This window comes from Hemiscyllium ocellatum, chromosome 21 (genome assembly GCF_020745735.1).
Source record: "Hemiscyllium ocellatum isolate sHemOce1 chromosome 21, sHemOce1.pat.X.cur, whole genome shotgun sequence".
Taxonomy (NCBI): Eukaryota; Metazoa; Chordata; class Chondrichthyes; order Orectolobiformes; family Hemiscylliidae; genus Hemiscyllium; species Hemiscyllium ocellatum.
The window spans coordinates 37,251,228-37,395,406 of NC_083421.1; the positions used below are offsets into that span (position 1 = coordinate 37,251,228).

A 144,179-nucleotide genomic window follows, 5' to 3' on the forward strand; every position below is an offset into this window, starting at 1 on the left:
CGACAGAGTCAACTGACTAAACTGAAATTATGGAAATCACTATGGTTGACAAGAAATTAAATGAACTTGAAATTGAATGAACTGTTGATATTTAGCGTGGCCATTCAATTTAAGCATGTTTATGTCGAGGCAAATAAATTGAAAAAATATAATGATTGGACAAAATAACGGTAGAGTTCAACGCATTTGAGATATATAATTATGCCGATTTATTGACAGCACCAGTTAAAACAAAGTTTGCTGTCAAAGTACAACTGAATCCTGAGCTTGTGTTACGGGACTGTTTAGTTTCATTATTCTGCAAAGCCAGCAATTATTCTATTTGGATTTGAATATTAGTGTTGATTTTTGCCTGGTAATAGTTTGCCATCAACAAATTAAAAGTTTGAGCGAACAGAACCAAATGAAACTTTTGACAAGTAATTGTTCAGTTTTGCTTCTCGTGTTAAATTTAGTTAGTTAAACTTCAAGGAAGAGATTCTAGAACAAGTTTCTACAAGATTATCATTCTTTAGAATACCAAAATACATACCATCTTTCGGTATGATCAAAGGGAAATAAACCAGAGGCTGGCATGATGAATCAAAATGTTAGTTTTGACTTCTGAACATTTCCGTGCTTTTATCTAAGTGTTAACACTACATTCTCTATGCAAAATTTCACAAAAACAGCAACATTTCTTTCAAAGAAAGTTTTATTAATATGTTGCTTGACTACTTGATTTACATTTTCAAATAATTACATTAAAATGTGAAACAATAAGGTGCAACAATAAATCAAAAAGTTTATTACAAAAATATTTGGGAAATTAACTTCAATGTATTCTATGAAATATTCAGAATAAAGAGTAATTTCTATATGAAAAATGTGAAAGTAGTCATAAAGCTACAAACCAATAGTCTGCATCTGTTTAAAACAATTTTCTGTCTAAATACAGCATAACTGTTATACATGTTTAGTACAACTGAACTATTAAAATCCACAGTTGAAAAGATTAATTTTCAATATTTGTTTTCAGAACAAATAGTACTAAGCACTTAAGAGTACTGAGGGATTTATCACATTTTCCAAACAACTTAAGCCTTGCCAGCTGCTGCCCTACCTCTTAATACAGTGATTCATGAATTGTGAAAAATGAAATGCCTGGTTATCGTAGGATAGAAAGGAAGTGGAGAAAAATTCAATAAAAATTTATTGGATAACTAATGGAAAAATACAATGCTTTGGCAGCAAGCTGAAAAAGAGATGCAAATAACAATTCAATTCAGGTTTCAATACCTATGCTTAAGCAAAGTGTGGAAGGACAGTATTTTTACATTAAAATGACAGGCAATGAAAAGGTTCTTATATACCAAGATTAGTGAAGTAATCAAGATGCTTTTTGATATGAAATTTGGTACTAAAATCCAAAATCCTCAACACAGGATACTCTTAAGGACCTTAAAGAGCACCAAATCACAAAGCACAGAAAAACATAGGAAATGCAATTCCATACAAACCATAGCATGTTAAACAGTTTTAAAAATATAATTTTTGGTAATTTGATTCACACCAATACTTAGAAGCAATTTTCTGTCTCAAATGACTATCAGGATAATCACCAATCAAAATACTGGTGCTGTTAATGGAGGCACAAACATTTTTGGCATAATATTTTGTTTCTTCTATTTCCAAGGAAACGCACTTTTCCAAGCAAGTGTCTATTTCAAAACCTAAATTCAGTACTAACTAACTTCGGAAAAGGCAAATGCTTGTTTATTTCAGTTAGATATATATCATAGGGTTGGTTCGTAACTATGTGCTTTAAATGGAGTAGGGAAATAAAACAATTGCATGATTTAAGAAATGTGGAAGTAGAATCAGACTATATTATATTGGTAAGGCAAGAAAACTTCCTCCAGTGCATAAGACAACAAGTAATAAGACTTAATTAAGTAAGTTTAAAATTCATGATTGAGGGTCCTCAAAGTTAATATTGCAATAAGAGTGAAGATACTGGACAAAACAGAATTCTCTCTAGCTCTAACAATGTCAAAAACGCAGAATTAGATGAGGATATTTTTACAAGTTGTACATTAGAATTCTTACTGATTTGTAGTTGTTAATCAAGCAGCATGAGCACGAGGAGAATGCTCCTGTTAAATTGTAATATTAACTTTTAATGTCCCAAGTCCTACAAAAAGGCACAACATCAGTAATAAGTTACAACTTTAAACAATATTCTCAGATACTGGAGTGCAGTAAAACATTGGAGTTACAGAATTCAACTTTCTCCCTTTTAAATGGCTAGGGCAAATTTCAACAATCTTTTAGAACGACAAAGTGTCTTAGTCTTTCTAGCTGTGAAATTCATCATCCTCAGTTACTTCATTCCCATCCTTCATGTAGGATATTATTTTCAATTTGAAATATTGAGGGAGCTGGCAAGCTGAAGGCAATGGAATGAATGCACACACCATTCTCTCGCTGAAGATCATGCCAAAAGAGGAAAACAGCATTTATACAGTTAAGGACTATCTTCCACTTCAGTATGAGAGCACAATAGCTTTCCAGGACAGAACACCAAATTGCAAAACAGGCACACAGAATTACTTTTCAATGGATGAAAGAGAATGATTAGCCATTCTCCAATTGAGAAAATGCCCCAACCTTGCTAAGATCTTATTCGGAAAAGAATCTATTCTTTCACGCTGCAGAATCATCTCAACTTCTCTCACTCTTTGCTGCAATATATAATACTCAAATGTATTCTGGACAATTATTTTAAATCCAATTGAGCGTACTTCAATACTTTGAAGATATTTTAGAAAACATGGTACTGCAGATTAGTTCACATTTTGTCTCCATGTTCAATAATGACTAGATTGACGAGAAAAAGTCTAAGCACTAACATTTGAATAACTTTGGTCTTCAAAGATAAATGCATTAATATTTCATTTTAAAATGACAAAGCTTTCAAAGTTAGCTTTATTTAGTAATATTACATTTATTTTTCCTCGAGCCTTCAAACCACGTACTCAAACATATGTCTAGAATAGTTTAGTCATAGAAAGCATTTAGTTCCTTCAGCTAGATAAGAGCAGGGCAAGTGGAATTCTGCATATTTCATTTGCTATAGTTTACACTTAGATATTCAAGCCCTGAGATTTTCTAATAAAATATGCATTAAAAAAACTAAACCTACTGTTTTGCAATTCTATTAGATCAGCAGAGCAGAAAGTTACCAGAGAACTATTGCTCCATCACAAAAATAAAACACACAACTGCATCCGTTAAATGGCCAACATTAGTTCATTAGATTCATACCTATACAGAGGAGAAAAATCCCTCCCTTTATTTCCTCATAGATCTCTCACTGTGTGCACTATCCCTAATCAGATTCAGCCAAGTTGATGTTCATTCAAGCATCAGCCACTGTTGCTTGATATCGCGATAACAGAAACTACATTAAACTTTGCTGCATAATTCACAGACAATACGTATCCCTTTCTTATGGAACATATGCTAGTGAGCTATTGCTCTAAATCATTTGAGAGCTCAAATGCAGAATTTATATCCAGGTACTCCATGACATGGTGCACTGGAACACCAATATATTCATTTGGATAATGCCCAAAAGAATGCTTGTTGTTTTAAATCAAGCTGTGATGCCCTTATTAGTGCAATATACAAGATGTGCTTAGTAATTCACAAAATAGCAGTCGATGTATCTTGTGAAATACTGTTAAAGTCCTAAGTATTTTAAAAAGCTGATCTTTAAAACATCAAGTGATTTCATTAGATGTTGAACCCATTGTTAGTATATTAAAGGCTTTCACTATATATATTAGCTAATCACTGTGGAGATGCGGAATTGGGAGGTAAAATTGTTCTACAGATTTCAGTAATTTCCATGGAATTCAAAATGCTATGCAAACTTTCAAGTGACCCATGGAAAAATGTCTTTAGTCAGCTGGCACTCCGTGTTAGACTACTTTTCCATATAAATTATTTATACATACAATGGAACAAAATACTTGAAATAACATGTTCAAGGGTTGGAATTTATGGGCAACACAATAAAAACTCAAAAATTACGATTCCCTTCATTCCTACACTGTTAGTACAAAATTTAAGCAAATTAATTTTTGTTCCAGTCTCACTTTACCTTTCCAAATGAAAATATACTTCAATGAATAAACCTATTTGAATAAAACTATTCCCATAATAAAATTAAAATTCCACATGAATAGCAGCAGTATAACAGCTAGCTTGACTGCTAGCATCAAGAGTCAATTGGACATTAATAAGAAGCACAGTCTTGATGAATTTTGCCTCTTTTTTTTTAAAACAAAAAAGGACCTAGAGATGTAGTTAAACTTGAATTAAACTAAAAGGGCAACAAGGTGGTGGACAATTAAATATTTTAGATTCAGTTCATTACCTACTTCTATCTAACTTTCCTGCAAAATAAGAATGTTGAGAACTTCCAAAAGGCTCATCAGTTAAGCTTCATCCCTTGCGTGTGCCACATCTATTCCCTCATAAATCAAAATGCTTTTGTAAACAAGTTATCCCGAATACAGGTGGAAGTTCTAGCTCACAGCAAGAAAAACAGCCTGCAGCCAGCACTTCTGGCAGCATTGCAGCACATAGGCTCATCAAGAATTTTGATAAGAGTTGCATCAATTTAGAGTTAACATGCAAAACCAGACTTCATACCTTAACATGAAACATTTGTCAGTAGGATTCTCAGCCATATGTCCTTTCAATTTTTTCAGTATTTAATACTTTAGACCACTGCAATTCCAGAGATACCATCTACCTTAATTGTAAAACCCAATTAGTCTATCATTCAAATATCCTCCCATACTAAACCGGTGCTTAGAGGTTAGGGAAAGTTATTCAGCACCTCTAAACTCTGCACATAAAACTTTAATCCTGAATGTTATTGAATACAGTAGTAGAAAATTGCATTACGTTTAGTGAGTAGTTTCTTTGACCTGATTTTAATAAGGCTCAAGTTGTAAATGTGAAATCATCATACAGGATTTCAAATTTGTCATTTTCATGTGCTAGCTCAAAGGGCATGCCACAACTTTCCAAAACATACTAACATTTATAAATACTGTATATATAGACATCTCTCTCATGAAACAAATTGTAAGAAAGGTGTGCAAATCAAAGTGAAAGGATCCCTAAACCATTCTGGTTAGCATCAATTCTGTAAAAAGGTCAGCATACTCAAACCTGGCCTGTGATTCACGTAATGAATACACAGCTAAGTACAAAATGTACTGAAGTAGCCTCAACTTGATTACAATCGAGATTGACTTTCTACTGCAAAAAGACCACTTCAAATGGGACCCCTATCTGAGCAACCATTAAGGAATGTTATCACAACACCTTGGTTCTTAAGGCTCAAAAGTACTTTAAAGCTTGCAGCTTGCTCCACAGAAATGAGATTGCAGAAAGTCTTTCAATTCACAGTTTAAGGTGAAGCTGTTTAACAAGAGCATTATTTATATGCACACAGCTGGAGGCATTAACATTTACATCTATGTCCTTCAGTATTCAGTGTCCCAAAAGCAAGGATCAATAAAAAGAGTAAACACAGATTAACAGTCCAGCATGGGCGCAGTAAATAGGTAGTTTGTGCAGAGCATTCCAAGCTGTAGAAGTATCTGTGGTCCTTGATGATGCATTTCGATAATGACTTTCAGCTTCTTCAATCTCAGAACATATTTGCAGTGCTGCATTGTAAAGTTGTTTTCCAGTAAAATGTAACTAAAAGGCATTTCAGCACATCAACAGCACTAATTCTTCTGTAGCACATTACTGTCCTGCACTCATGCTGGAGTTAGCACTGCTGCAACTCTCTTCATAAGTTGGGGGAGGATCTATTAAAAGACAAAACAACAATCACAATGTGCAAACAGTTGCCATGTCTTTGCTTGGCAAAACTCATTTATTTGTTTTTTTTCCATCATTAGAAACCTTGAAAATAAAATAGGAATGCAGGACATCTGTAGCCAGAGTTGCATTTACTACTAAGACATTGCAACTAGTTTAAATATAAAGGAAAAGATAAATCTTGAAAGAGCTCTACATTTTAGAACTATTAATAAACGCGAAAAACCTACCATATGGATATGCCCATGAACTATATTCAGGAGGTAAAATCAGAGGATTTTCACTAAGATCTGCAACAACAGGCCCATCTGCATAGTAAGGGACTGTAGCACCAGTTGAAATACAAAGCATGGGACCAGGAAGCTGCTCACGAGTATTGCTTTCAAAGCCAGATGCTTGGCTGTAAGTATGAGGTGATAACGTCTGTTGCTGAGAGTGGCTTTTGGTTGGAAGAATTATACTATCCATGGGCTGATAACCAGTAGCCCCAATATCTTCAGCTGGAGGAGCTGTAGGGATTACTGTGGGTTGAACAGCTTGAGATTGCCTGGATGGAGTCAACGGTGGACTGTTCACAGCAATATTTCCAATATAAATCGGTAAGCTGACTAAAACCTCTGGCGATCGAATAGAAACCTGTTAAACACAAAAAAAGTGTTCTCACTTTATTTCAGATTTTCCACAATCATTGCAAACTTGAAAATCTCGTTGTATGATATTCGAATTCTAAAAGTAGCTAAGCATCTAAAAATCCCCTAGTCAGCAACATACTACTTCCTGATGTAAAACGAAGTTTGAGGCAATAAAGTACTACATTTATTTCCTGGTTTGTGTTGAACAGGCAGTCAAAATGAGACTTGGGGCACATCACAACCAAGTCCAATAGTCACTGCGCAGTTTCAGAAGTGTTGAACTAAAAAAGTTGTGAATGTTTGTTGAACTGCATCTCAGTGCATCAGAAGAGGAGGGAAAAACGAGAACTATGGAGCTTATGGTTTTGAAAGGAGTGGCATTCCAGACTGATATAATCTACTGTGAAAGTGCATACCAAACAATGCTGCCTCGCTCAATAATGAAGTTCGACAAGTCAGGGTTTCCCTTATGTAAAGATACTCCATCATTCGTCATAAGTAATTGCTGGTTTTCATAATACTTTATTGGATGTTTTATGACACCAGTGATACAAAACTGGAGGATAAGCTGTTTAGGGGTGGAAGAATCAAGTTTATATTAATCTAGGAGACTGAATGGTACTAGGTCAAACAGACAGACAACTGACTAACTTGAGTACAGGAGAATGGAAGGATAGATAACAGCTGCTGATAGGACAAATGTCAGCACTTGGGGAACAGCTGGTCAATGCTCAGAATGAGTAACACTTAAATTTGGGAGAAATAATACATGGAAAAAAGAACATGCATTGTGCACAGTTCAAAGTCATAATTTAGAAGTTCTTCTCTTGATCCCTATAAGCCTATAAGATGCAGTCCTTCTCTAATTGATTTCTATTGTAGTCCTCACCTCCTTCACTTCAGACAAGCTGGCCTTGTCTTCAGCTGTTGTGACAGTGCTGCACCTTTAGCAAGGTTATGGTGTCCTCAGTTTTTTTTTCCCCAAGAGAGATTGTAAAGGCAGAGTTTCTGATAAGTCTGAAAATTTCTACTTGAAAAGGCTTTTAAATTTTTGTTTAAAACACTCATACAATGAAAGGGAAGTGGCCAGTTCTCCCAGTTCAGGGTTCTTTTCTGGTTTGGTTTTAGCAAGCTGCTGGGGGAGAAGGTTTCCTGATTCAACAGAGGTTTTCTGGCCGATTCTCTGTCTGCACTCTCTCTATTGTAAGAACCTGTGTTTGAATTTACCTTTTTGTCAAGGGGTTTGTTATAGGATGTTGCAGGAAATCTGAACAGCTCTTAGTTAAGTTGTGATTTCATACCTGTTAAGTTTTCAAATAGTTATGTTATTCTACATTCAATTTTCTTTTGTTCATGTGTAAATAAATTGTTTTGTTTAAAAGAGTGCTTTGACCAGCTGTAATACTCCTGGATAATTCACCTTACATCTGCTTAAATCAACTTGAAAAGTTAGGACAGGGCTACCTTAAAATGTTTTGAGGGGGTCTGGCCTAGTTCATAACATTATCTCGACTATAAGCTTCAATTTCCTCCCCAAAATTCACTGCTTCTTTACTTACATGGCCCAAGTCACAGTTTAAAGCCTTACTCTTTGATCAAGTATCTGTCCAATTGCTTCCCCCACTGGCGTGATGTCAATTTAGCCTGCTTCATTTTCATGAAGTGCAATGAGATGTTTTACTACATTAAAGATGTCATGTAAACGCCAATTTTTGTAGCATGCCAAAGTTCGAACCCACCACAAGTTAGAATATGGTGTTTCAGCAGCTATTGCCAAAGCCAACAGATAAACATTTGATGATTGCAATATTTTGTTTGCAGGCACAAAAGAAAAGCTCTTCTGTAGACAAATGTTTCCGTCCTATATCATTTTCTAATTTACAGATACTTAATTATCATTCTCACCTGAATGAAATAATCTATTTGTATTAAGTTGCAACCATGTAGAGATGACTGAGGTAAGGCTGGTACGATGATCTGCTCCTTCCATTCCGCATGTTTCCATGATTTTACCCCTGACCCTTCAACCTCTGCAATTGTCCGCAAGTCATAGATTAAACGCTTTGATTTATAGGTAACTTTCTGTAATAAAATGTCAAAACAATGTTACAAACCCCATAGAGACTGATCAACTTCTTAAAAAAAAAGTTGAATTTCCAATTGACAGCTGAAAGGGTGACAGATTTTCACATTTTTTGCCTTTAAATGTAACCACCAGGCCAAAATAGTTATATGTTATTTTGTAGGTAACCTGTACTCCCAACTAAAAGATCAGAAAGTTTTTCTTTTACTTTTAACAGAAGGAAACTCACTTCTGCAGTAGTGTCCTTCATACTGTCTCAAAATTTTCCTGATCCACTCAAAAGTGATTCTCAACTCCAGAAGGTTTATTTCGTCCCTTTTGTTTCACAGCCTGTTGTTAACTTTCAACTGCAAAATGGTGATTCATTGAGGACTTTCCTGGCTATTCTCCCTTTAGCACAAGTTCAATGCATCCTCCATCTCAACTGAAATCCTCACAAATGTTGCCTTTTTAATCCAAGCTCCCGCAAATATTCTTGCCCCATCAACTGTAGAATTTTTACTTCTAACTGCTCCCTAATTATAGATAGACTGTGCCTGAAGTTTCAGGGCATCTTAGAAACTCTTCCCCTCCAAGGTTATTCTCTAAGGCAACAAATCACATGGGCTTTGTATTCAGATTGAAATTATTTAACTATTCTTTAGATCACATTTCTATTCTATCTTAGAATGAAATGGACAGAGTAACTGCTTACAACCTGACATTCTCAATATTTTCCTGAAACTCTAGAGAATAATGGTCATTGCCTCCAAGTGTGAATATTTTAAAACTTTTTCCAAGGCCTTCCTTCAAACTTGAACTACCTCTTAACCAGACCTGTTGTCAGCAGAACAGGACCAACAGAAATAAAGCAAAACTCAATTATGGGGCAGAGGAGCAGGTAAGAATGAATATTTTGATTAAGTGTACAAAGTTAAAATCACACATCACCAGGTTATATTCCAACAGGTTTATTTGGAAGCACTAACTTTCAGAGCGCTGCTCCTTCATCAGGTGTGGTTAGGGAGTATAAGATCGTAAGACACAGAATTTATAGCAAAAGTTCACAGTGTGATGCAACTGAAATTATATATTGAAAAAGATTATTTGTTAAGCCTTTCATCTTTTGAAATGACCACGTGGACTTCATTTCTTTCATAAAAAGTTCTGGGATTTACATATGAAAGAACTGAAACTAACAAAGTCATTCTAAAAGATGAGACACTTAATAAACAATCCAGGTCTTCTTCAATATAGCATTGACACATGATAAACAGTTATAAAACAATTACATTCATGAATAATAAATAATATAGTTTTTGACATTAAATTCCAGGTATTAGGCTTTTGCACAGAGCCATTTTTCATTAATGCTAGCAATCTCAAATGCATGGAGTAGTTGTTTTATTTTCAGTAGTGTTGCTTCAGCTTATCATGAGTGAAAATTCAACTTTGGAGAAGCTCATGCTGCATGTATATATCTAAACATTACCTGAATGAGACTGGCAACAACAGTACCCATATCCTTCCCAGACTTGTTCTGGATTGCTGTTGTAAGCTGTATGATCTGCCCTGAAGTGTATCCTTTAAGATTAGTGCTCACAGTTAAAGCCACGATTCCACTCTTGACAATCAGGTAGCTAAACTTCTTGGTCATGGATACCACATTTGGCTGCTGCAAAGACAATGAAGGCCAAAAAATATTTTGAAAACCAATCGTTAAAAGAAATCGCAAAGCATTTCACTGCCAAGGGATCAGTCGACTGCCTTTATTAAAATGCGCTCATATAATCTTTGCTTGATTTTTTTTAGATTAGAGTACTTACTGTGTGGAATTTACTAGATGTCAGAAAATATCCTGGCTATCAAAGTGAATGAGAACTATGTGGTACAGTGAGTCATTTCACAATTTTGAGATCAAATTTGACCATTCCTTAATTGTTTGTTCTCCAAATGCTTCCAGGTAAAAACACCCCAGTGAAGCCGGTGTAGCTAGCTTCAACTTAAAAATAAAAGTGTTATGTAAACAGAATCAGCGTAGCATTGAGAATACAAACAAATACTGCTGGAAATACTCAGCAGGTCTGGCAGAAGTTGACCACAGAAGAATCAATGTGTGATGAGTTTTTATTGACATGAGCTCCAGCATTGTAAGCAGCTAGACTTTAGCGTACTTTGTGTTAAGAGGCAACAATTTCAATTGACTCCAACAGTTCATTCAAACATAATTTACATTTTATAACCATATGTACATGCTCTGCTCATATTGAAGATTAGAACTGTGCAAAAATTAATACGAAAGCAAATCTACTTTAAATTGTTTGCAAGAGCAGTCTTACAGGACACAAAGACCTGACCACTTGTCCTATCATGTCCATGCTGGCTCTCTGAAAGTAACTCATCAAGTCATCAAAGAGTTACGATTGAATCTGCCTTCAACACATGCAGGTTAACGGATTCCAGATTTGAACCACTCATTGCAAGCAAACATTGTTCTTCAAGTCAGCTTATGTTAAGTTATCATATGCAATAAATGCAACTTAATGTTGCAATTTATGTCAAAGCAAACAACTTACCTCAATATCACTGATATCATTCAGGTTCAGCAGATTAAGAATGTAAAACATCTTTTCAGTTTTATAGTCTTTCGAGAATCGTGCAGTTTCTAATGTAGCTTTAACACGATAGCTTATCTTCCCAAAAAGGCCTTCAAATGAGGTTGGAGCAGTTGCTTTGAAAGAGAAAAAATTTACACAAGTTAAATAATCATATGCTTTGCATTCCTTTCCAAAGTAACTGCAATATGAAATTCCAGAAGTGTTTTTAAACACTGGTGCACCCACTGACACAGAAATGGAACAGCAGCATTCATATCCTCCCTAGGAATTTCCTGGATGGCTACCTTCAATTCTCCATATGTTGCTCAGAAATTTGCTTACCCAAGGGAGAGAAGCAGAGAGCAAATTCTGCTACACCTTTTAGTTAAAATTCTGGAGGAAATCTGCCAAAAGTCAAGGAACAAACTAAACAGCTGACCTCTTGGACACCGAAGAGAAAATGACACACTGGAATAGGAGAAGTCAATTCAGTTTCTTTTTAGTTTAAGCCAGTCCATGAGATCATAGCTGTTTGTAACCTATCATGATGTCATGGGATGCAAGCACCATTGGCTGAACAGCATTTATTACCCATCCCTCATTGCTCTAGATGTGGTGGTGGTGGTGAGCTGCCTTCTCAAACTGCCCTCAGTCCATTTTGTGTAGCTGCATCCACAACGCTGTTAGGGAGTGCCAAAATTTTGATTCTGCAACACTGAAGGAACAGTGATACATTTCTAATTCTGGCTGGTGAGTGGCTTGGAAGGAAACTTGCAAGTGGTAGTATTTCCATGTATCTGCCACCCATGTTCATCTAGATGGTTGTGGTCAAACTGTTGTCTGAAGAGTCTTGGTAAATGTGTGATGCATCTTGCAAATGGTACACAATGCCGCTACTGAGAATTGGTGGTGGAGGGAGCGAATGTTTGTAGATATAGCGTCAATCAAGTGGACTGCTAGAATCATTGGAGCTGCATTCATCTAAGTAAATGAGAAGTATTCCATCACAATTCTGGCTTGTGCTTTACAGATAGTGGATAGGCTTTGGAGAGTCAGGAGGCAAGTTACTTGTTCTAAGCTTCCTAACCTAGGATGTACTATAGACGATATCATATGACTAATCTAGTTTCGTTTCTGATGAATGGTAACCCACAGATTGTTGATACTGGGTGAATTCAGTTACTGTTAAGTCACTGAATGTCAAGGGGCAATCAGTAGATTGTACTCTGTTGGAGGTGGTCTCTGCCTGGCACTTAGGTGGCACAAATGTTATTTGTGACTTTTGAGCCAAAATCTGGATATCGGCCAGATCTTTCTGCATTTGGGCACAGACTGTTTCAGTATCTGAGGGGTCACAAATGGTGAATATTGTGCGGTCAACAGACAAATCCACTTCTGACCAAATGGTGCCATTTGTGATACAGTTGATGATGTTTGGGCTTAGGCCATTACCCTGAGGAACTCCTGCAGAGATATCTTAGAGCTGAGATAGCTGACCTCCAAACACCTCAATCTTTGTGCCAGGTATGACTGCCACTAGTGAAGAGTTTTACTGCAATTCCTATTGACTTGTTTTGCTAGAGCTCCTTGAAGCCACAGCTGCTCAAATACAACATCAATGTCAAGGCATTCATAGAATCCCAACATGGAAACAGGCCTCAAAAGAAGAAAAGATCAAAACAAAGGCACTTTTAAAAGAAGGAAGACAGACGAAAGGTAGCAATGACATGGCCAGTGAAGGAGAGAGAAAAAAAAATGTACACTGCTAACTGACACAGCAGTGAATATATAGTTACTGCCTTTGCTGAGAGTTCATTTATCTCTGGACATCGGCGTAGGAAAAATTAACCAACAGTGAAATTCACAGCTGACCTTGGAGGAACCTGTGTGGGAGTGCTCACAGCAGAGGAACAGATCTTTAGTGCAAACTTGCTGTCTGTCTACAGTAGTAGGTACAGTGGGCTCTTTCTTGATTATGTGTTATTAAGATCTGCTTCTTGATTAAGTTTTTAAAATATGAACCATAAGTACTAAGTTAGCCTGGAACACTGTTCTTGAGAGCAAAACAATGGTGTTATTTTATGTCTGTAGATTGTGAAGGAGCAAAGATAGCCTTTAGTATAGTGATATGCTCTTCCTGTCGAATGTGGGAGTTTAATGAGAGTTTCCATGTTACTGATGATTATGTCTGCAGGAAGCATTATTGCTGCGAATCCTATCATATCTCATGGATCAGTTGGAGGAGCAGTTACAGGCATTAAGGAATTTACAAGAGCTAGGGGCAGTGATAGATGGCAGTTATAGGATGGGAGAAAAGCCGCAAAGAGAGTCAGGTAGATGGGTTAACTCCAGGAAAGGCAGAAGGGATAGGTAGGTAGTACAGAAGTCTTCTATGGCTATACCCATTTCAAACAAGTATGCTGCTTTGGAAAATGTGTGTTGGTGTGTGTGTGTTGGTGTGTGTGGATGTGTGTGTGTGGGGGGGGGGGTTGTCGTGGACAATGGATTCTGAGGGGAATGTAGCATGAACAGCTAAGTTTCTGGTATCGAGACTGGCTCCAAAGCAGTAAGAGGTACATTGGGTTCCAAGCAATCGATTGTGATAGGGGACTCTAGTCAGAGGTACAGACAGAAGTTTCTGCAGCCAGCAGCGAAAAATCAGAATGGTGTGTTGCCTCCCAGGATCGAGTATCCCTCACACAGGGTACGGAATGTTCTCAAAAGGGGAGAGGGACCAGTAGGTCATGAAGCACATTGGAACAAACAACATAGAAAGAAAAAAGAATGAGATTCTGAAGGGAGAAAAAAGGTTAGGCAGGAATTGAAAAAGGACGTCCTCGAAGATACTAATATCTGGATTACTCCCAGTGCTATGAGCTAGTGAGGGTAGGAATAGGAGGATTGAGCAGATGAATGCATGGCTGAGGAGCTGGTGCATGGGAGAAGTGTAGAAGTGTAGAAGTGACCTGTACAAGGAGGACGGTTTGCACTTGAATTGGAAGGGGACGAATATACTTGCAGGGAGATTTGCTAGAGCTGCTTGGGAAGATTTAAACTAGAAAGGTGTGGGAGTGAGGCCCAGGGACAGTGAGTAAAGAGATCCATCTGAGACTGGCACAATTGGGAAAAGGAGTGAGTCAAGCAGTCAGGGCAGGCAGGAACAAAGAACAAGTTCGGACTGATAAATTAAACTGCATTTACTTCAATGGAAGAGGCCCAACAGGGAAGACTGATGAACTCAGGGCATGATTAGGAACATGGGATTGGGATATCATAGCAATTACTGAAATGTGACTTAGACAGACAGGACTGGCAGTTTAATGCTCCAGGATACACATTCTATAGACAAAATAGAAAATGGGGACAAGAAAGGAGGGGGGAGTGCTGTTTTTGATAAGAGGTAGCATTACTGCTGTGCTGAGGGAGGATCATCCTGGGAATACATCCAGGGAAGTTATTTGGGTGGAACTGAGAAATAAGACAGGGATGATCACCTTATGGGAAATTGAGAAACAAATTTATAGGGAGATTTCAGTTAGCTGCAAGAATAACTGGTTACGGTAAGGGATTTTAACTTTCCAAACATAGACTGGGACTGCTGTAGTTTAAGAGTTTAGATGGAGAGGGGTTTGTTAAATGTGTACAAGAAAACTTTCTAACTCAGTATGTGGATGTAACTATGCAAGAAAGTGCAAAACTCTTACATTATTCTTCAGAAATAAGGCAGGGCAGGTGACTGAGGTGTCACTGTGGGAGCACATTGAGGCCAGCCACCATAATGCTATTAGTTTTAAAATACTGGTGGAAAAGGATCAACCAGATCTCAAAGTTGAAGTTCTAAATTGGAGGAAGGCTATCTTTCAAAAGCTAATGGGGGGGCAGATGTTTGTAGGTAAAGGAATGTCCTGAAAATGAGAAGCGTTTAGAAATGAGATAAGAATCCAGAGACTGCAGAGTCCTATTGGGGGAAAGGAAAGGCTGGTGAGTATAGGGAATGCTGGATGATGAAAGAAATTGAGGTGTTGGTTATGAAACAGGTAGCATGTGTCAAGTATAAACAGGATAGATGGAATGAATCCTTAAGAGTATAAAGGCATTAAGAGGAAAAATCAGGATGGCAAAAAAAAAGAGGTCAAGACATAGCTTTGGTAAACAGGGTTAAGGAGAATCCAAAAGGATATTAAGGACAAAAGGGTAACTAGGGAGAGAATAGGTACCCTCAAAAATCAGCAAGGCAGCTTATGTGTGGAGCCACAGGAGATGGGGAACATACCAAACAAGGAGAAGCACATAGAAGATACAGAATGTGGAAGATATCGAAATAGATGGTGACATCTTGAAAAATATCCATATTTCAGAAGTGATGGTGCTGGATGTCTTGAAATGCATAAAAGTGGATAAATCCCCAGGACCTGATCAGATTACTCTAGAACTCTTGCTAAGGTATTTGTATTATTGATAGTCATGGGTGAGATGCCAGAAGACTGGGAGGTTGGCTAACATGGTGCCACTATTTAAGAAAAATGGTAGGGAAAAGCCAGGGAACTATAGACTGGTGAACCTTCAGTGGTGGGCAAATTGTTGGAGGGAGTCCTGAAAGATATTTGAAAAGGCAAGACTTATTAGGGTTGGTCAATGTGACTTTGTGCGTGGGAAATCATGTCTCATGAACTTGATTGAGTTTTTTGAAGAAATAACAGAGGATTGATTAGGGCAAAGCAGTTGATGTGATCTATATAGACTTCGGTAAGGTGTTCGACAAGGGTCCTCACGGGAGACTGGTTTGCAAGGTTAGATCACATGGAATATAGGGAGAACTAGCCATTTGGATACACAACCGGCTCAAAAGGTAGAAAGACAGAGGGTGGTGGTGAATGGTTGCTTTTCAGACTGGAGGCCTGTGACCAGTGTTACGCCATAAGGATCGGTGCTGGGCCCACTGCTTTTCATCATTTATATAAATGATTTTGACGTGAACATAGAAGGTATAGTTAGTAAGTTTGCAGATGACACCAAAATTGGAGGTGTCGTGAACAGCGAAGGAGGTTACGTCAGACTACAATGGGATCTTGATCAGATGAGCCAATGGGTGAAGAGTGGCAGATGGAGTCTAACTTAGATAAATGTGAGGTGCTGCATTTTGGAAAAGCAAATCAGAGCAGGAATTATACATTTAATGGCAAGGTCCTGGGGACTGTTACTGAACTGAGACCTTGAAGTGCGGGTTCATAGTTCCTCGAAAGTAGAATCGAAGCTAGACAGGATCGTGAAGGCAGCGCTTGGTATGCTTTCCTTTATTGGCCAGAGCATTGAGTAGAGGAGTGGAAGGTCATGTTGTGGCTGTACAGGACATTGGTTAAGCCACTTTTAGAATATTGCATGAAATTCTGGTCTCCTTCCTATCAGAAGGATGTTATGAAACTTGGAAAGGTTCAGAGAAGATTTACAAGAATGCTGGCAGGGTTGGAGGATACGAGCTACAGGGAGAGGATGAATAGGCTAGGGCTGTTTTCCCTGGAGTGTCAGAGGCTTAAGGTGACCTTATGAAGGTTTATAAGGTCACGAGGGGCATGGATAGGATAAATAGAGGGAGTCTAGGTGAGAGATCAAAGATATAAGAGACCTAAGGGGCAACCTTTTCACCCAGAGGGTGGTATATGTATGGAATGAGCAACCAGAGGAAGAGGCGGCGGCTGGTACAATTACAGCATTTAAAAGGCATCTGGAGGAGTATATGAATAGGAAAGGTTTAAGAGGAACATGGGCCAAGTGCTGGCAAAAGGGACTAGATTAGGTTAGGATATCTGTTCAGCATGGATGAGTTGGACCAAAGGGTCTGTTTCCATGCTGTACATCTCTACGATTCTATGACTCACCACTTAAACAGCGGCTGTAACAGCAAGTTAGAAGGAAGGAATACTGCATTAAGAATCTCACCTCCTGCTTGTTTGTAGCCTGTCAAACAAACATCTAAAAAGGCACAAGTTACGAGTGTTTTGGAATACTCCCCCCTTCCCTAGCTGAGTGCAGCTCCAACAACACTCAAGCAGCTTGACACCATCCAGGACAAAACGACCACTTGACTGGAACCACATTTAGAAACATCTATTCCCTCCACCAATGATGCTCATTATAGTTGTGGTAGTGTATACGATCTGAGATGCACTGCAGAAGTTCTCCCAAGATCCTTCAAATCCATGATCACTTCCATCAGAAGACCAAGGGCAGCAAAAATGTGGAAACACCAAAGTTCCCCTCCAAGCCACTCATTACCCTGACTCAGAAACATATCACTGCACTTTCACTGTTGTTAGGTCAAAATCCTGGAAATCCCCTTCTAAGGGCATTGTAGGTCAACCTACAGCATGTGGACTGCAACAGTTCAAGGCAGCAGCTCAACACTACCTTCTCAAAGGCAAATAGTGACAGTCAATAAATGTTGGTCAGCTAGCAATGCCCATGTCACATGAATGAATTAAAAAAAATTAAACATCAGTGTGCAGGTCATCGCAAAGTAAATGTTCTTTGATAGCATTACCGATGACACAATTCATCACTTTCCTGATGATCAAGAGTAGGCTGTTGGTACACTAATATGATTTGGATCTGTCCTACTTGTTATTTGTGGGATGTACCTGGGTAATTTTCCACATGGTCAGGTCGATGCCAGTGTTGTAGGTGCAGTTGAACAACTTGGTTTGGGGTGCTGCAAGTTAGAGAATTAGCCTTCAGTTCTATTGCTAGAATATTGTCAGGGTCTAAATCTTTTGCAGTATCTCGTGTCTCCAGTTTATTGATATCACATGGAGTGAAACGAATTGACTGAAGACTGGCTTCTGTGATACGCTAGAGAAGGCAGTGATGGATCACACATTCATCATTTCTGGCTGAAAATTGATGCAAATTCTTCAGCCTGAAATAAAACAAGTCACTTGCTGGTGACTGGCTTTACAGCACTATGTTGAGAGGCCTTCCACAGCCATCAAGGGTTTACAGAACTAATAACTACAATGCCTTACATATAATTAGTTAAAAATCTCAACACCGGGTTATAGTCCAACAGGTTTATGTGGAAGCACTAGCTTTCAGAGCACTGCTCCTTCATCAGGTGGTTGTAAGACACAGAATTTATAGCAAAGGTTTAGTGTGGTGCAATTGAAATGATATATTGAAAAAGACCTGGATTGTTTCTTAAGTGTCTCGTCTTTTGGAATGACAATGTTGGTTTCAGTCCTTTCATACTTAAATCCCAGAATTTTTTTTAAAAATTAGATTCTCAAGTGAACTTTTTAGGTGCCATGTCAGGTGGTGGCATCACCAGTAGTAGCCAAGCCTGCCTTGGAACCACAGTGAAAAACATTATCACCACTGGGGAGTCAACTGCCAACTTATCGGATCACATCATTCAACCGGAAGAAAATGAAGTTCTTAGCGGGGGTCTCGATTTCTGTCCCACTATCAAAATAGACTCCATGGGTCTTGCAGCGACACTGAGGAAATCACAAGACGAATGAGACTCCAAGAATTATCTCAAGATGCCAGCAATGATCCCAATGAGCCCACCAACGAACCAGAACAGTCATCACAGGGATCCATAGAGGGGCAAACAAAGGAGTCGTCAACTTAGACCTGACAAGAGGGCCTCTGCCCAGGGCTTGTCATGTATGCACAAACCGTCAAGAAATATATAAATGCCAGATTCATCTGCCACACATGCAAGATCGAGCAAAACATCACCCAATCACAACACAAAGTCACCCAATCTCTCAAAACTAATCACAACATTGTCATCAAACCAGCAGATAAAGGAGGAACCGGCGTCATTCAGAATAGAACAGATGACTGCAAGCGTATCGACAACTGAACAATCTGGAAGACTGCAGGCAACTATCAGCTGATCCGACCAAAGAGCACACCAGTGAACTAAGCACATTCATCAGGATCTTGGATCCAGTCCTTCAGAGTTCCCTATGCACCCTCATCCCACATGCTTCTCGAGTAGGCAATTTCTACTGCCGTCTGAAGGTACACAAGGTCAACACCATGACTTATCAGGCAACAGGACCCTGTGAGAGAAACTTTCTGACTATGTTGAAGGCATCTTGAAACCCAATGTACAGGGGACCCCCAGTGTCTGTCGCGACACTACAGATTTCTTACAGAAACTCAGCACCCAGAGACTAGTTGAACCGGGAACATTCCTCTTTACAATAGCCATTTTAGAATTCTACACCAGCACCTCCCACAATGACGGCAACAGCCTCAGTACTCAATATCAACAACTGCCAATCTGAGCACCAGCTTAGAACTCATCCACTTATCCTCGACCACAGCATTTTCACCTTTGACCACCACTTCTTCATTCAGGCACACGGAACAGTCAAGGAGACCAAATTTGCACCCCAATATGCCAACATTTTCATGCATAGGTTTGAATAAGACTTCTCTACACAGGACCTCCAACCAACACTATACACCAGATATATTGACAATTTCTTCCTCTGGACCCATGGCAAGGAGTCACCGAAACAACTACACAGTGATATCAACATGTTTCATCCTAGCATTAAACGCACTATGGACTACTCTTTAGTAAATGTCTCATTCTTGGACAGATACATCTCCATCAAGGACAGGCACCTCACTCTACTGCAAACCCACAGATAATTTCACTATGCTCCTGAATTTGCCATAACTTCTCCAGCTTCCACCCGAAACATGTTAAAACAGCTACTTGGAACTCAAGGATGCCCTCACAAGAATGGGGTATGACGCTCAACTCATCGACATATAGTTCCATAACAAGGAACTGTAATGACCTCCTTAGGAGACAGACATGAGCTGCATCTGACAGGGTACCCTTCGTTGTCCAGTATTTCCCAGGAGCTGAAAGGCTACACCATGTTCTTCGCAGCCTGCAACACATTATCAATGAAGATGAGCACCTCACCAAGAGACTTCCTCAAATCTCCACTTGCCTTTAAACCACCAAACAGACCACTGTTTGCAGCAAACTGCCCAGCTTTCAGGGCAACACCATACAACTCTCCATGCCACGTAGAGACACCACCCACCATGTATGTGACAAGTACTCATGTTGTCTATCGGCCAACGTTGTCTATCTCATATGCTGCAGGCAAGGATGCCCTGAGGCATAGTACATTGGCAAGACAGAGCAGAGGGTACGGTAACTGACGAACAGACACTGCACAACAATCACCAGCCAGGAGTGCTCCCTCCCAGTCGGGGAACACTTCAATCGTTTGGGACATTCAGCATTGGTCCTTGGGTGACCATCCTTCAAAGCGGACTTCAGGACAGGCAAAAATGCAAAGTGGCTCAGCAGAGGTTGATAGCCAAGTTCGATACTCATGGGGATGGCCCCAACCAGCATCTTGGGTTCATGTCACACTACAGATGACCCCACTGAACGCACACTCACACAGACACTCTCTCATACGCTCACTCACACACCCCCCCAACACACATACCTTCATCCGCACGGCCATTCCCGTTTACATTCACACATATATACACATTCTCTCAAACACTCACCCCCCACAAACTCTCACCCACATAAAAGTTTGTGGGTGAATTTGTACTTGCAGAATTATATTTTATTTTGCACAAGAACTACATGAATCCACCTAAGATTCTGTAAATTCCTTTCTTAGAAATAGAACCAGTTTGAACATTAGGAGACAGACAGACTAACCTCACACCTTCAATGCATTATCTGAGCTGACATGGCACATATTATTAAAGTTCACTTGAGAGCGTAACTCTAAAGATAGTTCTGGGATTTACATAAAAAGACCTGAAACCAACATGATCATTCTAAAAGATGAGAGACTTATCCAGGTCTTCAATATATCATTTCAGTTGCATAACACTAAACTTTTGCTATAATTTCTGTGTCTTATGATCTTATACTCAGCAAACACCTGAAGGAGCAGCGCTTCAAAATCTAATGCTTCCAAATAAATCTGTTCCGACTATAACCCAGTGTTACGATTTTTAACTTTGGCACCTCCAAATCATTACATATAATTACACATTTACAGATTGCTATTTGGTAGAACTTGAGTATTTCTGAAAAAAGACTGTCAAAACTTTTCATCTTGCAATCAGCAGGACAAATTACAACACCAAAGTGAAAGGAAAATAACAGTTATTCTGTATGAGGGCAAGGTGACAAATAAACTAATTGGTAGAGGCATTGCCACAGAGAATGCACCACTTCATAATCGCTGTCAATTAATTAACAAGTTTTGTTCACATTTCGTACAAACCTGGTTGACTCAGTTTGGTCAAGGCATTGCTCTAGAGAAATGAACAAAAACAGATACCACCTATCTTGCTGCACTGAAACAGGTGCAATGTGCATACATGCTCTGCCTGCAAAGAACAGAGGCCTGTACAGTCATATACGCAGCCTGTGGTGCACCTAAGGGCCTGACTAACAATCCTAAATTGGCTGAGAACCACAATTCTCTGCAAATGATTTAACAAATGTTGCTCATCTGCATAATTGATGGACTGAGTGTTGAGTTCTACAAACCCAAAATAGAGTTAGGATATAATCACCTATAGTCTTGTCTGTTTGATAGCTAGCTAGAGTATCATTTTGGCAGCGTCAACAGATATGAAGCTGCAAAACCCACAGATCAGACAGCATCCAAGCAGGAAAGTCGATACTTCTGGCCGAAACCTGTCGTCAGGACCTTTCCCGCTACTCAGACCCTGTCTGACCTGACGTGCTTTTCCATCTTCACAAATATGGAGTATGGCTTCCTGCACCTGCAGTCCTTACCTTGTCCATCTTTCTGGCAGCTTTCTATTGGTGATGAACACCATTTGGGCTGCTGCTTAGTAGAAGCATGAAACAGGTCGCCTCACCCTTTTGTAGAACCCAGCAAAAAATTTTTTATGAGAGCTGAGCTTTCCAAGGATCCATTAGCAATTTAGACTTATGTTGTCATTAAAACTGAACACTACGGAGAGAACTGCTAAATTCACAAGTTATGTGAATACTGATTCACACAATGACAGTAGAATTAGATCACCACGGCACGTAGGCAATTCTCTACCACTGTTGAACCGCAAACTGGCCTTCCCTGTTCAATATACAAGTTGGATTTCCTACAGCTCCACTCACAAGATCAATCTTGTTGACAGCCTTGTAAATAGCTCCAGTCCTATCTATTCAAGTGTTTAATGCTATAACAGCATGCAAAGTCATCCTGCAGGATGATTACTACTTTGAATAGATCATCTCTTACTACATATCGCATAAAATCATGAACAGCCTAACGTCATCAGTTTTGGCCCCGAGTTGACAACCCTGGAAGGGTAAGGTATCTCAAATGTGCGAACAGATAAAACTGGCTGTTTCAGACTGTTACTATAAAGGAGCAACACAAGTGGTGTTTGCAGCCAATAGGAGCAGCAATGCAATATTCCCCATTAAAACATGCATTATCCACACCAGTTTCTTTTGCATTAACTAGTTATGAATTATGGTACAATCTTTCCTAGTTTAGGGTGAAGAGGAAATTGACAGAAATTAAATGAAATAATAAATTCCAACCATTAATTAAAGCTTTCCAAAAAAAGAACATTCAAGAATTGCAATTCTAAAGTCTATTGAGTTTAGTGCATATACATGCCATGTCAATTCAATTAGAAGGATTAAAGAGTATAAAAAGGGAGCAATTACAATACATCAGAGTAGCAATTGATAGTCTTGGGCAACATAGCCTTCCCAGCTTTGTGGACAGTGCAATACATCACACGAACAAATTTTAAAAACACAGGATTAGTTCTTAACAAGGGAATACATGCTGTTGAATGAAGATCGGACAATAAGGTATGTCTATCATTGTGGTACGAAGAATTTATCTCATTTCACAACAAATTTTTATAAAAATCAATGGAAATTAGTGAACACTTTGCAGGAACAGTCCCACTTCAAAACAGAATTCTCACATTGACTAAATAAATTTGCACATAGGAAGTACAGATATAGCTCAGTATCTGTAAAAACAGCTGAGTTTAAATATTTAATATTTACCAAATTAAAACTCAACCATAAAAAAAAGGAATTGAAGAATACAAACATTAAAGGCAGCATATAAAAGATAGATGAATGGAATTTTGGTCGACAGTTCCAAAGCAGCAACAACACGTACATATGAAGAACCAAATGTCCTTCACTACTGACATCTCACAATAAAGTTTTCACCATTTAGTAATTTAATTGCAAAAGATTTAAACATCTTCAAATACATAATTTTATGCTTACCAGGAAGAAGAAATTGAAAGGGGTATGTATACTCTCCAGCTGCAAGGGATCCTGTAGAAATGTAGGAAAGAATTTTAAAATCTTAACTGAAGGTATGTAGCTATCTTGTTTACAGCAATAATCTTAATATCAACACCTGAATGTAACAAGACTCTTAATTCAAAAAATTAAAGATTAAATATCATGTGCTCCATAATGCCTCCAAAATCCAAAATGTTGCAAAGTGTTTCTCAGGAATATTATCAGGCAACATTTAACAACAAAATTGAGATGAGGAGAGTTGACCAAAAACTCAGTCAGAAGTATGTTTTAACAAGCGTTTTCAAAGGAGGGAAGGATAGAGATAGATAGTAAGGCTACTTTTGGAATAGTGTGCAATTCTGGTCTCATTCCTATTGGAAGGATATCTGGTTGGCATGGACGAGTTGGACCAAAAGATCTGTTTCTGTGCTATACATCTCTGACTATGTTTAAAGGAGAAAATGCCAGAGTTTAGGCCCTAGGTACCAAATGCATTGATGCCAAGGATAGGACAATCAAAAATCAGGAATATCCAAGAGGTCAGAATTGATGAGTTTGGCATATATATCTTGAGGGGGTTACAGATTGAGGGAGAGAACAAAGAATAGAGAAGATGAACACAAGCTTAAGAAATTAAAAGAAAGATGCCTGTCAAATTAGGAACCAATGTAGTCAGTGATTGCAAGGCTTATGAGAGAATACTTATATCTCAACTGACTTCCAGTCCCCATATCTTGACTAAGCTCAAGTTCACAGTGGGCAAGGGTAAATGGCTGACCAGGCAAGCATTCACCAATTGAGACGAAAGGTAACAGAAGGATGATTGAAAATTTCAAGCAGATGGGCCGAGACAGAGCAACGACCACTGATATTATAGACATGATCGGAGATGGTATGCATTTGAAACTTCAGTTCAGAATGCAGAAGTTGCATGCCATCTAGTTCTGTCTTAAACAATGGCATGGGATAAACATTAAATCAATTATTTGGGAAGGCAATTCATGAAAGGGACCAAAAACACAGATTTATTTAACTAGATGTTATTGCTTATTTCATAATATGCCAAATTGGAGCCCTCAGAAAATATCATGATTTGGAGGGGTCAGTGTTGGACCAGGGTGAACAAAAAGTTTTTTTTTAAAAATCACAACACCAGGTTATTGTCCAACAGGTTTATTTGGAACCCTAGCTTTCGGACAGGTGACTGTGGAGAATGTCAAGGGAGATAAAAGCATGGCAAAGTTAGGTGTTGTCAGCATACATAGAACTTAGTGTTTTTGTGGAAACAGTGAGTGTCCCTAACTATGTCTTAACAGATTGATTAAAATATAAGTGTGGAATGCACAGAATCAGAATGTTTTGAACTATGCCAGGTGGCAGTATGTAGATGAGAAACTGACAGTTTCTCATTCAAGGAGGAAAGAGAATATTAAAGACAATTTAGAATTGAAAAGAAAGTCCTTTGCAAGACATTCTCTGGTAATGGCTGCATCGTAATAGTAATGCAATCAGGAAAGGCATTTCCACCCAAATAAATAAGTGGGATAATGGAAGAGATGATTTGGAAGTATCGGTGTTGGACTAGGGCGTGTAAAGTTAAAAAATCACAACACCAGGTTATAGTCCAACAGGTTTATTTGAAAGCACTAGCTTTTTTAGCGTTGCTCCTTCATCAGGTGGTTGTGGAGCATAGAAGAAAAGTCAGTGTGGTTAACAACGGTAGAAGGTGGTGTTAAAAGGTTGAGATTAAAGAAAGGGATAATATTCAGTGATCAATGAACAATTCAACCACCTCACAAGACAGCTTCATTATGTGAAACTCCATGTGCTTTAAAATTTTGGTCTCTGCATTTGCAGTAACTAGGATGGTTACACTGTGCGACTGTGTATATTATGCGACACATCCTCTACTAGCAAATAAAATTGGAGGTATAACTTTGGAAAAATGAGACTTTTGTCATTCCTCATATCTGCTCATTATGGGTACAACTTGCATTTCTCCTCAATACTTGAAGTTTGTAAATGTTTTAAATATTAGCAATCCATGAGCTGATCTGTTTATTTTCAGGCAGCATACATGGGTATTATCAGCACTCAGCATTACTGCAGGATATCCAATTATACATTCCACTTCTGACCACAGCTGTCAGCTCTTGTAATACTACTTACAAAATGTTCTTCCATTTCCTCCAATTAAGTATTAGGAAGAATAAAGCCAACACCTGTGGCCCTTGCTACAATAGTCATTCACCTACCTACATGCTCAGTGGGCTAAGTGCATACAACCTCAGTTTCAGTTCTGAACCCAATTATTCTATTACCAAGAATGCCTACTTTCATGACCATAACATCAGCCATCTAACTTGACTAAGTATGACATCAGGAACTCTAGCAAAACTGGAGTAGATGGGAAGTGGTGGGGGAGACTTTCAGCTGGTAGCAGCTATACACAGCACAAAGAAAGATGATTCCGAAGAAGAACAAAAACAAAATTCCTGGATAAAGTTCAGCAGGTTTGGCAGCACATTGGGTTGATGCTCCAGGTCCAATGGACCTGCATGGGACATGGTCCTAATCCTCATTCAATGAGGAATGCACAATGGGTTGGGCTATGCAGGGAATTTAAATGTTATGCTGCATTATCCTTGCTTTTGGAGTTCAACTAATAGATTGCATTAGCCAAATCTACAATCAAGGTGTTTATTTTCTTAATCTGGAAAAAATGCAAACAAAAATGAAAACTAAAAGCAAGGAAAAGTTATTTCATCAGCACGCACTGAGGTGTTATTGAATTAGTAGCTTGTGATCAAATTCAAGAGGATGCTGTTGCATTTTAGTTTTGTTAACCATTTAATTTTATACGCACATGCTTCACCAAACAAGGCAACCCACTATTTTAACTAACATTTCTATAAAATTCAATCATGGAAACATGCAAAGATTAATAACACTAATGCAGGAATATGGGAAAAATGTTCTTACTCTCTTTTATTCTAAGTCTGGAAGTATGAATGCTGCTAAGAGGTGCAATGCTAGCCCTAAACTCTCAGTTAGTGCTTTCACACAGTCCATTCAGAGAAAACGAAAACAAATTCATGGCTGGAACATATAATTGCACATAAGGACTTATGCTGAACAGAGTCTTCTGATTGCAGTTCACTGATTAATGCTAGAACCAATGGACGGCAACATCCATGCAATACCGAATTTACTTTGCAGTTCTGCCACAAACTTTCTATTGTTAACATAAATTTCTTCAGTAGGAGATTCTCTTTTAATCCGGCAATGTCAAATTATCACAGCTGAGAAAGTTAATGACTTTTGCTGACAGCATTTAAATCAAAACTATCAGAAATGCCTTCTACGGCAACAAGATATTGAGCCATGGTGGACCTAAAAGATCCCATGTCAATATTAGAATGAACAGCAGCAGCATTCACCCCATTGTCCTTGTCAATGTTAATCCACAACCTCAGTACTGAAACACATCTCATGACCACAGTGTTATCTGTAGGAACTTGCTCAGCATGAATTTGCTTCCATGTTCCTAAAACAGTTTGTACACTTCTAACAATCCTAATTTGCATGCAATTATATGAAGGCAATTTTGCCAGTTTGCCAGACAGGGCCTAAATATGGGTGAACCTAACATGTATTCCAATTTTGAATCAATACAAATCTTAAAAGACTTCAAAAAGGTCATGCCAAGTTAGAACAAACTTCTATGGATTTCATTCAGCAATTATTGCGTACGATAGGTCTACAAAGATTATTTATTGTAACAGTTTGTATTATATCATGCGTGTTTTTATTTTTAACTAGATTAGGCATTGCTTTTTACTTTGTTAGAATAAAAGATCCACTTGAAGCCCCAAATTTCCAATCCTTCAGTACAGAGTTTGAATCACTGAAAGGTACAGTGTATCACTAAATTTTTTTTAAAAACAACCCATTTTCATCTAAGAAATCTGGCTTCATTTGAAGCTAACATTAAGATAACCTGCCTGACTTGAAGCCTGTGTATTTTGAAAGCAGTGTAGATTTTGGAGCCTACCCTTAAAATGACACGCAAGCCTAACTTATGCATGATCAAGCAAAGGATAACTTCAAATTATTCAAAAAGGAATTCTCTCTCTTGGACAAGGCCTCCGCTTGGAATGAGATCAACACAATCCCCCAACTAATTACTAGGTGTGCAATAGGCTGTGTTCTGCTGGGGGGTGGGGGTGTTTAAATTAATTATCGGGGCAGCTTGCCTGTTAATATTATTCACAAACTAGTGTTTTGCTCTGGTTCTGTAAACGATTGCAGTGCAAGGCTTTTTTTTTCTTATGCATTCACAAACAAAGCAAAATGGTTGGAACAATATCTTTACTTCAAAAATATACTTTATTCAAAATTATTTCGATATCTATACAATTAGTGATGCCATACATACGCATACATTCTATTTCTTTACATAGAGAGATCAGAATTAATCAGTTGGAACATCATCAGCAAGGGTAGTCAATGCTGAACTGCCCCCGCCACCACCCCAGTAGCAGATATGGTTATTATCTGGGGATATTCAACATTTAGATGCACGAAGCTAATTACCAGAATCTATGCAGTCTACATAAATTTCCTCAAGGAACCCTGCATGAACAGTCTAATTGTAATTTGTGGCAGATTTTATAACATTATTTTGGCAATAGACTAGAGTTGACAAAAGCTGAGTCCCCAAGAGTAAATATCACCAGTCAGGTCCACAATCAAGTCAGCAGTGCCCCACAGCTATCTGCAGCTCCCTCCTTAACTGTTGTTAAACCTGTCTTGATTATGAAGTCAGGTGCAGACTCAACCCTATCACTGAAATTCAGTGCAATCTGAAGATACTGACAGATCACATTGATAAATGCCAAAGTTCCTAACTTTAACATGAACAGAGGTGAAACAATCACATCCTAAAAAACTGGTGCCCATAGAATACAACAGTAGAATGGCACTTCATTAAATATTAAAGTGCAATTTCTATTTGCTACAGTGATGGGGATACAGTTGAAGATGAGAATTTGTAGATACAAGTGAGGAAAATACTTTAAAACCATTTGTGAAAGAGGTTTAAAGAACAGAATAAGTAGGTAGGAAAAACTTAAGTGCCCCAGAATTAACGTTCCGATTTGGCTGTTTCAGGAATCTAGCTGGAATGACTCATTTCCATGTCGAAACCGTACATTGTTTCCAAAGAATACTCTGAATTTTGTCTCAACATTCCTTGTTGTAATAGTTGTTTAAAATCACTCAATCTTATTTTCTTCTGTTATGCAATTTCATTAACATATTTTGCACCCAAACTTAAGACACAGTCCGTTACACTTTGAATTCCCTTCTTCCCTTGCTCAAGTCTTTACCCAGATTCTTCCACACCACCTTTTTCCCGATCCCAAGTGTACTAAATACTTTTCTGAAACCAAAGTCATTGTTTCCTCCTAAATTACAAAACATTTCCGAACTATTGTATTTTTTCCTGTCCTCAAAACAGAATTCAACACTAACACATGATCGGCTGTAAAATCATACCACCATGCAATGCAAGTCCACTGTCATATTGACTTGACTATGAGAGAGCAGTATCTAAGGTTTCTGATTTATCTTTCCCCACAACCAGCCAAATTAAGGCTCACTCCAAATCTAAGCTAAGCACCAAAATAAATATTTTCACATAAGCAGTATGAATATAATCAGTTCCTCCTTAGATCATGCAATTAGAAACTTCAATTTCTGCTAATTGATAATATAGAGTACAAATTTTTCAAACAATTTACTTTCAAGATACACATGAAACACCATTATACAGGCAGCTGTAATTTGGCTCTTATACTCAGATCTTAGCAGATGGTTTCCGAAACTGCAGGTCAGAGAACTGTATGCAGAGTTGTCCCAAGAATGCTGGGAAAACCCCCATCCTCACAGCCTGCCCAGAGATTCTTCATGTGTTTGAATTAAACATAGATTTCCTCTTCTGCTGTTTTAGAGGTGAAGTGTTGGCTGAAGCCCAGACTGGCTCAAATTCTGGAGAAGGGTCAATAGACTCAAAACTCAAAGCATCTCTCCACAGATGCTACCAACCTGAGTTTCTCCAGCAATATGCATTAATAATCTCTTATGTGCGATTCTCAACATGAAATTCCTAGAATTTCTAGGAAGTGTGCTCTTTTATTGAACTTATTGATTTGTTGAATGGATCAATGGATACCTTTCTTAGGAGGAGCAAAACAAGGTTTTGTCATAGTAAGGCGGGAAAGGAAAATCACTGACAAAATTGGTGGGATAGTAGAATAATTTGTTTTGGCACAAGAGGCTTACAATAGTGACATTTCCAAAACAGCAGAGGGCAATAAATATTTAATATAGGATTTGCAATTTTAGCAACAATACACGATTTTGATCTAGCACATTAAACTATTGAAAAATTAGCAAACAGTTGTATTAGCATCTCAAAGAACTGTACAAACTTTTATAAAATCTTCATAGGATCATGGAACTTGCAAATCTTTCAGCATATGAAAGATCTCTTTTCATATAGAAAAGGGGATAACTGCTCTGAGGAGAATTAAAGGTATGATCGAGAGATTATATAGAATGGATTGAGATCACTGAAATATAACTATCCATTTAGTCCACTACACAAGGTATTGCTTGACACAAAAGGTGTACATAATTAATTTCTAGATGACCCCCAGGGGACATTTTTAATCATAGATGAATGTCATCTAAATACTTATGTTAGGGTTTCTCAAGAAAATAACTCCATTATTTAAATTTTGAATGGGAATAACTGCAAAAAGCATTGGGAGCAATTTGCTGACTTGCAAAGCCTACATCAAAACAATACAAAACTATTTGACCACATTTCCCAGCTGCACCCTCCTTCCCACCCTTGACATACAATAAGTAGTACTTTTACTTGTTTTTCAATAGAACAGAGGACTAGCAGGAACTCACTATTACAAAAGTAAAGGTTTACTAAGTCATTTGACTTCCACATTCTGCTTATAGAAAGCCATTTTGGGGCTAATTGACTTTCTCAATGCGGTGCTTTGTTTTTCAGCTGTTGCTGCACAAATGGTACATAGTTAACCTGACAATGCAAATACATATTTTTATAATTGCTAAATTAGCACACTGGAAATTAAACCATACTACTCCCAGAATAATCAAAACAAAGATTTTATACAATTACCTGATCTTAAGACAATGGCCAAGAGAAACCATGGTAATTCTTGTTGAGGCCAGAACCTGACCTATTTATGGATTCTGGGTAATGTAAGATGGAGGACGGGAAATATTTCTGGCTGCAACAGCTGTTCCTTTTTTGAGGTATTTTAGGTGTTGGGGGTGATTTCGTCAAATTCCAGGAGCAGCAATTACTGTTTTATATGCTGTTGCATTGTTTTGGAACTGGAGGGGAAAAAAGTCAAAACAGCAGCAGTTTTAAAAGGGTGAGCAACAGACAACAGAAGCACATGGTGAGTCTGTGCAGGAGGGAGAGAGAGATAGATAAAAGAAACTGACAGAGCAATGAACCTGCACAGTCACAGCCTTTGCTGTTTGAATTCATGTATCACTAGACTTCGGAGTGCATCTGGGAAAATTAAAGTGAAATTCACAATTAATCTGGGAGGAACCTGTTTGGGAGAGGTCAGAACACAGAAACAGAAGTGAATATTTAAGCGTGGCCTTACAGTAAGTCTGCAGTAGTAAGTAGAGTGGGTTCTTTCTTGATTATATGTTTTATGGAAATATGGCTCGATGAAACTTAAAATACAAGCCATACGTATTAATTTTACCTGGAGCAGTGTTTTATACAGGAATAAGATGGTGCTATTTCTGGGTCTGTAGATTGTGAAGGAGCGAAAATGGTCTTTAGTGAGTGATTTGTTTGTCAGATGTGAGAGTTTAGGGAGAGTTTACGGGTTACTGCAGATTATATCTGCAATAAAAAATGTTGGTTGTTAATCCTATCAGATTGAATGAATCGGTCAGAGACGGTTAGAGGCAATGAGGAATTTACAAGAGTAAGGGGATATGGTGGATGGCAGTTATAGGCAGGGGGAAAAGTCGCAGATACAGTCACATAGATGAGTTAACTCCAGGAAAGGAAAGAGGTAAGGCAGTTAGTGCAGGAGTCCTCTGTGGCTATCCCCATTTCAAACAAGTATGCTGTTTTGGAAAATGTACGGGGTGATGGATTCTTAGGGGAATGTAGCATAAACAGCCAAGTTTCTGGTATTGAGACTGGCTCTAATGCAATGAGGGGTAAATCGGGTTCCAAGAGATTAATTGTGTTAGGGGACTCTCGAATCAGTTGGCATAGACAGACGTTTCTGTGGCCAGCAGAGAAAAAAAATGGTTTTCTCTTTCCCTGGTGCCAGGATCAAGTATGTCTCAGAGGGTGCAAAATGCTCTCAAGGGAGAAAGGGCAGGGCAGGTCATTGCACACATTGGAACCAGCGACATAGAAAGGGAAAAGGTTGAGATTCTGAAGGGAGATTGCCAAGAGTTAGGCAGGAATTTAAAAAGGAGATCCTCAAGAGTAGTAATTACTCCCGGTGCTAAGAGCTAGTGAGAGCCGGAATAGGAGAATAGAGCAGATGAACGCATGGCTGAGGAGCTGGTGTATGGGAGAAAGATTCACATTTTGGATCATTGGAACCTCTTCTGGGGTAAAGTGACCTGTACAAGGAGGATGGATTACACCCAAATTGGAAGGAGACTAATATACGGGCAGGGAGAACTGCTTGAGAGGATTTAAACTAGTCAGATGGAGGTGGAACCCAGGGAGATAGTGAGGAAAGATTTCAATCTGAGACTGGTACAGTTGAGAACAGAAGTGAGTCAAACAGTTAGGGCAGGCAGGGACAAAGCAGAGAACAAGTAGAACGATAATAAATGCAGTTTAATTTTCAACGCAGATGAACTCAGGGCATAGTTAGGCACATGGGACTGGGATATCATAGCAATTACAGAAACCTGGCTTAGGGATGGACAGGACTGGCAGCTTAAAGTTCCAGGATACAAATGCTACAGAAAGGAAGAAGGGGAGGCAAGAGAGGAGAGGGAATGGTGTTTTTGATAATGGATAGCATTACAGCTATACTGAAGGAGGATATTCACAGAAGTACATCCAGGGAAATCATTTGGGTGAAACTGAGAAATAAGGATGATCACCCTAGTTGGGATGGTATTATAGACCCCCTAGTCAGTGGAAAATTGAGAAACAAATTTGTAGGGAGATTTCAATTATCTGCAAGAGCAATAGGGTGTTATGATAGGGGATTTTAACTTTCCAAATATAGATTGGGACAGCCATGGTGTAAAGGATTTAGATGGAGTGGAATTTGTTAAGTGTTTACAAGAAAATTTTCTGGTTCAGTATGTGGGTGTACCAACGAGAGAAGATGCAAACTTGACCTACTCCTGGGAAATAAGGCAGGGCAGGTGACTGAGGTTTTCAGTAGGGGAGCACTTTGGGGCCAGCAACTATAATTCCATTAGTTTTAAAATAGTAATGGAAAAGGATAGATCAAATCTAAAAGTTGAAGTTCTAAATTGGATAAAGGCCAATTTTGACGGTATTAGGCAAGACGTTCAAAAGCTGATTGGGGGCAGATGTTCGCAGGTAAAGGGACAGCTGGAAAAATGGGAAGCCTTCAGAAATGAGATTCTAGAAAAAGTATATTCCTGTCAGAGTGAAAGGAAAGGCTGGTAGGTCCACAGAATGCTGAATGACTAAAGAAATTGAAGGTTTGGTTAAGAAAAAGATGGAAGCGTACGTCAGGTACAGGAGGGATTGAGTTAATCCTGAGAAGAATATAAAGGCAATAGGAGTATACTTGAGAGAAATCAGGAGGGCAAAAAGTGAACATGAGATAGCTTTGGCAAATAAAGTTGAAGAGAATCCAAAAGGTTTTTGTAAATACATTAAGGATAAAAGGGTAACTAGAGAGAGAATAGGGCCTCTCAAAGATCAGCAAGGTGGCCTGTGTGTGGAGCCACAGGAGATTTGGGGAGGGGGGATACTAAACGAGTATTTTGTATCAGTATTTACTGTGGAAAAGGACATGGTACTTATAGAATGTAGGGAAATAGATGGTGACATCTTGCAAAATGTCCAGATTACAGAGAAGCAACTGCTGGATGTCTTGAAATGCATAAAGACCAGGACCTGATTAGGCGTACCCTAGAACTCTGTTGGAGGCTTGGGATGTCATTGCTGGGCCTCTTACTGAAATATTTGTATCATCGATAGTCACAGGAAAGGTGCCGATAGACAGGAGGTTGGCTAACACGGTGCCAATGTCTAAGAAAGGTGGTAAGGACAAGCCAGGGAACTATAGACCAGTGAGCCTGACGTCAGTGATGGGCAAGTTGTTGGAGGGAATCCAGCGGGACAGGATGTACATGTATTTGGAAGGCAAGGACTGATTAGGGATAGTCAACATGTCTTTGTGCATGGGAAATCATGTCTCAGAAACTTGATTGAGTTTTTTCAAGTAACAAAGAGGACTGATGAGGGCAGAGTGGTAGATGTGATCTATATAGACATCAGTAAGGTATTTGACAAGGTTCCCCATGGGAGACTGGTTAGCAAGGTTAGATCTCACAGAATATAGGGAGAACTAGCTATCTGGATACAGAACTGGCTCAAAAGGTAGAAGATACTTGTTTCTCAGACTGGAGGCCTGTGACCAGTAGAATGCCACGACGGTGCTCAGTCTACTTCTTTTCGTCATTTATATAAATGATTTGGATGTGCACGAGGTACAGTTAGTAAGTTTGCAGATGACACCAAAATTGGAGGTGTAGTGGACAGTGAAGGTGGTTACCTCCGATTACAACAGGATCTGGATCAGATGGGCCAATGGGCTGAGGTGTGGCAGATTGAGTTTAATTTAGATAAATGAGAGGTGCTGCATTTTGGGAAAGCAAATCTTAGCAAGACTTACTTCATGGTAAGGTCCTAGAGTGTTGCTGAACAAAGAGACCTTGGAGTGCAGGTTCATAGCTCCTTGTAAGTAGTGTCACAGATGGAAGGATAGTGAAGGTGTTTGGTATGTTTTCCTTCATTGGTCAGAGTATTGATTACAGTGGTTGGGAAGTCAGGCCGCAGCTGTACAGGACATTGATTAGGCCATAGTTGGAATATTGCATGCAATTGTGGTCTCCTTCCTATTGGAAAGATGTTACGAAGCTTGAAAGGGTTCAGAAAAGAGTGACAAGGATGCTATCAGGGTTGGAGGATTTGAGCTATAGGGAGAGGCTGAACACGCTGGAGCCGTTTCCCTGGAGCGTCAGAGGCTGAGAGGTGACCTTATAGAGGTTTAAAAAATCATGAGGGGCATGGATAGGATACTGGGGAACCTCTATCTGAACGTGATGGGTGGGCACTATTTTATTTGGATAATCGATTATTCGATTAAATACCTTTCCTTTGGGGCTCAGAAATTTTAATGTCTGCTCCCTGTTCAGGAGACTGCAGCAGCATACGGCCCAACCCCGCCCAACACGCTTGTGTGCTGATCGAACACTTCTGTCTTCCTTCAATACTTTGCAGAAGAAAGAGGTCCACACGTATAAAATTTATTAGTTACAAATCATCGTTGACACCAACTGCTGAAAGAATAAATTGTTTCTCTTCAGACTTAAAGAATGTCCTTCTGCAAAGAATAGATACAGCTCCTGAGCTGGCACAGATCTGATGGTTTAAGAATCTACAGTGTGGAAGCCAGCCATTCAGCCCATCAAGTTACCACTGACCCTCCAAAATGCATCCCACGCAGTCCCACTTCCCTACCAATCCCTGTAACCCAGCATTTCCCATGACTAATCCACCTTGTCTGCACATCCGTAGACACTATCGGCTATTTAGCAATAGCTAATCCACCTATCATGCACATCTTTGTAACTTGGGAGGAAACTAGAAGACCCAGGGGAAACGCTCGTAGACAAGGATGCACGTGTAAACTCCACACAGTCAACTGCCTGAGGCTGGAATTGAACCAAGGTCGCCTGGAGCTGAGGCAGCAGTACTAACCACGATGCCAGCATGCCACCCCATCTTGTTCATAGTTTCAGACTGTTCAGCTTCCTGGGAACCAATCACACATGTTGACAGTCAGAAGACTTTGGCCATCGATAACAGGTCACTAGTTCACAGACCAATCAGCTACTTACTGAACTTCTAATTGCATACACCCTTGGTTCCCAGTTCATCTGTATGTCTTGTTACTACTGCTTGAACCAGCAGCTGCATAAACAGTAATTACTATAAATGTCAAATTACTTGCTTTTAAAAAATATGCTTTAATACTGCAGCAATTCTTAGTTTTATACAAAATTTGCCCCACTTCAATCAAAAATACAGAAAAAAAATCTTTAATGTCTTTAAAACTCCAATTTTTTGAACTAGAACTCGATAAACAAAAATTGTGTTTAGTTCCATTTAAAACTTGCGAAAAAAAGTATACTTTCAAACTGCAGCCCTGTTGCAACTTCTTCAACACCTCTCTCAAACTATACTTCCCAAAGACTTCTTTCATTTAATATCACTGATGGAGTAGCATTGTTTACTTTATTTTTTTTTAGACCAGTTCATACATTCAAATCAAACATTAAGAACTGCAACAACCCTTGCCATTTCATATCCTCAGAAGAGTTTCTTGTGCTCAGTGCAGTCCAGTAAGAAAGCAACATGAATCACTTGCTTGGACACTATTCCCACACTTCATAGCATCAGTTCCTGAAGGGCTTTGATAGACAGGAGATGTAATTTTCACTTTGTTCATAGATGGCTGGTCAGCATGGACGGGTTGGACCAAAGGGTCTGTGTCCATGCTGTACATCTCTATGACTATGGCATGGAAAAAAAAAGACAGTTCATCTTCAATTGCAATAGATATCCAAGATTTAGATTATTTCCTTTTGTTGAGCACAGTGATGTATAAAATGAAAGCAGGAAGATGATATGTTTTTGGCCAGGCCAAATTTGAGCATCACCTTGACCAATGCAGGGAAAAGCCACAGGAATAATTCCTGGTATTAGTGAATAGATTTATAAAACTTGAATGATTTAAGCTTTTCAGTGTTTGAAGGCACCCTTGAGGTAATTTCAAAGAGCTATGAGGCATAGTAGATTACAATATGTAGAAAGGTAAATCTAGAAAATTACTCCGAATGAAGTTTTAAGATTAAAACAAAGATTTAGCCGAAACTGTTAAATACATATTTAAGATTGTTATCAGGAACTTCTCTGCACAGAACAGTTCATAATTATTCATCCAATAAATTCCAAGTAAGTGAAAACTTTGGAATAAATTATTTTTCAGGGAGGGTGAAAGGCATCAGTGGACCATTTGTGCCCAGGGAGGAAAAGGAACAACAGTTAAGTTAAAAGAATCTGCCACTTGCTACAAATTATGAACATAAATGTCTTCATTTCTCTCCTACATCAGACCATACAAAGACTATGTTAAGTCTGCAGTTTGAGATCTTGGAGATGCCCTGAAGCATTGAAGAAAATGACATACTGTCCCAAAAACCATTTTTAAAAATCCAAACTACAGATCAATTATTTGAAGGTCTGTATGTGAATAAAACTGCAAGACCTTTTCAAAAGAATGTTAACAGTATCAAATATATTAAAAGCCATGTCAAAATCCTGCTGAAATAGTTCTCGCAAAAATACTGAATAGTTTGGTAAAAGCACTGAAAGCTTTCAAAAGACATTGAACAAAATTTGACTGAGGCATGTAATGGTGAGGGGATAATAATGATCAAATATCCAATTGGAATTCCAACCAGCATACGGTCACAAGAAAGGACTTATTGATGGGTCACCAACTATATATTCCCTTCCACATTACATAACACCTTGATTTGGAATCATATCGCAATTCCTTTACTGACGCTGGATCAAAATCCTGAAAATTCAACAAAACATTACTGTGGATGCACCTACACAAGGACAGCAATGGTTCAAGCTGACAGTTCACTGTCAGCTTCGGAATGAAAATTAGGAATGGGCAACATCACATCAGACAAATAGATTAAAAAGACTGGGAAGGTGACAACTATCAGTTGATAAATGATAAGGTCATTCTTTGAAGAATTCATGTCTGCTCTACACACTACTTTTAAAGTCTGTGATAGAAATACTTGCAGCTATTTTCCACGAAGTGCCCAAGTACGAGGAAAGTGTCGGTATGCAAAAGTATCTGCATTAATTAAGAAACCAGACTGGAGGGGGAAATGATTTTAAAAGATGACAAAGGGAAGGTTCTACATGCTGTGGCAGGACATATGTAAACAATGAGAATGCTGCTTATTGTTATTAGCAGCAAAAGATAAGAAATTGATGGCAAAAAACATAATGAGCTCCCATATCATTAAAACGCAATCAGAGGAAAACAAACAGCTAGATTTTAATTGGGAAGATGAAGAGGTCAATGATTGGCCATTTTATCTTTGGGAATCAGAACTCACTTATGAACACAGCTCCTCGGAAGATTCAAAACACTTAGATAATATCACAATAAAAGAGGATTGAACTGAGATGTCAGAGCAAATGAGCACTCTGATTTACCTTATGTTTTCACAGCACATTTTTCATCTTTCTTAGTGCCTTATTTTATCAATTATTTTGACACAAAATTCACAATTAGATTTTGCATAACCTTCAAAATGTGCCTTCAGCATATAATTTCATAAATGGACATTGTGCTATTAATATTAATTTTCAAATGAGTATCACAAAAAAAGGATAAAGCATAACCATTAAATGAACTGTTCTGATTGACAGCAAAGAGTCTCAGATTATTCACTGAAACTAATTATAACAAAGGACTAACTCTAGTTTCAGGATAAACAAGCTTTCTCATGTGAACAAATTTCTTTATTACTAGAACATTTCAGATAATTATTCTCTCAAGATCTGATAGTGAAGGTAAGCAACTACCATCAAGAATTAAATCAATTGTTTGATATCAAAATCGATTTTCAGGAAAGGATTCCTACCTCCTCCTAATTTGACTGCCAATGAGTTACAGAAAAATGGTCAGAGTCTGGAAAATCCTGACTCATTAAGCATTAGCATAATTAAAACAATGCAGTACTAGACACTAAGTTTGGTACATTTATTCGTGGTTTGCATCATCCAGAATGAATATCACTGAAAAATATCTTCTTGAAGCTTTTTGTGCTTCATTCATCAGGACATATGTAAGATTAACTTGGTTCAGGAGATCAGACTGCAGAATCAATTTGAGGGACATCAAGAATGTAGGGAAAAGTCGCTCCTATTGGGAATGATCTAAAGGCACCTGAATAATAACTAAGGTGTAGGAAAAATATACAGTCATACAATTGGTCAGAATATAAACAATGGCAGAGAATAACAGAGGTTATTATGGACAAATAAATTAGAACACAAAGGAAGCTAGTCAGAAGTGTAAAACAGATAAAAATTTGTAATCAGTTTTTAACAAAAAAGTGCAAATCAAGTGAGGGTTGGTCCTCTAGAGTGAGAGTGAAAAGTTAACAGGTAACAGAAATGGCAGAGAAAGTAAGTTTTGCTTGTCTTAACGAAATTGATAGGAATATGGAATTTGTAATAAGAAAGATCAGCTACAATGTTATTAAACATTGGTGCAGCTTGAGAGCCTGAGTAGCCTACTTCTGTGGAGGTGTTCATGTGTTCTTATCTGGAAAACCACGACAGGAAATCATTAACTTGTTGCCATCGGCAATCAATTGCCGATGAGTAACATTTCACCCAGAAAATTCCACGTCACTAGTCACGAGTTGTTTTTTTGAAAAAAGGTCCTTGCGCGTCTAAGAACCCAATGCAAGAGCCATATCTCTGATCACATATTTGGCAGGTGTTTCTGGGAGGTGGAATTGGTCTTTGGCCTTGAGATTGTTAGCATTCATTTCCCAAACTTCTGTTGGGCATTCTCAAACATTGTGTCCCTTCACACAGGAGTTTCTTCCAAATTAGTTTCTTCTGAACGAGGTCTCCCACGTGTTGACATCTATGTCGCATTTCTTATGGAAGCCTTCAGGGAATCTTTGAAATGCTTCCTTTATCCTCTGCTCATTTGAGTACCTTCCTTGTGCTGGGTGGAGAAGATTTCCTTTGTAGTCTGAACTCAAGCATCCCAAGCATGTGGTTGACCCAGCAGAGTTGATTAAATCATTAACGAGGCTAGCATGAACAATGGTACAGTTGAAAAGTAACTAGATGAGGTATAATTAATTCCATCTCCCTCAGCCTGCTAAATCACCCAGCCAAACATTTCACTGTATCTTGAACTCCCTAATATTTCTAATACTGCATCTTACTTTTTACTGCTAATACACAACCTAGGTTATTCACAATATCCCTGACCATAAGAAAGGTCTTCTAGAATTTACTTTTCAGTAATTTAAACATGAACTCCAGAAGCAAATAAAGCTTTCAAACATACATATATTTTTGCATCAGAATTATTCACCTTAATTTCAGCAAGAGAATGACCCTACACTTTAGAATATTACCAACTGGAACAAAGAAAGAAAAGTTTCAATCTCCTGATGCAAACAATGTAAACACAGTTGGAAGAGAAGCAAAGTAAAATCCGCTGAAACATATGTACTTGTGGGAAACAAAATTTGGAAGGAGACTGGGAGTTGCTCATTAAATGCGTCCACTAGCCCAGTTAAAAGACCCTTCGGTAATGCGTTGTGAATGCAATTTCAGAACATGTTGAAAAATTTCTCTTATCAATGTTAAACTGATCCAAAATTCGAACAGAGCTTGCTTTTATTTACCATCAAATTTGAATCATTTTTGCCAAATATTAAATGGTTATGAGCCTCATTATAGAAACAGTTGTCCATTTAAAAAGTCATAAAATATTCAAATAGCAAGTGTTTAAATGAGCTTTAAGGATTTATAATTTTCAAATAAGCCATGTATTTGTATAATCAAGAATGCAAGGAGTTATGCAACTTGATCAGAATCAAAATGGAAGATTTTCTAATGTACAATATTTTAGGATGACATTGTAAAAAGGATTGGTTACCAGATGTATCCAAATATTACTTTATTCGTATGATATCATAATGGCTATCATTCCCTCTGATCCCAGTAAGGCTTCTTACTTGGCCAACTGACCTCAGGAAGGACAATTCTAGTGGATTTGGAAAATGATTTGCAATGTTTTTGCCCTGCCCACCCAAACTCAAATATAAAGTATTGTGTGATGTTTTTAAAAAAAGATCAGCACTGAGGTCAAAACTTCGTAGCATATTTTATTACATATATTGTGCAATATCAAGCACGAAATTTCAGATTATTCAAAAAAAGTGTCAATTTGGGTAAGGTCAAAGAAACAAATGGCAATGTGGAATATTACTACTATAGCAACACAAGGAAATTAAGAACAGATTGCAAAAAACTTTCCCACATTACTCTCTATATTCATGATATTTTTATAGACACAATCAGGTGAAAAATTTATTATGTGTAATTAACTGTCATAGTAGCATGTTAAATCACAGTAACAACTCAATCCAAAAAAACTTCAAATCTAAGAGTGGAACCCTGTCTTAAAACTGCATTCATGACTTCAACCTGCTCAAATTGATTGCTGAATTCAGTATTAGAGAGAAAAAAAATACAGCATATAGAATATCATAGCCTTAATAGTTTAAAATAATTAATTTCCATATTGTATACTCATTGTTGCTCTGCTGAACTACTGAACTGACTAAGGGAACAACACAGTTCTTAAAAAGAGTAGCAACCTTATATTTGTAAACATTCTAGAGGCCAGCTGTAATGGTCACATGATCAAATTGATTGCAGTTACCCTTCAGAGGCACGCAAGTGTTTGAAGACCCAGATATGATTGTAAAGGACTATTGTGATTGAAATACATTCAATTTACAGCTGCAAATAGAAAGAAAATGACTTGCATTTAAAAACACATTTTGCAAACATGGCAAACTGCTTTAGATACAATGAATAGCTCTGAAGTACAAAGAAAGTTATTTGAGTCAGGGACTCACAAAGATCAACAATGAACGCATGTCTGGCAGGCTTTTTTATGCCATTGGCTGAAGAAAGAATAAAGACAGAACACTCCTATTCATCTTTAAGCAGCTCATGTCCACACCAGTCAAATACATCAAACATTGTTTTGCAGAAAAATCTGTTATCAGCAAAATGTTTGGATGGAAGAAAAAGAATGAAGTGGCAACCTATTTTTTTGCCAGCACTTGTTTAGTTTACATTTTTACACAAAGGCATCTGTGACCTAGTTCTCTGAATTTACACAAAGAGAAACAGCTACTTTGAATCAGCAGCAAAATTCTCAGCTATGTCTTTCAGCTTACCAGTGGGATGATGTAGTTTGATTTATTCTTGTTTAAAAATCGAAGCTATTCAAAATGCAGAAAACCCACAATTCTAAATTTAGACTATACATGATTTGTGCATATGTCAAGATCATTTCTGAACAAGTATAACCAAGGCAGCTTATAATTACATCTTTCTCCAAGGAGTTTTAAAAGTGTTTCTTTCCAGCTGCTGACAATTGCAGTTCTCCCAACAAAAAACAGGTAACATTGATTTCATGCTTCTTGGTCTACAATAAAATTACTCTTATCTCAAACAGTGCACAATCCAGTAACCTGAAAAACTGATGAGAGTTCTTTTACTAGAAGATGCCAGTTGTGTACAGGGAATGGCAATATGAACTCTATAATTAAGTATGTGTTCCTTCATTTACAAAGTCAGTTGGTGCAGGTCAATTACGATGCACATCTTACCAATACAGGGTTCTTAAAGATTCAGATGAACATTGTGACATAAGCAAATGCAAGTTATCGGATAGATATTCAAAACAAACTAGGTAAAAAATGTAAACAGAACATGCTGGTCGCATTCATCAGGTAACGTTGCAGTAAACAGGAACAGAGTTACAGTACTTCAAACCACTAATTCCCCATCAAAACATTAACCTGAAATATTGACAATTTTGTTTATCCACAATGTTGCCTGATCCACTGAGTATTTGTGGCATTTTGTCCATATTCCAGTTCTACAGAATTTTTCATTTTCATAAACTAAACAGAAAATGTGCAACCTTGCAAGTACATTTCTTAATGAGATTCAAGTTGTATCTTCAAAAAGCAAAAGGACCAGGGTAATTTGCTGGAGTAGAATGTCAAAACTCTAGCTTGAATTCCATGGAATTGGAATTAAATTGAAAAGTCTGCAATTAAAAGTCTAATGATGACTGAATCAATTAACATTCAGAACAAATATCCTCCTTTAGGCTAGTGCCAAAATTGGGAGAGCTGCATCACGGGCTAGTTCTTCAGCGTCACTAGTTCAAGATCTTCAAACTCTTCACTGAACATCGTTGTCATAGAGTCAGACTTTTACACAAGCCCTTCATCCCATCATGTCTGCACCAGTCATCAAGCACCTAACTACTCTTGTCCTGTTTTCCATTTCGGCCACTGCCTTTGAGAGTGTACCTACACCAAATGTACTGCAGCAGGTCAAGCAAGCAAATCAACCCTATCTTCCAAAAGGTAACCATGGATGGGCAACAAATGTAGACCCAGCAAGTATCACTCACATCCCATGAATGAATATTACCTTCCCTTGTAACATATGAAAACTTTAAGAACTGAAAGATATACAAAGAATGCACCTGTCAATTCTAGAGAAGATGATTGTGTAGCATTCTAAATTAGGTACATACACCAAAATTTCAATTCTCCATTAAATTTTCAGCAATGAATAAAACAATTATGTCAGGTTATGCAGAGATCCCATAGTATCAGAACAATATGAACTAGTATTGTTAGATGTTCTATCATACACAAATTAATAGCATAAACATGCTGTATGTCACTGTAAATGCTGAAAATACAATTTCAAATGTTTTATTGCAAACTAAGCAGGTCCTTCTTACCTTTCTCTGCAACAACAAGTGTGCTGCTGAAATACTGCTCCTCCATCTGCCAAACTGTGTCATTTGCTTTGTTGGTAACACCACATGATCCAATGCAATTCACTTTTAAAGCTAGCAAGGAGAAAAAAAACACGAGAATTGGTAAGTCAAAGTAGTAGCTAAACCTAGGGAATGACAGAATACAAACTGAATTAAACAGGAGAAAGTAACCTTATTGAAAAATAAAATCATATTGCTGGTGTTAGATTCGCTACTGTCAGCTACTGATCCAAAAGTGTTAAAGCATGTGTACTTCAGAACTCCAACTCCAGAAGCATTCACCCAAGCAAAAAAAAAACAAAAACCTTGCTGCATGCTGCCAATTTCTCTTGGACAACAAATACAAAAGATTTCTTGACTCCTTTATCCTCCAATTCTCGTACAACAAACTTTGTCTCAAACTGGTTGCCTGGACAGCAAAGTCACAAAACTTGCCTTTATATTATAGTTTTAACATGACATCAGCAGGAAGGGTGGCTGGTTTACTCAACGTTAAAGCAAGTCTCTTGCTTTATCATCCCTTGAAATCATTGATCAACTCTGTTATTCCCTAATCTCATAGATAAACCCTTATCTTGCCTTCTCCAGAAATTGATGTAGTACTCCAACTGAGACCGAGAAAGAATGAAAGACAACTGAAATTTAATTGGCAGTTTATACGCCTTCAATAGATTTTTTCTGAAGTTTAAATTGCAGAGATTCTGCAGGACATACTTAGAGACAAATTTGCAAATTAGGATGCAAGTTCACTGCCTGATCATCACGTGACCAGTCTGGAAGACAAAGACAGCCTGAGATAACTGCTTAATACAACTGTAATACTGAGTAATATCAGTAGTAGTTATCCTAATTAAGGGAGCACAAATGTCAATTTGTCTGCAAAAACTTCTATAGATGTAACCATTAACCACTAATTTGTTCAATTACAATTCCCATGGCTTTTGCAGTATGCAGAAAACACAGGTGTACTGAAGAAATGCATCTAAGCTGAATTGGGTAATAGAAATTATACGAATTGCAGAAAATATACACTAAGATTTTAGATATTTCAACATCAAATTACTAGTTTTCAAAATAAGTATTAAATCATACAGTCTCACTAATGTTCCTTGCATTCCTTTCTCATGATTCAAAAAACTGAAGCAATTGTATTATTGACAATAGAAGAGATGGCCTAAATAAATAATACTTGCAGATTCTGGAAATACTTTAATTGTTGCAATCTGTAGTGTGACAAAGCAATATATTGAAGAGATGTAATCCTTCCTGTAAATAGGATGACGTACTGTTGGCCTCTTCTGCTCTGCACAGAACACCTCCTGGATTAAGTATGTGTGATTTCCCTGTTTCCTTGGATGCCCTGTAAAAGTTACCCAGAGTTTCCACCTCACTCTAACCAAGCTGCATGGAAAATAAATCATGGATGTCTGGATTTAAATTATTGCTTTTTAGAAGGGTAAAGAAATTCACCAGAATCTAAGAATTACAAATGTTCAAATTGTCCATCAAAAATAACTCATTTGTGCAAAATAAGCCTTTGCTTTGAATGTGCGTTTGTTTTCCCATTTACTGGCTCTACACAATAAACAAGTAACTCTTAACAAGAATTGCCTTGAAACACTGACAAGCTTTCATCTTTTTTTTTACAAAACTGCTCCCAAATTTTTACCAAGTAGAGCCTTAGTTCACCTTAAATACATTAAGGTCTCCTCTTTCCAGCAGCGCCAGGGAGAACTACGAGGGCATATTAATGATACCAAAGTAGTCAATTTCCATTACATGATAAGTGTTATGAACAGGATAAGAACCTGTTTAAATGAATAGGTGGGAGAAATGAAGGAAATCTCAGACTTCACAACCTTCCAAAGTTGTGGCTTACATCTACACTGCAGAATTCTGGAACAAATCCCTAGTCGCAGGTGTCCTTTCAACTCAAGCCTGGGTTCAAATCCACCTCAGACTGCTGTGATAGGAAACAATTTCTCCTCCTCCCAGTGCTGCAAGTGAAAGGAGTTTGGACAACTCTGACTCCATTTTTGTGGGCTTTGTACATAATTTATGAGCAACAATTTGAAAGACCACTTGACTAACTAGTAGTCACAAACTCAATGATAGTTATTGAATAAGCATGCGAAAAACAGGCACATGGACAGTACATTGTTTATTAAAGATGTAGCACTATGCTTAATTTCCATTTCTTCTTTTGAAGTACAGTGATTCTTAATCCCCTATAAGTACAAAACTAAATTCAGAATACTAAAAAGCATACATGACAAAGCTTGCCGTACAAATATTGTCCTGCAATTTTGAATCCCCTCACTATCAAAATAATATCTTAATTTTGGAACTTCGGCAATTTGTTTTCTTAAACTGAATGCTACAGACCAAAACATAAGGATACATTAGATCTCTCAGAAGACTCAAAGTCCCTTAAAAGGTAAACAAGCAGAAAATCAAAAACTCAAATAGAAATACAAAGATATAAAATATTTACAGGACTATTTAAATTTGAAAAAATTATGTTGCTAGATTTTTTGTTGGAGTAAAAAAAAATCAGGCGGCACGGTGGCATAGTGGTTAGCACTGCTGCCTCACAGCGCCAGAGACCCAGGTTCAATTCCCACCTCAGGCAACTGTCTGTGTGGAGTTTGTACATTCTCTCCGTGTCTACATGGGTTTCCTCTGGGTGGTCCGGTTTCCTCCCACAGTCACAAAGATGTGCAGGTTAGGTGAATTGGCCTGCTAAAATTGCCCGTAGTGTTAGTTGTAGGGGAATGGGTCTGGGTGGGTTGCTCTTCGGAGGTCGGTGTGGACTTGTTGGGCCGAAGGGCCTGTTTCCACACTAAGTAATCTAATCTAAACAAAAACTACTTACCTGCATTGTTAATATCGCTCTACAATTTAAACTGTCAGTTTTTAAAAAAAGATTATAGAAAATTGATAGAAATACTGTAATGTCTGGTTATTATTTCATTTGAAACATAGGTTTAGCAATCTCCCCTAGACGTTTGTAACTTTTGAATTCAGAATGCAACATTAGATAACAAAATTTACAGTTAAAACCTAACATGCAAACTGGGGTGAATAACAGACACCTATGACATGGAAAGAAAGTATTAATTCATAATTTAATTGAAGCCCATTTTCATTCCAGCAACTACACTAGGTCTGCAAAATGATTTGTTGTATTGATACAAAAATTGGGAATTTTTATTAATGACTCTTGCTTGCCAGGATTATCAGAGAATGGTTTGAAAATAATGCAAATTCAACTTAATGTATACCTCAGCTTTGGGCAGCTGTAATGCCAGCAGTTTTCATTTAAATGGTCCGTTAAAGCAATGACTACCAATAACTAAAGCAGAAAAAAACTTCACTGCACTGCAAAGATAATAAATGTGCAGGTCATGTAAGAAATCAAGATTTCCACTCATCTCTTACACAAGTTATCACAGAGATAATTCAACTGCTATGCTTCACAACCTGAAGGGACTAGATAATGTTGACTTATGACAAGCTATTTCACATAGTCCAGAACAATGTACCAGAGTACAAAGTCTCTGCATAAAATTACAGCGAGCTTGGTTTTCAGTTCACTTCAATCTGCAGGTACAACATTTCAATGTGTGGATAGGCTAATCTAGAAAGACAAGGGATGGTGGAATAAGCATTGAATTAGCAATCTGCAAATGGAATGTATTTTTGTCACAAAGTAGTATTTTGGTACTCAATGAATGAGTAATTTGAGATGTGAGACATATATAGGGGTCTCACGCTTGAGAGAGACAGTAACTTTGACCTCAGGTTCCCAAAGCTCTCCATCTATCATTGGAGTTTTTCTTGTATCACATCTGAGCCCGTTATTGACTATTTGTGTTTTTGATTTTCTGCTTGTTTACCTGTCAAATGGACTTTGGATCTCTCAAAAGACTCCGTGTACCCTTATGTTTTGGTAAGTTCAAGAAACCATTTCGCTGAAGTTCCAAAATTAAGATACTGTTTTGATAGTAAGAGGATTCAAAATCTCAGGACAATGTTTTTACAGCAAGCATTGTTACATATGCTTTTTAGTATCATGAATTTTGGCTTATACATATAGGGGAATAAGAACCACTTATGGCACAGTGGCTTAGTGGTTAGCATTGCTGCCTCACAGCACCAGGGACCTGGATTCGATTCCAGTCTTGGGTGACTGTGTGGAGTTTGCATATTCTCAGTGTCTGCATAGGTTTCCTCCGGGTGCTCTGGTTCCCTCTCACAATCCAAAGATGTCAGGTTAAGTGAACTGGCCATGTCAAATTGTCCAGTGCTCAGGGACATATAGGTTAAGTGCATTAGTCAGGGGAAATGTAGGGTAATGGGTCTGGGTGGGATACTCTTTGGAGGAGCAGTGTGGACTTGTTGGGCCAAAGGGCTTATTTCCACACTGTAGGAATTCTAATTGACTTTTGTCATTAATCAACTTAGTTCAAGCAGCAGGAAGTTAGAAGGCAAACGTGAGAGGCTGCAGTCTTTTTTGGTCTACCAAATCTTTCATATCTAGTAAAATCAAGCAGCCAAGCATTTGAGTCAGTCTAATGTGATGAAAGAATTATGAAACAACTTAGTTGGAGTTTGTCAAGTCACAAGGGAAAGAAATTATGTATCCCTGGTCATTGGCCATAACAATGCCCTTGATTTGAATCAGGCTACAGATGGCTCTGCAAGGACTCAAGTCAAGAGTAGCTGCAATGTGACTTCCTTCAATTCCTTTCCCAAAGTAATTTCCAGTTTACACTTGGTACATTTTTGCATTTTATGGAACAGAGGAATGAAGTGTTTAATTTTTACCACAATTCCTTGACAAGGAAGGAAAAGCAAATATTGAAATACTAGAAATAAATGTAGACAAAGGCTGTTCCCTCCAGCTTACACAGGGCAGAGTCTCAAGACAACAGGCTGATCAATTAGGAACAAGATGTGCAGAAATTTCTTCACCCAGTGTGGCTCAGTGGTTAGCTCTGCTGCCTTAGTGCCAAGGGCCTGGGTTCAATTATACTCTCAGACAACTGTCTGCATGGAGTTTGCACACATGCCGGCGTGGGTTTCCTCTGGGTGCTCCAGTTTCCTCCCACAGCCCAAAGATGTGCAGGTTAGGTGGATTGGCCAGGCTAAATTGTCTTTAGTGTGTAGGTCAGGTGTATAAGCCATGGGAAATGCAGGGTCGAGGTGGGATGCTTTTCAGATGGTCCATATGGACTCTATGGGTAAATGGCCTGCTTCCACACCAGGGATTCAATTAAAAGATCGTGAATCTTTGGAATGCTCGATCTCAGATAGTTATGGAAGTGTTACCTTTGAATATTTTTAAGGCTGAAACAGACACGCAGCATATCCAGGTCTACAGATCCCAGACACTGTGGTCAAAGAACAGTCATGATCGCCCAGAATAGCAGGAGGTTCAAGGGGCAGCATGGTCTACATTTGTTCTAATATTTTTATACAGACAAACTGCGGGCTGAAAACTAGTTCCATTCTTCAGTATGCTCGAAAGTCAATTTGCACACATGTTGGTGTACAATGTAGGGCTAAGTAAAACAGCCATTAGTACAAGAAAATGTTTATACATCATCTTTTAAATGAATATTGATATACCCTTGTATTGGTCAGCATAAGTACAAACATTCAAAGTAGCATGCTCATGAACCTTCTGTGTGACAAACAATTGACAATGTGGGATATCTGCACCAATTGGTCATGGAAGGTTTTTAAATGTACCACTGTGTTCACTATGGTTGTGTCAGTTGCTCCCTGAATGTATTGACACACTGAAAATTGGGTGAGTAGCTGTAATTTTGTACATGAAAAAGCAAGACACTAAATTAGAATATAAATACCAGATGCTCAATTAGCCATTCATTTACTATGTTTTGCCTGGACTGATATATTCAAAGCACCAGACATTTATTATTAATAAATCATGCCACCTGAATGAAGCGCTGGTTTAAGACAGCAAAACCTAACAATCAAGTCTATGTTTAAGCCTGCTCCATTCCCAGTTGTTGAACATGGGAAAGCACCTTGTCTCCAAGTGGAATTTGCCAAAACCTTTATGCTAAAAAAACTAGCATATCTGCAAAATTTGTGGGCGGCACAGTGGTTAGCACTGCTGCCTCACAGTGCCAGAGACCCGGGTTCAATTCCCGCCTCAGGCGACTACACTGTGTGGAGTTTGCATGTTCTCCCCGTGTCTGCGTGGGTTTCCTCCGGGTGCTCCGGTTTCCTCCCACAGTCTAAAGATGTGCAGGTCAGGTGAATTGGCCATGCTAAATTGCCCATAGTGTTAGGTAAGGAGTAAATGTAGGGGTATGGGTGGGTTGCGCTTTGGCGGGTCGGTGTGGACTTGTTGGGCCGAAGGGCCTGTTTCCACACTAAGTAATCTAATCTAACCTAAAATTCAAAATGTGTGCAGTGAGAGGGTGTTTTGGGGAGGGGATGTGAGAACAGTGTAATGCCAGAGTCAAACAACACAGAATGGGTGCAAGGTTAGGGAAGGTTAAATATGTAGAGTGGGGTCAAAGAATTTGCTGGTTTCATTTTAAGATAGAGAATTTAGTTTATGGTGGAACAGTTTGAGTAGAAGTCCCTTTTCAAAATATATTAAATGAATGATTAAATAAGCATCTGGTGCACTTAAGTTTCAGTTTAGTACCTGGCTATTTCATGTACAAAACTACAACTACATATAGTAGGGCAGGAGGAAATGGGGGTGGGAGTGGGAAGATCAAGTGGGCAATAAGTGAAAAGAGGAGGAAGAGAAGCTGGGGAAGAGAGAAGTATAACATCAGAGGCAAATAACTCATTGGTTGCAAGGTTAGGGACAATCAAATAGGTAGATTAGTTCAAAGAATTTGCTGGTTACATTTTAAGGTAGGGAACTTCGTTTTGGATTGAAGAGTTTGAGCAGAGGTCTCTTTTCAACATGCCTATTGTTCTGTTGTGAACAACAAAACTTCACTGCATCTGTTTCAGTTCAAAACAGTCATGTGTTACTTATCACAAGTAAAGCAATATAATTCATATAATACTCAACACCATAAACAGCGCACATTCACACCAATTAACTTTCCTAAGTAATGACTTTCTGTCAATTAAAGGCAAATGGACAAGCATTCAATGAGCACTTTAGGATTTTAAGTTTGAGCAGCTTATGTCATTATTTATTAGCTACTTTAGATGGCAATGCAAAAAGAAAGCAATTGAAAAGCAAACAACTACTAATAAAGAAAGTTTAAAAAGTAACTCTCCAAACTTGCTCTGATAAGTTACATTGTACTTCTCTTAATCCTAAATAAGAGAAGTTTATTTGATACACAAACTGAGTGGGCTGGTCATTTGTTCCGTTATGTTTGAATGAAAATGTAAAAGGTCAGCAGATGAAATTGTTCCATGAGTTTCAATAACTTTTCTTATTGAAGGAAACACCATGCACTTGGATATTTTTGAAAGAGTAAACAGAGTATTTTGGAAAAGTATTAACAGATTCATTTAATTTTAATTACCTTATTCAAACTCCTAAACAAAAGACAACTGCACAGCCTACAAAGTTGCTACCAGTAATTCCCATCAGAATGAAAACATTTTAAGAATTAACTGCATAAAACTTTCTATAATGGATACGGTGAAACACTTCATTTGGAAATGGTGTATTTTAAGTAAATATGAATTGGGGCAGAAGTAGGCCATCTGGCCCCTATTGCCTGCTCCGTTATTTAAGATAGATCATGGCTTATCTGATTGTGGCCTCGAGTCCACATTCCTGCATACCTCATAAACCTTAAGTCCCTTGCTCGTTAAAAATCTACCCACCTCCACCACAAATATATTCAATAATAGTCTCCTCTTTTCTCAAAGCAGAGTATCAAGGATTCACAACACTCAAAAAAGTCCTCTTATTTCTATCTTAACTGAGAACCCCCTTATCTTAAAACTCTGTCTCCTGGTTTTACTCTGTCCCACAAGGGGAAACATTCTTGCCACAAAAGGAAACATTCCCGTCAAGTCCCCTCAGGATCCTTTTTCTATTCTTCTAAATTCGCTGTGCACCTTTCCTTAAGACAAATTCCCATCCCAGCTATCAGTCAAGCAAAACTTTTCCGATTAGTTTGATTTATTTAATCCTTTCTTAAATAAAGACAGTAAAATAGTATTCCACATAAAGCTGTACCAACCTTGTATATAACTAAAACATCCCTACTTTTACCTTAAATTTCCCTAGAAACTATCATTCCACTTGCCTTTAATTTGTTGTACCTGCATACTTCCATTCTGAAGACGGTTACATGAAACAAAATTACCCTGTACCTCAGAGTTCTCCACTTAAGTAATATGCTCTTAGAGATTCTTCCTGCCTAATAAGGAAGGGTTCATATTTTCCCACATTACACATCTGCCAAATCTTGGGCCTTTTTTAACCCATGACTCTTTGCAGGCATATGTTCTCTTCAAAATGTATTCTCCTTTATCTCTATTCTCATCAAGTTTAGCAGTCACAAAAAGATTGTACATAAATGAGCCACCATGTGGCACATGAATTGTTACATCATGTTAGCTGAAAATAACCCATTGACACTTATCCTTTGTTTCATATTAGGTAAAAATAACTGCAGATGCTGGAAACCAGATTCTGGATTAGTGGTGCTGGAAGAGCACAGCAGTTCAGGCAGCATCCAAAGTGCATTGGATTGATTGGATTGAAAATTGGTTGGCTGATAGGAAACAAAGGGTAGTGATAAACGGCTCCATTTCGGAATGGCAGGCAGTGACCAGTGGGGTACCGCAAGGATCTGAGCTGGGACCGCAGCTTTTTACAATATATGTCAATGATATAGAAGATGGTATCAGCAATAACATTAGCAAATTTGCTGATGATACAAAGCTGGGTGGCAGGGTGAAATGTGATGAGGATGTTAGGAGATTACTGGGTGACCTGGACAAGTTAGGTGAGTGGGCAGATGCAGTTTAATGTGGATAAATGTATGGTTATCCACTTTGGTGGCAATAACAGGAAGGCAGATTACTCCCTCAATGGAATCAATTTAGGTAAAGGGGCAGTACAGAGAGATCTGGGTGTTCTTGTACACCAGTCAATGAAGGCAAGCATGCAGGTACAGCAGGTAGTGAAGAAGGCTAATAACATGCTGGCCTTCATAACAAGAGGGATTGAGTATAGAAGCAAAGAGGTGCTTCTGCAGCTGTACAGGGCCCTGGTGAGACCACACCTGGAGTACTGTGTGCAGTTCTGGTTGCCAAATTTGAGGAAAGACACTCTGGCTATTGAGGGAGTGCAGCGTAGGTTCACGAGGTCAATTCCTGGAATGGAGGGATTACCTTACACTGAAAGACTGAAGCGACTGGGCTTGTATACCCTTGAGTTTACAAGACTGAAAGGGGATATGATTGAGATGTATAAGATTATGAAAAGATTGGACACTCTGGCAGCAGGAAACATGTTTCCGCTGATGGGTGAGTGCTGAACCAGAGGACACAGCTTAAAAATACGGAGTAGACCATTTAGGACAGAGATGAGGAGAAACGTCTTCACCCAGAGAGTGGTGGCTATGTGGAATGCTCTGCCCCAGAGGACAGTGGAGGCCCAGTCTCTGGATTCATTTAAGAAAGAGTTGGATAGAGCTCTCAAAGATAGTGGAATCAAGGGTTATGGAGATAAGGCAGGGAGCAGATACTGATTAGGAATGATCAGCCATGATCATATTGAATGGCAGTGCAGGCTCAAAGGGCTGAATGGCCTACTCCTGCACCTATTGTCTATTGCAGCAAAATCGACATTTCGGGCTAAAGCCCTTCATCAGGAATAAAGGCAGTGAGCCTGAAGCGTGGAGAGCTAAGCTAGAGGAGGGTGTGGGTGGGCAGAAAGTAGCATAGAGTACAATGGGTGAGTGGGGGAGGGGATGAAAGCGATAGGTCAAGGAGGAGAGGATAGATGGAAAAGAAGATAAGCAGGTCGGACAAGTCCGGACAAGTCATGGGGACAGTGCTGAGCTGGAAGTTTGGAACTAGGGTGAGGTGGGGGAAAGGGAAATGAGGAAACTGTTGAAGTGTTCCGTGGTGGAAGATGAGGCGTTCTTCCTCCAGGTGTCTGGTGGTGAGGTAGCGGCGGTAAAGGAGGCCCAGGGCCTCCATGTCCTTGGCAGAGTGGGAGGGGGAGTTGAAATGTTGGTCCACGGGGCGGTGTGGTTGATTGGTGCGGGTGTCCCGGAGATGTTCCCTAAAGCGCTCTGCTAGGAGGCGCCCAGTCTCCCCAGTGTAGAGGAGACTGCATCGGGAGCAACGGATACAATAAATGATATTAGTGGATGTGCAGGTAAAACTTTTGATGGACGTGGAAGGCTCCGTTAGGGCCTTGGATAGAGGCGAGGGAGGTGTGGGCACAGGTTTTACAGTTCCTGCAGTGGCAGGGGAAAGTGCCGGGATGGGAGGGTGGGACGTGGTGGGGGGGTGTGGACCTGACCAGGTAGTCACGAAGGGAATGGTCTTTACGGAAGGCGGAAAGGGGTGGGGAAGGAAATATATCCCTGGCGGTGGGGTCTTTTTGGAGGTGGCGGAAATGTCGGCGGATGATTTGGTTTATGCGAAGGTTTGTAGGGTGGAAGGTGAGCACCAGGGGCGTTCTGTCCTTGTTATGGTTGGAGGGGTAGAGTCTGAGGGCAGAGGGGCGGGGTGTGGACAAGATGCGTTGGAGGGCATCTTTAACCACGTGGGAAGGAAAATTGCGGTCTCTAAAGGAGGAGGCCACCTGGTGTGTTCTATGGTGGAACTGGTCCTACTGGGAGCAGATACGGCGGAGGCGGAGGAATTGGGAATACGGGATGGCATTTTTGCAAGAGGTAGGGTGGGAAGAGGTGTAATGCAGGTAGCTGTGGGAGTCGGTGGGTTTGTAAAACAACCCCCCCTCCCATCCCGGCACTTTTCCCTGCCGCTGCAAGAATTGTAAAACCTGTCCCTAAAGGAGCCTTCCACATCCATCAAAGTTTTACCTGCACATCCACTAATATAATTTATTGTATCCGTTGCTCCCGATGCAGTCTCCTCTACATTGGGGAGACTGGGCGCCTCCTAGCAGAGCGCTTTAGGGAACATCTCCGGGACACCCGCACCAATCAACCACACCGCCCCGTGGACCAACATTTCAACTCCCACTCTGCCGAGGACATGGAGGCCCTGGGCCTCCTTTACCGCCGCTACCTCACCACCAGACACCTGGAGGAAGAACGCCTCAGCTTCCACCACGGAACACTTCAACCCCAGGGCATCAATGTGGACTTCAACAGTTTCCTCATTTCCCCTTCCCCCACCTCAGCCTAGTTCCAAACTTCCAGCTCAGCACTGTCCCCATAACTTGTCCGGACTTGTCTGACCTGCCTATCTTCTTTTCCACCTATCCACTCCACCCTCTCCTCCCTGACCTATCACTTTTATCCCCTCCCCCACTCACCCATTGTACTCTATGCTACTTTCTGCCCACCCCCACCCTCCTCTAGCTCATCTCTCCACGCTTCAGGCTCACTGCCTTTATTCCTGATGAAGGGCTTTTGCCCGAAACATCAATTTCACTGCACTTTGGATGCTGCCTGAACTGCTGTGCTCTTCCAGCACCAGTAATCCAGAATTTGTTTCCTATTAGCCAATCCATTATCCATGTTACTGCATTATCTTCATACACTCTGACATGACACTTTGTCAACAGCTTTGAGAAATCTAAGTGCAGTACATTGGTGGTGCTTTGATCTACAATGTCCATTTCCTGAAATAACCTTAACAAATTAGTCAAAAGAGATTTCTGGTGGTGGGCATGTTGTTGGAGGGAATCCTGAGAGACAGGATGTACATGTATTTGGAAAGGCAAGGACTGATTAGTGATAGTCAATATGGCTTTATGCGTAAGAAATCATGTCTCACAAACTTGATTGGGTTTTTTAAAGTTACAAAAAGGATTGATGAGGGCAGAGCGGTAGATGTGATCTATATGGACAAGGTTTCCCATGGGAGACTGATTAGCAAGGTTAGATCTCATAGAATACAAGGAAAACTAGCCATCTGGATACAGAATTGGCTCAAAGGTAGAAGACAGAGGGTGGTGGTGGTGGATGGTTGTTTTTCAGACTGGAGGTCTGTGACCAGTGGAGTGCCACAAGGATCGATGCTGGGTCCTCTACTTTTTATCATTTACACAAATGATTTGGATGCGAGCATAAGAGGTACAGTTGGTAAGTTTGTAGATGACACCAAAATTGGAGGTGTAGTGGACAGCAAAGAGGGTTACCTCAGATTACAACAGGATCTGGATCAGATGGGCCAATGCTGAGAAGTGGCAGATGGAGTTTAATTCAGATAAATGCAAAATGCTGCATTTTGGGAAAGCAAATCTTAGCAGGACTTATTCACTTAATGGTAAGATCCAAGGGAGTGTTGCTGAACAAAGATCTTAAAGTGCAGGTTCATAGCTCCATGAAAGTGAAGTCGCATGCAGATAGGTTGTGAAGGAGGCGTTGGTATGCTTTCCTCTATTGGTCAGAGTATTGAGTACAGGAGTTGGGAGGTCATGTTGTGGCTGTACAGGACATTAGTTAGCCCACCGTTGGAATATTGCATGCAATTCTGCTCTCCTTCCTATTGGAAAGATGTGGTGAAACTTGAAAGGGTTCAGAAAAGATTTACAAGGATGTTGCCAGGGTTGGAGGATTTGAGCTACAGGGAGAAGCTGAACAGGCTGGGGCTGTTTTCCCTGGAGCAGAGGCTGAGGGGTGACCTTATAGAGGTTTACAAAATGATGAGGGGAATGGATAGAATAAATAGACAAAGTCTTTTTGCTGGGGTCGGGGAGTCCAGAACTAGAGGGGATAGGTTTAGGGCGAGAAGAAAGATATAAGAGAGACCTGAGGGGCAACATTTTCACACAGAGGGTGGTACGGGTATGGAATGAGCTGTCAGAGAAAGTGGAGGAGGCTGGTACAATTGCAACATTTAAGAGGAATTTGGATGGGTATATGAATAGGAAGAGTTTGGAGGGATATAGGCCAGGTGCTGGCAGGTGGGACAAGATTGGGTTGGGATATCTGGTCGGCATGGACAGGTTGGTCCGAAGGGTCTGCTTCCATGCCGTACACATCTCTATGACTCTAAACCATGTTAACTTTGCCTGTTTGCACTCGGATTTTCTAACACCCTGCTGTAATAAAGTAGCCTCTCACTGAAACATAACAAAACTGTGCAATGCTGCAGATTTTGTTTTAACACGAAAATAGTTCATTAAAAAGGATAAAATAAAGCAAATTGTTCAAATAACACAAATGCATTCCTTAAGCACACAAAAGGAATAGTCTTATTAATCCCAAACATTCATTCATAAATTGAAAAGAAAAGGAGCTTTTATGCAGTACCCCAAAACATACCTAATACAGTACTCACACTAAGGTCTCTGCCCCCAAGACCTCAGCAGGTTGAAGTCACTTGTGACTAATGTATAGAGTAGAAGTGCAGACAGCTTCTTTCTGGTGCTATTGTGCACAGCTTTAAATAATCTCTGCAGGGTTTTAATCCAACACCTCTGGGCTAGGAATAACACTAATGCTTTACTAGACTCTAACAGTTCACTTAAAAATCCTTCCCTTCTAAGGAACACTACACTATACAGTATCTGCATCCAAAGATTTCACTGTATTGCTCAACATGTTAAAACTTTTAAAACTCTCCTCAAAGCTTTGGTTATTTCTCTCAACTTCCAGAAATCTCTAAAACATTGAGGCCTTTTTATTACCCAATCCAAAATAAACAAAAAATCTATTAGTGATGCACAAAAGCCTTTTCATTCTAAAGTTAGACCTTAAAAATGTTTTAAAAGATAGCACCTTGAGTGTAGAAATACTTACAAGTTAATTAGCAATTTCAGAAAACCTACACTAATTCAGAAACCAAACACCCATACTTACAATAAACTGTATTAAAAATATTATAATGACAGTTAAATGTTCAGCTATATGACTTAGACTCCATTTTCCAGAGTTCTTCTATATTTGCTATTTTCTAAGCTGATTGGACCTTTTGTAGAATCAAGGCAATTGTGGAAAAGTCAACCGTTGCGTCTACAAACCTGAGAAAAATGTCCATCAGTTCTGAATTTTCTCAGTGCCCTTTATGAAATTGTTTCAAATTCCTCACCCCTTTTCATATTCTGATTCGTAAATATTGTTAGGATGCCATTTGTCATCTAGGTATTTGCTCAATTTACCTAAAGTATTTAGAGTATTTATTTCACACTTACATACACTGAGTATTTTGAAATAACTTAAAATGTCTGCCATAATATCATGACCTATACCTTACCCTAATGTCCCAAATCACTTTAGCCTTGTCTGTCTTCATGTCTTAATTGCTCTTGTTTAAGTCCAAAATGCTAGTTTTAGAACCACTCTTCTCTGTTTCAAGCTAAATGCAAATCTATATTATAAACATTGCCACCTGGGTGCATTTACTTTGAGCTCATTAATTAATCCTGTCTCACCACACAAATACTATGTCGAGTTTTGCCAGTTTTTGAACACACACCTCTAGGAAACTATTCCCAAACCTCACTCCTCAAGGATGTTCTTCCCAATCTGATTCACCCAATTTATATGTAGATTAAAATGACCAACGATTACCACTGTACCTTTCTCAGTTCCTGATTATTTTTCACATATAAAGGAGGCATGCGTCAGGTGTCGATAGCTGGGATCAAGTGAATCCTTTGGGAAGTATAAGGGGAATAGGAGTACACTTAAAAGAAAAATCAAGAGGGCAAAAGGGACATGAGATAGCTTTAGTAAATAAAGTTAAGGAGAATCCAAAGAGAACCTATAAGTACATTAAGAGCAAAAAGAGTAACTAGGGAGAGAATAAGGCCTCTGAAAGATCAACATCCCTGTCAGTGTGAGAAACCACTGAAGATGGGTGAGATAGTATTTGATTATTTTGAATTAATATTTACCGTGAAGAGGAACATGAAAGCTAGGGAATTTGGGGAAATAGCAATGTCTTGACAAGATTGGAGGTTGACTAATGTAATGCCATTACTCAAGGCAGCCTGTAAGGAAAAACCAAGGAACTATAGACTGGTGAGTCTTATGTCAGTTGTTGACGGGACTCTGAGGAATAGGATTTACATGCATTTGAAATGGCAAGGACTGATTAGGGATTGTCAACATGGCTTTGTGTGAGGGAAATGATATCGACAAAGGGTCAGTTAGACTCGAAATGTCAGCTCTTTTCTCTCCTAACAGCCCCTGCCAGATCTGCTGAGATTTTCCAGCATTCTCGCTTTTGATATCGCACTAACTTGACTGAATTACTTGAAGAGGTGACAAAGATTAATAAAGGCACGTGTGTAGACATTATCAAACACTTTGCTGAAACACATGTAGACAAAGTTTTGCATGGTTGACTGAGTACTAAGGTTACATCACATGGAATCTGGGGGAGTTAGCCAATTGGATATAAAATTAGCTTGAATGTAGAGACATAGGGTGGTGGCAGAGGGTTGCTCTTTGGACTGGAAGCCTGTGACTAGTGGCAGACCAAGGACCAGTGCTGGGTCCACTGCTTTGTCATTTATATAAATGATTTGGATATAAATATACGAGATATGGTTAATAAGTTTGCAGGTGACACCAAAATTGGTGTAGTGGAGAGTAAAAAAAAATTAGCTCAGAGTACAATGGAATCTTGATCAGATGGGTCAATGGGCCAAGGAGTGGCAGATGAAGGTTAATTTAGATAAATGTGAGGTGTTGTACTTTGGGAAAGCAAATCAGGGCAGGACCTTTACTCTTACTGGTCGGGCCTTGGGGAGCATTTCTGAACAAAGAGACCTAGAAGTGCAAGTGCATAGTTCCTTGAAATTGGAGTCACAGGTAGACAGGGTGGAGTAGGCAGAATTTTGTACACTTGCCTTCATTCGTCAGAACATTGAGATAGGAGTTGGGACATCATGTTGTAGCTGCATAGGACATTGGTGAGCCTATTTTTAGAATACGGCGTACAATTCTGGTCACCCTTCTTTAGAAAGATGTTATTAAACTTGATCTGGTACAGAAAACATTGACAATGCTGTTGCCAGATGGAGGATTAGAGTTAATGGGAGACGCTGAATATGCTGGGGAATTTTTATTTTCCTAGAGCATCTGGGGCTGAGGGGTTACCTTACAGAGGTGTACACAATCATGAGAGGCATGGAGTGAATGGTAGGGTGGACAGCCAAGGTCTTTTTCCTAGGGTGGGGAAAAGTCCAAAACTAAAGAGTATCGACTTAAGTTGAGAGGAAAAAGATTTACAAAGGACCAGAAGGGTAACTTTTTCATGCAGAGGGTGATGAATGTATGGAATGAGATGCCAGAAGTTGTAGTGAAGGCAAGGTACAGTTACAAATTTAAAAGGCATCTGGATAGGTACATTAATAAGGATTTAGACAGATAAGAGCCAAATGCTAGCAAATGGGACTGGGTCAAATTGGGATGTCTGGTCAGTGTGGACAAGTCGAACCAAAGGGTCTGTTTCCGTTCTGTATGACTAAGATCCTGTCACAAAAAAAATGTATTTTCTGCCCATCTTTATTTCAAGGTAACCTTGAGATCCAGGTCTCTGTTTTTTGCATTCTTCTAGTATGTTTCTGTAATAGCAATCAGGTCATACACATTTATTTCTATTTGCACTGTCAAGTCATCTGTTATAAATGTTAAATGCATTGATATATAGAGTCAATAGTTCGGTCTTTCTACTACCTCTTAAAACTCTAACACTATCCACTTTTAGATGTGTATACTACAAACAGGTGACTCTCAGCACTACACTGTCCATCTCCATCCCTGACAGCCAAGGTACACTCAAAAAGGCATGTTTGAGTTGCAAGACTCAACTACTCCAAAGTCTGCTGGCTGCTCTCCATAACCTTCAGATCACCAGAAACTCCGATATCAATCCTGTCTACACCAAATTACAATTATCCATTTCCTGCTTTTGCAAACATATTCAATGCCACCAGTTTAAAGCTTAATGCATGTTTTAAACACATTTAATGGTTCATCTTCCCAAAGAGATAATTCCACAAGGCCTCACCAAATTACAACCCTACAAAGTTTTATTTATGACTTTGGCATCTTAACTCCATGTACGTGACCCTTGGAAGTGATGCTTTTGAGAAAGTCTATAGCCTTAAAACTTGTATTTAAACATTTAGTTTAAAATGTAATGTTGAATTGTAGAACACATCTACTGCACTAGAAAATAGACAGGCGGGAAGGCTCAGAAAAAGGAGGGCACTTAAAAAATGCAAGAGATAGGGACACCTGGGCTCACCAAGTGATAACAGGATGCTGTAAGACAATTAAGAACATTTGCCTTAGCGCCAATGAATGTGTGTGAACAGGACACAAGGTGATAACATTCACAGCCGTTCCCTTGTGAAATTAATGACATTGTTTGATTCTGACCCGGAAACAAAACTCAGTACTATCAAAAACTTTATAATTAATGGTCAGATGCTGCCAATTATAATGGATTCTTATTAGCCTTTGCAAGCGGGGCAGGCAGAGAGGAAAAAAATCTTTGCTGTTCAAAACCCTGACCTGAGAATTCAAAAGGACACAGGGGAGGGGAGGATTTTAATGCTGAGGCGGCTGAAGCCAGTAGAAAATTAACACTCAATGCTTATCTGCTATGGATTGAATTTAATTGCATTTTGGGACTTTGATGATATTGAATAGCCATTACCAGTTATTAAATACAAACACTAAGAGATAATATTGAGAAGCCTTAACTTACTTGCTGTTCTTGCAGACCACTCTACAGACCTTACAGACTGCCCCACTGTCAATGCGAACTAATCAGATCTTATGTCTTACTTGAATTTGAATGAAACTTGAAAAGATGACCTGTTTAATTTGAGAATAATTAATCATTTTAAATTCTACCTTGCAGTAACATTTCAGCCTCAGGTATAGAATGATTCTGTGCTTAAGATAAAAAGCAGGAAACTGCTCCCAGCTTAAAATTATTCTAAAAAGAGATTCTGACACAATCTGTCAAGAAGTCATTTTATGGTCAAAAGTTTGCCCTCCTTGCTAAGAAGCCATTTCGTAAAACAATATTATCAGGCATGTGAGCTGTGCAAGGTTACCTTATGACATCTCCCACTGGTACTTCTTTATAGGAACTTATCTCACCAGCAGACACCTAACGTGGCTGGATTTCTTTTTCCCACCTAATGGACAGCTCAAGGCCTGTAGGAGTGATCAGTCAAGCGCACACAACCTTGTCAAATAACCTTTCTTTATGAATTATTGTCTTTCACTTATTTGTCTAATTAAGAACATGCAATATTTTGTGTAAACTTTTGTAAAAAGGAAGCCACTTCGTATCAGTACATCGGAGTTGCTTGTTGGGGCACTTGAAGAGCTGGTATTCTCCTCTCGTAGGTTATTAGAACTTAGTTTAGCTTATAGGTATCAGTGTTATGTTGTAACATTGATGCTATTAGTGAATAAAGGGGATGACTAAAATTAAGCTAAAACTATCTGTAAGAGGTTTTTATTCCATACTTCCAAAGAGCATGATATCTAGGATGAACCGAGAGAGGCTTTACAGGTCCCAGTCCACAAGGGATTCCCTGGGCCGTCTCAAATCTGTACCGTAACTTTCAGACACTAAGACACTCACTCCTGAATTTCCTCATTGAGACTCCATTTATTCTCTCCTTCCCCACATTGAAACTTTCATCCACAAACTACTGGTCACATTTTCTATAATCTCCTTTGACAGTTCAGCAATCATCTTTCTCCTACACCACGTTTGTGAAACACCATGGAACTTTATTTTACATAGGGGGTGTGATATTGAAGCAAGTTGTGCTTGGGTACCATTGCCCTCAGGCTGAACAGAACAGGTAATTCTGACCAACAACCCCATTAAAGAATGAGCATAACTGCACCAGATGGAGTTTTATGTGGGAAAGGGCCTAAAAAATAGAAATCAAAGTATTGTCTCAATGGAAAGAAGCTAGAAACTGTTGTGGTTCTGTTCGCCGAGCTGGGAGTTTTTGTTGCAAACGTTTCGTCCCCTTTCTAGGTGACATCTTCGGTGCTTGGGGGTCTCCTGTGAAGCGCTTCTGTGCTGATTCCTCCGGCATTTATACTGGTTTGAATCTGCCGCTTCCGGTTGTCACAAACCAACGGCCACCCTCAAGTCAACAACTCACCAGGACAAAGGACCCGATACCCAGCATGAGCAAAACCAACGAAGTGTACAAACTCCCATGCAAGGACTGCACAAAACACTACAAAGGACAAACAGGGAGACAGCTAACAACCCGCATCCATGAACACCAACTAGCCACGAAACGACACGACCAGCTATCCCTAGTAGTCATACACTCAGGTGACAAACAACATGAATTCGATTGGGACAACACCACTATTATAGGGCAGGCCAAACCGAGAACAGCCAGGGAATTCCTAGAGGCATGGCACTCATCCACAAATTCTATCAACAGACACATCGACCTAGACCCTATATACCGGCCACTGCAGCGGACAGCAACTGACAACCGGAAGCAGCAGATTCAAACCAGTATAAATGCCGGAGGAATCAGCACAGAAGCGCTTCACAGGAGGCTCCCAAGCACCGAAGATGTCACCTAGAAAGGGGACGAAACGTTTGCAACAAAAACTCCCAGCTCGGCGAACAGAACCACAACAACGAGCACCCGAGCTACAAATCTTCTCACAAACTTTGAAGCTAGAAACTGTGAATAAGTGCAGAAATTAAGGAAGTCCAGTGCAGTAATCAAAGTTTGTGGACAAGTCCAAAAAAGCCTTAAAGATGAATGGAATGCTGACCTTTGTTCCAAAGGGTGTGGAATTTATGTCAAGTTGTTAAACACCATTTGGAGTTCCACATTCAAGACAGCTCAAAGGATACATGGAAATAATGAATGCAAATTAGAAGACAAGTTATAAAGATTATGCCTGTGCTCTGCAAAGCTAACAACAAGGGGGATCTGACCAAAGACTTTCAGATGACAGATGTGATAGGGTTAGGGAATGTAGGGGTATAACAATCAGGCTGATGCAACATGTATTTCTTCACACAAAGGAAACCTATCCTTTCCAACCCCAAAATGTCTGAGAATAGCTCAATTGAAAATTTTAAAACCAAAGCTGATAGATTTTGTTAGGCAAAGATATTGTAGTCTCAGAACCAAGATGTAGTTAAACTACAGATTTACTAAGAATTAACTGAGGTCGTTGTCATTCAACAGGGTGAATGTTGACTTAGGAACTACACATAAGACAGATAAGGTTATTCCCTCACATTGTAAATAATAAATACAAAGCTCACTAATTAAATAAGCGGGCACCCTATGAGTGTTTAAGCAATCATTTGCACAAACCAAATCACAGCAATTTATTTTGATCCCCCCAAATTCATTTTTAATAGTTTGCCACAGTGACTGTGGAGGAAAAAAGCTTGGTCTCTAATCAGGTTACACATCCTAATTCAGAGTCTATTTCCTGCAGCCCTCAGCCTGCAACCAAGTGCTCCAAACTTTACAGGGCTTTCAGAAACCCACCAGCTTTACCTCAACAAAGCAGCATAAGAACCTCTCATTTTAAACTCCCTTCCTAAGTCTCCAAATGCCATAAAAAACACTGCACTGACTACCCTTAACTCACAATGCCTAACTTTTTACTTTATGGCAAGTGATCATTTTCCTTTCGTAATTGCTTCTGCAGGTGCTTCTTACATACAAGTCACTAAACAAAAATTCAATGCACAGGGCAAGTATGACTCCACCAAACCATTTTAATGCACGTAACATGTGAAATATTAAGCTGTGCCCAAATTACCATGTCTAACCAGTCTCAACATAATTAAATACAAAATCCAATAATCCTTGCATTATTTTAAAATATATTTGAAATCCTACATCATGTCCACTTAATTCTAACTCAAAATCAGATATAGATTTCAACTACATTAATATATTTTGACATGTTAACAGTTGAATCTTGGTACTCAAGCATAAAACATATCAAACTTTTCTCTTGCTGTTTATCTGATAAAAACCCTGCACTGGATTACTCATAACCCATTATCGCCGTTTGTTAAACTCTACACACTGCATCATGTTATTTCCAGTCAGTAAGCGATTATTTTCCAATAAGTAACTGCTATTAGACAAGCCTATGACATTCCTATTTTGGATACCAATACTCCCGCGTCAAAAACAAAATTACATTAGGGTTTAGGCTTATTAAATGTACAGCTTCGATGTGTCAGTCATCCGATAGAATTTAAGAACAATCATAAAACAAACATTACCAAGTGGAAGACACGCAGTGACTACTCTTATGTGAAACGATGTAAAAGCTGGCTCTGAGAAGTACATAATTAATCCCTCTTAATACTTCCAAAAGCTTTAAACTACCGCAAATGAATCCTGACAGTTTCTCTTCAACCTTACCTTATCCTGACAAATAGAAAACAATTCTCAAGGCACCTCTCCAGGTTCGGGTTTCTGCATTTCCTCCTCGGACATAAACGCTTTAAAAGCTTTGTGCCTTTTAACTCCCTGGCGGATTAAGTGAGTGTCTTTGCTGTAGTTTCTGCTCTCTCTCTCTCTCTCCCTCCCACTTGCCACCTGTAAAGCCCTCACTGTCACAGAGGACTCCTGTCCTTCCAACTTCCCTGGAGGGAACCTCTGCCTGACCCGGCGGCTCAGCGCGCGGACCCAACCGTCGCCTCCCGGGCTCAACTTTCAGTTGCCCACCCACCCGCACCTCAACCAGCCCTGCTCACTCCTCGACTCGCTACCGGGGCGGGCGGACCGACCGACCGACCGACCGACCTTTGAAGTTGAGATGCGCGGACAGCTTGACCCTCACTTCGCCGGTGACGAACTCGCCGGGGCTGTAGACCACTTTGTTGTCCTTCAAGGCGACGCTCAACTCCTGAACTTTCCCCATACTCCGAGACGCGAAGCTCGAACCGCCGCCGGACTCAACCGGAAACCCAGCGCGCGACCGGCCGCGCGACACCCACAACGTCACCGGTCCCGCCCCGCCCCGCCCTGCGACGTCAACAAACCCCACCCCCTCGCCGCCTGCCAGGAAAGGCCGCCCATCGACCGCACCGCGCACGCGCGCTGTCAAGCCCCTCCGCCTATGTGCCTGACATGTATCAAATAATGTATCAAATAGTGACAAACCTATGAACAACAGATAAGGCTCGATCATACGGTATTCTGCTGTTCTGAGGAAGTGTCACTGCACTCGAAACGTTACTCTGTTTTTTTTAAAACCCACACAACACCAGATTATAGTCCAACAGGTTTATTTGAAAGTACAGACTTATTAACAGATACTGCAAGACCTACTGAGATTGTCCAGTGATTTCTATTTCTAAATGGTGTTTTCTCTCTATACAGATGCTGCCAGACCTGCTGAGATTCTCCAGCAATTTCTGTTCTTGTTTCAGATTTCCAACATCCTTATTTCTTTATTTTTATTAACCTACTCTACTCATTGGAGTTAAGAAGAATGAAACATGTAGGATTTTAACAGGTGCAACAGCATAACTGCTGACAGGATGTTTTTCCTCATGGGAGAGTCCAACATCAGAGGGCATAGTCTCAGACTAAAGGGGCTCCAATTTAAAATGGAGATAAGGAGGAATTTCATCTCTGAGAGTTGAGAGTCTTTGGAACTCCATGCCACACAGAGTCTATGTATATGGTTTAAGGCTAAGATAGATTCTTGATCTGTAGTGGAAAGGACAGGTGGGGCCCCTTCCTGAGATAATTGTATTGCCGATATAACAGGCAAGGTGACTAACGTGGTGTCACTATTTAAGGAAGGTGATAAGGAAAAACCAGGGAACTATAGACCAGTGAGCCTGACATTGGTGATGGGCAAGTTCTTGGAGGGAATCCTGAGAGATTTGGAAAGGAAAGGACTGATTAGGGATAGTCAACATGGCTTTGTGCGGGGGAAATCATGTCTCACAAACTTGATTGAGTTTGTTGAAGACGGAACAATCGGATTGATGAGGACAGAGCAATAGACTTCAGTAAGGCATTCGACAAGGTTCCTCATGATTGACTGGTTAGCAAAGTTAGCTCACATGGAATAAAGGCAGAACTAACTAAATTGGATACAGAACTGACTCAAAGATAGAAGATATGGTGGTGAAGGGTTCCTTTCCAGATTGGAGGCCTGTAACCAGCTGTGTGCCACAAGGATTGGTGCTGGGTCCATTGTTTTTAGTCATTTATATAAATGATTTGGATGTGAACACAGCATGTACAGTTAGTAAGTTTGCACATGACACCAAAATTGGAGGTGTAGTAGACAGTGAAGTCAGATAACTCAGACTACAAAGGGATCTTGATCAGGTGGGCCAATGGGCTGAGGTGGTGTTTAATTTAGATGAATGTCAGATGCTGCATTTTGGAAAAGCAAATCAGGGCAGCCCCTGTACACTTAATGTAAGGTAAGGTCCTGAGGAGTGTTGCTAAACAAAGAGACCTTGGAGTGCAGGTTCATACTTCCTTGAAAGTAGCGTCTCAGGTAGATAGGATCATGAAGAAGGCGTTTGTCTTTATTGATCAGTGCATTGAGTATAGGAGATGTGAGGTCATGTTGTGGCTGTACAGGATATTGTTTAGGCTACTATTGGAATACCGCATGCCGCTCTGGTCTCCCTGCTATATGAAGGCTGTTGTGAAACTTGAAAGAGTTCAGAAAAGATTTACAAGGTTGTTGCCAGGGTTGGAGGGTTTGAGTTATAGGGAGAGGCTGAGTAGAGTGAGGCTATATTCCTTGGAGTGCTGGAGGCTGAGAGGCAACTTTATAGAGGTTTATAAAATCATGAGGTACATGGTTAGATTGAATAATCAAGTCTTTTCCCAGGGTAGGGGAGTCCAAAATGAGAGGGCATAGGTTTAAGGTAAGAGGAAAGATTTAAAAGGGGACAACCTTTTCACACAGAAGGTGGGGCATATTTGGAACGGGCTGCCAGAGGAAGTGGTGGAGGCTGGTACAATTATGATACTTAAAAGGCACCTGGATGGGTTTATGAATAGGAAAGGTTTTTTTAAAGATATTTTTATTAGAAATTTAACATTTTTACTAGTTTACAAAAATAAACAAAACTCTCAAATACAAACATTGATGTACAATTAAATCAAATATACAATAGTCAAAATTTAACAAAGGAAAAGAAAAAATTACCAAAATAAAAAAAAACAAAACTCAACTTTCTACTAATCTAACCTATAACTAACCAGAGTGCATACTTAAGTCTCTTACATGCTCGGAATGTAATAACATCAAATGTAGTAAAACCCATATTCATGCAGGAAAGGTTTTGAGGGATATGAGCCAAATGTCGGCAAATGGGACTCAATGTATTTAAGATATCTGATCGGCATGGACGAGTTGGATGGAAAAGTCTGTTTCCCTGCTATATATCTCTAAGTGAGGATTTTCAAAAGTGCCGTGATCCTACAGAATAGTGGAGCAGGTTGAAGGGGCCAAATGGCCTACTTCTGTTCTTATCTCTTATTGTCTAACCTTCAGGACATAATATTGAGCTTGACAATTTCAGAGCCTAGAAAGGGTAAAGAAGAGATTCACCAGTATATTGCCTAAGCTGAGGTGATTTAATGATTAAAAGAATCAAGATGCACTGGGGTTGTTTTCTTTAGAGCTGAGAAGGCTAATGCAAAATATGTGATTGAGGTGTGCAAAGTTATATCAGGCATAGACAGGGTACTTTGGAAGAAACGGTTCCTCTCAGTATAAGGCTCAATATCCAGGAGGCACAGTAATAATATAAAGAGCAGATACTTTAATGGGGATTGTGGAAAAGTTTTTTTTTCACCCAGAGGATTGTGGTTTTTAATAGGAAGGGTTTAGAGGGATATGGACCAAATGTTGGCAAATGGGGCTAGATTAATTTAGGATATCTGGTCGGCATGGATGAGTTGGACTGAAGAATCTGTTTCCATACTGTACAACTCTATGACTCCATATAACTATTAAGTCAAGTATAACTCTTCTACACATCTTTTTTGCTCTGGGCACCATCAACATGTGATCCATTCACCACTGACCATCCCCCGCAACTTCCCTTTGTGAACTGGATAAAAACCTCCATTTTCCAGTTCCTTCAGTTAAGAACAAGAGTCGTATTGAAATTGAAACATCAACATTGTTTCTTTTCTTAATAGATGCTGCTAGATGAACAGAGTTTCTCCTGCACTCTTTGTTTTCATTTCTGAGAAGGAACAAAATCATTTTGAATTCTCTTGAAGAGTTCATTTCATGCAATGCTTTAGATCCTCTCTACACATACTGGTGTGGTTGGGCTGTTGAGTTGTTTTTCACAGCCTTTATTTCCTTCATCACTTGCAATACCACATGAGGCTAATTGCGTCAGACCTACACCAGTTTTCCGTGGTTAACTCCGCAACTGTTCATCAGGAGCAATATTGTATCAAGGAAATGTAGCCCAGCCCCCATCAATTAAATGTCACACGCTGTAGTTTATAATTTACTATTTAGTACTTTGCCTTTGCCTGATGCAAAACTTGGTTCTGAAACAAACAAATTCCCACTCCCTCTGAACTGAAACATGACCTCGAGCTGTGAGTAATCTGAGATAACACACCCTGGTGAACAATGGAAGCGATTTATTGTTTCTAGATTTGTATGTGTGGTATAATTCCTGCCAGGCACCCACATTACATATGAGAAAGATTAAAACCAGCCACACTTTTTTGTAACAGCTTTATTGATGGTTAACATTTAAATTGCCTGTTGCTGGATATAATTCAACTTTCGGCCAAGAAACGTTCAGCAGACAAACCAGTCGGTTCAGTCCGAATATATCCCAATTTGTAAATGGTAACCTGATCATTCCTGGTGTTTGTACTAACTTGTTAATTCTGCCTAAGAAAAGGATTCTGCAAACCGGTCTTTTAAACAAATCAAATTCTAAGACAACCAAACAAATGTATTATCACATTTCTAGAAAACCAAGCCAAGACACTCAGCAAACAACTTAATCAAATTACTATAAGTATCGAGTGAACACCAACTCTGAGTGAATAGGATTGGGTGTTGAGTGAATTCAACAACAACATAAATGCAAACCGAAAGAACTGCAGATGCTGGAAATCAGAAACAAACATTGCTGGAAAGACTCGGCAGGTCTGTGGAGAGAAATCAGAGTTAATGTTTCAGGATCAGTGACCCTTCCTCAGAACTGAATTTCTGTTTTTGTTACCAACTTTAAGCTCATTTCTTAAAGGCCATTGTGGTGTTCTGCAGTTCAGACGAAGGATCACTGGACTCAAATGTTAACTCTGTTTTCAGTCCATAGATGCTTCCAGACCTGCTACGTTTCTCCTGCAATTTACACTTAACCTGACAGTAAACTTAGTCTCTCCACGATGGAATACCGATTTTCAATCAACTGGTGTATTGCCTTTATAACTTTTGTCTTTCTGTTTCTGCACACAAATACTGAAATATTGGACTTATTAACTTCCGAACCATAACCCATGGCATAAGCAGGGTGTCTATGAACATCGATTTGCCTAGTTATCTAGGTGATGCATGCACAGTTTATGGTCAATCTTGGGTGAGCTAGGTAGTATATGCCCAATTTCGTAATGGTTTCTTTAAAAGTAACACTTGCCTACGCATAAATTTCTATTATCTACTGATTGCTTGTTCAGATGTCATCTCCTCGTAAGATTGTCCCTATTCCTTATAGCTTAACCTATCACTTCATTTTAAAACTTATCACTAAGATAACAAAAACGTGTTGTCATATCGTCTTTGCCCATTTGTTTCAAAACAGGGAAAATCATTTCTTTTCATGCTGTCATTTCTTCAAGAATGATACCTTGAGGCCATTCACTCAGATTTTGCTTCATTGATACAAATGCCTCATGAAATCAACTACCTAAAATACCGAAAATATGTGTTTGTTTTGGAAACTCACTTTTGGTGTGTTTCATGTCTCTATCTAAAGAGTGTTTGGAATGAGCTACCTTAAAGTAAAGAATATAGTTGCAAGTTTGCTCATTACTCTATGACATAAAACAAAAACAGAAACATTTTTGCCAATAATTATTCATTAGTTATATGCGAATGCATAAAATCACAAAATAGGTAATACTTAAAAAGTATACAAAGTGTATACAAAATACAGCAAAATCAACAATATCTTAAAGGTGATATATCTTTATACATTCAAACAGTACATAATTTCAGTGATAAAGCTCTAGAAGAACTACAGTACTCACGAAACTAATTATACACTGTTACAAAAGTTAACAACAAATACATTTAGTAAAATTGTGATTATGTTTCCAAGTGAAACATCACAATTTTTTTATACCTCAAAACAGCTGTAATCTTTCTTTTCCTCTGCTGACAATGATAATGACTCAACAATGTGAAAGAATGTAGCCTGTCCATTCAGCTTTAACTGAGTTTGCCACATTTAGCCTGATTAAACCTGTGTAGCGCACTCCTCTGTTAAGTGACAATTAGCCGTCACATTACTGAAGTCCTGCATTAATCAGTTTTAACAGAATAGCAGAATAGATTAATTAATTAATTAATATACACTGAGTTAAACTAAACTGATCATGAAACATTAATTTCCTGCCAATACTATTGTTAGTTCCCCTAGGAAGAAATGAAGTAGTCAATGCCTATATTGTTCTTTGTGAGAGGTCTCTTCCATTGCAGTATTAACCTGTTCTTCAAGGTTCTGTTCAAAGGCATGAATGTATGCATTGAATTGAGAATAATTTGATTTAGTGTTTGGTATGTTCTTCAGACTGCAGCACATGTTCAAGTGATGATGTCTTTTGCTATGGTGAATACATTGTTGGCGGAAGGCTGCGCAGTTTTGTCTTTGCTGATTGCAGTTTTGGAATAACAACTGTGGCAAGATATTGTAACATTAGATCGCTTAGGATCTTGTGCTGATGTTGTCACATGTGGTATATTGTTCAAATGCGAAGTCTACCTCTTCTGGACAGTTAGTTTATTGTGGTTTAAGTAGTCACCATGGTCTGAAGAATACTCTGAATCAAATGGAACCTTTTTCTGTTTAATGTTTCTTGAACATTTTTCTAGACTCTATATCCAATGTTATTTGGAATGCTTATACCATACTTAGCTCCTCTTTTTATAGAAGAAGTTCAGTGACTGAAGTAATTAAGAGGTCAATGATAATTCTGTCACAGATGTGCTGTTTCATATCTGCATAGTTCAGACAGTACATACGGGTCTGAGGTTATCTAAAGTCTTTCCTGTAAATTGATATCCACTGTTGAAACATAATTTTGTCTGTGTTTTACTTGTATTTGAAGTAAAATATTAACCCAAACTTCTTATGAGGTTGTCAAATATAATTTGCTTCACTTTTACCTGCTGTCCGTGCAGCACGTGACTTGATGTTATTCCCATGCATAAGAGAAAGGTACTGACTAATTCTGCATTTGATTTAGTATCTAATGGAGAAGCTATTTCAAATGTTAGGAATTATGCTTCCCATGTCTGCCAATTTGCTTATTGGTCAAATGAAATTGAGAACTTCAGTTGTTCACGTGGAAAGACTGATATAAGTAAATTATGTTGCATTGTTTGAGTGTTGATGGGCACATGCAAACTGTTGATTACCTCCTAAATCTGTGTAATGATTATTAGGATTTTGATCTCTTTGTTCAGTATTATCATGTAGTATTTTTCATATATGAAAGTTCATGTCAAATTTTTGTTGTAAAGATTGTTGTTGTAGCACCAAACACAAAGCTGTGAAAGGTTGTGCTGTTATAAATGCTGTTTTAAATATAAAGTTTGTTATTCATTTATCATTACAGCTTTTTCACAGAGACAAATTTAAGATATTCTTTTTCCAAGGTGACTGAAGAATTTCCAAAGATGTGGAATTAGAAACTTTCTCAAAATGGTTTCACTTCAATGATGCTTTGACTGCATCAAAGATGTCTGCCGTGGCATCATTGGTACTGATTCTTTTCTGTGTCTGAGGTGGTTTTGGATTGAATTTGACACAACATGATCAGATTTGCCCTCTTTATTTAATGCTTTAACTAATAAAATCATAGAAAATTCGTATTTGTTGAATAAAGCTTGGTTTATTGCTGTACAATCTATCAAAATAATAAGTATTTCACCGTTAAGAATGTGATATATTTAATTGTAGCTGCAAATGTGTTGCTGGTCAAAGCACAGCAGGTTAGGCAGCATCTCAGGAATAGAGAATTCGACGTTTCGAGCATAAGCCCTTCATTATTCCTGATGAAGGGCTTATGCTCGAAACGTCGAATTCTCTATTCCTGAGATGCTGCCTAACCTGCTGTGCTTTGACCAGCAACACATTTGCAGCTGTGATCTCCAGCATCTGCAGACCTCATTTTTTACTCGTATATTTAATTGTAATAATGATTTTATTCCCAATGTCTTTTTTTTTCCAACTCATTTTCTTTAAGCTTACATCTGAAGAATTGTCTTAACAGAGTTGTTATTTCTTTCATTGACTAAATAGTTTTGAAATTTATTAACTCACTATTATAATTCTTAGCTGCACTCCTCTGTATAGTTTTTCAGATGACAGAAAATCTTTTATGTCATTGCCTTAAGGGATTGAATTGAATTTTGGTGTCTGGTAATTGGCATCTTTACTCACCTCAGGTGCACATTTTGGATTTCTTCCCTTCACTGCTCATGTACTTTTAAGGCTCTCATTGATTTTACTTTAATGGCTTGAGTTCCTTATAACTGCCTTTTAAATGCTTTGTGAGATTTACAATGGTTTGGTGATTGCTCTTGAAGTTTTTGTTCAAAGATATTTCCTTTACAGCTGCAGCTCAACTCTTTGGCTTTTCTGGTTGCCAACTGGTTTTGAAGTTGTAATGACCACTTTTTGAAGACTTTATTTTACTCTTCTCTTTAAATGATCTTAGCTCTGTTTTTTGATCATCCCTCATGCCACAATTATCTAAGCAGAGAATTCCATAGCTGTTACCATCTTGTATTGTGTGTTTTCGTGCCACACTATGTGATTGGGGTGAAGGCAAAGTCAATTATTGTCTCAGGCTTAAACTTCAAGGTGGCAATATTTATTACACATAATCATTATAGATATTCCAGGCTCTAAACTTTAGATACATCAGTTAAGTACTAATCTATCTACTTTGTATGTTCATGTCCATGTGCCCCTGTAAGACTACTTCCAGAGTCTAGAGTTCTAGTGCAGTCAGGTATAGTTTATTCTAAAGAGTTCTACCTCTGCCCACACTGTGACATTTATATTCAGTGAATGCAGCTCCATAACATGATCGCAAAATCCTAAAACTCTTACATAGCACTTAGCACAATAAGTCTCAGTATCAGAAGTGAAAGTATGTTCCCCGTACAGTATTTGGATGCATTTTACCATTTTCAGTCCCTGATAAACTATCTGTTTGATGGTTTCTAGCTACAGTCCAGAGCAGTATTTATTCTACCATTTTTCAAAGTCAATGAAAATTGTTCAATGGCATGTCTTACAGCCAGTAGTTGAAAAATGGTAGCAATGCCAGATCCCTAGACATTGCAGGAAGTAATTTGTGAACCCTGAGGAACTGGGTGTGCAATTTTGAACTGAAGAATATATAATCATGTTTTATTAGTTATCAACAGTTTAGCTGGATTCTTACTGATATAGGCCAAACAGAACCTGAAGGACACTTTTCAGCATCCATTTTCTGAAGCTTGTTCTCAATGGTGGCATAGTGGCTCAGTGGTTAGCACTGTTGCCTCACAGCACCAGAGACCCGGGTTCAATTCCCGCTTCGGGCAACTGTCTGTGTGGAGTTTGCAAATTCTCTACGTGTCTGTGTGGGTTTCCTCCCACAATCTAAAGATGTGCAGGTTAGGTGAATTGGCCATGCTAAATTGCCCAGGTGTAGGGGAATGGGTCTGGGTGAGTTGCTCTTCGAAGGGTCGGTGTGGGCTTGTTGTGCTGAAGGGCCTGTTTCCATACTGTAGGTAATCTAATCAAATAATCTCTATTTAATGTTACATAATACAATACAAGGAAAGATCTATAAAAATGAACACAAAAATATTTAAAATTTTTCACACGTATTCAGAAAGGATTTTCAATTTATTAAAAATATTCAATCATTTACTGGTAACAAATGAATATTGATCAAAACACAGCCATCAATTAATCAGACTTTCAACTTGACTCAATTACAAAAGCAAGGGAATAAGTGTGGTTGTTTGAGAGATGGAACCTAAAGTAAATGCTGCAAAATGAGAAAGCCAGTTGGTTAAAATATCACACAGTAATTGCTATCAAGAGTGTGCTTTAGATTTGTTGCAGTTAACTGTATATAGGTTTCTGCTGTTTTGTGGATGTTGTATTTGCTTCGTTTTGGTAAACAAGCATCATAGGCCCCAAGGGATCCTTCCATGTCTGCCACAAATTCACCTGCACCTCCATGCACATCATCTATTGCATCCGCTGCACCCGATGTAGCCTCCTCTATATTGGGGAGTCGGGCCGCCTACTGGCGGAACGCTTCAGGGAACACCTCTGGGACGCCCGGACCAACCGACCCAACCACCCCGTGGCTCAAAACCTTAATTCTCCCTCCCGCTCCACCAAGGACATGCAGGTCCTTGGACTCCTCCATCGCCAGAACATAACAACACGACGGTTGGAGGAAGAGCGCCTCATCTTCTGCCTGGGAACTCTCCAACCACAAGAGATTAACTCCGATTTCTCCAGTTTCCTCATTTCCCCTCCCCCCACCTTGTCTCAGTCGATTCCCTCGAACTCAGCACCACCCTGCAATTTTCTTCCTGACCTCTCCGCCCCCACCCCACTCCGGCCTATCACCCTCACCTTGACCTCCTTCCACCTATCACATCTCCATCGCCCCTCCCCAAGTCCCTCCTCCCTACCTTTTATCTTAGCCTGCTGAACACATTTTCCTCATTCCTGATGAAGGGCTTTTGCCCGAAACGTCGAATTCCCTGTTCCTTGGATGCTGCCTGACCTGCTGCGTTTTAACCAGCAACACATTTTCAGCTCTGATCTCCAGCATCTGCAGACCTCACTTTTTACTCATTAGTTAATATGGAATATGAACCAAAATTAATTTTGAATCATTGTACAACTAAACTCTGGAACATTTCAGAGTGAAAGAAAATGTAGCAAGTCCTGCAGAGGTTTGCAGGAGTCAAAATTCAAGGTCTGATCATGAGTATAAAATTACAAGGTTACAGCTTCTGACATTGCTTAATTCAGCAATGGAGAGATCACTGCAGGAGAGAGCTGCTTACTAAAATTTCCAAAAATCAGGATCAATATCGACTCCATTATAGAGATATGGACCTGAAATTAATACATTGTGAAAAATACTTAACACATCAACTTGACAATTCTTCTTCTGTAATTTTATCCAAGGTCGGAGCCTGTTTAATATTAATCAATCAATATTTGTATTAAAATAGCAAAGCAAAGAATTTCTAATCAACATTAAATATGTATTCCTGCTGGTGTTGTTTCAGTGCCTGAATTGGGCAACTTAAATATCAGTGATTTATTATGTAGTTTTTTGGATGTTTCATAATGAAAAGGTACTGTATAAATCTAACTTCTATTTAATAGAACAAACCTCCAATGCTGCTAGTAAATTGAAGGATCCTAAGATAGATTGGAGGAAACACTGCTTTATAAATTATCAGGCCTATATATCACTCCAGGCCTGCCCAATGAGGTTGACTATTAATTGCCCTCTGGGCAAAATTAGGGATGTGCAATAAATGCCAACCCACATCCTGTGAATGAATTTTAAATATTCCAGATAATCTCAAGAAGTAGCTAAATAATGACCACTTGGTTGGTTCAAGGACTTCATCCTAGAGTCTTAAAAGTGGCAACAAGATAGTTGATGTATTGATTTTATTTTCCAAACCTCCTTTGATTTGGGGATGATACTATGAGATTGGAAGATAACTGTTTTATTCAAAGAGTGAGAGAGAGCGAGAGAGAGACAGAAAAGTGGAAAGACAGACTAGTTAGCTTAAAATCTGTCTTAGGGAAAATGTTTGAAGCTGTTATAAAACAAAGTGCAACAGGGCGTTGCAACAAGTTCAAAATAATAAGGCAGGGTCAATATGGTATTGTAAAATGGAAGTCATGTTTGACCAGTCCATTCCCAAAGATGTGCAGGTGAGGTGGATTTGCCATGCTAAATTGCGCACAGTGTCTAGGGATGTGCAGGCAAGGTGGATTAGCCCTGGGAAATGCAGGGTCACAGGGATAGGTAGGGGGTGGGTATGGATGGAATGCTCTTCAGAAAGTCAGTATGGACTCGATGGGCCTAATGGCCTGCTTCCACACTGTAGGGACCCTATGATTAATACAGGAGAATTGCACAATGTAAAATACAGTTCTGCAATTGATCATCCATAGTAATATTAATAGAGGAAAGCAAATTGCTCTTTTCTGACCTGTTATATTTATTCTGCATGTTGACCATGTATTTTACTGTCTTCTATAATTTGCTCACTCACCTCTTCTCAACACAATCCAAACCTCTCTTGTTTCCGTTTATTTTCTCAGACTCATTTGTTTAAATCTCCTTCTCCTTTGCTTGCTCTTTTATTTAAAGTTTACATGAAGCATTTACTCCAGAATTTCAGTTGTACCACTGTTACAGTAATTTTATGCATTTCTAAAGGATAATTGCCTGAACAAATACCATAACTTATCTTCTGTCCATTATTATTGCCTCATGTTTTATCTGAATAATATACACGTGAACAAAACTGAGAAAAATTAATTGCTGTCAAATAGCATTAAAATCTAAAATGCCTCCAATGTGGAGCACGCTGATACTTATTAATTTCAACTATGCTTTGTTTGTTTATCATTTATATCATTCTTAAATTTTGGATTGACTGGGAATAATTTTATTTTCAGACAATGGTGTGAAATGGATGTTATTGAGTTTGCCATTTCATTGTTTGGAAGGGAAAAACCCATCCAGATAAATGTGGAACAACCTGAGACTCAGCCAAATACCCTGTTTCCTGTTGAGCTTTGCTGTCCATAGGATAAAATTTGAGACTTGATACTTTAAATACTTGTTCCTATTAATTCAGGAAGCAGGGGTACAGGTGAACCCAGGGGCACACTAAGAAATACGTGTTTTCCACTTCTGGGCTTTGTCAGGATTTCTACAAACCACTTGGTAAAGCCGTACATTGCATCATCATTATCATTTCTCTCATGCAAACTTGCGAAAGATGTCACACATCAAGTGCAGCCTGTGACCAGGTGTAATGCCAGAAGTTTGTTGAGTTAGGGAGTGAATCTGAAGATTTAATCTCTTTATTAAAGGAAATGGTTTTGCTTCCCGCAATTAGCACTAAATTGAAATTTACCGTTAAGTGTCTTTGAGACTTGGACAGGGCTAAGCAAACTAGTGGGTGAAACTAGTTAAGGACGTAACCGGTCCAATTTGTTTTTTTGTAACTGCCTGGAAGCTCATCCATCTGAGTCTCTTTAAGTATAAGTAGAAGAAATGGAAGGGCATCTTATCACAAGTGTAGTTTGTGACAGTGTGAGATTAGGAGTCTGGTGACTAAGGAGGTTGTTGAGGAGGGGGAGGTGGTATTCCTTCGTCTAACTGTATCAGCCTCCAGGGGAGCAGGATTTGAAAGGAGACTTGTGAGAGAACAGAAATTCAATGGGAGCTTGGCACTGTGAAACCCCAGTTATTAATCAGCCCTGGGATGTGGGCTTCACAGCTCAGCCAGTATTTATTCCTGTTTGTGAGTTGTTCTTGGGAATGTGGTAACAAGTTGCCTTCTTGAACTGCTACTGGTCACTTGGTGTAGGCCCATCCATGGTACTGTTTGGAAGTGAGTTCCAAGGTTATGACCTAGTGACATGGAAAGAAGGGTGATATATTTCCAAATCAAGATGGTGAGTGACTTGGAGGGGTATTTGCAGCTGGTGGTGTTCCCATATATATGATAGCCATGTCTTTCTGGTCAAAGATTTGGAAGATGTTCTCTAAGAAGCGTTGGTGAATTTCTGCAATGCATCTTGTAAGTGGAAATAGTACAGTTAGGGTGGTAGATACATTTTTCTGCAGCCAAGACTGAGAGTCCAGATAATCATGCTGTCTGCTGGTGTCAGGGTTTGGGCTGTACAGCAACCTACAGTGGGAGGGAAGGCTCCAGTAGATACGGTACAAAGGTACTAGCAACATAGATAGAATCAGGAAAGAGACCATGAGCAGTTAGTAGTTAAATTAAAGCACAGATTGCAAGGGTAATAATCTCCTCGGTGTTATTACCTGACCATGAGCCAATAGTTATTGGATAAGAAGATTAAAGAAATGAATGCATGAGAGTGGTGTAAGAAAATGGGTTTTGATCCTTAGGACACTGGCACCAATATGGTCAAAAGTGGAAACTGCACTATTGGGATGGCCACCACTGAAATTTGTTGGGATCAGTGTTCAGGTGAATTGTGTAACTAGGATTGGAGAGAAAACTCTCACTCAAATATCAATGGGAAGAGCTCAAGTGAGTGGAGATATTGTAAAAGAAAGTAACAGAGTAGAGCAGAGCAGCAACTTGAGTAATGATTATCAGTGTGAGAGGAAGGAGCAAAACAAAGATGCATTAGAGTGGCACAGTAGTGTGCAAAAACACATTTAAAATAATTTAAAGCTGTACATTCTACAGCCAGCCAAGGAGCAGGCTTACCTAGACCTGGTAGGTTCAATAAAACTTGATTGATCACTGATTTTATCTGTAACAGTGATCATAGCATAATGGAATTTTATGTTCAGTTTGAAAGAGAGAGTTTTGGGTCCATGACAATTGTTTTAAACTTAAAATGAAAGTAACCATAACAATGTGAAGGTAGAGCTGTTAAGGTGAACTCAAGGAGGTTAGGGCAGTATAGTTGCAGTTGCAGATGTTTAAGATGATATTTAATAATTCTGAGCAAATATGTGTCCCAATGAGAAAGAAAAGATCTTTGAAAAAGATGCACCATTTGTTAATAAACAAAAAAGGTAAGAATAGTATTACTTTGAAAGAAGTACTGAACAAATCTGCAAAGATTAGTGATAGCCAGAAGATTGAGTGGAGTTTAAGAATTGGCAACGAATGACCAAAATGGTAGCCAAGAGGCATACAGCAGGTATGAAAGAAACTGAGGTAGGAATAAAGGAGCAGATAGTAAAGTTTCTACAAGTATTTGACCAGAAACTGAGTACAGGTAGTTCTGGTACAACGCATGTTTCGGCAGCGAAGGGAATGTTGGTAATAGCATGATTTCAGCAGGAATCAATTCACGCCCTTTGTTCTGCATATGCACTGATGCGCATATGAAATCTCCATGCTGTTCTGTGCATGCGTTGCTCTTCTTGCTGTTTTGCGGATGCAGCCATAGTATCCACACATGTGTGATATCAGTACTGGTCTTTGTGCCGTTTTGCGTATGCACCGAAGTCTCTGTGCCATTCCACACATGCATGATGTCAGCTGCCAATAAGAGCAGTTTTCTGTGAGAGGTACTGTATAGAAAGCAGCTTTCTTACATTTTTAAATAAATGTACTGTGTTAAACTTACTTTTTTGTTTGTAAATATGATTTCAACCTGCATTCAGGCTGTGCTATACTTTGCATTACACTTTTGGGTGATCTTTAAGTGATCATGATTTTTTTTGCTGGTCTGCCTCATATCTCCTTTTCCCATTGGCTCCATTATTTCTATTTACAGATTTTTCTGTTAAGCAAGGTCTTGCTGGAACACAGCTATGGCATTACTGGAGAACTACCTATAACTAAAGCTAATGTTAGTCCACTACAGAGTAAGGCTAGTGAACTGATAATTGAAAAGAGAGAAATGGCTGTGGCTTTGAACAGGTATTATGTGTCCATATTCAGACAGGAAACAAATAAAACTTCTCAAAAAATAATCTAATGTCTTAAAATAAATAATGATAAAGGTAGGAACTGCATTATAATTTTCCAAAATTCTTGATTCAATAAGGACCCAAGAACACATAAAGAAAGATTTAACAATATCATATCATCATGATACATTTTCAACTTACTTACGATAAAGTTCACCACTTCAGTTCTGTGCTTTGGAGCTCACTGAGAGCTTACATTGGAACGCTGCAGTTCAGCTGTCTGGGAGCAGATCACATAGTTGTTGGCAGGGAGAAAAACTTTGTCACTCTGCAGATCAATTAGCTACTTGTTGCTGGCCAAACCTCCCATGCCCCCCCAGCTCCAGTTCTTCTGCAATTAAAATTCCACCACTGGTTGAACAAACAATGTTACAATCCCTTGGAGCCTTCACAATATCTAATTCTTCCCCACTCAATCATGACAAAGTTTCATTCCAGAATGGATGCTACGGGAAAGATAGATATTGTTCAGACAGGACTGGAACATCTTATCATATTAGGAATGGCCAGTTTCTTTACTTTCATTCTTGTAGCTGCAATTAAAATGACAGTTGCTCCGAGACCAGATGATAAGAGTGAACATATATTTTAAAACCTGATGATGCACTTCCAATCAAGTTTCACCCATGTGATCTATGGTGGCCTCAGAAGTTTTAATTTTGTTTCCCCTCCCACTACATCTTGGTGTAATCCTGGGATCTGCAGCTGGGTGGAAGGAGGAGGTGGATCCTATTACCCTGAGAGGATTGGGCAGGAAATCCTATTTATGGCTACAGGCTAGACATATTGAGAGTATTCTGGGGCAGTTGCAAGCTCACTGTTCTTAACCTGAACTCCTATAGATTTAAGAATTTCAAGAAGAATGGGGGTTGAGGGGTTTGGCACCTCAACAACATGCTGAGAGGAGACTTCTGGGGCTCCTGTAAATGCTTTCTCCTCTAACTGTGTACCTATAGGCACCATCCTCTCTCCTTGTGAAGAAAGGGCATCAGGACTCAGGTCAAGATTCCTCATCCCCTTGTGTTCTGGCATTGGCACTAAGCTACTATGGCTACAATACTAGATTGCAGTTCCTTGCATGTGTCTGCCAGATATTCAGTGTTCAAAACCGGGATCTCCATGGCAGCAACTAACCTGTCCATTGGGACAGCAGGCCCATATATGTCAGAGGCAGTATGGTAGAGATAGTGTGATGCTCTCTGCCAGTCTTTGATCCAGTTTCTTTAGTGTCTTTGACAAGCCAGCCTGCTTATGAATGTCAATGGACCCTGTCAGCAAATCAGGGTGCCAATGTGCCTCAATCAGCAATACAGGGCAATTTGTCTCACACTGGAACTGTGAATGGCAATGTCAAGTTTGTAATGTTTGACCTGGTGCACAGTTGGACTTAATTATGGTGTCGGTGTGACAATCCCAGAAAGTCCTGTGATTACGGTGGCTCAATGGTTAGCACTCTCTCTCACAGTGCCAGCGACCCGAGTTTGATTCTAGCCTCTGGCAACTGTCTGTGCTGAGTTTGCATGTTCTCCCCTTGTCTGTGTGGGTTTCCTCCCACAGTCCAAAGATGTGCAGGTTAGGTGAATTGGCCATGCTAAATTTCCCATAGTGTTCAGGGTTGGTTAGGTGTGTTAGTCGGGGGAAATGTAGAGTAATAGGGTAGGGAAATTGGTCTGGTTGGTGTGGACTTGTTGGGCCAATTGGCCTGCTTCCACACTGTAGGAATTCTATGATGATTTCTATGATTACTTATGTCACTGCTGAGTACTCAATTCCATGAGTGTGACACTGTTGTAAGTACATAATGAGGTGGGAAGCATGTGATTAAGTCAGATAAATTGCTGGAGCTCATGGAGATGAGTGCGCAAAATTTGACCATTAATAAACTTATGGTCAAATTCAGCCAAAATGCTAATTCTTCAAGTTTACATGGTCTTCTAAAATTACCCATTTTCAGTTTGTCTTGAAGGCTGTGCAGTCACCAGCATGTACATTCTGAAGTGGCATGTTACCTGTCAAACAAGCTGCTCAGTGGGGCTAATCTTACCCATATTGAAAGCTAAATCCTCTTTTGCAGCAAGGTTTTACCTGCCAGGTTGATGAGGAGGAATTGCAAGAGGACAATAGCTGAATTTAGAGTTGAATAAACATTTGCATTAGCTCTGTTATTGATTTACTTTCCATTGGCACAACACGTTGGTGTGAACATTTTTCTGGAACAGTATCTAAGCTGTAGAGTAAACATAACTAAATGGACCAATGTAGCTGAATCAAAAATTAATACCAGGAAGTAATATTTACGTAGATGGTGAACAACAACTCAAATTGTTAACCAGGATGAAGAGTTGTTATAAAGGGTGTTGTATTTTTGCTCAGATTTCAGAAAGGCAGTCAGAATACCTTCAGACAACTGGACAACATCACAACATGTGACGGTCTAGTATAAGAGGTCTACATCTTACTGTCTATACAGCCAGTCTGTTAGCTAGTCAGTTGGACAGAGAACAAGTTAATCAGTCAGTTAGTTCTTGTCAGTTCTGAGGAAGGGTCACGCAACCTGAAACATTTAACTCTGATTTCTCTCCACAGATGCTGGCAGATCTGTTGAGCTTTTCCAGCAATTTCTGTTTTTGTTTCTGATTTACAGCGCCTGCAGTTCTTTAGTTAGGTCTTGTACAGTTCTGGTTGCCATGCTATAGGAAGGATATTACTAAACTGAAGAGGGTTCAGAAAAGATATGCAAGAATGTTGCCGGGACTGTAGGGTTTGAGTTATAAGGAGAGATTAGATATCCTGGGACCTTTCCTACTGGAGTATAAGAGGTTGAGGAGTGACCTTATAGAGATTTATAAAATCATGAGGGGCATAGATAAGGTGAATAGCAAATCTTTTCCCTAGGGTAGGGAAGTTCAACACTAGTGGCCATATTTTTAGGGTGAGAGGAAAAAGATTTAAAAGGGACCTGAGGGGCAACATTTTCACACAGAGGGTGGTTCGAATGAATCACCAAAGGAAGTGGTAGATTCAGGTACAGTTAAAACATTTAAAAGACATTTGGACAAGTACGTGAATAATAAAAGTTTAGAGGGACATGGGCCAAATGCAGGCAAGTGGGACTAATTTAGTTGGGAAACGTGGTCAGCATGGACGCATTGGAACGAAGGGTCTGTTGTTATGTTGTATGACTCTATGATTCTATGAAATCATGTGTTATCATAGTTGTTTATAGAATGGGATGAAGAGGATTCCAACAAGGAAAAACATGGACTACCTGTACTTGGATGTTTGACATAAGGCTCTTAATCCAATGGATGAGGCAGAAGCTTCATTGGAAAAATACAGTAGAAAGTTATAAGTACTGAATGATTGCTGATTCCTTGATCTCCGACTCCAACATCACTCCAGAAAGGTAGCATGTTGGTAAATACTTATAATCCAAGATGAGAGGAAATCAGTTCCATGCCTTATGCAAGCTGTGGGCATCTTTGTAGGCACAAGGTGAGTTACATTGGAGCACAAGTGAGGGTTCCTGAGCTATTTGAATCTGTGAGGTAGGTGCCTATCCCCATGCACAAAGTATCCTGGCAGCAGCATTCTAAAGAGGAATGCCAGTCCACTCCAAAGTGCAGCATGGAAGTGCAGAACCATATTCGAAGGGAATCAGAGATGTGTCACAAGGCACCGAAGCTGATATCTGTCCAATGCCAATGTCTGAGGATTGCAGAGGGCAGGCTGTCACTGCCTGTGGTCTCCTGAGATGTTGGTGGCTATTGTGCCAGAAAAGCAAGTAACCGTCAGGAAATCACTCTGACCTTTATGTCAGGAATTGTCATCATTTAGTTATCATCTAGCAGCTGGGAGAACGGGAAAGTACTTATTAATGAGGAGAGATTTAGTATTAATCACATGCTAATGGGTTCAATTAACATCTCGTTCCTCTCTAGTGACTCTTGTCTTGCCATTAAACACATGATTGGAGAATCACATTTTTTGGTCTTGTCATCGTGAATCTCATTACCACCAATTTCAATTTTCCCAACTATCTTACCACTGTCCATGCCATTCAGAGGCTGGGAACATTACACTTGTAATATTTATATAGAACATAGAACAATACAGCACAGAACAGGCCCTTCAGCCCACGATGTTGTGCCGACCACTGATTCTCATGTCTGCACCTTCAAAGTTTTGTGACCATATGCATGTCCAGTAATCTCTTAAATGTCCCCAATGACCTTGCTTCCACAATTGCTACTGGCAATGCATTCCATGATTTCACAACTCTCTGCGTATCTGACAGATTGTGATAAACTGCATTTTAATGGCAGTTTGTAAAAGTAAAAAATAGTTCAATTCACTTCATTTCAATTCAACCAAATCACTTTAACCATTATTTTATGCTCCCATGACATCCTTTCCAAAACTTAGGCCGTTGTCTTTGGTTGAACAAGATTGTTCTTGGCCACGTTCAGGCCACATTTGATCATGTAAATGTCAGTGCATCAGTGAATTCATCAATGGTCCATTTAATTCACTGAATTATTAACTTCCACTTAATTTACAGGCACAATGCAACTCAGCAGGATTACAACTAAGACCAAAAAGCAACACTAAATAGGTACTATAACGTCAATAACAACCCTCCAACAAGGAACTGATGAGTAATATTATCAGTATACAGTTCCCCATGGTTAAACACATGCAGCACAAACTTTAGAAATAAAGTTATATAGGAACTTACAGTGTGGCAAACAGAAACACTGAGAGTAAATAAAAAGGATTTAAATCAGAAGAAGTTGCAATGATATTTTTAAAAATTAACACTTTTTAAATTGAACGGTTAAATATACCACAATAATGGCACAAAACTTGGCATCTTGTTGTATGATTAAGTTCTTAAATTCAGGTGCATACAATGCAAGATAGTATTAGCGTATCAATGATGACAATACTCAAAAGCTACTTATTTGAGTATAAATGAAGTTGTCTTAAAAAAAACTTCCCCAATATAGCATGTGATTTTTACTAAGCTGATAAACCTGTTTGGATCATTACGTCAAACTCTACAATCTTTTGCCCTGGAGGCAACTGTGCTACAAACAAAATCTCACAGATATAAATAAGAGTATGAAGAGATACAAAAGTCTTCAATTTGAAACATATTTGTCACATTGCAACTATCATACTTTATTTCAGATACATTGACAGTATTAAAACAGATCATAAGTGAGGTCAGTTAGTGATCTACAAACTAAGACTGACAGACTTTCTTGATATCTCCAATTAATCCCATGCTGCATTTGCTCAGCAGCTAATAGACTTTTATTGTAGTCTTCCAGAGACAAGGCCTACCTCATCGGGTATTGTACGCTTTAATAATTGTTTTGAAATAAATCCTTAGAAAATATTGCCTAGTATATTTAAGAAATGTCTATTCCATCAGTATAGCTGTAAATAGATTTATCATAAAAATAAGCATTATCCTCAAAATTATTAAAGTACCAATCCACCACTTCTACATCCAATACCACCTCCCACCGTGTGCCCCGCCCCCATTCACAGGGATGACATTTGGACAAGTACATCTCCTTTTCTACAAATGGAAACATATTTTATAAAGAGAGTCAATTGGATAGGTGCAAACCATTCAAAAACTTGATGCATAAGGGTGTGCAGTAGAAGATAATCGACAATAAAAGCAATGTTTTAACAAGTACAGAGATGTCCTATTGGAAACATTGCTCCATAAAATAAAAAGTAAATTTGTCATATTTACCCTTGTAAGGCTATCTCCTGCAATGTAAGAACCTTTTTATACTATAATGATAATGAACACCAATGTGCAAACACTTTAGTGAGTACCGTTGTAAATGATGCACATGCAGCGTACACCTTCTTGACCAGAAAAAAAGAGTACAGTAGGTTAGGAACACTTACTGCATTTTAAGTTTTAAAACTCTTTTTGGGTGTATTTTCACTTTTGACATTTTCTTTTGTTTTTTTCTCTGAAAAACATGAATAAGTGAACATGGACTTGCAACGGGGAAACACTATACATAACGTTTTGTGCAAATAAGTGAGTTCATAAAGATGTGAATGGTTGGACTTTAAAGGAACAGGAAAAATTGCATTTATATAACCCTTTACCTTGCAAGAGTTGCAATGCTAACCACTACCAGCTGGTAGCTAGGGTCTTTCCCTGATACTATCTTTCTTCCTTGACTAGATCTAAGGGCCTGATTGCTTTAGTGGTAACGGAAAATCACCAGTGATTTTTAATGAGAAACGTTTCTTGTCTTAAACGAGATGTCTCTTACTGCATTATACTTATCAGATACAAGTTCCATTAATAAGTTACACATTGTAACTAAGACTTTGAGAGACCAGTGGATATAGATTTCAGCTTACAAGATCCTTTCCCCACCCAAGCTCTTATGACATCACCAGATTGGGTGAAGTTTAACAGATTCCAACATTAGCCTTTTCAGAACCGTTACCTTACATGACATGTTCACAGCTACTTGATGTTTTAAAGCAAAATACTGGCATTGCAGTCTAGTCTGAAGTGCAGTCACTGTCGTAAGAAATGAGAAAGCCAACTTGTCACAGAAAGCTGTTAGAAACATAAGGGATAATGAAGGGATAATCAAGAAATGAAAATTTCAATGAAAATCAAATTGACTCAATTATTCCTCATCCCGAACACAATGATCTTGGTAATCTTAAGCTAGAGAGAGTGCAAATTTGTGACACACGATGTGTATCAGCCTAACATACCACCTATTTTGCAAAAGGATTTTAGACCTGTAACAGGTCACCTGCTGCAATCAGAAACTATTTACAAGCCATTGTCCCAGCTGCAAAAACCACACTGTCAAGGTGCTGTATCTTGAGAGTGGGAATAGAAATATTCCCCCAACCAGTTCCAACTTCAAATTCATCTGAGAGGCAATCTCCTGATAATTCCACTGCAGAAAACCTTGCAGCCTAACATGAACTGTTTCCTCTTACAAGATCTACACTCCAGCTACATCATAAGTTCATCTAAGAAACTACAGGCCTGCTACAAATAAATGACTGAAATACATTAATGCCCCATCTTTTTCTGGGAAACCTCTGAAAATGCCACAAGCAGCAAAATTACAAACCAAGAATTACCAGGAGATGAAAGTGGTAGCACAGCTATTACTATTCATGCTAGTGAAGAGGTGCCCCGAGCAAGTGAGAAGACAGATTTGGGGTGTGTTATGGACGAGGCCAGACCCCCTCAAAACATTTTAAGAAAGTAGCCCAGACCCTAACTTTGCTTGTTGGTTTAAGCAGGTGTAATGCAGATATCCCAGGAGTGATGCAGCTGGCCCATCTACTTAGTTTTAAACAAAACTGAATTTATTTGCAAGATTACTGAATGATACATAAACAAAAGTGAACTGAATATAGAATAACTTAACCGATCCAAAAATACAATGGATTATCCCAACTTAATGATACTGTTCCAAATACTTGCAACAATCTCCATAAACACCCCTTGGCAAAAAAGGTAAAATCAAACACAGGGGCTTACAGGAGAGATTTCAGACAGAGGGAGAATGAACATGGACCTGCTTCTTTGGGTTCAGCAACTTCACAACTGACTGCCTGCTAAAACCAAACCAAACCAGGGAAAAGCTGAGCTGGGAAAACCAGCCACTCCCCTTTCATTGTCAAGTTTTTAAAAAAGTTTGATCGCCTTTTTTTCCGAGGCAGTATCTGTTAGCTATGATCAAATTGGTAAAACTGAGCTATACAGTGAGTGGCAAGTTGTAGTGAGAGTGCGGTGTTGTAAGATGGGATGGAAACTGGATGTGAGAGACACCAAAGGGGCAGGCCATATAATCAATGGAGTGAGTTCTGTATAATGAGAGATCTTGCTAAGCCTTGTGGTAACATGCTCTCTAAAAACCTCAATGCTACTGGAACTATCTTAAGATTCAGTCTGTTTTTTTTTAAGGAAGTGCTTTATTGGCTGTAAAATATTTTGGGGAATCCTAACGTCATGGATGGTGTTATGCAAACTGTAAGACTTTCGCTCTGCCCTCACCAAGGTCTAATAGAACATAGAACATTTCAGCATAGTACAGGCCCTTCGGGTCACAATGTTGTGCCAAGCATTTATCTTAGTCTAAGATCAACCTAACCTACACATCCCTCAAATTACCTCCATCCATGTACTTGTCCAGCAGTCGCTTAAATGTCTCTAATGTCTCTGACTCTACTACCACTGCTGACAGTGCATTCCACACTCCCACAACTCTCCGCATAAAGAACCTACCTCTGACATCTCCCCTGTGAGTTAAAATCTCCTTCAATTTCTGGGAAATGTCTCCAATGGCGTCATTGCCACACATAACAGGACAGCATGCCATTCTGGCCAGCTTCTCAGCAGGAAATGAAAGAGAAAATTATAATGAGATCACGTCAGTAATGTTGGCACAGCATCCATGTACTCAGGCTGTCTGGAACTCCCCCTCATCTCTACTTCACTCCCTTTCCATAAATATTGAGACTATGATCTCTTAGTACTGTCGTTTGGAAAGGGGTAGCATGGTGGCTCAGTGATTAACACTGTTGCCTCACAGTACCAGGAACCCAAGTTCATTCCACCCTCAGGCAACTGTGTGGAGTTTGCACATTCTCCTGTTTGCATGGCTTTCCTCTGGGTGCCGGTTTCCTCCCACAGTCCAAAGATGGGCAGGTTAGGTGGATTGGTCACACTAAAATTGTCCATAGTGACCAGGGATGTGCAGACTAGGTGGATTAGCCATGGAAAATGCAGGGTTACAACAATAGGGTATGGGTCTGGATGGGATGCTCTTTGGAGGGGCAGTGTGGACTCAATGGGCCAAATGACCTGCTTCCACACTCTAGGGATTCTATGATAAACAAATACACTACAGCTTAGATATTTGATTATAATAAGTGCTTTCTGCTTCCAAGTAACTCATTATGCCAAAGCTTGTTAATGCTTGCCGTGAGGTCTGTAGTCATTTCAGCAACTGCCCTTTCACCTTCACCTTTGGCCTTTGATAATGCATATGATCTCTCTCAGTCAACAGCTTCATCCACAGCACAGATGGTGTTATACACCACTCTTTCCCAACTTTTCTTAGAGTGAGCAATGGAATTTCACAAGAAGGCAGACAAGTGATAAGAGCCCTATTTGAAAATAACTTTTGGTTCAATATCCTTTGCTGCCACCTCCCTTTATCCTTGTGGAAGTGCATGACCTCCACTTGACTTTGCTCATATCGGTGGGATTGAAATCAAGCAGATACATTTTCATTTCCATCTGGCTATGGACGTATGTTTTAAGTTGTGAAAGGCCAAATGCAGAACCTATATCATTTTTGTATACTGATTCCACCAGTCATGAATGCTTCCTGTTTGAAACATACATCTGTCTCTGCTTATGTTGGGTTTGCCAGTGTAGGAGGAAAAGCCTGCAATTGAACAAACCGAATGAATGTGGCCTTCTTTTGTTGAGTGTCGAAGAAATTTGCCAATGGTTTAGAGATCACAAAACACAGCTCGAAATGAAATTGACAAGTTTATTGCAAGTGATATCACTGGAGGAGAAACAGACCAGCTAACACAGAACTGACAGTCGGTATGGGTAGATCAGACTTTCTCTTCCCAGAGTTGAGGATGAGGCCAGTTTTATAATAAGGCTGCACAATGACACTGATTAAGAAATGGGAAACTACAATGCATCTGGAAATGGAGTAATCTATTTGCAAGGAGAAAGTGAGGACTGCAGATGCTGGAGATCAGAGCTGAAAATGTGTTGCTGGAAAGGCGCAGCAGGTCAAGCAGCATCCAAGGAACAGGCGATTCGACGTTTCGGGCATAAGCCCTTCTTCAGGAATGAGGAAAGTGTGTCCAGCAGGCTAAGATCAAAGGTAGGGAGGAGGGACTTGGGGGAGGGGCGTTGAAGATGCACTAGGTGGAAGGAGGTCAAGGTGAGGGTGATAGGCCAGAGTAGGGTGGGGGCGGAGAGGTCAGGAAGAAGATTGCAGGTTAGGAAGGCGACGCTGAGGTTGAGGGATTTGACTGAGACAAGGTGGGGGGAGGGGAAATGAGGAAACTGGAGAAATCTGAGTTCATCCCTTGTGGTTGGAGGGTTCCCAGGCGGAAGATGGGGCGCTCTTCCTCCAACCGTCGTGTTGTTATGATCTGGCGATGGAGGAGTCCAAGGACCTGAATGTCCTTGGTGGAGTGGGAGGGGGAGTTGAAGTGTTGAGCCACGGGGTGCTTGCATTGGTTGGTCCGGGTGGCCCAGAGGTGTTCTCCGAAACGTTCCGCAAGGAGGCGGCCTGTCTCCCCAATATAGAGGAGGACACATCGGGTGCAGCGGATGCAATAGATGATGTGTGTGGAGGTGCAGGTGAATTTGTGGCGGATATGGAAGGATCCCTTGGCGTCTTGGAGAGAAGTAAGGGAGGAGGTGTGGACACAAGTTTTTCATTTCTTGCGGTTGCAGGGGAAGGTGCCGGGAGTGGAGGTTGGGTTGGTGGGGGGTGTGGACCTGACGAGGTAGTTACAGAGGGAGTGGTCTTTTCGGAACGCTGATAGGGGAGGGGAGGGAAATATATCCCTGGTGGTGGAGTCCATTTGGAGGTGGCGGAAATGATGGCGGATGATACGCTGTAGATGGAGGGTGGTGGGGTGGTAGGTGAGAACCAGTGGGGTTCTGTCCTGGTGGCGGTTGGAGGGGCGGGGCTCAAGGGCAGAGGAGCGGGAAGTGGAGGAAATGCGGTGGAGGGCATCGTCGATTACGTCTGGGGGGGAAACTGCGGTCCTTGAAGAAGGAGGCCATCTGGCCTGTACGGTATTTGAACCTGGGAGCAGATGCGGCGGAGACAAAGGAATTGGGAATATGGGATGGCATTTTTACAGGGGGCAGGGTGGGAGGAGGTGTAGTCTGGGTAGCTGTGGGAGTCAGTTGGTTTATAGTAAATGTCTGTGTTGATTCTGTCGCCCGAGATAGAAATGGAAAGGTCTAGGAAGGGGAGGGAGAAATCTGAGATGGTCTAGGTGAATTTGAGGTCGGGGAGGAAGGTGTTGGTAAAGTGGATGACCTGTTCAACCTCCTCGTGGGAGCACGAGGCAGCGCCGATACAGTCATTGATGTAGCGGAGGAAAAGGTGGGGGGGTGGTGCCAGTGTAGTTGCGGAAGATGGACTGTTCCACATATCCTACAAAGAGCCTGGCATAGCTGGGGCCCATGCGGGTGCCCATGGCAACTCCTTTGGTTTGGAGGAAGTGGGAGCATTGGAAAGAGAAGTTGTTCAGGGTGAGGACCAGTTCAGTCAGTTGAAGAAGGGTGTCAGTGGAAGGGTACTGGTTGGTACAGCTGGAAAGGAAGAAGCGGAGGGCTTTGAGTCCTTCGTGATGGGGGCTGGAGGTGTACAGGGACTGGATGTCCATGGTGAAGATAAGGTGTTGGGGACCAGGGAAGCGAAAATCATGGAGGAGGTGGAGGGCGTGGGTGGAGTCCCGAATGTAGGTGGGGAGTTCTTGGACTAAGGGGGACAGGACCGTGTCGAGGTATGCAGAGATGAGTTCGGTGGGGCAGGAGCAGGCTGAGACAATGGGCCGTACCAACCAGTATCCATCCACTGACACCCTTCTTCAACTGACTGAACTGGTCCTCACCCTGAACAACTTCTCTTTCCAATCCTCCCACTTCCTCCAAACCAAAAGAGTTGCCATGGGCACCCGCGTGGGCCACAGTTACGCCTGCCTCTTCGTAGGATATGTGGAAGTCATTCTTCCGCAACTACACTGGCACCACCCCCCACCTTTTCCTCCGCTACATCGATGACTGTATTGGCACTGCCTCGTGCTCCCACGAGGAGGTTGAACAGGTCATCCACTTTACCAACACCTTCCTCCCCGACCTCAAATTCACCTGGACAGTCTCAGATTTCTCCCTCCCCTTCCTAGACCTTTCCATTTCTATCTCGGGCGACAGAATCAACACGAACATTTACTATAAACCAACTGACTCCCACAGCTACCCAGACTACACCTCCTCCCACCCTGCCCCCTGTAAAAACGCCATCCCATATTCCCAATTCCTTGGTCTCAGCTGCATCTGCTCCCAGGAGGACCAGTTCAAATACCGTACAGCCAGATGGCCTCCTTCTTCAAGGACCGCAGTTTCCCCTCCAGACGTGATCAACGAAGCCCTCCATCGCATCACCTCCACTTCCCGCTCCTCCGCCCTTGAGCCCCGCCCCTCCAACCGCCACCAGGACAGAACCCCACTGGTTCTCACCTACCACCCCACCAACCTCAATATACAGTGTATCATCTGCCGTTATTTCCGCCACCTCCAAACGGACCCCACCACCAGGGATATATTTCCCTCCCCTCCCCTATCAGCGTTCCGAAAAGACCACTCCCTCTGTAACTCCCTCGTCAGGTCCACACTCCCCACCAACCCAACCTCCACTCCCGGCACCTTCCCCTGCAACCGCAAGAAATGCAAAACTTGCGGCCACACCTCCTCCCTTACTTCTCTCCAAGGCCCCAAGGGATCCTTCCATATCCGCCACAAATTTACCTGCACCTCCACACACATCAGCTATTGCATCCGGTGCACCCAATGTGTCCTCCTCTATATTGGGGAGACAGGCCGCCTCCTTGCGGAACGTTTCGGAGAACACCTCTGGGACACCCGGACCAACCAACCCAACCACCCCGTGGCTCAACACTTCAACTCCCCCTCCCACTCCACCAAGGACATTCAGGTCCTTGGACTCCTCCATCGCCAGACCATAACAACACGACGGTTGGAGGAAGAGCGCCTCATCTTCCGCCTAGGAACCCTCCAACCACAAGGGATGAACTCAGATTTCTCCAGTTTCCTCATTTCCCCTTCCCCCACCTTGTCTCAGTCAAATCCCTCGAACTCAGCACCGCCTTCCTAACCTGCAATCTTCTTCCTGACCTCTCCGCCCCCACCCTACTCTGGCCTATCACCCTCACCTTGACCTCCTTCCACCTAGTGCATCTCCAACACCCCTCCCCCAAGTCCCTCCTCCCTACCTTTGATCTTAGCCTGCTGGACACACTTTCCTCATTCCTGAAGAAGGGCTTATGCCCGAAACGTCGAATCTCCTGTTCCTTGGATGCTGCCTGACCTGCTGCACTTTTCCAGCAACACATTTTCAGCTCTGATCTATTGTTAAATGGAAAACAAATATCGGATGAATGTCCTGTTCCTTCCCTCAATGCAATATCCTGACAGTATTGATGGTTCCATTCTTCTTCACAGGTAGGTGTTAATGTCTCCTCTGAAGTGGTGAGGAGATTCCATTGTCCTGTTCTTGGAGCATGTCCTTGCCGGTGCCTCTCTGTCTGACCTGCTTTGAGATATCTGTGGTGCTCTGTCATTGTTAGTGGGAGCTTAAAGTGTATTCCCCTGTCTGCGTGCTGCTTGGGAATTCTCGGTGTTTTGGTACAGTTTGGCCTGTTTTGCTTTTGTGGGCCTATTGTGGGTTAGCAAAGATTTTGCCACATTGAGTTACGAAGAAATTCGTTAGGATGGCAAGAGATTGTGAGTGAAGTGCAGCAACTTCCCTTAATGTTCTTCTGCAGCTTTTTCACAGTTGACCATTGTGGAAGTGCAAGCTGTTCCCTCAGCCCAACAACTTGCGAGCAAGATGTGTGAGTAGCAGGTCATACCCAGTATACCTGAACACCAGGGGCCCATGCCTTTGAGGTGAGCTTCCTGAGTATTAAGGAAAGAACATGGAAAATCTGAAAACCAGAATGGGAGCAGCCTCCTCCCATCGGTGATACAGAGACACAGGTAGAGTGACATGTGCCTGAAAGGCCTAGCTCACCATGTTCAGTGCTCCAAGGCAGAGAGACATTACAATGTCCAGTGCTTATGAGAAGGACATGCATAATACTGAGGCACTACCTACCTGAGGAGCTGGAACAGGACAATGTCCCTTCATGTAACCAAGAGGCAATATCAGCGGAAGATTTGTCTGGCTGGACATGTCGTGCTTGAGCTTTGCACCACTTTGTGAGAAGATCTCGGGTCAAGGAAAGACCAGGAGCATTGTACCCCCAGTGGCCTTGAAGGCAACCACGGGCTTCAATTTCTTTACAACCAGCTGTCTCCGAAGTTGTACAACTTCTGTGGCATCTTACTGTCCACAGGGCACAGCTGCATCCGGTACCTTTCTGTCAGGGTCAGGCACTTTATCTCCTTCATCACAGAGACTGAAGCACAGGCACAGAGTTTGACTGCATTTGCCTCAGTTTCACAATGCCTTTGGACGCAGTTTCTAGCTGACTGCTATAGATATTAATCTAAAATTTGCTGGGTTGAAATAAAATGAGGAAGGAAAATAAAATATGAAGCCTGACAATTACTTAATGACTAGGAAAGTCATGGGTTTCAATGTGATTGTATTTTGCTGAAAGAATATGTGTGTTTAAATCAAGCACGGTAAAGTCAGCAGTGATAACCAAACTGGCACAAAGTATCTGGTTGAAGTTCAGTTTAAAAACAGGCACATTGAATCAGATACGATAACATGGATGTTTATCAGTTGAATTTGTGATTGCTATAGAATTGTGCTATGTAGGTATCATCTGGTTGATTAAATGTCACAAAAGCTCCAAAGAAATAGCATATATGAACAGTCTAAACAAGTTGACCTGAAATTTAATAAAATCAAGGAAGAAGCCTCTTTCCACAAGCAAGTCTTAAAAAGCAATTAACCAAACTAGCCAGGGTTGTTGTCAGTGGTCAAACTGACCATTTGCTGCAGACTAGATAATGTGGAGGTTTGTACACAACCTTCTTTGTACGGAACAGTATAGAGAAAGCGTGACTCACAGCATAGTTAGCTTACTCCAAACGGGTCTTCTGAGTAGCAGCTAGAGGTTGGAACAGAGCAGACAGATCATCCATTCTGCTTTCATCTTCAGACAAGTAAATATACACTTGTGATTGTAAGCATTTCAGGGATAAGATTTTGCATTTTATTGTAATGTACTTTATTAAAGAACATCGGCTTTATCCCATTATTAGAACCTCCTTGGGTTATTCGCATCCAGACAGACTCAGGGAAGTGGGAGTAAAAGCCTGCAATGCACATGTGTAGCACCAAGAGACCCTATGTGCTGACATTCCCTGGACATGGAATTCCTCCTCCCCCACTGCAAAAGATTTTTACGCATCTACAACTTCTACCTTGACACATACAATGATAATTCTCAGGCAGTCTGGCCTGGCACCTAGGTTTAAAGTTACCTGCTGGATTCTCTGAGATAGGACCACTCCTACCTCAGACTTCTCCTCCAACACACTGGTGCTGTGAATCCAACTTATCGTGGTGCTAAAACCCATGGAAATGTTGGAGACTTCTGTCCTGTCCCTCAAACAACTGCCATCTCCTGTCTGAGGTTAATTATCTTTTGATGGGTGGCACTACAGATGGACAATGAGAGAAAAAGAAGATGGTACTGCATACCACCTACCCTGATGTTAATCTGCTTTTCCAGCAACCTGTGACATGGTACTACTGTCACATGACACTTCCTAACTGATGGTAAACTTTTAGTAATTATTCTTGCTGCCTAATTCTACGGTTTCCAAAGTACCTTTCATCTATCACTCCTTTGCAATTGAAAACATTCAGATACACAGTTGTATGACACACAGCTATGTGCATGCACTATCAGTCACCATTGCCCTCTCTAAAATATCGAAGTGCTTTTGGTTTGAAGGCCTCACCCTCCTCATCTCCTTCACGGACTGCTGTTTTGCTAAAAAAGATGGGGTGGGGTAAAGGCTGAGTAAGGTACAGTAGACAAGCTGCTTCCACAGATCTCTCCATCAATTTCCTCAGTTCACATTAGCATAGAGATGATTAATTCGCAATAGTCGTCATTGTGTTGGGATAAGCATTTCTGGCATCATACCATTATTTGGCAAGTTTGACTCATTTAATCCTGTCATCAAAGACTAAGCCCAGTATGTGGAAAGAATGTGTTATATTTTCTGGGCAAATGACACTGGGGCAGACAACAAGCAATGAGTAATTCTCCTGAGAGAGTGTGGACCTGCAGCTTTTTTGGTTATTAGAAGTCTTACATTTCTGGAGGCACTAAGTATGAAAACCTTTCAAGAATTGATGGATTCATTTAAGGAATATAATGACCACCAAGCCACCTCTAATTCTAAGTTGCCATCTGTTTTACTTGGCACTTCCAGAATTTGCTGCCACATTAAAAGATGTCATGCAGCATCTCGTTTACCTTACTGCCATGAGATACTGACTACTACCGATCCATGCTGCTTTATTAAAGCTGGGATGTTGTCTGTGCAAGAAATGGAGCAGAATTTAAGTCGAGGCCAATCAGAACAAAATCCTGTCACCAAGAAATCCAACAGGGATTTCAACAGCAATCTCTTAGAAAATAAAAGCAGGGGGATCCAAGATGGCGGTGACCCAGCAAGTCTGAGTCTACAGTGCTCCTCCCAAGACTACGGCAAAGTGGGTCACCCACCCCCACCACACTCACCAAATCATTTAAAATTGCCGTTTAATTTAATTAGTTGTTTAGTATTGAATTTAAACAATTTAATCTTCAGTAAAAATGACTAAAGGGAAGGGAGCCAGCAGCCCTCAGCAAGCAGGAACCCCTCCCCCATCCTCTCCAGCTGCAGCAGAGGTGTCCGCGTCGCCCCGGGGGACTTACCTACAGTGGCAAGCATCGTGGAAATCATCTCCAAACTGGATGCGAAGATCGACGCTTTTATTGAAGAATCCCGAAGTTGATGGGACTCACTCTCGGCCGCGCTGCAAAAGCACGACCGAGACATTAAGGAAATTGAGCGCCGAGTTGGAGGGGCGGAGCTAAAGGCCGCGACCCCTGAAACTACAGCGCAATTGGCCGTGGATCAGGTCTGGACTCTCGAACAGCGAGGTCGTTGAAAAAATATTCGTTTGTTGGGCTTTCCCGAACGGGAAGAGGAAGGCCAGCTTACAGCGCTCCTTGAACAGTGGCTTCTACAGCTTTTAAATCTGGAGGCTAGATCAGGCCAGGTAAGGGTGGAATGGGCCTACTGGGTTGCAATACGCGGGCCCGGCTCAAACCAGCGCCCCCGCCCGGTCCTGTTCCGGCTGCAGAGCTATAAGGAGAGGCAGATACTCTTAGAAGCCTCTAGAAATCTTGGAAAAGATCCCCAAGCCATAATCTATAAAGGATCCAAGGATCATGTTATTCCAAGACTTTTTCCCAGCTCTGGTCTGAAAGAGGAAGGCATTCGATGAGGCGAAGAAGTGTTTAAGGGACTTAAATATTCAGTACTCCTTACGCTACCTAGTGACGCTACACTTTAACCATGTAGGATCCGTGTATAATTTCGGATCGCCGGAAAAGGCTAAAGAATTTTTGGACTCTCTTAAATAAACTGTAAGAGATAATTGATGTTGGTTTGCCTTGCCCCCCACTCCGGTTTATATCCCCCCCTTTTCTTTTTTTACCTTAGTGTCTAATATTATCTTGGGGGGGCGGGGAGAGGGATTTATTTATTTGTTCTCTACTTAACGATTTTCTCCCCTCCCCCTTGGTTTTTTAAAAATTATTCTATATATATAGGTGGTTACCTTATTCTATTTTACCTCTGTTTCTAGGAGTAGGGTTGTTTTCCCTTGTTATTTTGTATTATTATATTTAATTATTACTTGCTGAGGTTGTAATTTTATAGTTATATACGTTTATACATGGTATTAACATTACCAAATATATCCAAGTGTTGGTGTGGGTGGGGGCGGTGGGTGTAGGGTGCTCACTGTTAACTCTAGCTCTGTAGTATATTTGAATTTTCCTCATCCTATGAGGAGCGCCTGGGTCAAAAGTGGGGCACTGGTTGGGAGAGGATATGATGGACTTTTGGAAAGGAAGTGATACACCCTGGGAACAAGGGGGAAAATCTCCATTTAAATACTTTTTTTAAATTTAGAAATAGTTTTTTTTATTATACTGTTGTGAGTGTATTAGAGAGCCTTTATTTTTGTGAATTTTATTTGCTCTGTGCTCGAGATGTTCTGTATAGGTTCCCCCTCCCGAGGGGCCTCGAGTTTGCCCGGACGATTATGGTCGACCAGTCAGTTAAGTGGTGCACCTGGAATGTCAAGGGGAGTAATTCGCCAGTCAAATGGAAGAAAATTTTATCAAATCTCAAGAAAGAAAGGGTAGATATGGCTCTCCAACAGGAGATACACTTGTTGGATAAAGAACACTTGAAATTACGACAGGGTGGATTTGATCAGGCCTTTTTTTCTTCTTTTAGCTCAAAAAGCAGGGGAGTTGTTATTCTTATTCGGAAGAATTTCCCTTTCAAAATCCTAAATTAGATAAAAGACGAATCTGGATGATATATTCTGATTAAAGCCCTTATAAATGGAGAGGAATATGGGATTTTAAATTTGTATTGCCCCCCGGCACATCCTTTTAAATTTATAACAGAAGCCTTCTCAAAGTTAATGGCTCTCGGTGCACGTCATACAATTATAGGGGGAGACGTTAATTGTATTATGGATCCAGAAATAGATAGGATTCCCAAGAGTACTGTTGGAGTATCTCCCAGATCTAGACAATTGGTGGATTTGAACAAAGAATTAGGATTAGTAGATGTATAGAGATATCTTCATCCACAGGGCAGAGATTTTTCTTTTTACTCCAATCCACATAAATGCCATACCAGAATTGATATGTTTTTTTGTCCCCTCGATTTTTTAAAATTCCATATCATCCTGTAAAATAGGTAGTATAGCAATTTCAGATCATGCTGCTGTATATATGGAAATCAAGGTGAGGAACAATGGGACATCCCCTCGGCATTGGCGTGTGGACCTTTCCTGATGAAAGATAGTAAATTTGTAAAGTACTTCTCTCAAGAATTTAAAACTTTTTTAGAAATTAATTTAGGTACGGCTAGCAACCCGTCAATGATGTGGGAGACCATCAAAGCTTATGCGTGAGGTTTGATCATCTCCTACTCAACGACCCAGAAAAAATTAAAGGGAGAACAAATTAAAGGGAACGTCTGCTTGAAGCTCGCTTAAAAGCAGCTAAAACAGCATACGCCGATAGACCTTCTATTATCAAATTGCAAAGGATTACGGCCCTTAGGACAGCTCGAAACACCACGTTTACCCAAACAGCTAAGAGGGAAATATTATTTGCAAAACAAAGGTTATATGAATTTGGCGACAAACTGGGTAGATACCTAGCATTTCTTGCAAAGAAAAAAATGGCCCCTCAAATTATCACGTCCATCAAGGAAAGTACGGGTATTTTGACTCATGATCATAAAAGGATTAACGCAATCTTTAGAAAATTTTATTCTGGTTTATATAAATCACAGGATTGTGAAGACAGGACTAGGAGGATGCAATCATTTTGTAAAAATTTGACCTTTCCGGACCTAACTCCGGAACAGGTATCGGTCTTAAATGCTCCCCTAACAGTCCAAGAAATACTTGACGCAATTAGGCAACTTCGGAGCGGTGAGGCACCTGGCCCAGATGGTTTTCAAGCTGAATTCTATAAAGAATTTACAGGAATATTGGCTGGTCCACTTATGGACATGTATAACTACGCATACAGTCAGGGCTGTCTCCTGCCTTCGTTGAAAGAGGCAAATATCTCTCTTTTCCTTAAAAAAGGAAAGGACCCAGAAGATTGCGCATCATACAGACCAATATCCTTGCTAAATGTAGATTTCAAAATCCTTTCTAAAACGTTAGCATTGAGACTAGAAAGGGTATTGCCACCTATCATAAAGGAAGATCAGACGGGGTTTATTAAGGGCCGTAGATCATCTAGTAATATTAGAAAGGTTTTGAATATGATTCAAGCCTGCCATCAGGGAAAAATATCAGGAGTAGTAGTCTCATTAGACGCGGAAAAGGCATTTGATAGCGTTTAATGGTCATATTTGTTTTACACATTGGAAAGGTTTGGCGTTGGAAAGGTCAAATGGGTCTCAACATTGTATAGTGATCCCAAAGCAGTTGTGGTTACCAATGGATTAGGTTCGGATAGCTTCAGTGTGGATAGGGGCTGCCGTCAGGAATATCCTCTCTCGCCATTGTTATTTACGCTAATAATTGAACCACTAGCAGAAGCTATACAGGCTGATCCTAATATAACGGCCCCGAGGATTGGTACAGCTAAACATAAAATTACCCTTTATGCAGATGATGTTCTTCTATTCCTCAGTAATCCTCTGATGTCTGTGCCTCGCTTAATCCAAGTTATTAATACATTTAGTGCATTCTCAGGCTATAAAATTAATTTCTCAAAATCGGAGGCTATGCTAATGAGTTGCCTTGCTATGACACCCCACTTAGTGGATGGATCCCACTTTCCCTTTCAGTGGTCCCTGGAGGGTTTCTTATATTTAGGCATTTTTATTGCCCCAGTATTTGGTCAGTTATACAAGACTAACTTTGTGCATTTACTGGAAAGGATAAGGCAGGACCTCCAGCGATGGGGAGACCTTCCAATTTCCTGGCTGGGTAGAATAGCACTAATTAAAATGAATGTCCTGCCCCATCTCCTATACCCTATGAGGATGCTTCCAGTGATGCTGCCGAGGCTGGCACTACGTAAATGATATGGCTGGCTGGGTTCCTTTATCTGGAATCATAGACGGCCCCTCATTAAGCTGAAGAAGCTACAGCTTCCACAGGCAAGGGGAGGATTGGACTTCCCAGATTTTAGGAAATATCAGTTAAGTTCCCCATTAAGTTAGCTGATTGGGTCTTGTCTGACCCATAATCAATCTGGCTGGACATCGAGGCTTCTCAAGTAAAATGCCCACTTATTAACCTTTTATTTTCAGACAAAAGGAAAATCATTACGGATCACTGTAAAAACCCTATAATACTAAACACAATTAAAGCTTGGAATACAATGCGGCAAAATGAGGGCAACTCACATAAAACATTCCCCTATGCTCCGATAGTGGGAGCATAGGGATTTCAACTGGGGTTTACAGATGCCACTTTTAAACTCTGGAGATCCCGGGATATCTCATGTCTAGGGGATATATTTAAAGAAGGGGTCCTGATGTCTTTTGAATAGCTGCGTCAGAAATTCGGATTACCTAATGGAGACTTCTTTCGATACTTCCAAATTCGAGATTATCTACAGAAGAAGACTACGTTATTAGATAGTCTTTATAAATCAGATAGAGAATGTAGAGTGCTACGAGCAATGCGGGTATGTTCCGTCAGTACTATTTATCATTTACTACATGATGAAGTATCGGGAGATATGGACAATCTGCTTAAAACATGGGATCAGAATTTGGGACTAGAAATCTCTATAGAAACGTGGAATGACATTTGGGAAAACACCAGAAGAATCATCACCTGCAACAGAACTCAGGTTATCCAGCTGAAGATACTTCATATGGCCCATGTAGCACCGGATCGATTGGCAAAATTTAAGGCAGGAGCATCTCCAATGTGTCCCAAATGTAAAATAGAGGTGGGCGCTCTTGTACATTGCCTATGGACCTGTCATAAGATCCATAGATACTAGATTAAAGAAGCAAGTTATTGGGTGATATGACGTGTTTGTCCTAAGTGATATCCAATAAAACAGCTAGGGAAAAAAAAATTAGCATCCTAATGGAATTGGCTCTTTAAATATCATGGTAAGTCTTAATTGAAGCAAAATTACTGGATGTAAAAGTTTCTTTACAAAGAGAGCTACATTGAAAGATTGAAAATCTTCAGAATTTTTTTTAAAAATCACTTTCCCTCAATCTCATTCTCTCTATATTTGTAGATTAGAATATGAATTCAGTCCCAAATTGTATAACATTTCCTTAATTTTAATGCTGCACATTTTAATGAAAACTAATTGGAAAAGGAGATTGCACAGGTCTCACTGTCCCTGCAGGGGGCACTGTGGCAACATATTTCTCATTACAAGTTCAGTACAAAAGCTGAGGGAAGTGGTAAAGAGCATAGCGATGTGATAAAACAAACCAAGTGATGTGGAAAAAGTACTCCTGCTCAAAAGATCTTTATTCCAAACTGAAGAGATTGGAACGAGGTCAGCCAGGTGGATATCATAAAATATGAGTTCCCTGATTGGGGCTGTTAATCTGCTCCAATTAGGGAGTCCTGACTGATAGATATAAACAGCAATGTCCCTGCACACACACACCATGGGCGCTGGGGGAAAAATAAGCACTACCGCAGTTAGGCGGTAGTGTGGGGGTTAAAAAAAAATTTAAAAATATAAAAAAAGAAAGTGGAATCTTGGACCACTCAGGTGTTTTCCCTTGACTTGAGTGCTGGATCAGTGAGAGGGTGTGCACCTGTGCAAGGACTCTCCTGCTTGAAGGTGTCAGAGGGGAAGGGGACTATCCCTGGACTAGCTGCCCCACGTTTCGAAAAAAAAGGGAAAAAAGAAAGTGGAATCTTCCCGTTGTCTTTTGCCGCAAGAGAAAAAAAATAAACAGCAATGTCAAGGGTTCTAGTCACTTTAGGAGCCAGCTCCGAGCTAGCTGGGTCAGTGTAATGTGGAAATAAAGGGTAACTTAGTGACTGGATACCAGCCCTCGTGGAGTTATTTCAGTTGCAATGACCGGAAAACACATCCCTGAAGAAATTTGCTCACAATGGTCATCTTTGAGTTGGGGTAAGCATTTCTGGCATCATTCTGTTATTTGGCAAGTTTGGCTCATTTGGTCCTGCCAACGAAGACTAGGCCCAGTATGTGGAAATAATGTGTTATATTTTACGGGCAAATGACATTGGGGCAGACAACAAGCAATGAGTAATTCTCCTGATAGTGTGTGGACCTGCAGCTTTTTTGGTTATTAGAAGTCTTACATTTCTGGAGGCACTAAGTATGAAAACCTTTCAAGAGTTGATGGATTCAGTTAAGGAATATTACAACCCCCAAGCCCCCTCTAATTCTGAGTTACCATCTGTTTTACTTGGCAATTCCAGAACCAGGGAATCTATCGGGATTTTTGATGTGGTTAAGATGACTGGCAGATGAATGTGGTTTGGTTTAACCCTGAGTGAGATGCTGAGAGACCATTTGGTAAGTGGGATTAATGATGTGACCATGCAGAAGTGTCTACCAGCTGAAGCCCAACTGAACTTCAAACAAGGACTACAACTGGCTTTGTCATTAGAAAATGCGGCAAGTGAAGCTTATGAGTTACAGGGTTACAAATCACACAACACCAAGTTATAGTCCAATGGGCTTAATTGGAAGCACACTAGCTTTCGGAGCGCTGCTCCTCTATCAGGTAATTGGGACAAGCCTGTGCCTCACTGCTTAAACTGCTTTGGAATATGTGTTGTATGTTTTTCAGGGAGGCACAATAATGGGCTCTGTACACACTACTACTGGATACCATCCGCCTCCACTCTTTCATCCACTGCCCGGACATGTCTTAGCATGCTCATTTACTGCCGAGTGAAAGGGATCCCCAGGGGAGGACTCTCTATGCAGGTCCCAGAGGGAAGAGTCCGGAGGTGGAAAGTGTTGCACATACCAGTCCCTTACAACTGCAGATTGCGGTGGTTCACAGATTCCCAGTCCAACAGATTATTTTGAAGCTTTGTGGAGTCCATTGACCATGTATATATTAGGTGTGGGTGTTTATACTGCCTTTTAATGATCAGGTGAATTAGACTTTAATTTGCACTAATCACATGATCTTTTTACAGTGTCACTACATATACACAGACAGCTATGGGCTGTCAGGGGTTCTGCTCTGAGCTATTTGAGGCAGTGGCATTGTTACTTATACCCTGCCTTGTAAGGCCAGCCCTGTGGACCAAAAAAAAAGAAATTTACTTGTCTTGTAGGACATTGGAAGACAAATGAAATGGCCTCATGAAATGCCAATGCTAGCCATAAACTACTGCTCCCACTTGAAGGAGTCTTATTTCAGGTGACTAAGTTTGATGTCCAAACCACAGGAAGGGCTCTGTATGGGTAAGGGGCATGGTCTACATGAGATCAAGTTAGCTGACATACAAAAGTTCACTTAGGAGAACCAATCATGAACAAGCACATGGACCACATGAAAACTACAACCTCAAAACAGGGTAGGAATAAAACAGGCCTAGGCCCCCTCCTAATATGGTAGGAACCTCAGAGGAAGACATGGACATGGCCACTGTTGTATCCTCTGCACTACTACAACTGGATAATGAATTTCTTACTGATGAAGGGCTTTTGCCAGAAACGTCAATTTCGCTGCACTTTAGATGCTGACTGAACTGCTGTGCTCTTCCAGCACCACTGATCCAGAATCTGGTTTCCAGCATCTACAGTCATTGTTTTTACCTAATGAATTTTTTACACCTAGTGCAGCTTGTAAGAGGCAGGCTAGAGTCCAGGACCTGCCGCCAGTATCCAAGGCAGACTTGGAGGAACCAGACATAATGTGAAAACACCCCAGAGAAGCCACAGGAAAAAGAACAGCCCTATGGCCCAGATATAAACAGGAGTGTCAGGAATTCTGCTTACCCAAGGGGCTGACTCTTAGCTAATTAGGTTAGTGTCAAGGCCTATGCCTATGTAAATAAAAAAAGGGTGACTTGGTGAAGAGATACTAGGCTCTGGATGTTATTTTGTGCACAAAGACAGACAGACAAAAAACAGGGAATGTCAGAACAATAAAAAGTTATTCCACTTATAACTACAGTCAGTCATTTGCAACTTAACAGCTTCAACACAAGTTAAAACAATATCCCCTCCATATAATTCATATTGAAACTAAATTGAGCAGAGGATATTTAAACTTTTGTCTGATTTAAATTCAATTTTAAAAAAAATTTAAGTGAATCTGATTTAATTAGTTGCATGTGATTCAAGCTCAAATTTCTCATTTGGATATTCAGGTTTTGAGACTGTCCATTGAAGAATTAACCAAGAATATTTAGTGTGCTATACATACAAGTAAAAATTTAGTTTTCAAATAGAAATAGTGACCATCACCATTCGGGTGGTTAAAAGAACCATTTTGGTCAAGATAAAATACTACAACTACAGAAGATTCTGGTGCTCTCGTGCCAAATCTCAGTACAACACAGCAGCTAATTTTCATTTAGGACACAAGTCCTGACAAGGGCTTCAGTAACAGCATAAGGGTCACAGTTTGCAGCTGGTCTTCTGTCCTCAAAGTAACCACACTGATCTTGTCCAACTTGACGAGGAATTCGAATGCTCGCTCCACGGTTTGCAACTCCAGCAGAGAAATCATTGATATTTGAGGTTTCATGTTGTCCAGTTAGCCTTCTGGAATTATCCAGTCCTCCTTTTGGATCATACACATGGATGTGGTGTGCATGCCTCTTACCCAGCTTTTCAATTGCTTCTTCAATATGCCTACAGCAAATATTTTGTGCACACAATTAACAAGAGGCTGTTTAGTCATGCTCATCTTTGACTATTTCAACATAAGCTCCCTTTCAAAAAAAAGTGCGCAAATTCCATACATGACTGGGTGGAGGACATTCAGCCTACTAAGCTTTGGCTAAGATTGTGGTATTCATTTCAGTTCTAGCTGGTCCTCTATAACTCAAATATCCTCAACTTGATCTTCATGGAATCCTCTTCAGTGCAAAAGGACTAATATGATCCTGGAAAATGTATTCCTCTTTATTGCCTGCTTAATTGGGCAATCCCATCCTTAAAAAAGGAATGGGTCACCTATGTCTAGATTTCTGCACAGGAAAGAAAACAATCCCAGGATTTGACAAGCCCCCATGATTCACTAAGAATCTCTCATTCTAAGATGTGAACAGATAGACCCAAGCTAATAAAAAAAACTTTTCTTACATGACAAGCTTCTTTGGAATCAGCCTCATGATTTGTTCTATATTTTTCTTAAAGTCATGAAAAATGTAAACACAGAAGAATTCAGGATCACAAGTGTGGTCTCACCTATGCCCTTGAGTTTTCTAATTAAATGTTTGGATATTTTATGACATGACCAGAACAGATGGGACTTGAACCTAAACCTGCTGACCCCAAATTGGAGACACTACTTTCTCACAAGTGCCCAACACAACTGTGGCAAGATTTGCAGTTTTATAGCCCAGCCTCCTTACAAAAGGCCAACATGCAATTTGTATTGGTTATTACTTGAACCTGCACACAGGGTATTAAACAATACCCTGCCTGCAATGCTTCTTTCCAAAAAAGATGAGAACCTAATGTTTTCCCAGCCATATACAGTTATCAGAATTTTTGCCTACTCAACCCAGCATCCCCTTTCAGAATTTGAAAACTGCTCATAGAGAGGTAAGTAAGGAAGCAAGCTATGAACTGCAACCTTGGCTGCAACAGGATTTGTTACTTTTAATTCAGATTATTCATATGCATCTTAAAGTAAAGCCAGCACTGATCCCCACTAGGTTATAGTTTGCACACTAAATTTGTCCATTCTTCCAGATGGTTTGACACAAGTCATGCTAATTCTCTACCCACTACAAACCCCCACCCCACACAAAAAAAAACTTCATCTTAGATAGTAAAGTACATCTCCTTAAAAAGACCTTTCAGAAATACATTTATTGGTTCCCCTTTATCTACCCTGCATGCTAAATCCTCAAAGAATTTAAATACATTTATTAAACACCACCTTTTCACATAAGTATGTTGACTGTCAGATTTACTGCAATTTTCTAAAAAAAAAGGTCCTGGTATTACTTCCTTTGTGGGGGGGGGGGGGGAAGAATCTTAGCAGCCTCTCAATGACAGATGTTAGGCCCAATGGTCATGTCTCCATCTCCCTTTTTGAATGGGGGCATTAGATTTGCAGTTTTCCCATCTGTTGGAATGTTTACAAAAACAGGCAAGGAATTGTGGAAGCATACAACCAATGTACAGTCAGTCAGTCATTGTAACCACCTCCTTGAGGATCCTAGATGGAACTTTTCAATTCCAGGCAATTCATCAGCTTTTTGTCCCATTAGTTTTTAGTTAATTTTGTCAACTGAGAAAATTGTAAGTTCACTTTTTTTGGTCCTCACTACCTTTTTCTATAATTTCTTTCTGCTGAGTGGGGGTGGAAATGTCTGGGTCATGGGTTGCCTTCGACAGCGAATAGAATTTGTTCTGAATCTTTATCTTGCTCCTCCAATCTCAGCCTGAAGGAGTACATGATCATCATTTTCCTTCTCATACTTTTGGAAATTTCTCCTCCAGTCTATTTTTGCATTTCTCTAGTTTTAATCACAATTATTTTCACTTTCTCTTCATTGCTTTATCCTTTACTATTTCTGAAGGTTCCCCATTCTTTTGGCCTACCACTTAGCTTTGCTCCCTAGCCAGTGAAATACTATCCTTGACTGCTGGGTCATCAGATGGTGCATTCATCTTAAAGTGTAATTGGAAGAATTATTAAATATCACCTTTAAGTCTACCACTGCCTCTCCTATGGTTTTCCCTTTAAGAGGGAGTTTCCAGACCATTAAGCCATTGCGTGCATGGCTCTGTAATTACGTTTGAAGTTTTTATGGTTTCAGAATCAAATTTCCCACAAACAAAACTAAAATGTGAAATGGAGTCATATTGGAGTAGAGAGATCTCCAAGGGTTTGGGGGAGGGGGAAGAGATTTAAACAAACAGATAGATAGATAGTGAAGAAAACGTTGAGGTTTATCTTTGACTTCCAGGTTAGTTCTGAGGTAGTGTTAGTTTCAGCAGATATTGAAACTATATCAACCATTGTGGTCTCGTCAATTTTTTTTTAAAAACAAGGACCATTGAACCAATTTACATGCATGTTTGTAAATCCACATCCGAGGAGAGAAAAAGGAACTATGCCAAGACAATTTGTTCCTTATTGGAATAATTTTGTTTTGCAGTTGGGAATTACAGTTCCATTATATAAAAGAAAAAAATCACTTCAAGGGAAAAAGGAGGACAGAGCTGGAACGCTTGTCATGCAGTTTTAAAATTATTGAATCCACAATACTAATTTCAGTTTTTCAGCACTGTTACAAATAATTTAAAATAGTCTTACTGAAGGCCTCCTTTCTTTCGCATCGCTTCTGTGCTAAAGTTAGCATGGCATCCAGCTCCATTCCAGTTTCCGGTCATTGGCTTTGGATCAAATGTAGCCACAACCCCAAAGTCTTCACAAATGCGATGAAGAATGTATCTGGAAATCCACAAATGATCTCCCATTTCAATCCCTTCACATGGCCCCACTTGATATTCCCACTGGAAGAGATAGACAAGTTTATGGTTTAATAAAATTTCCAGTGAAAAGAGAGTTAGGCAAATGTGCAACCTCTCCCACACTGGATACCTGTGATGGCATGACTTCAGCGTTGGTGCCTGATATCTTCACTCCAGCATAGAGGCATGCTTTATAGTGGGCTTCCACTATATCTCTACCATTGACTTTATCTGATCCAACTCCACAATAGTATGGTCCTATTATAGATAAGTTGATTAGGATGCAGCAATGCAAGTATGCAGAATCTATAGCACAGTTTTGAGATTTCATATCTCATTTAATTTTAATTCGTTTCCCCTTTATCAGAAATAAATTTGTCAGTTAATATTAGTCATTTTGCCTCAAAACTTCCAGGCAACTGAATACATCATTGAGTCATTCTCTGGATGTAGAAGTGGGTCAAAGTAACAAAGGTCTAGAAAATTAGACGAAAAGATGAAAATATTATACTGTTGTTGCAGGAATTTAACAAATACAAAGACCAGAGTTACAAATGGCAGTAGGGTAGGTGGGATTAATGTGACAAATCTACAAGGGCAGGACATTCAAAAAAAAAGTCAAGATTAGTGTGGTGCTGGCAAAGCATAGCAGGTCAGGCAGCATCTGAGGAGCGGGGGGAGAAAAAAGATGTTTCGGGCAAAAGCCCTTCATTAGGAAGGAGCCATTCCTGACGAAGAGCTTTTGACCGAAAGGTCATTTTTTCCCCCTGCTCCTTAGATGCTGCCTAACCCGCTATGCTTTTCCAGCACCACTAATCTTGACTCTAATCTCCAGCATCTGCAGTCCTCACCTTTTCCCTATTCAAAAAAGTCTATACATGAAGTGTGAAATCCTGCAATGCAAGTGATCAATCTTTTCCAAAATGACCTCTCTCCTACAAAATTTATTCACTTGTTTTTCCACTACAGATCTCAAAATAGCACAGGTGTCCCACCTGTTTCCAGCATATGGATCCTGGAAATATCACTGTGCCACGAACCTTTATAAAGGCTACTTTTGCCAACTTGATTTGTCCGTGACAAAATTAAATGTTTCCAAACATTGTGACAGTACATTTTGTACAAGTCATTTTTTGAAACTATATTATGACACATTGCCTCCCAACAGTAAGTATTCAAAACTACTTTGTGACAATTAGCTCTCTCCTCTCCAAACCAGTTCCAAGTCTTCAGATCTTCAAGCCAATTTCCTCCTACTATAGCAAGTCCTCTTCATTAAAGAGAAGAGGAAGCTACCTAAACTCCTCTTCTCACTGCTTTTTTAAAAATTAAAACGGTCCAGTATCCAACCAGCCTCTTCTCTTTACAATCATGTCTTTATATAAAACTGTACCATCACAAAGGCTGTAAAGAGCTTTCAATATTTTTTAAAAAAGACAATTTCCTTTTTTTACAAGTTAAGAGCATCCTCAAGTTTATAGACTTAGTTCCCTTCCTGTTACATTCTGGTTATTACCTACAGTGGAGAATGGCAATAATATCAAAATGACCTTTCTTCCTTCTTCAGTTAATGTAAACCCGAACTACAACCCTAGTTATTCTATTCAGTTAAATATTGATCCCAACTCATTTTTAAGAGGCTGGCCTAACAGCAGTTTCTACATTCCCTCATTGAGATGACAATAAGCTTTCCTACCATTGTCTATGAACTTTGTACTCAACCATTATCATATTGAACAAATGAAAAAAAAATTGCTCAGACTATAATTCTGAGGTCTTTGCAGCACAGGCTTTATGGAGGTCAGTTCGCAAGTACGGGCATTTGCAACCCAGGGAAAGCCTATTATTTTACAAATAATAAAAAAAACACAAGTTACATACAATGGTTCATACTGGCGAATGGGCTGACTACTTTGCAAAACACTGCCGTGCTGTAGTTGCATTCTTGTATTATACTATTTAAGAGATGGACCTTGGAGGGAAGTGAGAGGGGAGGTGTGGGCGCAAGTTTTGCATTTCTTGCGGTTGCAGGGGAAGATGCCAAGAGTGGAGGTTGGGTTGGTGGGGGGCGTGGACCTGACGAGGGAGTTGCGGACGGAGTGGTCTTTCCAGAACACTGATAGGGGTGGGGAGGGAAATATATCCTTGGTGGAGTCTGTTTGGAGGTGGTGGAAATGACGAAGAATGATGCGATGTATCTGGAGGTTGGTGGGGTGGTAGGCGAGGACCAGTGAGGTTCTGTCCTGGTGGCGATTGGAGGGGCGGGGTTCAAGAGCGGAGGAGATGTGGTGGAGAGCATCGTCAACCACGTCTGAGGGGAAATTGCAGTCTTTGAAGAAAGAGGCCATCTGGGTTCTTCGGTATTGGAATTGATCCTCCTGGGAGCAGATGCAGCGGAGGCAAAGGAATTGGGAATATGGGATGGCATTTTTGCAGGGTGGGAGGTGGTGTAATCTAGGTAGCTGTGGGAGTCGGTTGGTTTATAGTCAATGTCAGTGTTGAGTCGGCCAGAGATAGAAATGGAAGGGAGAAGTCTGAGACGGTCCAGGTAAATTTGAGGTTGGGGTGGGAGGTGTTAGTAAAGTGGATGAACCGTTCAACCTCCTCGTGGGAGCACGAGGTAGCGCGGATACAGTAATGGAATGTAGCGGAGGAAAAAGGTGGGGGGAGGGAAGGTGCCAGTGTAGCTGCAGAAGATAGACTATTCCACATATCCCTCCTCCCTACCTTTTATCTTAGCCTGCTTGGCACACCTTCCTCATTCCTGAAGGGCTTATGCCCAAAACGTCAATTCTCCTGCTCCTTTGATGCTGCCTGACCTGCTGTGCTTTTCCAGCAACACATTTTTCAGCTCTATTTTACCCAAGAAAAAAAACTTTTGACTAATTGATGCTCAATGTGAACTGTATGTATCAGTTTTGACTTATGAACAGACTTAAAAATGGAATTGTTTTCAACCCAGGGACTTCCTATACAACTTTTTTTAAAAAAAACCATGTACTCCTACACAATCTTGGTCATTACCATGTTGGTTGTACCGACACGTCAGGATGTTAACAGAATCCTATCTCAACCACTCTTTCCAGACTTGAAGTGAGGAAGCCATCGAGTACTCAACTTGTAACTGCAGAGAATAATAACCAATAGTAGCTTCCCAATCAAGATCTCTTATTAAATCTTTTTGCTTCTCAAGCTGAACACTCTTCACCCCAAATTCTTGATCAGTGACAAGAAATAGATGGTCTAGTGGACAGTGAAGAAGATCATGTCAGTATGAAATGGGACCTTGATCAGAATGGCCAATGAGTGGCAGATGGAATTTAAATTTAGATGAATGAGGTGCTGCATTTTAACAACACAAATCAGGGCAGAACTTACATACTTCATGTAGGGTCCTGGGGAGTGTTTCAAACAAAAATAGACCCAAGGGTGCAGGTGCAATGGTCCTTGAAAGTGGAGTCACAAGCTGTGAAAACAGCATTTGGCATGTTTACTTTCATTAGTGAGAACATTACGTATGGAGTTGGAACATCCTATCGTAGTTGTACAGGACATTGAGGCCACTTTTAGAATGACACGTACAATCAAAAGAGATTTACAAGGACGATGCTGGAATTGGAGGGTTTGAGCTATAGGGAGAGACTGAATAGGCTAGGGCTATTTCCTTTGGAGTGGGAGGGATTGAATGATCTTATATAGTCTTAAGATCATGGGCATGGATGGGCTGAATAGCCAAAATCTTTTTCCTCAGGTAAGGAGTCAAAATTAGAGGGCATAGATTTGAGGGGGAAAAGATTTTAAAAAGGAAAAAAAACTCGAAGTAATCTTTTCACAGAGGGTGGTGGGTACTTAGAATAAGCTGTCAGAGGAATAATGGTAGCTGGTACAACTACAATCTTCAAAAAAAAGGCATTTGGATGGGTATGTGAATGGGAAGGTTTAAGCATGACATGCACCAAATGATGGTAAATGGGACAGCTCAAATTGGGATATCTGATTGGCATGGACAAGTTGAACTGAAGGGTCTGCTTCCATGTTGTACGAATCAGAATCCCGTAAAGAGTGGAAACAGACCATTTGGTCCAACAAGTCCACACCAACTCGAAAGAATCTCCCACCCAGACTTACACCCTACCCTATTCCCTGTAACCATGCATTTCCCATGGCTAATCCACCTAACTTATATATCCCTGGACACAATGGACAATTTAACATCTTTAGCTGAATCAATCCAGCTAACTGTACATCTTTGGATTGTGGGAGGAAACTGCATCACGCAGAAGAAACCCATGCAGACATGGGGAGAATGTGTGCGTAAACTCTACACAGACAGACAGACACCTGAGGCTGGAATTGCACCTGGGTCCCTGGTGCTGTGAGGCAGCAGTGCTAACCACTCAGCCACCATGCTACCCTGTGACTAAATTCTGTTGGACAAGGATGAAGGTGCCTCCAGTTCTCTTCTGGATCCCCATACCTGTCTCACTTGAAGTCATACCCTCAACATGGACTACATCAAGAGTGAACTGAAACAATGCCCAGGTACCCATCTCACTCAATATATTGCAGAGTCCAAAGCTCAACACTGAGCCAGAGTTCTTTATCTGCAGATGCAATGTCCTCCTTCTATTATAAAAGGTCTGTGGGGACATTGCAGTTTTTGAGGAGTTCCAAAAGACATAGCAGCATTCAATACAAAACAAGACCTAGACAGGTTATTGGTAAGTGACATTGATAGTTATGCAGTGTCATAAGCACTTCCAACCAATATCAAGATAATGGCAGAATAGGACTCTTAAGCCAGGGGTCAACCGCTCTATCTGTTTTTTTTTAAAACAATACCCCCCACACCCCCACCTTTCTTCTCAGCAAGATCCTGAACTCAGCATGGACTTGGCCTAGACCCAGTGTGGCAGAGGCCAAGAGTCAATCTCTTGGCTCAGCCTTCTCCTAGCATGCACTTCAGGCCTCAAAATGATTAGAGAGCAACCTCCCAACTGAGGGGAAGCCTGGAGTGATCTGAGGTCTAAGCCTGGCACAGCCTAGAGGCTAGGTGCTGGGTTGAGAGGACTGTTACTTTGAAATTGATTTAACAACTTTGTTTTCAACACCATCCCACCCAAGAATTTGTACTTCAAATCAGTACTAGATGTCCAACAGCTAAGATGGTGCCGTAAGTGGCAACCTATAAAAGTTTTCACTGTGTTTACTTGAAGACATGTGATAATAAAGCAAATTCAAATTCCAACAAGGTAATGTAACTACCTCCCCTTTTAGTTCAATGGCATTACCGTTATGGAATACTCAATTACCATGAGGGACATTGTGGGAAGACAGTTTAACTATCAAATCAAAAATCAGCTAGGAACCCTGCAGCAAATAACTCCCTTCCAGTCTCCCTAATGTCTGCCCATCCATGAAGTAGAGTCAGCAATGCAACAAATTACTCTTCGCTTACTCGATGGGACTCCTACACCTACGAAGCTTGATATCAACCAGGTTAGAGCAATATACTCTACTTGGTTGGCACCAAAGTCACCACCTTGAGTGGATGGGTCACTGGACCCAAAATACCAACTTGGATCTCTCTCCGCAGATGCTGCCAGACCTGCTGAGCTTTTCCAGCTGTTTGTTTTTGTTTGCCCAATCCTATATTGACTGTCTACATTTTTGCTATAGCATCTGCAACAAAAATCAACTTCACCTGTTAGGAGCTCTTTACTTTTGGACAGCTTTAAGGCAGTTACAGAAATTTGGAAATGGCCTTTAAATACAAAGTCACTCTCTGGCTTTACCTTGTGGTCCTGGAAATCCATTTTGAGGCCAGCCATAAGGGTGCCCATTGATTCCCAACAGAGTATACTCTTGCTCCAAACCAAACCAGGGATGGGTGTCCTTCGCGTTCTGCATCACTTCATTACAGGTGTGCCTCAAGTTGGTCTCTACAACATACATATTTGGAAGTCAGCTTTCCAAAAGCAAAGTAATAATACCATACACTGAACTGCAGAGAGCACAGCACATGCATTCATCGGCAAGAGTCCTGCAAATAGCAGGAAAAAAAACTTGAAGTATTTAACACAAAAGTACTTTGAAGTTTTCAGGATATTAAAAAGGAAGGTTTCAAACAGGATTTAAAATCAAACTTGAGTACAGGTTTCTATTAAAACAAAAAAAACTGTTGAAGAAACTCAGCATAGCCTTTATGTATAGGCGAACGTATCTGTTGAGTTTCACCAGCATCTTGCGTCCTCTTGTAAATTTCGGATTGCCAGCATCTGCAGAATTTACTTTTTATCTGCACCCGGTTTCACGAACTCACCTGCTGGTGTCCGATTGTATTTCAGAACCTCACAAAGCACCAGTTTGTTCGGATCCAGGATGAAGGGATCCCGAAAGATGCGGACCGGAATCAGAAACATGTCGCTGTTAGAACCTTCCGCCTGATAGGTACTGGATCCATCAAAATTCCACTCGGGAATATCTGCAATGTTTTTTTTTGGGTGGGGGAAAAGCCAAACAAACCAGCAGAGTTAAACGGTTATTAGAAAAAAAAAAGTTGACGAAGGTGGTGATTTTAAAATGAAACCAGACCTTTAATGGTCCGAGGTTCCGAGTCCAGGGTTTTGGTTTTACAGCGAAGACCTTCTCCAGTGCCATCGATCCATACGTAGGTAACCTGTACCTTCCCCTCCTGAGGCAGTTTCAGGTACTGCTCCCTCACTGTCTTGTTCAGCTTGGAACTTACAGCCACTGACATCTCGACTTCTGAGGAAGATAAGCAGCAGAGTGATGGTCATTTACAGACATACACGCTCTCATCACAATCAAGGATATTCATCACTCACCTAAGAAGGCGAAACTGATCGCAAGAAAAACAACCTCTTCAACTAACTCAGCAGTGCAGAACTTTTGTCTCAGTTTAATATTCGTCCCTCCCAATTGTCGAGTGAGAATCATTGGGTGACGCGTGGCGGAGGTGGGGTTTTATTCGAATTGGATCAGCAGGTGATTGATTGTAATGAGCGGGGGGTTAGGACAACGTGTACAGGGCGTAGCTCCAATTCTTTTTATTAAAAACAATGCGGGCAAATGGAGTCGAAACAGAGGTTAAAAGTTTTAGATTTTCGTCGTTTTTTTATATAAATGAACCTATTCAAAGAAGTCACTGCATACCTCTGGAGCAGGTAGGATTGGAACCCAGGCTCTGAGCTAGGGATATTACCATTGCACCACTAAAGATCCTTACAACCAGGCCACTTACTGTTGTGGTATTAACCAGTTTCTCTGTGATTAAGTCACTAAGTTCTGATCAGTAAGTATAATGTTCAGTTTGACGACTGTAGGCACAGGTGAGGCTGTGTAAGACTGCAGGAACCAACAGGCCATTTTCGTGCTAGTAGCAACTGCAAGAGGGTTTACAGAAGAGATGAGAGAGAACATAAGATCAGATGACATAGAAGCAGAAATTAGGCCATCAGCCCACTGAGTCTGCTTCACCATTCAATCATGGCTGATAAGTTTCTCAACCCCATTCTCCCGCTTTCTCCCTGTAACCTTTGATCCCCTTGTTATTCAAGAACCCATCTATCTCAGTCTTAAATGTACTCAATGACCTGGCCTCCACAGCCTATTGTCACAATGAATTCCATAGATTCACCACTCTCTGGCTGAAGACGTTTCTCCTTATCTCCATTTTAGAAGGTATTCCCTTTAATCTAAAGCTATGCCCCCGGGTCCTGGTCTCTCCTACCAACGTGAACATCTTCCCAATATCTACTCTGTCCAAGGCATTCAGTATTTTGTATGTATCAATTATATCCCCCCCCCCCCAATCTTTATAAATTCCATCAAATATAAACCCTGAGTCCTCATATGTTAAGCTTTTCCTTCCTGGGACCATTCTCATGAACCTCCTCTGAACATGATCCAAGGCCAATGCATCCTTCCTGAGATATGGGGCCCAAAACTGTGTACAATACTCCAAATGTAGTCTGACCAGAGCCTTATCGATCCTCAGAAGTACATCCCTGTTTTTATATTCAAGTCCTCACAAAATAAATGCCATCATTGCATTTGCCTTCCTAACTACTGACTCAACCTGCAAGTTTACCTTGAGAGAATCCTGGAATAGAACTCCCAAGTCTCTTTGCACTTCAGACTTCAGAATTTTCTCCCCATTTAGAAAACAGTCCATGCCTCTATTCTTCTTACCAAAGTGTATGACCTCACACATTCCCACGTTGTACTCCATCTGCCACTTTTTTGCTCAGTCACCTAACCTATCCAAGTCCTTCTGTCACCTCAATGCTACCTATCTTTGTATCATCTGCAAACTTAGCCAGAATGACCTCTGTTTCTTCATCTACATTGTCAATTTATAAAGTGAAAAGTTGTGATCCCAACACTGAGCCGTGTGCAACGTCACTTGTCACCGGCAGCCATCCTGAGAAGGACACTTTTATCTCCACTCTCTACTTTCTGCCAGACAGCCAAGCTTCTCTCCATCTTGCCTCTATCACCATGGGTCCTCATCTTACTCAGCAGCACCTTGTCAAAGGCCTTCTTGAAGTCCAGGTAGATAACATCTATTGGCTCTCCTTGGTCCAACCTGCTCCTTACTTCCTCAATGAATTCTAGAAGATTCATCAGGCATGACCACCTGTTGATGAAACCATGCTGACTTTGCCCTAGTTTACTATACACTTCTAAGTATTCAGAAATCTCATCCTTCACAATGGATTCCAGGAACTTACTCAAAACTGAGGTTAGACTAATTGCTCTGTAACTTTCTGCCTTTTTCCTTACTCCCTTTTTAAACAGGGGTGTAACATTAGCAATATTCCCATCCTCTGGGAGCCTCCCTGGTTCTAGTGATTCCTGAAAGTTCACCACTAACACCTCCACTATTGATTCAGCTATCTGCTTAGAACAGTGGGGTATAGTCCACCTTTGGTCCAGGTGATTTATCCACATTTAGGCCATTCAGCTTTTCTAGCACCTTTTCCTTGTTGATGGCCATCATATTCACCTCTGCCCCCTCATTCTCTTCTACTTTTGGGATATTGCTCATGTCTTCCTCCCTGAGGACTGACACAAAGTAATTGAAATAAAATAAATCGCTCTGTCACCTTAGTGGGATGATGTAATCTATCCTAAGATTCCTGCAATTTTTAAACACCAGTCCTCCACTGGTGTTTAAAATTGCAGGAATCTTAGCATAGATTACATCATCCCACTAAGTTGACAGTGATTTATTTTATTTCAATTTAATCTATTCGCAATTCACAATGTGGCTGCCTTTTCATTGGAGCACCAAGCACAAATTAGATAGCAATTTTGTGAAATATCTGGTCATTTGCAAACATGACTCTTGAGTTCCAGTTAGTTACCACTTGGTTCCTTTGCAATGATCTCACCCTTTAAATACAGATATGTTTGGTTCTGTGGGGCTTATTAACTAAGGTAACAGGAGGGTTGGGCACCTTTTGAGGAGCTTGTCCTTTATTTATTTTTGAAATTACTTTTGATAGGCAAGAGCTCAGCACTGTTTGAATCATTGACAATATTGTAATCAATTTCTGTGCTACAAAGACACAGGACTGACTTTTTTCCTTTTGTTTGGAATGGTAATACATAAAGCTGAAAAGGATGTGACGTGTTTGATTTCTTGTGTAGTGTTGACAGTTTGGATAAAAGCAAAGCACTGTGGATGTGGGAAGTCTGAAATAAGTGCTGGAGAAATTCAGTAGGTCCAGTAGCATCTATGGAAAGAGAAACTACATTCTGAAGTAGTTTCAGACAAGAAACATTAATTCTGTTTCTCTCTTCACAAATGATGCTAAACATGTTGAATTTTGTTAGCATTTTCTATTGACAGTCGTAAATGCTGGTTCACCAGAATGGAACATCTGTGGGTTTGAGTAACTAAAATAAATGGGAGACTGAGAAAATACCAATTTTAAATTAAATACTTTTCATAATTTTGGGACACACCAGAGCACTTTTCATCTAGTTAAGTTCCTCAAAAGTATAATTATTGTATGAAGAGGGAATATACACAAAAATTTAATGACTCTCTGACAGGGAAAATTATCGAATAAATCAGTTCAAATGATTTCTGAAAACATGAGGTTGATACAAGAGCAGTTCGCAGTTTGTCTATACCTTAAAATTAGACTAATGAGGTGCTAATCCTTGTTATCTTCTACTGTGTTATAATACTTAACTGTGAATTTTTAATTACATACATTGTGTAACAATAGCAGCTGCCAAGAACTGACTCAAAATGGTGCTGCATTGCATACTATTGCTACCTGATGACATATGATCCACGTGATTAAATATTTAATACTATAATTGCAAACAACATCACAAAATAATAAATATTAATTTCTACATTCTATAGAAAACATATATTGGCTAGGAACAAAATCAGAAATTGCTCAGACAGCTTAGTAAGTCTGGCAGCATCAGTTGACAGAAAGCAGGGTTAGTGTTTCAGGTCCAGTGACCCTCCTTCAGAACTCAGGTATTATCTAGGAGTGTACTGCAAGGCTTGATGCTTGCAGATTTTACAAAATCATTGCAACCCTTAGAAGGCATTAAACTTGACTGTCTGTTGTTGCTGTGCATTATAATGCATTTTTGTGGTTATAAAGAAACCAGAAGCTGTCCACTGGACTTGTATTGAACCATGGATGGTTCAAACATCTCCGTTTGCATGTTGGATCCTTTCATCATGCTATCTCACCAGTGGAATATTGTACAATGTCACTTTTATCCATGAAGTTGCCATACAATTTTGTATTTCTCAAATTGAGGCAGAGCAACACGTTTGGAGAGAGCTCCAAATGTGACTGCAGTGTAACAACAGATGCATAGATTAAAAAAATCTGGAGCTTCATGAGTGCTACAAATTAATTTAGTTTAGTAAGAAAACAAACTCAAATGTTGGACTGAAGGGTCTGTTTCTGTGCTGTCTGACTTTATGACTCTAATATTTATGTCATTCTGTCTATTGGAAAAGAACAGCTAGGCTTTGGCTTAAATATAAGCTTGGAGAACATCCTTGATCAGTGCAATGTAAATGTCATCGATGAGCAATTCTAGCATCTTCCTTTTATCAGTGAAGGGCTAATGTAGTTTGCTTTTGATCAGGTTAATGAGATTGAGACTGTAAATTGTCAGAGTTCTGGAGTCTCTTGATTGTAAATATAGAAATATGTTGACAGTCACATCCATCACAAATCTGTTTATGCCATTGTGGCATTGGTGCAATTGCGCTTAGATTTTTCTTTGATTTATATAACATGTTCTCAGCCAAAGAGAGCGTTGAGGGGGATGGGAGGACCATGGAGCAAAGGGTACATGTTGGGGGTCAGCACACTCGCCAAATACATGGCTGCTTGCTGGGCATGATCATGATGTTGAAAGTGTACAAACGCTGAAAGCCTGGACTTGAACCTTTATTATTATTATTATTATTTCTGGGAATATAGACCATAAAATGTAAGAGCAGAATAAGGCCATTTGGCCTATTGAGTTTGCTCCACCACTCAATTATGGCTGATATGTTTCTCAACCCCATTCCCCTGCCTTTTCCCGGTAACCCTTGATCCCCTTACTAATCAAGAACCGATCAATCTCTGTCTTAAGTAAAACTCGAAGACTTTGCCTCCACTTACCCATGTGACAATGAGTTCCACAGATTCACTATCCTTTGCATGAAGAAATTCCTCTTAATCTTAGTTTTAAAGGGTCTCCTCTTCACTCTGAGACTGTGTCTTCATGGACTAGTCTATCCTACTTGTGGAAACATCTTCTCCATGTTCATTCTATCCAGGTCTTTCAGTGTTCAATATGTTTGAATGAGATCCCTTCTCATCCTTCTAAAATCCATTCAGTACAGACCTAATACTAATGTGACAAATGCTTCATTCCCAAGATCTTTCTTGTGAACCTCCTCTGGACCTCTTACAATGCTATCCCATCCTTCCTTAGATATGGGTCCAAACTACTCACAATATTCCAAATAACCAGAGCCTTAACAACCTCATACAGCCTTATACAGACTCAGCAGTACGTCTCTACTGTAGTATCCAGCCCTCTTGAACATTACATTTGCCTTCCTAACTGCCAACTGGACCAGCATGTTAACCTTAAAAGAATCGTAAACCAGGACCCCCAAGTCCCTTTGTGCTTCAGATTTCCAAAGCCTTTTCGCAATTTAGACTATAGTCAAGGCATCCATTCTTCTTGTCAAAGTGCATTACTTCACACTTTCCCACATTATATTCCATCTCCCACTTTTTTGCCCACTCTCCCAGCCTGTCCAAGTCCTTCTGCAGCCTCTCCACTTCTTCACACGACCTGCCCCTCCACCTATCTTTGTGTCATCTGCGAACCTAGCAACAATGTCACAGTTCCTTCATCCAGATCGTCAATAATGTTGTGGTCCCAATACTGATCTGTACGGAACTCCACGAGTCACCATTTGCCATCCTGAAAAATATCCCTGCTCTCTGCCTTCTGCCAGTCAGCCAATCCTCTATCAATGCCAATACCTTGCCCATATACCATGGGCTCTTATCTTATTTCACAGCCTCCTGTCCAGCACCTTGTCAAAGGCCTTCTGGAAATCTAAATAGATCACATCCACTGGATCTCCTCTGTCTAACTTGCTCATTATTTCCTCAAAGAATTCTAACAGATTTGTCAGGCGTGACCTCATCTTGACAAGGCCACACTTACTCAGCCCTATTTTACCATGCACTTCCAGGTACTCCATAACCTCACCCTTAATAATGGATTCTAAAATCTTACCAATGATGGAGATCAGGTTAATAGGTCCATAGTTTCCTGTCTTCTGATTCCCTCCCTTGTTAAATATTGGCCATTTTCCAGTCCTCTGGGATTCTCCATGACACTCCAATGATTCCTGAAAGATCAGCGCTGTTGATGACCAGTTTATTGAATGACTTATATTGTCACATGCATTTTACAGCAAGAATACAATAAAACACTGTGAAAAGCTTTCATTTGTTGCCATGATTCAGTGCCATGTTGAATAACTTAAGAATAAGGGAAAATAAAGAAACGTATAATGTTGCCAGTGTTGGGGAGAGGCTGAATAGGTTGAGGCTGTTTTCCCTGGGAGTGTCGGAGGCTGAGGGGTGACCTTATAGAAGGTTATAAAATCATGAGGGGCATGGAAACGAAAAATAGACAAGGTCTTTTCCTTGGGGTGGGGGAGTCCATAACTAGAGGACATAGGTTTAGGATGAGAGGGGAAAAATTTAAAAGGGACCTAGAGGGCAACATTTTCACGTAGAGGATAGTGCATGTATGGAATGAGTTGCCGGAGGAAGTGATGGAGGCTAGTACAATTACAATATTTAAAAGGCATCTGAATGGGCATATAAATAGCAAGGATTTCGAGGAATATGGGCCAGGAGCTGGCAAATGGGAATAATTTGAGATATCTGTTCAGCATGGATGAGTTGGACTGAAGTATGTGTTTATGTGATGTACATCTCTATGACTTTATATAGCTGAAAGAGAGTCCATCAGTCCTGAGCCAGCTCACAATCAATGATGCCTGTGCCACCATCCATCCTCCTGTGCCTCGCTGCTGCCTACGCCAGACCCAACCAATGTTGAAGTCATCAATCCTCAGGAGCCATCTTTCACCACTGTGCCGATTCTCTTCCTCCGCACTGCTGCCTGTGCCAGACCAACCAACATCAGTGTCATGTCTCTCTCCATTGGGCCGAGCTCACTGATGTTGCACTGATACCATTCCACCTTCTGTCATCACTTCACCGCCACCAGCGCCGGACCCAACCAATGACAAAGTTATCGATTCTCAGGTACCATCTTCCACCGCTGGGGCTGACTCACTGACAACACCTCCACTAATGCAACAGCCACTGATTCCAATGCAAGTTCCTGTGGTGACTCTAGAAAAATCAGTCATGCCTCTACAATCATCTCTCCTTCAGAAACGAGGTTGTAGTCCGTCTGGTCTGAGTGATTTATTCACCTTTAGACTTTTCAGCTTCATCAGTACCTTCTCCTTATTGATGGCCACTACACTCACCTCTGTCTCTGAGTCTTTTGAAGTTTTGGTATGTTGCTGGTGTCTTCCACTGTGAAAACTGATCAAAATCACCTATTCAGTTCCTCCACCATTTCTTTGTTGCCCCATTACTACTTCTCCAGCCTCATTTTCCAGCAGTCCAATATCCACTCTTGCCTCTCTTTTACCATTTAGATATCTATAAAAACTCTTGCAATCTTCTTTTATATTACTAAATAGCTTCCTCTCATATTTCATCTTGTCCATAATTATTACATTTTGGTTATCCTCTGCTGGCTTTTAAAGACTTTCAAATCCACTAATATTCACCACTTTGAATACTTACTTCCCTTGTCAGTCAATATTTATTGATTTGAGATTTTATTTGATTTGATTTATTATTGTCGCATGTACTGAATTGCGCGAAAAGTTTAGTTTTGCGTGCAGTACAGACAGATCACACCATACAAAGATCATAGGATGATAGAACAGAGCAAGGAACACAAAGTTACAGCTGCACAGAAGGTGTGCAAAAAGGCAAGATGAGCATTATTTGAAATTTGAGAGGTCCATTCAGAAGTCTAATAACAGCAGGGAAGAAGCTGTTCTTGAACTTGTTGGTACGTAAATTTAACCTTTTGTATCTTTTGCCCGATAGAGGTTGGAAGAGATTATAAACCAGGGTGAGAGGGGTCTTTGATGATGTTGGCTGCCTTTCCAAGGCAGCAAGAAATATAGATGAAGTTGCCATACCAAGCCATGATGCATCCAGATAGAATGTTTTCTATGGTGCATCTATAGACATTGGTGAGAGTTTTTCTGGACATGCTGAATTTCCTCAGCCTCCTCAGGAAGGAGAGGTGTTGTTGTGCTTTCTTGACCATCGCATCAATGTGGGTGGTCCAGGAAAGATTGTTGGTGATCACACCTAGGAACTTGATGAATTAGAATTCCTACAGTGCGGAAACAGGCCTTTTGGTCCAACAAGTCCACATTGACCCCCGAAGAGTATCTCACCCAGACCCATTTCCCTACACCTATTACCCTATGTTTCCCCTAACTAATGCGCCTGGCCTACACACCCCTGAACACTATGGGCAATTTAGCATGACCAATTCACCTAACCTGCATGTCTTTGGATTGTGGGAGGAAACCAAAGTACCAGAGGAAATCCATGCAGACACGGGGAGAATGTGCAAACTACACACACACACACACACACACACACACACACACACACACACACACACACACCTAAGGCTTGAATCAAACCTGGGACCTGGTGCTGTGAGGCAGCAGTGCTAACCACTGAGCCACCATGCCACCCATGGTGCTCTCGACCATCTCTACCTCAACTCCATTGAAGTAGATAGGGGCGTGCTCTCCTCCTTACTTTGTGAAGTCAATAATCAGCTCTTTAGCTTTGCTGGCATTGAGAGAGAGATTGTTATCTTTCCATCACACCACCAATCACTCCATCTGTTTCCTGTATTCTGTTTCACCATTGTTTGATCCCCAGCCTACAACTGTGCTGTCATCAGCAAACTTGTAGATGGAATTCAGACAAAATTTGGTCACAGAGACATGAAAGTACAGGAAGTACAGTAAAGTACCGAGAACACAACCTTGTGGGGCACCAGTGTTGAAGATTGTCATGGAGGAGGTGTTGTTGTCTATCCTCACTGATTGTGGTCTGTGGGTCAAGAGGTTGAGATTCCCTTCACTGAGGGCAGAGCAGAGACCTAGGTCTCAGAGCTTGGAGATTAGTTTGGTTGGGATTATAGTGTTGAAGGTGGAGCTGTAGTCAATAAGTAGAAACCTGATGTAAATATCCTTATTATCCAGACCTTCCAGGAATGAGTGTAAGGGCTAGGGAGATGGTGTCTGCCATGGAACTGTTGCATCAGTAGGCAAATTTCAAGGGATCAAGGCTAGCTGGGAGCTAAAGTTGATATGAGGCAAGACTAACCTCTTAAATTACAGTGCCTCTTACCCTTGCGAAGGTGGCGGTGGCCTTTCTTATTGAACCACTGTAGTTTGTATGGCAGACGTGCACCAACAATGCTTAGGTAGGCTGTCCCAGGATCTCAAGCTGGTAATAATGGTAGAATGGCAATATATGTCCAAGTGAATGATAGTATGTCATTTGGATGTACTGTAGATTGTGGCAACATGTCACACAACTTATAAGAAGACCCCATTATTTTGATGCCCAAAAATCATACTTTTGCATATAATCATTTTATAGGTTGACATACCTATTCAGTTGTGAAATGCCTGCATTATACATTAAAATGTAAGATATACAAATGCATTAGTGGTCAGCCTCAAAGTTTCATCCCTCAATATTTCACTTGGTTTCTACTTCTTCAGGTATGGAATTGTGCGGTCAATATGACTCTGTTGAGAAGATGTTGTTGACGCACACCCACAAGGAGCTTTCAAATAATCTGCTCTTGCAACATGCCGAGTTATGAACAGAAATGAGTCATTTAGCAATAACAAATCTAGTATGTAGTTGGTTTCAAGCTGCATGTCATAACCTTTGTTATCTGACCTTAACAGCAATGAAGGAATTTAGAGTCATAGAGGTGTACAGCATGGAAACAGACCCTTTGGTTCGACCTGTCCATGCTGACCAGATATCCCAACCCAATCTAGTCCCACCTGCCAGCACCCATCCCATTATCCCTCCAAACCTTTCCTATTCATATACCCATCCAAATGCCTCTTAAATGTTGCAATTGTACCAGCCTCCACCACTTCCTCTGGCAGCTCATTCCATACACATACCACCCTCTGTGTGAAAAAGTTGCCCCTTATGTATCTTTCCCCTTTCACCCGAAACCTAAGCCCTCTAGTTCTGTACTCCCCGACCCCAGGGAAAAGACTTTGTCTATTTATCCTATCCATGCCCCTCATAAAGTCACCCCTCAGCCTCCGACGCTACAGGGAAAATAGCCCCAGCCTGTTCAACCTCTCCCTGTAGCTCAGATCCTCCAACCCTGGCAACATCCTTGTAAATCTTTTCTGAACCTTTTCAAGTTTCACATCATCTTTCCGATAGGAAGGAGAGCAGAATTGCACATAATATTCCAACAGTGGCCTAACCAATGTCCTGTACAGCCGCAACATGACCTCCCAACTTCTGTACTCAATATTCTGACCAATCAAGGAAAGCATACCAAACGCCATCTTCACTATCCTATCTACCTGTGACTCTACTTTCAAGGAGCTATGAACCTGCACTCCAAGGTCTCTTTGTTCAGCAACACTCCCTAGGACCTTACCATTAAGTGTATAAGTCCTACTAAGATTTGCTTTCCCAAAACACGGCACCTCGCATTTATCTGAATTAAACCCCATCTGCCACTTCTCAGCCCATTGGCCCATCTGGTCCAGATCCTGTTGTAATCTGAGTTAACCCTCTTCGCTGTCCACTACACCTCCAATATTGGTGTCATCTGCAAGCTTACTAACTGTACCTCTTATGCTCACATACAAATCATTTATGTAAATGACAAAAAGTAAAGGGCCCAGCACCAATCCAGCACTCCATTGGTCACAGGCCTCCAGTCTGAAAATCAACCATCCATAACCACCCTCTGTCTTCTATCTTTTGAGCCAGTTCTGTATCCAAATAACTAGTTCTCCCTGTATTCTATGAGATCTAACCTTGCTAATCAGTCTCCCATGGGGAACCTTGTTGAACGCCTTACTGAAGTCCATATAGATCACATCTACTGCTCTGCCCTCATCAATCTTCTTTGTTACTTCTTCAAAAGCCTCAAACAAGTTTGTGAGACATGATTTTCCATGCACAAAGCCATGTTGATTATCCCGAATCAGTCCTTGCTTTTCCAAATACATGTACATCCTGTTCCTCAGGATTCCCTCCAACAGCTTGCCCACCACCGAGGTCAGGCTCACCGGTCTATAGTTCCCTGTCTTATGTTTACTGCCCTTCTTAAACAGTGGCACCACGTTTGCCAACCTCCAGTCTTCCAGCACCTTATTTGTGGCGATCGATGATACAAATATCTCTGCAAGAGGCCCAGCAATTACTTCTCTAGCTTCCCACAAAGTTCCCAGTACATCTGATCAGGTCCTGGGGATTTATCCACCTTTAACCATTTCAAGACATCCAGCACTTCCTCCTCTGTAATCTGGACATTTTACAAGATGTCACCATCTATTTCCCTACAGTCTATATCTTCCATATCCTTTTCCACAGTAAATACTGATGAAAAATATTCATTTAGTATCTCAGCCATTTTTTGTGGCTCCACACAAAGGCTGCCTTGCTGATCTTTGAGGGGCCCTATTCTCTCCCTAGTTACCCTTTTGTCCTTAATATATTTGTAAAAACCCTTTGGATTCTCCTTAACTCCATTTGCCAAAGCTATCTCATTTTGCTGTTTTTGCCATCCTGATTTCTCTCTTAAGTATACTCCTACTTTCATTATACTCTTATAGGGATTCACTCGATCTATCCTGTCTATACCTGACATATGCTTCCTTCTTTTTCTTCACCAAACCCTCCATTTCTCTAGTCATCCAGCATACCCTACACCTACCAACCTTCCCTTTCACCCTGACAGGAATATATTTTCTCTGGATTCTTGTTATCTCATTTCTGAAGGCTTCCCATTTTCCAGCCGTTCCTTTACCTGCAAACATCTGCCTCCAATCAGCTTTTGAAAGTTCTTGCCTAATACCGTCAAAATTGGCCTTTCTCCTATTTAGAACTTCAACTTTTAGATCTGCTCTATCCTTTTCCATCACTATTTTAAAACGAATAGAATTATAGTCGCTAGCCCCGAAGTGCTCCGCCTCTGACATTTCGGTCACCTGCCCTGCCTTATTTCCCAAGAGTAGGTCAAGTTTTGCACCTTCACTAACCGGTACATCCACATACTGAATCAGAAAATTGTCTTGTACACACTTAAGAAATTCCTTTCCATCTAAACCTTTAACACTATGGCAGTCCCAGTTGATGATTTTGATGTTAGTTTAAAAAAATCAAGACCAAATGCATCATTAAGAAAGCATTCAAACACTGAACTTGAAATGTATGCATCAGATAAAGTCCTTAATTCATTGGAATGGTTACATTCTTACCAAAAATGCATTTCTTATGTACAAACCCCGAGTTCAGCAAAACTTTCAGAGTGACAGTGAATTAATACAGCTGGAGTTTCAACTATTTTCTTTATCACATTGTGGGATTCTATTAATGGACGAAGTGTCATCAAAACAATCAAAAATGCTGAATATCCAATTCAGATGGAGAAGAAGATGTTTTGTGCTTGACAAATGATTTTTAAAGAGAAGGCAGTGACCTAGTGGTATTATTGCTGGACTGTTAATCCAGAGACCCAGGTAATGTTCTGGGGACCCACATTCAAATCCTGCCATGGTAGATGGTGGAATTTGAATTCCACAAAAATCTGGAATTAAGTGTCTAATGATGACCATGAATCCATTGTCAATTGTTGGAAAAAACAATCTGCTTCACTAATATCCTTCAAGAAAGGAAACTACCATCCTTAGCTGGTCTGATCTACATGTGACTCCAGACCTAGAGGCATGTGGTTGACTCCTAACTGCCCTCTGGGCAATAAATACTGGCCTAGCCAGTGATGCCCTCATCCCATGAATGAATAAAGAAAAAGCTGATCCAGAGTGGGATCCTTCCAATGATGCCGTAGCCAGAATGAATTCAGTGAACTATTTGTGTCATGCTGAAGGCAAGGAATTTAATTGTTTTTAAAACTCTTTCATCGTGGTTAAGGGTATCCTTGTGCATTTACTTCATTTAACGTGCTACTGAGATTATTGTGAATTATCAATATTATTTTTTCCTTTATGTTTCAAAATAGCAACCACCTGTTTCAGACATGCTTCACATCTTGTACATAATGTATAAGCTGTCCCATTTTCATGGGGAGCTTTGCAGGTTTCTAAGCTCGGCGTATTTTACATGATCAATGGTAGCAGTCTTCTCTCGTCCTCTCAGGTGGTTCAGTGCTAATTCTGGGCTGAGGAAGGTGGGGATTGTTTTAGCTGAAGATCTGGAGCTGTGTGTACTCAGGCCTTACTCATTGCTCACTGTTACTCTTTTTTTAGGAACACCAAGGAATAGAATAGATAGAGGACAGAATTGCCTCTTTTGGATTTGATTTATTATTTCCTGGCTGAGTAGGGAATGTCTGAATCAAACTGTATGGGATCAGCCAGATGGATTTTCCTGCCGAACTTGTACACCCAGTTGCAAAACAGAGCTAATCAGAAGTAATCTTTTGACCTGGATAACCTGAACTGAGATACATGTATAACAACAAACTGCTTTGGTCTGGAGAAAACTAACTTGATTTATGTCTAATGGAGATACATTAAAACATAAGTTTGGACAAACAATTATGATTTACGATTATATATCAGTTACTGAATCTTGTTTATTGCCTCATCAAGACATTAACAGCATTTCTTTATTCTGCTCCTTCATCACATAATATAATAGCCAATTAAGAAATAAAAAATTTGCATTAATACTGCACTTTGTCATTGTCTCAGAACATCCCCATCCCTTCATAAGAAATAAATTATTTTTGACCTGTGATCACTGTTGTTATGTAGGCATACTTAATAGCGAATATACACGGGGCAAAATCCTCCAAACAAACTGTCAAATGACTAGACATTCTGTTATAATGCTGTCAGAATATCAGGTTGGTTGACTGATTTCTTTGAATAGTATTTACGTTTTTTTTAATATCAAAACAAACAAGTACACATACTCTGAGTTGCTTTATTTAATTTCTAATATGACGTAGTAGGAGTAAAATTTGGATGAACTTTACCTTTTGTTCTTTTCTTTGTGATGTTTATTATAAAGACTGTCATTTTCACAACAGATAATATTCTGTATTTCTGTTGCTCTTGGTGTTTTGCATCTGTAAAATTTAAAAAAAAGTCCCATTAGTTCAGATTCTCTTGTGGTTATATCAGTGATTGTATTATATCTTAGAGTGGAATATCCCAATTTGATTCCTAGTCTGCGTTACATTATCTGATCTAAGATAAATCAGTAAATTGTCTGCTCACATTGCAGCAACATTGCTAGGCTGGGTTGGAGAAATAAGAGTCAGCATTAAGAAAATACGCTTCTTTCTATTAATGAACAACAGAACATGCTGGGGAAACCTGTAGGTTTGGCAGGATCTGTAGAGATAGAAAGACAGTTCATATTTCCAATTCAATATGACACTTCTTCAGAACTTTATTCATTGTTCATTCCATTTAAAAATCTTTTTAGACACAAAACTCTCTCTCCACTGTGCTGTTGAGATTCTCTATCGCTTTTGTTTTATTTCAGATCTTCAGATTTTATTTTGCTGTTTGCTGTTAAGCCTTGTTCAAGCGTACATTGAATATAGAGGAAATGCATATTAGACAATTAGTAAGCATGTGATGGGCTCTGATCTTATGGTCTGCAATAATTTTATTATGGCATGAATATAACTGCTTGAATTAAAGTACAGCGTAAGACCTGGACCGCAGAGAAAGAAAGAAGTTGCATTTATTTTGTGGGGGGTTACCACCCTTGTGATGTCGCAAAGCATTTTACAACCAAATATGTTTTGAAGTCTACTACTGTTGTAAAATAGAAAACACAGCTGTCCAATTATGCACTTCAACAGCCCATAAGCACCAACGTAATAACGACAGGATCATTGTAACAATGCCGGTTAAGCAATACATATTAAACAGGATATGACCAAATGTTTATCTCTTTTAAGTAATGCTGAGCAATTTGGAACATTCATCTGAAAGAATACGCAGAGCCACTGTTTAATAATTCGTCCAACAGCTGATGACTCTAACTGTGCAGCATTATCTCAGTAATCTGCTAACCTAACCTACAGACTAATGCCTATGGAGTGGAGCTTGAATGTACTACCTATTTTCCTGGAAGCAAGAGTGTTACCCACTGAGCAATGGTTGTTGGTTGTTAGGAGAGAGAGGAAGAAAGCAAATTTGTATGCTTGAAACCAGGACAGTCAATGCTTTAAACTGCTTAGAGAAAAAGGAAGCTGTTTTAAATGCAATATGCCCTGAGTTGAACAATTTCAAGAGAATGGTTATTTTAGCCTCCACAGTTTGATTTAAGAATTCTGCACCTAACAGCTGAGATTCAATTACTCCTGCCAAATGGAAATATTTTCATCTGCCTTTGCAACTAGTGAACAGGTAAATGACCTTAAGGCAGAATACTTGTAACCAAGCAAGTGAGACTCGTTGAATCATCGATGACAATCAGAAAGGTTACAGCACAAAAGGAGTTATCTTGCCTGTTTGACCTCACTGCGAGAGTAGCTCACTTAATGCCACACCCTGCCATTTGGAACAAATTTTTTCTTCCCAAATTTGATCCAGTCCTTCCTTAAATCTCCACCAGGCTGCCAGCAGCTAACTCCTGATCTTAACTGCTTTCTGCAAAACACCTTCTCCTCATGTTGCCAAGGCTTCCTTTGTTGTACTCCTTAAATTGATGCCCTCTGAGAATTGATCCTTCCATGAAGGGGAACAGCTTCTGTACAGATTCCACATGATTTTGAACATATGTATCAACATTCCACTCAGCCTTGGGTTTATTTTATATTCTTTCATGGGATGTAGGTATTGCTGACTGGATCAGTATTTATTTACCTATCACCTTGAGAACGTGGTGGTGAGCTGCCTTCTTGAACCGCTGCAGTCTGTTTGCTGCAGGTAGACCCAGTGACATTGAAGGAATGATAAAATGTTTCCAAATCTGGATAGTGTGCAGCTGGGACAGAAACTTGTAGAGGATGGTGTTCCCACGCATCTACTGCCTTCTAGATGATAATGGTCATTGATTGGGAAGATGTTGTCTAAGGGCTTCGGTGAATTTCGGCAAGGCACCGTGTAGATCGTACACAATGATGCTATTCTGCATCAATAGTGGAGGGAGTAGATGCTTGTGGATATGGTATCAATCAAACTGGCTGCTTTGATGTGATGATGAGAAGCCTCTTGAGTGTTGTTAAAGTTGAACTTATCTGGACAAGTGGGGGATATTATGTCACAATCCCAAGGACTGAACAGGCCCAGTGCATTCTGTAATCGATGATGGCCCAATGAATGCGTAAAACAAACATAACTTTGTACCTGAACTGGTCCAGATTAGGTCAGTGTGATAAACCACCTTGATCCCAGAGATTTGCCAATCAGCATTCAGTTATGTTCACTCTCCGGGATGGAAACCAGTGGAGTGCAGAGTGTGCAAGGGGAAACTTAAAAAGGAAATTTGGACATCAAAAAGGAGGCATGAAAGAATAATGCAGGTAAAATAAAGGAAAATCTAAAGTTAATTTTTAAGTACATTAAGGATAAAAGGATAACTAAGGAAAGCATAGGGTCCATTAAGGACCACAGAGATAATTTGTGTATGAGGTTCTAAATTAATACTCTATGCTGGTGTTCATTAGTGATAGGGGTGATGTGGGTGTAGAAATTAGGGAGAAGGTCTGTAATATACTTAAAGAAGTTAGCATTGATAGAGAGGAGGTTCTGAGTGGTCAGTTAGGCTTAAAAATAGATCAATCTCCAGGGTCAGATGAAATATATTCCAGGCTGGGTAATGAATTGGCAAATAGGGAGAACAATAATGTTAAATGACGAGAGGACAAAGATAGGCTGATCAGTGGTGAAAGGAATTCAATCCAGATAGGTGTGAGCAGCTGCACTTGGGCAGGTTAAGACAAGGCAAGGGAACACATGATGAACAGTAAGACCTTGCGAAGTACCGAGAATCAGAGAAAACTTGGTGTGCATGTCCATCAGTCCCTTAAAAGGGACAGGCTAACCCAAAGATACCCAAATATATAAATAGAAAGCAGGAATTTTCAGCATTGCTTCACCTGAGACCCACTGAAGACGTTACCTAGTAGGGTAACAAAACATCTGGAAATGAACCTTCCAGCTCCGTGAGCAAACCCGCATCCAGTAATCTCTCCATTATCCTTAGACACTGAAACAGCTCGTGTCCAAATGCTATAAGGTCTGGACAATATCCAGGCTTGGGCTGACAAGTGGCAAGTAACATTCACACTACAGTACACAAATGCCAGGCTATAACCATTACCAACAAGAGACCATTTAACCATCACCCCTTGATATCCAATGGTGTTATTATCACTGAATCCCCCACTATCAACATCGTGGGAGTTATCATTGATCAGAAACTCAACTGAACTCCTCACATAAATGCAGTGGCCTCAACAGCAGGTCAGAAGATTGGAATACTTTAATGAGTAACTCATCTATGTCTCCCAAAGCCTGTCCATCATCTACTCGACACAGGTCAGGAGTGTTACGGAATACTCCTCACTTGTCTGGATGGGTGCAACCCCAACATCACTCAGGAATGTTGACACCATCCAGGACAAAATCTTCGGGTAAAAAATGAGGTCTGCAGATACTGGAGATCACAGCTGAAAATGTGTTGCTGGTTAAAGCACAGCAAGTTAGGCAGCATCCAAGGAATAGGAAATTCGACGATGTACATTATTCTTCATAAAAGGTCATCTCTATTCTTTATTTTCTATTTGAGATTTTATAATGGAATTTTAGAATTGACAAAATGATTTAGGTGATCACATTCGATTCCTGATGAAGGGCTTATGCCCGAAACGTCGAATTTCCTATTCCTTGGATGCTGCCTAACCTGCTGTGCTTTAACCAGCAACACATTTTCAACCATCCAGGACAAAGCAACCTGCTTGATTGATACCGCATTCACAAGCATCCACACCACTCTACCACCGTGCACAGTAGCAGCAGTGTGTATTATCCACAAGATGCACTACGGAAGTTCACCAAGATCCTCAGACAGAACCTTCCAAACCCACAATCACTTCCATCTAGAAGGACTAGGGCAGAAGATACACCCACTTCAAGTTTCCATCCAAGTCACTCATCATTCTGACTTTGGAATTATATCACAGATCCTTCACTGTCGCTGGGTCAAAATTGTGGCATCCATCCCTAATGGCTTTATGGGTCTGCCTACAGCAAGTGACTGCAGCGGTTCAAGGAGACAGCTCACCGCCACTTTCTGGAGGGCAACAAGGAATTGGCAATAAATGCTAGCCCAGACAGGGATCCCCACGTCCTACAAAATGAATGAATAAATTAAGAAAAAGAATATCTGGCACATAGAGCGAATGAAGGGGCGAAGGGAGGAGAGACTGTCAGTGAGTTGCAGGTTCACTGAATCTTCCAGCTGCATGAGAAATACTGGTGAAGGCTGGGAGAACTCGATAGGCTGCTACCACAAGATGAATGTGCCAAGATAAATAAACAAACGGCCAAGACTTCTCATAAAGTTTTGATCACAAGGAGAGAGAGGGTGGCAATTAAACGATCAGTTCCCAAAGTGAGGAATCTTACTCCCATCGCGATAAGTCAGTCACTGTGCCTTGGTAACATTATAACTTCTTTTAGGAGATTAACATTCCAATTTCCCCTTTTGAACTTCTGCCCATTGTATCATGGGAGAGCTACTGCTTGCTGAAGGAAGGCACTTTTTAAAATGCTATTGCATGAGAATTCCGGATGATTGGGCATTGGTTAACCGAGTCTTGATTGCTATAATAGTGTACTTAATTAATACATTGGTAATGCAGAACATGCCAGAGCTAAACAGGAAGTTAAAGGTGAACAGAAACACATTTGTTTACTTTAATCATTTCTGTAGAAAGGTAATTTAGCATGTGGGAATGATCATTGCAGACAATTCTGACTGAATGTATTTTAAGAGGCCGTTTATTTTTGGATTAAAGTTTTGATGTGATCACCTAAATCATTTTGTCAATTCTAAAATTCCATTATAAAATCTCAAATAGAAAATAAAGAATAGAGCTGACCTTTTATGAAGAACACTGTACGTCGTATGGGAATGAAGCATAATTTACATGTAAGGAGCTATATTACATCTTGTTCAGAGAACTTTATAATGTGCAAGACCAAACCAGATCTTCTGAAAGGGCTCCACTAAAAATGTTAACTCTTCCATATCCTCTGTAACGCCAACATTTTCAACCCACTTTTCCTACATGACATGCTTTTCTGAATATCTAACAAAGTCAAAGAATGAATTAAAATAATTTTGATCAAGTCAGTGTTTCTGGTGGGAATCCACACATGGTGAAATCGAGTTTCAGTTTGTAAGGAAAAAATTACCAATGGAAATCATTGAGCTTGTGATCTCAAAATTCACTTGGAGTAATGCAAGTCTGCTGTTACTTCAAACTTCTTGTATATTCCTCAGTAAAACAGTAGGATGAAAAGTAGCGTGTGCACAACAATTTGATCATTGTGTACAATTGGCTTCCTTGGTTACTATTAAGGCCAGCTTTATTAAGTAAATTTGCATATGCAAAGTACAGTCACTTCTGTTCTTCAAGCTGCACTATGTTTCCTACTGTTTGTTTTAGCCATAGGAATTAACTATGTCACCACAGCCACATTGTCAACAATTTTCAGCTTTGTTTGGGATAGATTGGATTTAAAACCAGATTGCACAACACAGGAATGGACAGATAAACCTAATCTGTGACATTCATGCAACATAGAACATAGAACAGTATAGCACAGTACAGACATTTCAGCCCTCATTGTTGTGCCGGCCTTTTATCCAACTCTAAGATCAGACTAACCTACATATCCTTCATTGTACTATCTTTCCTCTGCCTATTCAAGAGTTGCTTAAATGTCCCTAATGTATTTGACTCTGCTACCACTGCTGGCAGTGCATTCCATGCACCCACCACTCTCTGAGTAAAGAACCTACCTCTGACATGTCCCCTAAACCTTCCTCCCATCGCCTTAAAATTATGCCTCCTCATGATAGACATTTCTGCCGTGGGAAAACATCTCTGGCTATCCGCTCTATCTATGCCTCATCACCTTGTACACCTCTATCAAGTCACCTCTCATCCTTCTTCACTTCAATGAGAAAAGCCTTAGCTCCCTCAACCTTTCTTCGTAAGCCATGCCCTCCAATCCAGGCAGCATCCTGGTAAGTCTCCTCTGAACCCTCTCTAAAGCTTCCACATCTTTCCCATAATGAGACGAGCAGAACTGAACACAATATTCCAAGAGTGATCTAACCAGGGCTCAAAAGAGCTACTGTATAACCTTATAGCTCTTCAATTAAATCCCCCTACTAATGAAAGCCAACACACCATACGTCTTCTTAACAACACTATCAACTTGGGTGGAACTTTAAAGGATCTATGGATGGACCCCAAGATCCCTCTGTTCCTCCACATTACCAAGAATTCTGTCTTTCACTCTGTATTCTGTATTCATATTCGACCTTCCAAAGTGAACCACTACACATTTTCCAGGTTGAACTCCACTTGCCAATTCCCAGCCCAATTCTGCATCTTGTCAATGTCTCGTTGCAACCTACAACAACCCTCCATGCTATCCACAACAACAACAACTTCATGTCATCAGCAAACTTACTAACCACCCTTCCACTTCCTCATCCAAGTCATTTATAAAAATCACAAAAAGCAGAGGTCCCAGGACTGATCCCTGTGGAACGCCACTGGTCACTGAGTTCCAGGCTGAATTCTTTCCATCTATCATCACCTTCTATGGGCCAGCCAATTCTGTATCCAAACAGACAGATTTCCCTATTTCCCATGCCTCCTTATTTTCTGAATGACCCTACCATGGGGAACTTTATCTAATGCCTTGCTAAAATCCATGAAGACCACATCCACTACTCTACCTTCATCAATGTGTTTTGTCACATCCTCAAAGAATTCAGTAAGTATGTGAGGCATGACCTGCCCCTCACAAAGCCATGTTGACTATCTCCATTCAAACTATGATTTCCTAAGTAATCATTAATCCGTCTCTCAGAATCCTCTCCAATACTTTGCACACCACAGACATAAGACTGACTGGTCTGTAATTCCCAAGATTGTCCATATTCCCTTTCTTGAACAAGGAAGTAACATTTGCCACCCTCCAATCATTCTGACACTACTCCAGTGGACAGTGGGGATGCAAATATCACTGCTAAAAGTGCAGCAATCTCTACTCTCAGGATGTTGCCAGGGTTGGAGGATTTGAGCTATAGGGAGAGGCTGAACAGGCTGGGGCTTTTTTCCCTGGAGCGAGGAGGCTGAGGGGTGAACTTATAGAGGTTTATAAAATTATGAGGGGCATGAGTGGAATAAATAGACAAAGTCTTTTCCCTGGGGTTGGGGGGTCCAGAACAAGAGGGCATAGTTTTAGAGTGAGAAGGGAAAGATATAAAAGGGACCTAAGGGGCAACTTTTTCATGCAGAGGGTGGTACGTGTATGGAATGAGCTGCCAGAGGAAGTGGTGGAGGCTGGTACAATTATGACATTTAAAAGGTATTTGGATGGGTACATGAATAAGAAAGGTTTGGAGGGATATGGGCCGGGTGCTGGCAGGTGGGTCTAGATTGGGTTGGGATATCTGGTCAGCATGGACGAGTTGGACAGAAGGGTCTGTTTCCATGCTGTACATCTCTATGGCTCTATGACTCTATATCCCACCTGGCACAGGGGATTTAACTATCCTTCAGTTTTTCAAACTTTTCAGCACATCCTCCTTCCTGTTCTAGCATATCAGTCTGTTTCATGTTGTCCTCAGAAACATCAAGGTCCCTCTCAGCAGTGAATACTGAAGCAAAGTGTTCATTAAGGACCTCCCTTACTACCTCCGACTCTAGGCGCAAGTTCCCTCCACTATCCCTGATCGACCCTGTCCCCACTCTGGCCATCCTCTTGTTCCTCACATAAATGAAGAACGCCTTAGGGTTTTCCTTAATCTTACATACAAAAGCTTTTTCATACCCCCTTCCAGCTCTCTTAATTCCATTCTTCAGTTCCTTCCTGGTTACCTTTTAACCGTTTAATCTGTTAGGATCTCACATAGCTGAATGAATATAAGTTTCCAGTGCTGAGTATACTCCAATTGAGATCAGACACTTAAGTGTGCATCGACCTGAGTCTTAAATTTTCTGATAATCTGCCTTCAGATAATCTTTTATATTTAAACGTTATCTGGCCTGTAGTAGCTCAATTAGTTTAGTTAATGAATATTTGAGCATCGTCCACCACCTGTTGGAGTATCAACCACTGGTTGAGGGCTGCCCCCAATCCTGCTATCTAAATATTTGATATTTTTAATGAACCCCTGTTCAGAAATATGACACAATTCTGGAGCAAGTCAGATGTGAGCTGAGTCCTTCTGGCTCAGAGGTAGGGACACTACCATTGCACCACAAGAGCCCCTCTTTCCTAACAAACTTGCTGCAATCCAGCTTTCTACACTGAGTCTAAGCACCTTCTGATTAGGTGGTAGTAGGGAATAGCCACTGTAGTGTTCTGAACAGCAAGAGTTACTTGTTTAACGCAGCATGATCTACTCTATTGCATAATAGCAAGAGACACAAGTTGCATTGACTAGTTAGCTCTAATTGCAAAGGTGGTCAGGGGGTAGAGTTAACATATTTGTCTCCATGAGGACTTTGATGTTAGATAGCTTTTTCTCCAGGCAAATACATACAATCACATTGAGGACAGCTTCAACATTAACTCTTTCAGGTCCATTACTTTTGACAACACTATCAACCAGGAAAGTTCCAGGTATAACAGCAGGTTTATGAGGTATGTTAACAGAGGTAATAATATTGACACAGCCAGTTTCAGTGTACCCATGATGAACATCAGCCAAAGTTCTCTCACTCTTCATTGCTAGCATTCACCCAGAGAGTGGTGGGTGTATGGAATGCTCTGCCCCAGTAGGCTGTGGAGGCCAAGTCTCTGGATACTTTCAAGAAAGATTTGGATAGAACTCTTAAGGATAGTGGAATCTAGGGTTATGGGGATAAGGCAGGAACAGGATACTGATTGAGGATGATCAGCCATGATCATAATGAATGGTGGTGCTGGCTCGAAGGGCAGGATGGTCTAATCCTGTACCTATTGTCTATTGTCTATTGTACCGCTGTTATGCAATGAACTTGGGTTGCCCTTAGTGTTGCAGTTTCTGGAAACTACTAACTTGCTCCATTATTCAAGACAGATCTGATTCTCTGAGATGTGACATCCAAACTGTAGATTAGAATCAAGAAATTCTTACTTCATTAACCTATCAACAACTACATTTTATATTTTGCATGAAATCATGTGTGTCACTGAGCAAACTTAGAAACTAGAGGTACTGTGCCTATTGTTCATAATCACAAGCTGTTCTTAAAATAAATAAAAAAAGACAAAAAGCACTTGGGGCAGTGCAGAAAAGAGCCACAGGGCTGACCACCTGCATCTGGGCTGTGCAGTATGGGGAAAGACTGGAGAAAGCTGAGTTCTTCAGCCATGATAAAGTAATGACTGGGAGCTATATAAGATTGTCAAAGGTTAACTTAAAGCAAGACCTTGAATTGTCTGTGGTCGTAGAATTTGGGACATATAGAGTCATAGAATCATAGAGATGTACAGCACAGAAACAAACCCGTCAGTCCAACTTGTCCATGCTGACCAGATATCCCACCCCAATCTAGCCCCACCTGCCAGTACTTGGTCCATATCCCTCCAAACCCTTCCTAATCATATACCCATGCAGATAGCTTTTAAATGTTGAATTATAGTAGCCTCCACCACTTCCTCTGGCAGCTCATTCCATATACGTACCATGGATAGGGACATCAACTGTGCTATCAGTGGCACTTGTTCAGCAATAACCTACTCACTGAAACTTGGCTTGGGTTTCACCAGGGCCACTCAGCTACTGAATTCACTGCAGCCTTGAAACAAGCAATATATCTTTTTAGATTTGGTAACTTGAAATTGTTCTTCATAACAAGAGCGATCAATTCAAAGAAAATACTCCTTTCAAATAGAATAGAAATCTTTTAAGGAATAATTGGATGCCACAATGGGGAAGAAGGAAGATGGACAAAATAGTTATCCACACCCCTTTGAAATCTTATAATGAATTTGGAGAAAGAGGTCATAGAGTCATAATGTCATAGAGATGTACAGTATCAAAAAAGACCCTTTGGTACAACTTGTCCATGACAACCATTTATCCCAACCCAATTTAGTCCCTAGCCCATATCCCTCCAAACCTTTCCAATTCATATACCCATCCAGGTGCCTTTTAGCTGTTGCAATTGTACTAGCCTCCACCATGTCCTCTGGCAGCTCATTCCATCCACATACCATCTTCTGCATGTAAGTGTTGTCCCTCAGCTCTCACCCTTAACCTATGCCCTCTAGTTCTGGACTCCCCCTCTCCAGGAAACATACTTTGTCTATTTATCCCATCCATGCCCCTCATGATTTTATAAACCTTTATAAGGTAACCCCTCAGTCTCCGACGCTCCAGGGAAAACAGCCCTAGCCTATTCAACCTCTCCCTATAACTCAAATCCTCCAACACTGGCAACATCCTTGTAAATCTTTTCTGAACCCTTTCAAGTTTCACAACGTCCTTCTGATAAGAAGAAGACCAGAATTGCACGCAGTATTCCAAAAGTGGCCAAACCGATGTCCTGTACAGCCACAACATGATCTCCCAACTCCTGTACTCAATACTCTGACCAATAAATAAAGTATACCAAATGCCTTCTGCACTATCCTATCTACCTGCAACTCTACTTTCAAGGAGCTATGAACCTGCACTCCAAGGTCTCTTTGTCCAGCAACACTCCATAGAACCTTATCATTAAGTGTAGAAGTCCTGCTAAGATTTGCTTTCCCAAAATGCAGCACCTCGTATTTATCTAAATGAAACTCCATCTGCCACTTCTCAGCCCATTGGCCCATCTGATCAAGATTCCATTGTAATCTGAGGTAACCTTCTTCGCTGTCCACTACACCTCCAATTTTGTGTCATCTGCAACCTTACTAACTATACCTCTTATGGTCATATACAAATCATTTATATAAATGACAAAAAGTAGTGGACCCAGCACTGATCCTTGCGGCACTCCACTGGTCACAGTCTGAAAAACAACCCTCCACCACCACTCCCTGTCTTCTACCTTTGAGCCAGTTCCGTATCCAAATGGCTAGTTCTCCCTGTATTCCATGAGAGCTAACCTTGCTCACCAGTCTCCCATGGGGAACCATGTTGAATATCTTACTGAAGTCCAGATAGATCACGTCCACCATTCTGCCTTCATCAATCCTCTTTGTTACTTCTTTAAACAACTCAATCAAATTAGTGAGACATGATTTCCCTCGCACAAAGCCATGTTGACTATCCCGAATCAGTCCTTGCCTTTCCAAATACATGTACATCCTGTCCCTTAGGATTCCCTCCAACAACTTGCCCACCACCAACATCAGACTCACTGGTCTATAGTTCCTGGCTTGCCTTTACCACCTTTCTTAAACAATAATACCACAATAGCCAACCTCCAGTCTTCCAGCACCTCACCTGTGACTATTGATAATACAAATATCTCAGTAAGTGGCCCAGCAATCACTTCTCTAACTTCCCACAGAGTTCTCGAGCATACCTGATCAGGTCGTGGGGATTTTATCCACTTTTATGCATTTCAAGACATCCAGCACTTCTTCCTGTGTAATATGGACATTTTTCAAGATTGCACCATTTATTTCCCTACCTCCTATATCTTCCATGTCCTTTCCCACAGTAAATACTGATGCAAAACACTCATTTAGTATCTCCCCCATCTCCTGTGGCTCCCTACAAAGGCCACCTTGCTGATCTTTGAGGGGCCCTATTCTGTCCCTAGTTACCCTTTCGTCCTTAATGTATTTGTGAAAACCCTTTAGATTCTCCTTAACCCTATTTGCCAAAGTTATCTCATGTCCCCTTTCTTCCCTCCTGATTTCCCTCTCAAGTATACTCTTACTGCCTTTATACCCTTCTAAGGATTCACTAGATCTATCCTGTCTGTACCTGACATATGCTTCCATCATTATCTTAACCAAACCCTCAATTTCTTTAGTCATCCAGCATTCCCTACACCCCTTTTCCATTCCTAGCCTTTTCCTTTCACCCTAACAGGAATATACTCTCTCTGGCCTCTCATTATCTAATTACTGAAGGTTTCCCATTTTCCAGCCATCCCTTTACCAGCTTCCAATCAGCGTTCAAATGTTTTTGCTTAATACCGTCAAAGTTAACCTTTCTCCAATTTAGAACTTCAACTTTTAGATCTGGTCTATCCTTTTCCATCACTATTTTAATATTAATGGAATTATAGTCACTGGTCCCAAAATGCTGCCTCACTGACACCTCAGTCATCTGACCTGCCTTATTTTCCAAGAGTAAGTAAAGTTCTGCACCATCTCTAGTAGGTATATCCACTTAGAGTCATAGAGTCATAGAGATGTACAGCATGGAAACAGACCCTTCGGTCCAACCCATCCATGCCGACCAGATATCCCAACCCAATCTAGTCCTACCTGCCAGTGCCCGGCCCATATCCCTCCAAACCCTTCCTATTTATATACCCATCCAAATGCCTCTTAAATGTTGCAATTGTACCAGCCTCCACCACATCCTCTGGCAGCTCATTCCATACATGTACCATCCTCTGCGTGAAAAAGTTGCCCCTTTGGTTTCTTTTATATCTTTCCCCTCTCACCCTAAACCTATGCCCTCTAGTTCTGAACTCCCTGACCCCAGGGAAAAGACTTTGTCTATTTTTTTTTAGATTAGATTACTTACAGTGTGGAAACAGGCCCTTCGGCCCAACAAGTCCACACCGACCCGCCGAAGCGCAACCCACCCATACCCCTACATTTACCCCTTACCTAACACTACGGGCAATTTAGCATGGCCAATTCACCTAACCTGCACATCTTTGGACTGTGGGAGGAAACGGGAACACCCGGAGGAAACCCACGCAGACACGGGGAGAATGTGCAAACTCCACCCCGTCAGTCACCTGAGGCAGGAATTGAACCCAGGTCTCTGGCGCTGTGAGGCAGCAGTGCTAACCACTTTATCCTATCCATACCCCTCATAATTTTATAAACCTCTATAAGGTCACCCCTCAGCCTTCGATGCTTCAGGGAAAACAGCCCCAGCCTCTTCAGCCTCTCCCTGTAGCTCAGAAACTCAATCAGAAAATTGTCTTGTACACACTTAACAAATTCTTCTTCATCTAAACCCTTAACACTATGGCAGTCCCAGTCTATGTTTGGAAAGTTAAAATCCCCAACTATAACCACCCTATTATTCTTACAAATTTGTTTCTCAATTTCCCTCTGACTATTAGGGGGTCTATAATATAATCCCAATAAGGTGATCATCCCTTTCTTATTTCTCAGTTCCACACAAATAACTTCCCTGGATGTATTTCTGGGAATATCCTCCCTCAGCACAGCTGTAATGCTATCCCTTTTCAAAAATGCTACCACCCCTCCTCTCTTGTCTCCCTTTCTGTCTTTCCTGTAGCATTTGTATCCTGGAACATTAAGCTGCCAGTCCTGCCCATCCCTGAGCCATGTTTCTGTAATTGCTATGATATCCCAGTTCCATGTTCTTAACCATGTCCTGAGTTCATCTGCCTTCCCTGTTAGGCCTCTTGCATTGAAATAAATGCAATTTAATTTATCAGTCTGACCTTGTTCTCTGCTTTGCCCTGATTGTTTGACTCAGTTGTGTTCTCAACTCTACTAGTCTCAGATTGATTTCTTTCCTCACTATCTTCCTGGGTCTAACCACCTTCCCTGCCCCCCCACCATTTCCACCTACTAGTTTATATCCTCCCAAGTAGCTCCAGCAAATCTCTCTGCCAGTACATTAGTCCCCTTCCAATTTAGGTGCAATCCACCCTTCTTGTGCAGGTCTCTTATACCCCGAAAGAGCTTTCAATGATCCAAAATGTAAATCATTCTCCCATACACCAGCTCCTTAGCCATGCATTCATCTGCTCTATCCTCCTATTCCTGCTCTCACTAGCTCATAGCACCGGGAGTAATCCAGATATAACTACTCTTGAGGATCTCCTTTTTAAATTCCTGCCTAACTCTCTATAAATCTCCCTTCAGAATCTCATCCTTTTCCCTTCCCATGTCGTTGATTCCA

The 144,179-nt window shown here is 40.3% G+C and overlaps 2 protein-coding genes and 1 long non-coding RNA gene across 3 annotated transcripts; 1 reads left to right on the plus strand and 2 right to left on the minus strand.

Annotated features, from left to right (window-relative positions):
* Nucleotides 1–769: 769 nt before the first annotated feature.
* On the minus strand, nt 770–65,679 carry arrdc1b (arrestin domain containing 1b). The gene is made up of 8 exons (XM_060841339.1): nt 65,494–65,679; nt 43,518–43,628; nt 23,488–23,538; nt 11,163–11,317; nt 10,079–10,261; nt 8,430–8,606; nt 6,123–6,528; nt 770–5,879 (listed from the first exon to the last, which is right to left on the minus strand). Exons 1-8 carry the CDS (start codon nt 65,609–65,611, stop codon nt 5,815–5,817), a joined length of 1,266 nt encoding a protein of 421 aa, XP_060697322.1. The 5' UTR covers nt 65,612–65,679; the 3' UTR covers nt 770–5,814.
* Nucleotides 65,680–100,094: 34,415 nt separating this feature from the next.
* LOC132825822 (glutamine synthetase-like) lies at nt 100,095–115,904 on the minus strand. The gene is made up of 7 exons (XM_060841340.1): nt 115,794–115,904; nt 115,540–115,713; nt 115,268–115,429; nt 114,741–114,887; nt 109,076–109,203; nt 108,788–108,987; nt 100,095–106,143 (listed from the first exon to the last, which is right to left on the minus strand). The coding sequence occupies exons 2-7, from the start codon at nt 115,703–115,705 to the stop codon at nt 105,852–105,854; spliced, it is 1,095 nt and encodes a 364-aa protein (XP_060697323.1). The 5' UTR covers nt 115,706–115,713; nt 115,794–115,904; the 3' UTR covers nt 100,095–105,851.
* Nucleotides 115,905–116,042: 138 nt separating this feature from the next.
* Nucleotides 116,043–129,433, plus strand: LOC132825824 (uncharacterized). The gene is made up of 3 exons (XR_009645818.1): nt 116,043–116,132; nt 122,499–122,955; nt 129,155–129,433. It is a non-coding gene; the product is annotated as an uncharacterized LOC132825824 (long non-coding RNA).
* Nucleotides 129,434–144,179: the final 14,746 nt, after the last annotated feature.

Excerpts from the sequence above, each read along its gene's own strand:
- arrdc1b (XM_060841339.1), bottom strand. The coding sequence starts at position 65,611 with ATGGGGAAAGTTCAGGAGTTGAGCGTCGCCTTGAAGGACAACAAAGTG. Across the intron at positions 23,539-43,517 it reads ACTTGTTGTTGCAGAGAAAG|GATCCCTTGCAGCTGGAGAG; the intron begins GTAAGAAGGACC and ends ACATTTCTACAG. Across the intron at positions 5,880-6,122 it reads TTCATGGGCATATCCATATG|ATCCTCCCCCAACTTATGAA; the intron begins GTAGGTTTTTCG and ends GTCTTTTAATAG.
- LOC132825822 (XM_060841340.1), bottom strand. The coding sequence starts at position 115,705 with ATGTCAGTGGCTGTAAGTTCCAAGCTGAACAAGACAGTGAGGGAGCAG. Across the intron at positions 108,988-109,075 it reads CTGAAGTCATGCCATCACAG|TGGGAATATCAAGTGGGGCC; the intron begins GTATCCAGTGTG and ends TATCTCTTCCAG. Across the intron at positions 106,144-108,787 it reads CGAAAGAAAGGAGGCCTTCA|GCATATTGAAGAAGCAATTG; the intron begins GTAAGACTATTT and ends TATTTGCTGTAG.